Genomic DNA, 144,179 nt, shown 5'->3' on the forward strand with positions numbered 1-144,179 from the left:
TAGAATATGGCTTTCCCATCATCTCTCTCCTTTCTTTCTGGAACTGTAATGATATATATATTAGACACTTTGAGCATGTCCCAGAAGTCTCTTACACTTTAATGTATAATTTTTTCTATTCTTTTTTTCTCTGTGCTTCATTTTGGGTATTTTCCATTAACCTCTCTTCCAGTTTACCAATCCTGTGTTCTGCACTGTCTAATTTGCTGTTAACTCCATTCTTTGAGTTCTTAATGTAAGATATTGCATTTTTTTTTAGTTTTAGAATAACCATTTGGTTCTTTTAAAAAATAGATTCTAATTCTTTGGTGAAATTCTCCATCCTTTTGTTTATTTTGTCTACTTTTTCTACATTTCACCTAACATCTCCATCATAGTTATTTATTTGTTAACTCAAAAATCTGGATCAGCAGTGGGTCTATTTCTATCCTGTTTTATTTTGTTGATTATAGATCATATGGCCTTGTATTTTTCTCCTGTGTAGTAATTTTTGACTGAATGCACTGATTGTGTATAAAAGAACCATAGTGGCTTCATACAATTTTATCATCCATCAGAGAAGGTTTCCTCCTTTCTCTGTTATGCAGATAGAGTGAGGAGGTGATTATCTCAGTTCAATCAGGGATTGACCTTGACAGGGGCTCATTTCAGCATTTATCAGTCTACCTTTGGTCTGTTTAGGGCAGGCTCTTCCAGGCTTTTGGCTGAGAGTCTGGTCTTTGTCTCCTCAGCCCTGAAGTCTGAAGAAGATTCAGCTCTTCCCTTCAGCGGTTTTTAGCTTAACTCCTTATCCTCCTAACTCATACAGCTTTAAAATTTGCAAATATCTTAAGGGGGCGAGCAGTCATATATTTGAAGCAGTTCTATTCATCTGGCAAGTCTTTAACCCCTAAGGATTGTGAGATTGTGGGAACTTTTGTCCTGCCTTCTAGAAGTTTTTGGCCTAGTTCCCCATCCTCATCTACAACACCAGAACGCCAAACATTTCCTTTAGGGAAAACTGTCTGTGTGTTTAGGGTTCGTCAATGTTTCATTTTGCCACTCCAGTTCTGTGTGACAGCTAAAAGTACACTGATTTCTCTTTCCCACAGCATAGGTCCTCTGCCTGGGCCAAGGGTGATCATCTTGTGGCCGGGACTTGAAAACGTCCCCAGAGAAAAATATTACTGGCTATCATCAGCTCACCTCAGAACACTGTTGTCCTCTTTGGAACTTCAGTTGATTGACTTCTAATTGCCTTTATAGCTCTCTAATGTCTTAAAAATATTTAAAAAAATAACTTATTCATCTTTTGCTAGTTGTCACAGTGGAAGTCTTGGCCTGCTGTAGATTACTTCATTCTATCTGAACCTGGAAAAGTTCTTGCCCTCACACTTTTTGATTTTCTTCATCAATTATACCACCATTCAATGTACAAATCTGGAGATGATTGTAATGTCTTTTATTTAGCAGTTTTCCATATGAAACTGCCTTAGTTGTTATTTACTGTATTTTCAGGGATTACCTTATAAACATTAATTGAAGAAAAAAATTCCATTTATTTTCTACTCATTCTTCAGGACTGACGTTACATACTCCCTCTGCCACCACCATCCCTGATTCCCCTCGTTGGACATAAACTCTTCCTTTCTGGAACTCCTGTATCACCTTATTTGTATGTCTTTGTTGAACATATACCTTGCATTATAGTTACTTACATATGTTTACATTCTTTACAGGGCACATCACAGAGCTTTGTCCACAGTGGAAGGAATAAATGAGCAAAAGACTGACAGCATAATAATGGATACCCTCTGGGGATACCAAGAAACTTATTGCATACTCACCCTAGTCACTTGTGAAGAGATCACCTGAGAAGCAATATTTGTGAATGTTTTCTGAGCGGAGCCCAGAATTACACCAGTACTATCCCATTTGTGTACTGGGGCAAAGATTTTCATAATAGTCGGGTTTTTATACAACTGAACAAGGGTTTTTGCATTAAAATGCTGGCTTTCACAGTCATTAAGTAGGGAGAATGGTTAATATAACAAAGGCGACTAGCTCGCACACACTTACAGACAAAGGCTATTGTAGGGTTTGTTATATTAGCAGCAGTCAGATTTGCCTTTGACAAAATCCATGTACAACTTACATTTTAAAAATTATGAGTGTAAAATTTCTGAGTCAGAAATGACTTTGCTTCTCCAAGGATTCAAATACCTATAAAATCAACCACTGCCCATTTATTGGGCACCACTATGGGCACGCCACTGTGGCAAAATGCAACATTTCAGGCATTATTCATTCTACACCAAGGGGATTAGTTAAAACAAGACATAAATATATCATAACACACTATCAATATAATAAAATATGTGGTAGGTGCTATATGAACAGTATAGATAGTAAATATTCTAAGGCTTTGGAAGAGATGATAACCACACTAGAGATGGTCTAGCCAGAGACTTGGATTATATTTTCTCATCAGACATGTGGCCTCAAGGGCTTTTGGCTTTAAATTTCTTTCTTTCTTTCCTTTGAGTTGGTTTAACATGGTCAATCATGTTGGAAAAGAAATGAAGAAATTTAATATGGCATTCCATCCCAGCTGGTTTTAATAGTCTGAATTTCTTTTAAGACAAACTTGTAAGACAAATAAAGAACTTCCTGCCAAACTATATGAATGCCATCTGGCCTGAAGTGAAATCTTGGTGGTCTAAGTCCATTCACAAGGAAAGTACAATTGACCACAACTATTCTGGAAAAGCCTGGAGGTGGGGAGAGTTGCAGCATTTCTCATCAGAAATGTTAAATGAGGAAAAGGGCCAGAGGTGAACTGAATAATAAGCAACATCTCTGGAGAGCCAGAGCTTTTATGCATTTCAAAGCATTTGTTATGGTGAAACAATATTAGCAGTTGGGTAGAACACGAACTATAGAGTGAAATTGGTGGGAGGGAATCAGAAAGAACACATAAAAATGCTATTTGAGGACAGTATGTGACACTAGTACATAAATCAAAATTTGCCAATGTTTGAATGTTCATTCAGCATACTATGAAATTATTAAAAATTACTATAAAGATCATCTTGTCACATGGAAACATGCTTGTGAAATGCTAAAAATTTAAGATGTCAAGATATAAATTCAGTTGTACAGAATGCAAAAAGTTCAAATGGAAAAGACTGGGAAGTGTTCAGGCCACAAAAGATAAAAGTTATAGAGTTGTATGGTGGACTAAAGGTAATTTCTTTTTTTTCCCCTGTATTTCCCAAAATGTCCATGATTTGATTACATTATGTTAATAATTTTAAAAAGTAGTATCTTTATTCAACAAATATTTCATGGCTGTATGGTTCTTTCAAAGACATATTGCATATTATCTCTACCCTCAAGGAACCCTGAATCTAGTAAGAGGGTAAGACATAAAATTTTACAAATAGTATGCAATAGAGAAAGTAAGAGAGCCATAGGAAGTCAGATGAAAAATATCACATAAGGCTGTTGTGATCATGAAGGTCTAATGAAGGCAGTGGAGTTTGAATGGGACCTTGAAGGACAGGATTTTAATAGATAGTGTTGAGCATGAATTGACATTCTCTGGAGAAAATGCACAGGCAAAAGGGCAAAGATGGAGAAGCATGGCTGTGTCTACAGAAAAGCAAGAGTTCACGTTACTCAATGAACAGAGTAGTAAAGGAAAACGTGACTTGAAAGTGAGGCTGAGGTGAGATTTTAAGGTATGTTGCATGCCAGGCTAAAAGTTGGACTTATTGGACCCTAATAGTTGACATGTGTATTTTACTTCAGAGTTTACAAGGTGCCAAGTGTTTTCACATTCTTTGCATATGATTTTCACAATAATGTTTTGAAGACGAGATTATCACTCCATACGCAGATGACAAAACTGAAGTTGGAGAAGCTAAATGACAGAGGTCACAGAGCAATTTCCTTCTCCTTCTGCCCACTCTTTCCAGTAGTTAATTTACACCAACAATATAGCATTTGCCATAATGCATCACCATTTGTTCACTTTCACTTGTACTTGCATCATTGTTCACTCTCCCCTCCAAGACATCCTATTCATATATGGAAAAAGCAGTCAATCCACCGGGAATTCCTACATGATTTCAAATGATTGATTTAAGACATTTTTTTGCCAGCAGGAGACTATGGTGGTTAGATGATGGCCTTAGATTAAAGCCTTGGTTTGAATCCTAGCTCCGCTACCTATCAGCTGTTTAACCTTATCAAATAGTTTACTCTTTCTGAGCATAAGTGTCCTTACCTTTAATATACGAATGCTATTTACCTTGTAGAGCTGTTCAGAGGAGTAAATGAGAAACTATGTATAAAATGCCCCGTATAGTGCTTAACTCACAATAAGCACTAAGTTAGTGGAAGTGTTATGTTGTATAATATTGTTGACATAACAACTTTGAATTAATAACTAAATTCTATTCCTTTTTCCTAATTCACTTCAATCAGTTTCTAAATGTCCCAGATTTGAGCGACTCGATTGGAAGCCAGGAGCCTGCCATCTCTCTAAGTATAGGATGACTTTGTCCTGCAGCCAAATGTTTACCTTCCCCCTGCCTACCCCCATATGTCATGTTGTCATATGTCAGAGATTTGGAAGGTCACAGAGGAGGAGTCAACTTAATAAACAAAAAATGGAAGGTGAGGTTACCAGCAAGGATCACTTTACCTGAAGTGATAAAGTTCTTCTGAGCCTGAGTAGACGGTCTTACACGTCAGCTCACTCCATCCATCTTGTTTTTAGTACCATTAATGAGCTAAAAATACTAAAGTAATACTCCTCCTGCTAACGTGAAGAACTGACATTTACTGAGTCCTTAACATATGCCAGGCAATGGCCTAGAATAGAAGAGAATAAGCCACTCAAGCTTCAATATAGAAGATTTTTTTCCTTATTCCTACACCATTGTGTTGCATTCTTGAAGCACATTTTTAGTCTGCATCTCTGGAACGGAAGCTTTTGTTATTGTACCAAGCCTATACAGTCAACAAATGTAGAACACTTCCATTAAGAAACCCCACCCAATACCTGATCCATATTTAATGCACTATCCAGAGCAGCACTATACAGTTACAGCTATGCAAAGCAAACATGCTAAGTATTTGGATATTTTCTTCTTATATTGACTTTCTGCTTCTTCTCATTGCCACTTTACTTTCCATCAAAGTTTCAACATCCTTTAGGTCAACCTGCTTCTAGAAGTCAGGCTTGATCAGTCATGATCTTCCTGCTATCTCATCTATGGGAACTCAGTCTATCAAAATACCCACCAATGTGTATTGGTATGATTTAGCAATCCTATTTTAGCTCGTTTACTTGTTCATTTAAAAAATATTTTGACCTGGAGAAACAAGTTTAATAAGAAGTCTGGCATTTATAATGATGCCCTTTTGGGATATGTTCAATAAATACTTGATACTTACAATGTTGATAATGATGACCATTTGTTAAGTGATGTAAGCATCAAGCAGCTGGGAAAATATAAATTTGGCCCTAATAGGGGAGAACAAATGCAGGTACTCATTTTTGAGACCACAGACACAGATTAATTAATTAAAAAATCTGGTGCCTATGCTCACTCTTCCAGTTTTAGCTAGTTTTGGACTTAAAGCTACTTATGGACTTAAAGTAGGTGGTCTATTGGGATTAGGAAAAAGACAAGTATATTCGCTGCTTAACTGGTCATGATATCTGGCCAGCACTAGAGCTTTTGGGGAATGAGAGTATCTGGAAGAAGCCCTGCAACAAGTAGCCATTGGCTCAGGAGAAGATGGTAATTAGCTCAGGAGAGGAGAATACTGTAGAGAGGGGCCTTTTTCTGATCTGCTAGACTAGCATAGAGAGGTGAAGAGCCAGTGGAAGAAGAAAGAAACCCCATTACTCTTGCTTTCATGGAATACTAAGGAAGATCAAATGATCCTTTAATTATGAGTTTAATCATCAATAATGGTGGATTTGGCTGGGAAGCATTAAAGTAAATTCTTTCTAGCTCGTAGGTTCTTTGCCTGGAAGATTGCCCAATGCTACCTTCAGCTACATGCCTCAGTTTCCCCCTATTGTCTCCCAAAGCCCCTTTCCTTGCTCTGCACAACTTCTTTTTCAGATTTTTGAAAAGAAAATGAAATTGAACACTATGTGTTTATATAACTGATCTAATTAAATGTGTGATTCACTTATTCTATAGAAAGGTATGCAACTATTGTTTAATACATATTTCTATAAATATTTAGTTATTAGATCTTGGATAAGTTATGCCTTATTACAACAGTACTCCAGTGGAAAATCAGATTCGACTCATGATTTTTAACTCACAACTTTTTCCTAAAGCATTCCATAATTTTGAGCATTGTCTATACTGTATATATTTACATATTTCCAGGAAGATAAATAAACTTATAAAGTATATCTTCAGAATAAAAATATATATGCATTTACATATTACAAACCTTAAAACAATTCAATGTAGAGATTTATACATATGCTTTATAAGTAGGAATAGGAGAGACAGTTGAATTAGTATATAAAGTTTTTATTTTAAGTTTTCCCCTTCCAAGCAAGCTTCATTTACACATTCTAATACTGTACAAAATTTACATTCTCTGTGACTTATTTATTCACTTTTCACTTTCTACTAGTTTGTGTCTTTCTGAAACATAGAAAGCTTTACTTATAGTTCTCATAAATGCTTTTATTTATTTTGGCTAGAAATAAAAAATAAATGAAGAACAAGTCTAAGGAAAGCAAATATCCTTGTATAAACTGTGACTTTCAGAAGAAATGATGACAGGTGATGATAAAAGGTTCTGAAGCAGACCTTGTTCTCTTCATGATGTCAGCTGGAATTTTCTCACAAAGTACTGTACTGTAAATTTTCTTTCTTTCTATATAGTCATATGCTTTCAAGGAAAAAGAAATGAAAGTTGATTGCACTGGATATATATATTTATATATATTTTTTTACAACGGATCCTTTGGATCTGAACATACAAATAAATACAAAAACAACAAAGATTGCACTTTACTGTAGAAACGGCATTGGATTCTAGTACACCCATCCATCTTGACATGCTCCGCAGTGACAGCTTATCACCAAGGCATTTTTAATCTGTGGCTTCCTCAAGCTTTTGTTTTGAACGACACATTTGTTGAGGGATTCAACAACATCTCTGGGTGATTAAAAAAATACTTTAGACTTTACTCCTAACTGTTGTTCCAGCTCCGAAGAGCTTGAAAATCAAATTCATGTTCCTGCCGGTTTTGTTCTTTGATTGGCCACACTAAGACTACGTCATGCTCTCCTGACCTTCTGCTCCTGAATTCCTCATGCTCCTAAAGACGACTAGCAATTGCTCACTGAACTGAGCTCAGGCATCTCTGGTGATAACAAACAAAACAGGATGAGTTAGGGGAAGAATGACGGTAAGTTCTGTGCTTTTCTAGAGCCAAATCTAGAGACATTTCTAGATCCAAAGGTGAGGAAGAGGGAGAAATATTTGTCAGGAGCTATAATTCATTCTTGTGGCTCTTTGAAATTATGTGTTTTAGGGACAGAGACAAGTGGGATTGTACCTAAAAGAAATTATTCTCTTTTTTTGTCCCTGAATTCCTGAAAGCAATCTCCCAGTTTTCGTTATGGGTTAAGTTTGGATCAGCTGTGTTATCCAACAGAATCTCTTCACTATTGTATGACTGACTGTGTCAGTTGTACCCTTTGAAGCAAATAACAGGTGTGTTTACTACTTATATACTGCAAAAAATGAGAAAGCATGAGCCTCCATGAACTGAATAGTGACAGAGTGTGTTTTGTTTTAATCTTGCATACAAAATTAAGGACACAGAAATTATGACTCTGGCTAGCCTAGAACCTACTGGGCAGAAAGCAATTGCTACAAGAGCCAACATCTTTCTCTTTTCTGATCCCATGAGGTGCTGTAAGGGGCAGAAGGTATACGAAACAAAGTTATATAAAAAGAAGTGTTCCTCTTTAATCTTATATGACTTTCTATAACTGCTTTGCCTATGGAGTCTGTGATGTAGCCACAGGTTAGGAATATAGAATCAAGTGGCAATTTCTGTGATACAGTGTAAGCATTTTGGTGGGTCAAATTTTGAATTATTCATGAACACAATATCCCCAAAACGTCAACATAGATCACATGCAGGTAGACTACAATGCACAATACTGATCTTAGGTCTCTCTGGGGGCACTCTTCTGTATTGTGTCTTTCTCCTTTTGAAAGTTACAATCCATGTGAGGAGTTTATGTAAAGCTGGGACAAGTTAAAACCAGTCTGAAATGGAAGAGTCTATCATCACAGGAAGTTTGGTGTGATCCGAGTTACAGACACGGTATCTGTTCAGGAACAGGTCTTTTTCTTTTGTAGTTACTTGTAAATCATCAGAAACCAAGGGTGGTTTTCGGCAGTGGTACCATTAGAATGCACTGCTCCTATTATAATAGTGATGTCATTGCTTCCTAGAAGGTGATACTGTTCGTTCCAGGGTTTCCTGCTGTTATTTGTTGTAAGGTACACAGGCGGGCAGGATAACTGTTGCACAGGCTGGGCCTGCCAGTGGTTCTGCTACATCTCCTTCCAGTTCTGTCCAGGTGCCTTTTTCTGGACAATAGCATATTGTAGATGACTTGTAGGCCCCCTGCAATGGCAGAGCAGGGAGCATTTAGGAAAGGATGTTCAGGGAAGTGCAATGGCAACCTTATCTATCTCCTTTACATTGGGAAGAAAATATTTTGATTCTCTGCTCATGCTAAAAAATTCCAAATGAAAGCAGTGGATTTTAAACTGCTTCATTCCAGGGGAAAACTGGAGATTGACAAGATTCAAAATCTTGTTTATTTGTGTGTGTGTGACTATTAACAAAAGTCAAGTACCTAGAACACCCTAGATGATCAACAGATCCTGTAGAATAATTGACCAAAAATTGGAAATTATCCAGCTGGTTTTAGTTAAAATAAAGAAAAATTTACCTTAAATAGTCAATTAATTGAAGTAAATTGGATTTTTTGATTGTTGCCTCACCTTTGCATTTTTATTTTACTACTGTAGAGAATCAGAGATGGGATTTAAAACTAGCTTAAAATAAACTGGAAAGGAAATCTTGCCAACTTCTTCACACATTGATTTATTTTCAAGAGGCCACATGAGAAATAAAAAATGTCTTTAATCTTGTTTCCTTTGTCACCCTCTGGGGCTAGTGCTTCTATAACATTTCCTTTTCCAAACCAAAACAGCTTTGTTTTTATCATAAGCAAAAAACAAATAAAATTCCCAACCAACCTAATAATCATTTTCTGAAAGTGTATTCCTGATGTCTGGTTCCAAACACATATACAATTGCAGCTAGCAATTTACACTAGCAAACAAGCACATGTACCGATATCTAGTCATGTGTGTCAACACGTATTTGCCTCCATACAACTAATAACTTTTTAAAGCTTCCCTCAAACATTATTTTTTTGGTGAGGAAGATTGGCCCTGAGCTAATACCTGTTGCCAATCTTCCTCTTTTTGTTTGAGGAAGCGTGGCCTTGAGCTAACATCTGTGCCCATCTGCCTCTATTTTATATGTGGGTCGCTGCCACAACATGGCTTGATGTGTGGTGTAGATCCACATCCAGGATCCAAACCTGGGAACCTGGGCTGCTGAAGCAGAGTGTGTGAAACTTAACCACTACACCACTGAGCCAACCCTCTAAAACTTTGTATAACAACCTTGTTTGATGCAAAAGGAATAAAACTAACTAATATTATTAAAACCCCAAATTAATCTTATAAAAAAAAGTGTAATTGGAAAATATAAAATCAGTCATCATTTAAAAAGTGAATACGTAGGCCACTAGACTATGTGTTTCCTGATGTGATATAATTTGAACTACACAGCCACCTCCTCAGGTGTTCTTGCCCCCTCAAAAATAATAACAACAAAAGAAATAAAAAAAAAAAGAAAATAGCTGAACCTAATTAAGTCCTTATCTCTAACTTCCAGTCTATAGAAAATACAGAGACAGGACTATTTTAAATGATATCACAGGGGGCCGGCCCCATGGCATAGTGGTTAAGTGCGTGCTCTCCTCTGCTGGCGGCCGGGGTTCAGATCCCGGGCGCGCACTAATGCACTGCTTGTCAGGCCATGCTGTGGTGGCGTCCCATATAAAGTGGAGGAAGATAGGCACAGATGTTAGCCCAGGGCCAGTCTTCCTCAGCAAAAAGAGGAGGATTGGCGTGGATGTTTGCTCAGGGCTGATCTTCCTCACGAAAAAAAAAAAAGATATCACAAGGTAATCATTAGCCAATTCCAGAATATATGATATTCTAAATGATAATTGACCCTGTTTTTCAACAAGTCAATGCCATAGAACAAGAAGTGGGGCAGGGGTAATTTTCCAGATTGCAAGAGATGTATGAGATATAATAATCAAACACATGTGAGATGTGTTGGATCCTGACTTGAACATACCAATTTGAAAAATACATTTTTTTCCAAGTCAGATAAGAGAAATCTGAATATGGATTGCATACAAAAGAGTTATTATTTTTAATTTTAACAACAATTTTAACAACAATCAATTTTAATTTAACAATTCTTGTTAATTTTGTTGGATGTGATAATGGTAGTGTGTTTACATAAATGAATGATTTTCTTTTTAGATAAGTACTGAAGCATTTAGGGCGAAACAAATATAATGTCTAGAATTTGTTTCAAACTGCTTCAGCCAATATTTTTTTAAAGGGAGGATAGATGAAATAAGTATGACAAAACGTTGATGGATGTTCAAGTTGTATGACGTGTTAATGAAGGCCCACTGTACTCTCAATTTCTGTGTATGTTTGGAAACTTCATGATAAAGAGAGGAAAAGAGTGAAAAGCAATGGCAAATTAACACATCCTAAATAGAATTTGTGGCTATTGAGCAATTAATTTCCATTTTTTATGCCTTACTGGTCAGAAACTTTTCAGATTCTCTTATTCAAACAATTTCAACAGAACATTTGTAAAACCACTTCAGTCTGACTTTTAGTTGGAAAGCCAGAATCACAAAGGCACGGGGGTGGGAGAGAACCAGAGACCTACCGCACTTTGTGATACAGTTGGCCAGACAGCAAGCCAGCTGTACAGCAACCACATTGATTCTATTCTACTACTTAAACTAATTTACTGCTTGCATGTAAGCCCGACACTCTTAACAGGTACATGTTGGGGTGGTAACACATTTGGAGGGAAATAAAAAGTAAGCACAAACAAAAAGGAGCAGGAGGAGGTAAATGTGGACACATACCATACTCCAGCTGTAGCCCCCCACAAGGTAAATGCTGTCATCAAGCACTGCACAGCCAGGACCACTTCGACCCTCCAAAATGGGAGTTTGGAGAATATTCCACTGGTCGCCTTTTGGGTCATAGCATTCCACGAGCATTACATCAAGGTGGGAGAAACCTAAGACACATAGCAAAAGGGAACCACAAAAAACAAACTCTCAGCATCCGAATTTAAGGCCAGGGCTTCCTTTAAAAAAAAAAGTTTAAAGTCAAGAAGTAGATAATTGTGTCTTTGAAGACACAAGTGTATAAATAAATGGACTAGTGAAATTGGGAGACATGTCAGAAAGACCTAAAAAACAAACAGAACCCCTAAACTTTGGGTGTTTGGGGTTAATTCAAACCAAGAATTTCTAACTAGATGTCTTTTGTAAAATTTGATTATACAGGGGTAGATCTTATTAAAAATGGTTTATTAAAACCTTATTGAAAAAGTTTAAAATAAGAGTTAAAGCAAGCGTTTTATAGAGTGCTTATAACAAGCTAGTTGTTTTCTAAGTGCTTTATATAAATGAACTCAGTTAATTCCCTCAGTCACCCTATGAGATAGTTATACCGTTATATCAATTTTATAGGTAAGAAAACTGAGGGACAGGGAAAGTGAATGATTTGAGTAAGTAGATAGGCTGAGATTTGAATCCAGGTGAACAGGCTTCAGAGCTCACAGTTTTACAGACTAAACTACTATATTGTTTTTCTTAAATGAATACTTACCTCTCTCAAAATGTTCTAATTAATTAAAAATGTTGTCTAGCATCTTTACCTTTTTTACAGCCTATGTTTATAAACAGCTATGATGACATGAACAGTCTCCAGTATTTACTAAGGATCAAGGTTTAGAGCAGGGGCCTAACTTCTACTGAAGGGCTTCTCCTGCTTTTGATAAAGTTTCCTAGTGATTGGGAGAGTCACTAGGTCTTAGAGAACAACTTAGGTTCCCAGACTCCATCAGAACCATGCCTTTAATTTAAGGAGTCAAACATCCTTAGTAGGAGCTGCATGGTCACCGAGCAGACCAAATCTTCAACGATTTTTTTCTTCTAGTTAAATGCACGCTAGCTGATTATTGCACTGCATATACTAAATTAATCAACATACTGGACTCTTCAAAGTAATTGAGAAGGTAGACCAAAAAGTATAATTTTCATTCTTGAAGAGGTAGACAGATTATTTCAGGCCACTAACTTCTAACATAAAATAAATCACATAGATTTGGGAACAATAGAGCAATGTGCTTACTGCTACTCTTGGTATATTCCTTTCCTTTACCATTAAGGTTATTGATGATAACTTTTGAAGCATATATACTTGGAATAAGAATTTGGGCAAATTCCCAGTTCTGAAGCTCTACTGGCATCGTCTGAGGATACGTGTGCCTTCTCTGTAATAAATACCTATATTATATGTGTTGACTGTAATCCTCACAATTACCAAGGAAAGGATAATTATCTCTCTTTTACAGACATGAGGTTAAGTGTCTTAAGTAAGACCACACAACTATAAATGTGTAACTGGGATTCAAACCCAGGCTTAGATGCATACCCTTTCTTCTATGCCACGATGCCTCCCTGAGCCAACCTAATTTTGGTTTCTCACTTAGGTTGTCATTACCCAAGTCTTTTCTGTCCAAGCATAACCTTAAATATGAAAAGTTCCGAAAACATTTAGGCATTCTGGTGCAAAAGAAATTTGCAGAAATCATATTTTAATGTAAAAAGCTACAAAGTTAATATAAAGTATGTTGATATAAAGGAATGATGTATGGATTGAAATGAAGGAGCACCAGTGAAACAGAAAAAGAATAAAAAGGGAAGAGTTGCAGCAGTAAAGATAATCCTCTCCCAGTGGGGCGAGCTCTAAGATGAGCGCCAGACATAGATTAGGATATTGACATTTCTGGTTGAATATGAACTTGGAAACATTTACATAAAAGTTACACTTGTCTGGTCTTTATTACATCTGGGTAAATATGTATTAGGAAAAATAGAAAACCCATTTTTTAAGATGGATGTATGATTGAAAAATAAATGCACAGATAGGTCTTATCTACCATACTTGGATGGCCTGTTTCCCACTTAGTTCAATTTCAAGGATCATGGAAGGTCAGAGCTGGAGGGGGTTTTAGATATCAATTTGACCAGTTTCTTTATTTTCAGATGAGGAAACTGAAGCCCAAAGCAGTTCAATAACACTCTCAATATCAGAGGTCTCTCCCCTTTCCTGTCAAATTCAGTGTTATACACATGCATATAAAGTTACATTCATGCATAAAAACCACAAAAATTTGCAGTCATATACATATGTGGACAAGGAAAAGTGCCAAAACATGCCTTCAAAAATACTATGCTTTAAATAAGTTTTTTATCTAAAAAAGCAAATAGAAAGAATTTGAGAATCATAGTTTGATATTCAATTCTTAAAAGAAATGATTCTAAATTTAGACATGAAATTCTACAAAGTGTTTTCTTTAAGAAAAATCACGTGTTAGCTTCTTTGTGCAGCTATGACTAAAGTTCTATAAGATTACTACAAAAAACAATTTTCTGGAAAAAATCCATTACTATAACTTTGGTGATAAGGAATAATTTATTTTACTGAATTCATTACTACAACAAATTGTTTGTGCTTTTTAGTTATTAATGCTTTCGTTTTTTATTTTCTGTAGACATCATTATTCATTTCTTTAATGTGTGCGGTAACTTAAAAATAATCCTATCTGCAGAAGAGCCAAAATAAACGTTTGCCCAAGGGTACTGGTAATTTACACAGAGTAGATTTTATTTGGTCAACATGTTTTTTACTTGGTTAACTATGATTATCTAACGAGAAAGCCCCTTAGCAAGAAACATGAGATGCAAATGTTATTGTGATTAGAAAAAAAAAAAGACCTTTCAAATGATTTCCTCCAATTGCATACAAGCGATCATTCATTACAGCCAAAGTGTGGATGGCGCGTTTTGTGTTCATATCTTGTTTTCGAGCCCAGACGTCCATTACGGGGTCATAGCAATATAGCCATGGGACATATTCTCCATTGTGTACACCTCCTGTGAATTAAACATATACATACAAGTCAAGAAAGTGCCTTGGAGCTGAACTTTGTAGCAGAAAGTGGAGGAATGACTTGCCTGAAATGTATATTTTCCCATTGTGCACTGCTCCTGCGTGAGCTGCCAGCGGCTGCGGCAGAGAGGACACGTAACGCCATTCGTTTGTCTCTAGGTTATAGCACTCCACGCTGGACAGGTAGCCGGTTTCATTCCTTCCACCAATAACGTATAAATGTTTTTCCAACCGACATGCATAAAAACTGGCTCTTCTATGATGAAAACAACAATCCACCATAAATCACAAAAGGAGCCCAGTCAGTCAGGGAAAGGAGGTATATTCTGCTTCAGAAAGGGTTGCATACCTTTGGAAATTACCTGTATAGCTACCTTATAATTCTGAGACCTTACACAGTAATCATATGTGTTGCCCATTCTGGTTAACATTTTTGATATTAAAGTCAAAGTAGAGGAGAAATTCACCTCTATTTATTCAATTCATTCAAACTCTTTGTTTCAGCTCTTCGTATCTTGCTTTTTATACACTGTTCAGGTGTTCACTAATGTTTGGGATATTTGGTACCTTGTAAGGCTATCACAGCCCAGTAAGACAAAGTGAAAAATGAGGTGGATAATGTAACAATAATAAATTATCTTGACATTCACTTTCTTTATGGTCCTTCAAGGGTCATTGTTCCCAATTTATAAGAGAACTACATCATCAAAATTTTTCTTCAATTACCATTTTTTCTTTTTCTCCCCCCAGTACTATGGCAAATAGAGAAACTTTTGTGAACTGAATATAGTGTTGAAATTTTGCTCTTATATAAACAATTACAGGAATTTCACCAATGTAGTTTCCGGTGTTGATTCTTACAAAGCTATGGGGTATTTTTTAGTCTCTCTTCAAGAGATGCTATATATTAAATTATCCCACTATGCCATCAAAGGCAAAAGATGCAAGCTGTGTTGAAAGGACTGGAGTCAGGGAGACCAGTTCTGAGGTAGACCATAATCTAGGAGTGAGGTATTGAGGACCTGAATTACAGTTTTAGTAGAAGACGTGGAAAGAGGTGACGTGGAAGAGATTTTAAAGGAAGACGTAAGACTCGTAACTAACAAGATACGAGAGCTGGGGGAGAATAAAGGTTGGAAGCGGCCTCAGAAACTTGGAGTTAGGATGACTAGGCTGAAATCTTAAGCAAGTCCTTAATGCTTTGCTTCTTTCTTCTCATTGATGCTACTGGAATAATATATTTCATAAAGATAACACGTGGTCTAATACTGAATAAGCACTATTGTTAAGTGCCAAGCCCCTCAGAGAATACAATTTATGTTTGATGAACTAACGGTCTTCATAAAAATTGATGCCAAGACTCTTGGGCAATGTCAATAGCAAGATGAGGAGCCCTAGAGGTTTTATCAGATAAACATATATGGTTTGGGGATTTTCCAAGTTGTGTTTACAAAGCGCCAATATCTCTGGGAAGCAGTACATAGCATCTTGATTAACGGTCTGGTCTCTGGAATCAGATTGCCTGGCTATATGATTTATTGGGTGTGTGGCCTTTGACATGTTACTTCACCCCTCTCAGCCTCAGATGCTCATCTGTAACATGGCAATGATGATGGCACCTTCCTCACAGGGTTATTTGTGAACACATAAGTAAAGTGTTTGTCATGGTGTCCAGCATTTTGTTCATACTCAGGAACCATCAGTTAAATATTACCTGGACAAAAAAGTTTTTAAAAATCAGCCATCAAGATGTTTGCATATAAACTTTTCCTAATAATATATTAAGTGACGACTAAATTCTTTAACGCTTGTTTAGATGATTTATTACCATATAGGTATGGTACATGTTATAGATGGTGATGTATTCAGTTTTATTTTATTTTTTCCAGCTTTGTTGAGGTATAATTGACAAATAAAATTGTAATATATTTAAAGTGCACAACATGATGGTTTGATATACGCATATGGTATGAAATGTTTCCCACAGTCAAGTTAACACATCTATCACCTCACAGATACCTTTTTTTTTGTGAGAACACTGAAGATCTACTCTCTTAGCAAATTTCAAGTATACACTACAGTACTATTAACTATAGTCACCATGCTGTAGATTAGATCCTCAGAACTTATTCACCTTATAACTGAAAGTTTGTACCCTTTGACCAACCTCTCCCCGTTTCCCCCACCCCTAGCCCCTGGCAACCACCATTCTATTCTCTGTTTCTTTAAGTTTCACTTTTTTTTTTTTTTTAAACATTCCACATATAAGTGATATCATATAGTATTTGTCATTCTCCATCTGGCTTATTTCACTTAGCATAATGATTTTCAGTTTTATCCATGCTGTTGCAAATGGTAGAATTTCCTTCTTTCTCGTGGCTGAATAATATTCCATTGTACATATACACCACATTTTCTTTATCCATTTGTCTGTCAACAGACACTTAGGTTGTTTCCACATTTTGGCTATTGTGAATAATGCAGCAAGGAACACGGGAGAACAGACATCTCTCTAAGATCCTGATTTCTGTTCCTTTGGGTATATCTGCAGAAGTAGGACTGCTTGATCGTATGGTTCAGTTTTTTTTTTTTTAATAGTCCTGGAGTTGTTAGGATCATTGATAATGTTGGAGTAATATTTTGGCTATGTTTGTTTTTTCTAGATTTTCTTGATGCTTGTGAAAGAAATGTGTGTTGTGGAAAATTCAGAAGGATGGTGAAGAACAACAGTGATGGAAAACGAGGAAGGAGAAAGGTAAAAAGGAAAATAAAGAGTGGGCAAGATGGATTTCACAAAGTAAAGGTTGTTAACCTGGGCCCATGTCTTCTGAGGGGTCCACGAAGCTCTGAAATTATAATAAAATTGTAATAAAATGTTGTGTGTGTATATATATATATATACACACACACACACATATATATGTTGTACCTATGCATTTTTTGGAGAAATATGTTTGGAGAAAGATTTTGGAGGAAGCTTTTAATCAGATTATCAAAGCAATCACTAACCAAAAAAAATTGGGGATTTCCTAGTATAGAGGAGTAAAAGCTCATCTAAACATAAAATTAGGTTTAAAAACAATTGCAAAATTAATTGCATACAGATGGACCACTGATTCCTTCCATTTCTCTAACCAGATTTCAATTGTTCTCCTATTGAATATGATAAGTCAAGGTTATTTAACTAAAGTGCTTTTACCTTCTTAAGTTAAAATGTTTCATTGAAAAGAGTGACACATATCTACAAAAATCTATACTAAAGTAACACAGATATTTCTTTGCAGCATTGATACAAGGGTAAGTCAGTATCCCTCTTCCATATGATTCTATTACAGGTATTGGAGCCTCTGAAATAATTAACTTACTAATTTCACTAATGGGCTATCTCTAGATAATTTGAATTATGTGGGTTGTAAGGTGGTGAGTTCTGCTATGTACTACATAAAGGTCTAGAAGAGAAAATGCCTGTTAGTCATGACAAATATGAAAACACTCTCTCCAATAAGTTTAGACTGTGAAGAATAAGAGAAAGATCTCCCTCTGGCAGTGTGAACTCCTTTTATGTAGTCTAAATTTCATTTCTCACTTTTTCTGATCTGGCTCCTTCCGTCCACACTGTGACACTGAGTCAGCCTGTCAGAACTTGCTCTCTTTTTAGCCCAGCCGTTCTTAATCTGATGGTCCATGTGTACTCCTAGCTTTATCCACACAGTGTCACTGTTAGGATCTAAATGGAAAAAAATAAGCAGCTTTCATTTCCTGACTAAAAGTGCATTTTTATGTAGAAATTCCAGTAGCAAAGACCCTGAGTCTTTGACATATTCCCTTGCACGCCCAAGGGGAGAATTCATGAAATGCATTATAGAAACACTGGATAGTTAATGGTCTGTCAGCAACTGTGAACATTTGCTCAAGGCTAAAATTTTATCATACCAGGTCTTTCTTGGGGATCCTCCCTGCCTCTCCTCCCCACACGAAGAGCACACCTGATTAGGCTATTTTATTTGTTTTGGAAAAGTAAGCTCAAGATTATTAAAGATTTTTTAATAGGATTACACTATTTGTGTTGCACGTTGTTCATCTCTCCCTCCTCTGGCCGCCCTTTCCTCCCCCAACACCACAGGCAATATTCAGCGTATTGAGATAAGTTTAAAAAGACTACCACTGACTTCTACAAACATACTTTGAACACTGCACATTGTACAGGTCTTTACAAGTTCCTTCTGACCCTTAGGGGGGTCAGTTTATATCCTAAAGCATGAGTTTGGATTGCCATAACCTTATCTCCAGCGTGAATTTTTGACTTTCATCATCAGGTTAAAAACAATAGAGTTTTCAAACAGAATATTGTCTTGCATTGTTTCTTTTAAGGCTGCCAGAAACAAAATATTTAAATTTGGAAACATTTTTGATGTATTTGCTTCTAGCTTTTCACTACTCCGTGAAACATAAACTTTGTTGCTGTTGCTCTCCAAATGCTCTCCAAACTGCTTTTTCTTTTTCTTTTCCCTTTTTTCTAGACTAGCTAAAGGGTAAGATCTCTGTTAGAATAATACCTAAAATGTCTTTTTTTTTTTTTTGATGAGGAAGATTAGCCCTGATCTAACATCTGAGGAAGATTGGCCTTGGGCTAACATCTGTGCCCATCCCCCTCTACTTTATATGTGAGAAGCCTGCCACAGCATGGCTTGATAAGCGGTGCGTAGGTCTGCACCCGGGATCCGAACGTGCAAACCCCAGGCTGCCAAAGTGGAGCATGTGAACTTCACCACTACACCACTGGGCCAGCCCCTAAAATGTCTATTTTTATTGAAAAAAATTTAAAGTCACCAAAGCATTTCTATTAATCTGAATTTTCATTTTTACCCTCTTCTTTCAGAAGAATCAAATCCTAAATCTGAGACCAAAACAACTCATCAGCATTACATTTAAGTTTCTATTTTTCATCTAATCATTTCCCTGTAAATTCATAGGGCACAGGCATGCGATTCATGAGCTGACCCACAGCTGAGTGAGCCTAGAGGCCGTGTGCCCATTTCCCTGCTGACTTTCATTATATTTCCCTGTACTTGCATTATACTCCTTTGGAAGCTCTGAGTAGGTAAGCTATCCTAGGACTCTGTCCAGCCAGCTCTGTAAGAGTGGGTTACCCCTGACACAGCTCTATTATTCTCAATCAGTTTGGTAACTTCTCAGCATAATAATAACTTTTCAGCAGTTTAGTAGCAGCTGAAGGAAGAGGGGAGTTGGGGAACTTCTGGTGAGTTTGATTCATGATCTGCACGATGCAAAATTAACTCAGTTAAATGTTTCAAGAAACTTTTCTAATCTGAAGAGTGTCTCACATATTTTACGTATTTTTTTCTTCTTCTTTTTAATTACCAATTAAACCATGCTGGTAACTGATCGTACTTGCTATTTTGGATGGAGGCTTGGCAATGACAGAAACACTTCATTTTAAGTTATGCATTGCTGCCTGGGTCAACCAACCCATAGGAGATATGGAGCTAGAAGATTGACTGGGCATTTGTGAGATCTGCCTTTTCCCATTCAGCTCCGTAAGGAGCTCTTTATTTGGTCTATCGAGTTGATTGTTCTAAATCTAAAAAAAAACTTCTTTTATTAGGAGGACCTGACATGATATACCATAATGACTTAGAAAGAAATGTTAAACAGTCCATCCTGTCAACGGTGGCTGCCGGGCGCCGACAGACCATGGCAGGTCTTTTTATCAGGTCAATGAGCTGCTAAAAATTGTCTAAGTAGGACCCTGCCACGGTAGGCCATAGTGCCTCAGAGGAAGTCATTATAGAATATCAAGTAAACAATACACATTTTTAAAAAATTTACTAATTAGGTTTTGCAACAATACTTCTCATCCTTAGGGGCTCTACAGTGAGATAATTGACCGCGACGTGAGTTATGCCTCCCAAACCGAAGGCACGAAGGTTAATTATCGTGGTGTACAGCCCCCAGCAAAGGGGACCGTGGTGATGAGATGCTGACACTTCAAACATGTTATCGATATTTATTTTCGAAATTTTTTTTAAATAGAACTTTTTTGAATGGTTTTGATTAAAGGGTAAAGTGATGTAACTACAATAACAGCAACCAGAAAATAACCCCCAAAACAAGAGAGAAACAGGGTGCACCGGAGGAAGACATGAGGAGGCCTTTATGTATCCATGTGTGCACAACGGGAAGATTGAGAAGTCTGTCAAGATATTAATTGACTTAGAATAATTTCTTGAGGTACCTTTGAATGAGACATTCCTATAAGGACTGTGGTCCTTATAATATATTGTGCCCCATCATTTTCAGTGTATAGCTGCTAGTCTCCTGAAAAAGAGTTTTAATGTATTTATGTGGACTAAAAAGTTAGATATCGGGTTTCTTTATGGACCAGGAAGTTAGCTATTGGGTTTCTTTATGGCATAAATTCATACTGTCTTCCTGTAGTCATGTACATTTTTGAGTGAATGGTATGATCTGAAAATTTCCTCTTAACTTGAGATTTGTGATTAAGGATCTAATATGATCTCAGTGCAATATGATTGACTGTTTTAAAAAAAGGAGATGTTAAGGTGAAGGAAACAAGAAGTAAAATTATTTCTTGAATAATTCAATGAAGAAGAGGAAATAGGTTGCAGCTTACTGTTACTATTATATTGGAGAATTTGCTCAAGAGGATGTTGAGATACTGTATGAAAAGAACCAAGTGTTCAAAATTTAGCGTGTGAATTTGCATATGCATATTAAGACATCATCTCACGCCTAAGTATCAGCCAGGAGGGCCGAATATGTATAAATATAGTCGCCGTCTTGTCCTTTGGTGCTAGGAGAATTGGGTGAGACAAACACTGTATACATAAAAAATGAGAGGACCCCTTGCAAAACTTTTTTTTTAAAAAAAAGCTAACAAATGACCCGTTCTTGAATGTATGGTGGGAAGATATTTGAGGAGGCAAAGGTAAAGGATTTGAATCAGTGAGACTTGAAAACTTTAATTTTGAAATTTCTGAATCAAATTGCATATCATTGTGAGAACAGTGTTCTATATTTCAATTATAGGATTTAAATATCTTATAACTGAGAAGAGTGGGATAGTCAGTGAGATTGTAGACCTGCTTGCCAAAAAACCAATGCAATATAGTAAAGGAAGACAAGTCATACAAATTCTTTCTTCCTACATTAGGACAAACAATTGACTTATTTGATTATATTTCTCCACTGAGTTAATAAGGCAGTTAATCTAAATTGGCCAGGCCAAGTTTTGTATTTTGCCTCATATGTCTTTCATTGGCATCGGTTAGCAAACCTTACCATGGAAAACCATTCAGCATCCATGCTTCCTGTAAAGCAGCCACGAATGTTTCAGACACAAGAAATAAACACTTACCTTTCTTGCATGGGTGGAAGTTGTATCCAGCTATTAAATCGAGGATCATATCGGCTGACAAAATTTGTACTGTGTTTTCCTGTAAAAATATATTTGACCCTTACAACTTAGATTCCTTTGTTATAGTGCACATTTAATAGTATTTTATAAGTTGTCTCTTTTCTCAGGTTTAACAAACAGATGAATTAAGTAGAGGGACAATCTAACACGATATGAGAAGTGATAAGTCAGTAGAAGAATAAAGGTGTCACCTCAAATGTTTTTCCAATTCCTTCTCTTCCTCTCTGCCTGTTTTTTGGGAAGGAGTTGGTATAAAAATAAGTCAACCATAATAATAAAAGCAAGTATGTTTATCAAAACAGTTTTATCACAAAGGGTAAAAATTTCTGAGTTTTGGTGCTTTTATATTTTAAAAACATGAAGTTCTTGTCTATAAATAATCAGTTCCAGAGACTTTCTTGTGTGATATCTCTGGTTAGAGCCTTTTTTTTTAATGATCCAAGAAGTCTAGCAGTGATGGAGTCTGCTCTCTCTCCATGGAAATCATAGCAATCTCTACATTAAGAGTTGGCATTAGGAAATCAGTTTTGTCTATGTACGTCATGTAAGTTCTGTGTGTGTATTAGGGGGAAGCACAGTTGCTGTGACATATCACAGGTACATTTGCTGAAATGGGAAACCTGAGGCCTCAGAGCTGGGTAACCAGCTTATCCCCTCTGTTGAGCCTAAGAAGCACAGTAATACCTCCGAAGTATTAAAATGAATCTTGTTTTACATACAGATTCACACCAAAGCAAGAAATGGAAGCAGAAGAGGTTATTCCATTTTCTGCGTAGCACCTGAGATGACAATCATCTAAAGCACCTGAGGTCTTAACTCTAAAAGTTTGTTTTTTGTTCATACATGTGTAACTAACCATTGAAATATTGGTACTAAACTTCACCACAGGAATAGGCAGAAGAATGTGTGTGTGAGCATGTGTGTGAGTGTGTGTGTGTGTGTGCATGCGCGCCTCACATAGGCATGTATAGACAACACAATGATTAATTGCACAAATATATATTGAGCACCTACTATGTGTCTTACGTGTTCGAGGTTCTAAACATATCGGTAAACAAGAAAGACAAAGTCCCTGTCCTTGTAAATGAATAAACAGATATATATTATCAAGTAAGATGAATGCTCCAAAGAAAAATGAAGCAGGGATTGATAGAGGGGAGACCAGTTTAGGTAGGATGGTCACCTGCTCACAGATGTCTTCTGCAAGCCATGCACATATCCGCAGAATGAGCCTCTCACACAGTGGGTCAGGTGAGTATGAAGTCCTTGGGCTGGCCACAAGTTCAAAACCAGCAAGAATGCTGGGGTGACTTGGACAGAAGTCAGAGAGGTGTCAAGGTCCAGAACAGTGTGCCTTGTGGACTGGTGTAGGATTGCGCCTTTTGTTATAAGAACAATAGGAAGCCACTAGAGGGTTTTGAGCAAATGAGGAATATGGCCTAATTTATCTCTTGCAAAGATCACTCTGGCTGCTGTGTGAAGAACAGACTACAGAGGGGCCACTCCGGAAGCAGGGGAGTTGTTGGGAGGCCATTGTAATAGTCAAGGCAAGAGCTGATGGTGGCTTGAACGAAGGTGAAGGCAGTGAGATATGGTCAAGTTTGGGATCTATTGTATACACACAGACAATAAAATTTTCTAATAGACTGGGAATTGGTATGAGAAAAAGTGAATAATTAAGGATGGCTGCCAGGTTTTTAGCCTGAGTAACTGGATGGAAGCTCATGCAATTTGCTGAAGTTTGGGAGAGAAGTCATGAATTCTGGTTTGGACTTAACCTTAACTTCCACTTTGGATCTCAAAGTGAAAGTGTCTGGTAGGCCACCAGTTAAATGAGGCTGCAGGTGCAAATTTGGGAGTCATTAGTCCAGAGGTATTATTTAAAATCATAAAACAGGATGAAACCCTTTGGGGAGAGAGTATGGAAATGGAAGATAATGGGTCCTGGGAATGAGCTCTGGGGCAGAAGAAGAAAAACCAGCAAAGGAAAGGAATTGTTAGAGATAGGAGGAAAAGTATGGTATTTTGGAAGCCATCTCAAATAGGGTTTCAAAAAGAAGAGTGAGTTGAGAACCGACCATAGGATTTGGAAACATGGAGGTTGGTGGTGGCCTTGACAAGTTTTGTCTCAGTGGACGGGGCGGGGGGGATGAAAATTTAAGTGGAGGCTCCTCAGGAGAGGATAAGATGTAAGAAAGCAGAAGCAAGCAGATACGCAATGCTTCTTAGGACTTATGCCATAAAAAGAAGATTATAGCTGGAGGATGCAGCATCAAGAAAGGTTTTATTTGGTTGTTTGGTTGTATTTTTAAGTTCAGAAGTACTGGAAAGTCAGTGAGCAGACAAGAGAGAATGAGGAATAGGCCTTAGGTTGGAGCAGAAAAAATAATAGGAGGGAAGATAAAATATATGGGTAGCAACGGAGGTAGGTAAATAGATTTGGTAGTAGCAAGATGATTTTGTCTTCTGATTGCTTCTATTCTCATTGAACTAGGAAGCAAGGCCATCAGGTAAGAATGAGGAGGGAGGTTTTGGAAAAAGAGGCATTTGAAGAGAGAGAAAGTGTGAAATAATTAACTTGGAAGGTGGGAGAGGCCAGGGAAATTTAATGGGGTTGGATAGTAGCCAGCATGGTTCATTAGTAGCCGGTGTGGCTTGTGGTTTTCTATATCCACATTTAGTTGCACAGGGGCAGGGGAGAGGTGGAAGAGAGTTGGGTTTACCAGAACCAGAGCTTTAGCAACAAGTACAAGGGAAGGAGAGAAGGACATGAGGACTGCAGGTGTATGCACTAGCATGATTATAGGGATGGGCAATAGAATCTAAGCTCAGTAATGAGGGAAGTAAGGACATGAGAGGATGATGGACAGGGAAAAAGTGGTAGGGCAGAGTGAAGGAGGTGGCGCTTCCAGGATAGCAGTGGATAGCTGCCACAGAAAGGGGCAGCAGGTGGTAAAAGCTGAAGACATCCTTTGAAGTGGTGGATTTTAAGGGTGTGGGAGTGGCAATGAAGAGGAAGTAGAAAAGCTACCTGCCTCCAATAATATGAAGTATGGGGAGGAGAGCAGAACCCAGTCCCCATTAGAGAGGGTGGCTGGGAAAACAGTACTCTCAGAAGATAGCCAGGTTTTGATTAGAAAAGAAGTTGAAGGGTTTTGATTAGAAAAGAATTCAGAGGAGAGTTTAAGGATTATAAGGATTTTGTTGATGTGAGATCATGAGTTCCAAGGATCATGTGGGAGGGTTTGCATGCTCTGGTTGGGTGGTAAATTAAGTTTCCTTTGGGGATGTACAGAAAGAGTTAAGAGTGCCAGGAGTGAGAATGGCCCATAAGACTTGGATTCCACAAAGGGAGGCTCCAACTCAAGGAAGGATTATGTCTAGAATTGGTTTATAAGGGAGTTTTTGTAGAATTTGCAATCATTTCTCTGTAGGAAAAAAATATCATTCTTGATAGGTTCCAAGGTTAATTCCCAAATGTACCTGAAGATTAATGCTGTTAAAGGAATATAGAACATACCCACCATGAATAAGAATGTTTCTCTGTAAAGTTTGGTTTAGAATTTCTACTTGGAGGAAGACATCTGTCTCCTTTCAGCAATGGGGCAGGGTGCCTTCACACACTGAGCAGTGGTGGTAGAAATTAGCAATGTTTGCTTTGGTTGTAATGGTAGTGGCCCTCACTCAGAGAAAAGGCTAAGCAGGGACTGGTGTGATATGGACGTGAGATGAGGAAAGAGTTTCCAGAGGCAGGGCCAATGGTGCCAAGGAGGGGCAAGGATGGAGGAGTGGGGAGATAAAAAGAAGGAAGGCATTTTGGAGATGGCAAAGAATGTGCAGAGAGGATAATAAACCTCAGAATGAATGAATGTGGTAGAGTGAGGAAGGTGAGATAAAATGGGTTATTCCTTCCTTCCTTGTGGCTTCTTTTGAGACTCTACTAGCAGCTTAAGAGTGGCAGCCATATGCAATGGAATTTTGGATTCCTCTTCACCCATCTAGTTTCATCTTTTCCATTTTTTTCTAACTCTTTCTCTACTTCTCTTTTTGTGATGATGCCCTGTCACCAGACACGATTGTTGAGTATCTCTTGGGTGATGTGTGAAATGGAGGAACAGGTGGCAGGTTTCAGCCAGTGGGGGAGGGGAAAGAAGTGGGAAGGAAAGGAAGTCCCCCACGGGCAGTTTTTTTTGGAGTAAATCATCAGTAAGTGACAAGTGTAAATTGGTTCTCTGTAAGTTGGGGCACTGACAGAATACATGCATATATATTAGAATATTATAATGTATTTCTATCATTAATGACATGAAGGAAGTTAATAGGAGTTAATACCAATAGCTGAGTAGAAAAAAATGTATGTATCCTGCTTACAGTTCCAGTAACTAACGTGTTTTATGATTTCAAATTTTGGTCTTGTAATCTAGACAAGATAAATAAAATCATATTTGTATTTTGTGAATATATATTTGTGTTTTATGAGCATGTATATGAAATTTACAATTTTGTATTTCATTCAAAGACACACATCTCAGGCTCCATTTTCATAAGAATTAAAGTTTAACTTAAGATTTCATCTTTGGAACTGACATATAACATTTGAACTCATGGATTTTTAACTTTTTCTCCTTGTCGGCAACGAAATTAAAGCATGTTATATATTATCATAGGATTGCTATTCTTCATAAATTTTGGTATTAACTTCTTACTTTTTAATTCTATGAGGTATTATAATATGATAATCTCATATTTTTGCAATGATAGAGTCACTTCATAGTTTTTTAAACGGGGAATGAGGAAGAGTTCTTTGGGAGCGAGTGAGAGCCACTGTTCATTGTGATACAATACTGATTTAATTTCACAAGATCAAAGGCAAAAACATGATTGTTGCTTAATATCTAACCAAATACATATGCTTATGTGAGAAGGAAGTATAATACAGTGGTTCAAGACTATGGCTCTGGAGCCAGACAGACCTACATTGGAATCAGCTCATCTTGCAAGCTGTGTGTCCTGGCAATTATTTAACTCTTCAGGCTTAGACTCCTCATAGTAAAACTAGAGCAATCATGGAACAAGCCTCACTGGATGGTTGTGAGGATTAAGTGAAATGATGCAGGTGAGTGCTTAGCAAAGGTCCTGGGAAAGAATGAGTACTCAATGAATACTACTACCAATACTAAAAATGTCAGCTATGGTTGACCAGATGGAATACCAAGCTACATGGAAAACGTGTAAGGGATTGTGGTGGATGTGTGTTTTGGTACCTAGCCCAGACACATTTACTAGACTGGTGCACCTGTTCCCTAGCTGCTCTAATTGTTGGTTACTCATAGTCACAGCTGCTCCCTCTCTGGAAAATTGCCCTCAGCTGAACAGGCCACCTCACTGCCTGCCCTCATCCCCAACCCAGGGGAAAGCCTCAGCCAATGACTGTCTGATTGACATGTAGGTACAAAAGACTGGCCTGCTTGCCTCACGGTGTAACCAATTCTCTTCTACTTAGGAGAGACTAATGAGTGGTTCATTGGCATTCGCCCAGATCTATGCTAAATGACTTCACATGCCAAACAAGTCAGGGACAGAACGACTCAGGCTTGCAGGTACAACTCCCAAAGTTCTAAAAAGGGGTCTTAGAGAAAGAGAGACTTAGCTGCCAGGCTCATATTGAGACTGAAAGTAAAATTAAAATATAGTAATTAAAGTTTTACTAAAATTCAATTCTGAGGCTCCTAGTAGCTAAAGCAAAAGAGAAGAGACAAGTTCAAATCACATGAATAGCATGAGTAGTGATTTTCAAAATCACACTATGCCTCAGTACTTTGGTGTGACAGAAATCTGTCATGTGGGTCTTCACAGGGAGCATGTTGAGTGAGGAGAGTGAAAGGCATCCCTATAGTAAATGCAATGCTGTGTTTTCTAGAGTCTTCTCTCACAGCAGATTAGTTGAGGGCTTTAAACCAAATTGCTGTTCCTCTAAGGAAAAGGGGAGGCAAGTCAGTGAGGTCCAATGGCACACTTTTATGGGAGTCTGAATTAGTTCAAAGATCAAATCTTGATTCTCTAGACTAGAGGAAGGAATATGTCCATCACTCTCCCCTAATCCCCCACCCCATTCTCTCAGCTGTGTGTTTGATAGAAGTTGAACAGTATGCAGTTACAGGTTATTTTGGGGGGCATAAACCTAGGAGGCAGATTTTGTGTGTTGTTGACTACGGTCTGTCTCATGGGAATGGGAGGTTCATAGCGTTTTGTGAAAACTGTTTTCGCACCAAGACTGGTATTTCAACAGAGGCCTATTCCACCTGGGAAGGGAGACAGGCTGAGAGAGCACTGTCTTCAGAAACCAGACTTTCCAGCCTTTTCTTGTCATGTGTTCGTTTTAATCTAGGCTTCAGAAAGAACATTCTGCAGATTCTTTGCTCAGACAAACCTGATGGCTATGTACTGTGTGTTTACTTAAAAATGCTCCTTTCAGTTCAAATCACTTCCGAGGAAGATCAAGTTAAACAGTAAATGGGGAGTTTACAGTGGCTTGTATGTATGCCAGGGTTTTGTGGCGACATATCAAATCTGTCATTGCAAAGATAAGTCAGAAGAGAGATATTAAATATCATTTTTGCTGTTCCGAATCTTTCTTGCAAAGCCCAGGAACTGTCTCCTTTGCAACAGTGAAAGATATGAAACAACGAGCCTGCAGGTCTTGAGAAAGAATGGCCTCCTCTCTTCAAAGAAATCTTCTTGGAGGGTGGCCTGGGTTGTTTTCCTTTAAGATTTTCTAGAGTGAACAGATGTAACAATTTCTATAATTTGCCTTGGTGCAGATGCTGAAAGAGAGCATTCACAATAAAATATATGCAGTCTATGTAATTTCAGCTGGATGTTCTGGGGTTTGAGAGTAAAAATGTGTACCTGCAAGCTGTTTTATGGCTTCTCAGTCATAATTATCTCTGTTACACAGAAGGCTACAACTGCAACTCCTCTTTCATGTGCAAGCTTTCCAAAAATACCTTGATAATTTTGCATATTCTGCAGGGCGCAGTGTTCTCCCTGTGTTTGGTTTGGAAAGTGTGTTAAAGTGTTTACTTTCTCTTTGTGATAAATTTACGAAGGAATCACACCAACAGAGAGGATGGAGGATAATCTGTGGAAGAAGCCCTTGCAAAAGGGGCAGCGATGAGAATGGGTCTCAAGTAATAAACGCTGTACAAGAGCTTCGGCTAAGGTTATGGACAGCACGCCTGCAGATGATGCTCATTTACGGAAACCGCATTACCCTGATAAGATAGGAGAAAAGTGGTGGAGAAGGTGGTGAGAATGCTGAATAGCTGCAGCTTGCTACCTGCCTCTAGGGAGTCTGTGCTGATGCTTGTGGCATTCCTCAGGGGATGGATAAGGAGAGGGGCTGGGGCGTCATTGCGAAGCCAAATCCCCAGACAGCCAATGAGTGAATGCTCTGCTGCATATGTCCTCTGCCAGCTCAATGATTGACCCTCCCTCCAGTTGTCAGCCCAATTCACTGACTACTTCATTTGTCCCTGCTGCACGGAAATATATTTTCCACAGTAATTACAAAATGGACTGCTACCAATGCCTCTCATTACACACATACTTGCTGAGCACCCACTAGTAAGTAGTTCAATAGTTACCATTGGGGTTCCATTGGTCCTCTCCGCCCAACACAAACAAGAAGTTTTCTACCTCCACAACGCAGTGGTGTGCGCTGTTGTATGGCATAACTGGAATTAAGAAAGAAAAAAAAGATGTATGAAATTTTCCATCTTAGGACTTGCTACTTTGGCTCACTAGTTATTTGCTTTCACCAAAGTGTATAAAATGTGAGACTAAGTCAGAAGGAAGAAGAGAGCGTAGGCAGCAGAGCAGGGCACCCACCAATCCACAGTGGCTCAGTGGTGTGTTCACAGCGATTGCAAACCCAACCCCTTCTGATTAATTTTACATAATGTTATTCCACAAATTAGTCAAGAACAACCTATCATGCTGCTTTCGATTCTTAAGTCCTCCTCACCTGCCTGACGATGGGGATCGAATTCTCAAACAATGATTGATACTCCCAAATGGTCAGGGCTGGGGGTTACTTCTTGGAAGAAATACCCCTGCATACGCTTGGAGCTGTTACAATGCTCTGCCCAAACTTGGTTTGCTGGCAGTCTTTCCATAAACAGACTCAGGGTGCTTGGTAGCTTTCTATTCCACAGCAATGAGCAAGCTGAATTTCCATACAGTTTTAAGTTTTTAAATTAAGGTCCTGCTGATTTAATGCCTTCTCCAAATGTATACGCTTAATTTCCTGTACAATGTCATTAGCAGCACAATCACACATTTTCTATCTATCTGCTTAGGAGCTCTTCTGTAACAAAGATAAAAACCGTCAGGAACATCAGAAATATCCATTCCCCTTGTCTCACCCTTCTCCCTGCCCCATTGTGGTGGCTGTGAGGAGGAGGTGTTATTCAGAAACTCACTAAAGCCAGGCTTCTCTGTATTTGTTCTCATTTCATTTTCTTTTGGGAAATACGCAGAACCAGAATAGGACACCCCTGTCACCCCGGGTGCAGTGCAGGGCTAGTCTCTGCTATTATAATATCGCATGGTAAATGCAAACGTACACAGCATTAGTTCTCATATCACATGCAGTGGTTTGGGCCCAGTGACACCAGTAGGAAAAATGATGTCCTTGTTCAGCTCATCATATGGGCACCTTAAATCTAGGTGAGGACAAATGGGGAGGTGATGTGCACGTTCAGGCAGGGAACTTATTGCTTGACACGGATCAACAGAGCACTTAAGAAACCAGTGCAGTGAGAAATCAATATGAGACAGGGCCAGCTCTTACTTCGTGCTCTTTTGCCAATGCCGAGAGAGAGAGAGAGAGAGAGAGAGAGAGAGAGAGAGAGAGAGAGAGAGACAGACAGACAGAGAGACAGAGAGAGACAGAGACAGAGACAGAGAGAAAGAGAGGCAGAGAGAAAGTGAGACAGAGAGACACAGAGAGACAGAGACAGAGAGAGAGAGTGCGCCTATCTCATACTCGACTAATTTTGGATGATATATATCTCTTATTTCATTTTTATTATATATTATTTTTCTTAGAATGCACTTATATATGCTAGCTAAGATTTGTAAATAAAAATTAGTAAGAAACAGGCATAGCTTTGAAACCTAAAACAGCTTCTGAAAGAGCAAATAAGATCATTTAAGCTTCTTGCTAAAGGATTTTAGGAGTTTTGATTATTTTATTATTTATTCATTTTTTACTGTGACTATTCATTGTTTTTGAACTTACATCCACAAGGGAGAAGGCATTGGTATGTAAACCTCTGATTTCTGGGATACTGTGGAAATTGGGTGTCCCGTGGATCTGTGTGGTCCATTAATTAGGTCAGTTGACTTAGGGAGTCATCTCTGGAATGTCCTTTTGCCCCTCAACCCTCAGTTATCTCTTTGGAAAATGCTTTTAACCATATAGCTCCTTCAGGCTTCACTTCTCAGAGTCCACTGAGGTAGATTACATGTTGAGTTCATTGAGCAACTAAGATTGGATATGTTTTGAATATCCCCTTTTAAAAAAAAATTAACTCGTTTGGATTATGATGCTGGTTCCAAAATACCAAACACAAAAGGATGCTGATGTAGATTATGTATATTGTGTGTATTGTGAACAGCCTGGTGCTGCTCCAGTTCATCATAATGTCATCTGGTCAGTGTAAACTTACAGCATCGATTGTCATCTGTATGCATCTACTCACATGAGACATGAGTGTAAGAATAGAGGCCATTGACTCTAACCAATTTACTTGATGATGCCACTCTTCCAATACTTATTTTAGATTTTTGGTCAGTTCAACGCCCAAATCTTATAAATAATGAAAAATTATATTATCTTCTTTTTCACTAGAAGTCCAGCTTTATAATAAAGCAAAATCTCTAAAAATATAACACTTGTGTTTTGTTCTTGCCATTCATTTGCTCCCATTCAGGCAAGCAGAAATTAAGTGAAGGAAATAATACATGATTTGTTCTTAAGCCTCTTTCTCATTTGATTACCCCTATTGTTATGCTTTATGCAAACAAATGAAACTATTGCACTAAACTATTGAAACCTTCAACATAAGAGAGAAGGTCTTTGAAGTCCTAATACACAGGCCACTTGAGGGTATTCTCATTTATCTACATATATACATATATGTACGTATATATCTCTATATATCTACATATATCTACATACATTTGCTCGTGTTTTTAGACCTTGCATGCTATATTTCTTCGCTATTTCAGTATTCTCATTCCTGAATTACTCTCTTTTCTGAATTATTACTGTGAATCGAGAGGTTATAAATACATACAAATAACTCTTTTGAAATTATTCTGAACGTAAAATGCTCCAAATTTTAAAAAAACCTATATTAAATCAATGTTTAAGTTTTGCAAAAGACCTCATTTCTTTGACTTCTGATTAAACCTGAAGGAAAGCAAAATAAATAGGGTAGTGAGCAAAATAAAACATCTGTTTAAAATGGCACAAGTTACTGCACCTATCGGTGATCTTTTAAATAACAAGGAATACATGCCTGACCCTTTCCAGATTTCTCTAGTGCTGGACACTGGCCTCGCCCTCACAGTCAGGCATCGGAGAAGTTTGTTCTCCATGCTCATATACAGCCCAGTGTGAGTTTTTAGCGTGTCAGTCAGTGAGTTAGAGGGAAAGGGTAAAGAGAAGCTAATCAGGATGAAATGAGATTAAAGGCTGTCTAATTTTACAGCAACTGTGATCCATCAGCCACTGTGAAAGTGACAGTGGAAATGAATGATGGAGACAGACAGGTGGGGCTGTACATTTCACTGATTTATCCTCAAATGCACTGGGCCTTATTTTATTGAGTGAACATGACCGCATTTATCATGACTGTCATCTAAACCCACTTCCCTCCATTTAAAAAGGTCACTTTACTCAGAGGGAGTAGGAGAGAGGCACTTTCAAATCAGATTTAAAATCTAATAACACGTGTTTATCAGACCCTTTGTGAGAATTCTCAACTTTATTAGACAAACTAGATGTGCTAGAAGGAAAGGGAAAAAAAAAAGGCCAGAAAATAGAAAAAGGAAAAACCTTTAGTCATCTGAGGGAATATATTCATTTAGTCTCTAAATTTGAAGCAATTTGTATCATTTTTGCCTTTCCCACTCCACATACCTGAAATTCTATTCTAATGTAATTCTATTCTAATGTAAATTAAAACATTTACATTTAATATTTTTAATTAAGAAAGTAGGAAGCAGGTAATATCATAAAATAAACTTGGATAGGATATTAAGTCACAGTATTTACTCTGCAGAATGACTCATCGTTACACACTCAATAGATGTTAGCAATTGCTACAAGTTGAATCTCTGCCACAATTATATGCCTGTTAATTGATTTCCCATAATTTTAAGGCCATACAAATCTCAGTTACACAAAGTCTTTTATCCCTCTCTGTACTGGTGCAATAAAATGTCCTGGAATGTTGTACACAAAATTGGTCTTTGTAGATATGAAAATGGAGAGTCAAACCCTGAGAGTATTTTGTGTTCCTTTTCACAACAGTAACCACTACTTACCAACCATTTGCTATGTGCCAGGCACTGTGCAGGGGCCATATATATATGTAAATTAAATATGTAATTATATTTATATAGAGTTACCTATAGTCTATCTCTGAAAATATAACAACATTTGTGTATTTTCTTGCCATTCATTTACTCCCATTCAGGCAAGCAGAAATTAAGTGAAGGAAATAATATATGATATTATAATGCATGATAAAATATAATACATGATAAAATATACCTATATTTCATTTACCTATATCTTTCACTTAATATAACTAACTCCAAGGGAGGCATTACTCATCCATTTTATTTCTATAAGACATACCGAGGCCTTGAGAGGTTAAGTCACTTGTTGAAGGTCATACTCAGCTAATGAATGGCAGAGATAGAATCCAAACACGGGGATATCATGGGGATATCTGGATCCCAACCCACGCTCTTATCCATTTCACTCTACTGATTTTCAATAGGTATGTTCATCCAACCAGCAAGTAATTACTAAGTACCTGTGTGTTCAATGACGGTGTTCCTGAAATTTCTGTATAATTTTTTTGTATCGAATCATATTTTAAATGTTTATTATTCTCATATTTAAAGGAATCCTTAATTAAAGTAACTAGACACTCCTTTAAATTTTTTTCTATAAATCCGTATATTCAAATAGTTGGTTTTCTTAAAGTAGGGTACAGTTGTTTGATGGAGCCAGAAAAACACGGAGCAAATCAGCCAGGTAAGGGTGGGTAGAGTCTATTGGCAGAGGGTTTTTATTTTTTTTAAACAACGAGGGCATGTTTCAACCTTGTAAGCAGATTCAGAGAATCTTGGGCACAGAGGTCCTTTTCCTGGCACATAAAATGTGCAGGGGGCTTGTTGTATTTGTGAAGGACTTATTCTGCTAGAGATCTGCACTACTGTTTCCTCTCATACTTTACATCTAAGCAAGGTATACCTCTTCCAGCAGAAAGCACAGGACCACAAAGTTTCATGAACATCCAAACCAGATTGCATAGGGCTATACCAAATTTATGGGATTGCTGAATAAATGGTTACTGAATGTTTATTATCTTGATGTAACATCTATATGGGCCTTGATTTCCTTTTGGCTTCAAATACATAAATTTGCAAAACTGTCAAATATGACATACTTCTTAATTTTTTTGGAAAAGTAATTAAAACCCATGGTAAAAAATACAATCTGAGAAAAAAGAAGGACGTACGGGACCAATAAGTTTTCCTCCTGTCCCTGATCCCAGCCTTTCAGTTCCCTACCACACAGGCTGTCACTGTTACTGTGTTTTCGGATTTTCCTTCCAGAGAGATTATATATATGAGTCATTTCCTTTAATACCAATGGCAGCAGTGTACTATGGGCACACTGCTTAGTACCTCAAGAGTATGTTCATTTATTCATTCCCCACCAATCAAATATTTGTTTAGCTGCTACTCTATGCCAGGCAATGTTCTACCTGCTGGGGAGGTCATGGTGAACAGCATCAAGGAACATTCTAGTCAGGGGAAGCACAGGATAAACATGGACACAAATAAATAGGCACTTTTGTTTCAAATGACAAATGCAATGAAGAAAAGTAAATCAGAGTCAGAGAAGAGGGAGTGACAGGGTGGAAATTTTGATGGTGGTCAGGGAACGCCTTTCTGAGGAGAGGAGTTTTGAGTAGAGAATTGACTGAAGGGAGCTTTGCAGGGTCTTGGTACGGGAATAGCAAGCACAAATGCCACGAGGCACAGGTGTGGGGGATGTACCAAGAACAGCAGGAAGACCAGGGGTCTGAGATGCGGTCTAGGAGGGAGCCCGAGGGCAGATCAGGTGCAATGTTGCAGGCTTGGTCAGAACACAACACTTTGGTTGCCCACCACCACATTCTTTTTAACAGCTGCACAGTGTTCCATTTGATGGGTATCCAATAATGTATTCCATTCCTTTCTGATGGCCATTTATTAATTCATTCAACAAACATTTACTAAACACTCAGTATGTGCAGACACTTTTCTGGTTGCTGATAATACAACAGGGCACTAAGCTGACAGTGTCTCTGCTCTCATAGAGCTTGCATTATAGGGGAAAGAAGAATGTAAATAAGTACATAATGCATAAGAATGCAGCCAGGTGAGGACAGATGATATAAAGAGAAATAAAATGGGACGATGTGTTAGAGAGTGAGTGCCTGGTTATTGCCCCAGCTGGGGTGGCCAGGGAGGGCCTCTCTGGGGAATGGCATCTGAGGTAGAATTTGAAGGGTGAGAGGGAGCCACTGTTAGAAAATAAGGGGAAGGAATCCATGCTGAGACTGAAGCAAGAATGGGCTGGATGTGCCTGAGAAGCCAAAAGAAAGCCTCTGTGTCTGGCACTCTGAGGGTAACAGCCAAAGAGGGGTGAGCTGACATCGAGACGCAGGCAGAGGCTGGGAAGATGGTCTTTATAAGCCAGAATAAGTGGTATGGATTTTATTTTTAGCATGACAGAAAGGCATTGGAGGGGTTTTAAGCAGCGGAATGACATGGTTTGATTTATGTTTTAAAAACATCACTCTGGCTACTATGGATGTTGTGGGAATAAAAGAGGGAGAAGAGGGAGATGAGGTAGGGTGCTCCTACTGTGGTCTAGATGACAGACGATGAAGGCTTGATTAGAAAGGGATCCTAGGGATGGAGAGAAGGGGACATGTGTTGAAGGCTGCTGCTATGACAAACAGTGCTCTGCTGAGCGTCCTCATAGGAACACAACATGTATACACAAGACTTTATCTGTAGGATTAATTCCTCCAAGTGAAATTTCTGGGGTAAAGGATGGATGCATTTTACATGTTGATGGATATTGTTACACTGTATCCCTTTTTAGATTTGTATCTTTGCCAATATGGTAGATGAACAATTGGTATCTAGTTAAAATTTAAATGTGTATTTATTTAATTATGATAGGAGTTGAGAACCTTTTTATACATTTAAAATCCATTTGTATTTCATACATTTTTCTGTTGGGTTTTGATTTCATGATATCATAATTTATGTTACCTATAATTATGTGATTCCTGTTTTTAAAGTGTTCTTTTCTATGGAGTTATCTAAGCTGGCAAATAAATGATATTTTGGAAGCAGGGTATTGCTAGACTATATATTTGTGAAATATTTACTCATTGAAGCAAATTCAAATAGCAATTACATGCTGTTGAAAACAAATATAACCTGAAAGAAAGATGCTTCATTTTAATAATATTGAATGAGTTTTCTTTGCCATGGGATTGTAGATGATTTTCTTTTTTTCACAATTTCTTCAATTTTATAGTCACTGTAATTGAGAAACATAAATGTTTAAAAATTTACTAGTTTGATCCTATATCCAGTCTTTCTACAAAGATATAGCAAGTTGGCCAACGACTCTCTGAAGACAGAAACAGACACACAGTAAAACATCTTACATGAAGTAGCCGCTTGATGTTATTGAATAAATAATCCACAGGAAAGGCTCTGTTACTTTTTCTCCTGTTATATTTGGACTGTACTACCCCTGAAAACTACAAATAAATGGAAATGTTTTGTGTATTTGGGGACGATTTGATCATTATGGACAGTTAGTCTGGAAAATTAATCACCATAAGAAATTCACATTGCCTGAATCCAGTGGTAAGTTGGTTGAGGTTCTGAATTAACCCAAAGGTTGCCAACACTTTCTCCCTCACCCACAATTTGTTCTGCACACACTGAGCTAGGTTCCCATAGTTACTGGAGACAAAGTTTTTGAAGTGAGTTCAAGATGTATAAATCTGAAAAAAGTACACTTGTGTTAGGGTTTGGAAGCTGTGCACGAACCAAGAGAGCTTTTTCTCTCTCGTAGTTCCAAATTGTATCTAAGGGAGAGTTTTCCTGACAATGAGTATTGCTTTGTTACTCCCTCCTCTGTACAACTATTGTCCTAAATGCATGCCTTTACTGTACACTTGCCAAGTCATGATACAGTATATTAAAATTGCCTGTCTTTTTTTGTCACCCCTAAAGAACCTATAAGCTCCTTGAGGCCAGACTGTGTCATCTCTATAGCTTTATGCCTGGCACAGTGCCTAGTACATAGTGTTGGGTCAGACCCAGGCATTGCTACAGCTTTTATACCTAATACAGTAATTAGAAATATTAGCAAATCGATAAATGTTAGTAGCATGAATGAGTGAACGCTAGCTAAGAGACACTGTGGAATTTACTTCCTTGGAAGGTGTAAAAAATGTTATGGGTACCAGAAGTTGTGAAGGAGAGTGGAAGTGAGGGAAGAGAAGGGAAGAAAGGGAAGAAGATGTGCCTTAGATCAGGATTCTGTGGCTTCTAGTATAGATGTCACTCTATATGCAATCCATATATTAGTTTTAAACAAAAGATGTTTGTAAGTTCTTCAAAAACTGTGACATATTTCTTTAGGAACTATCATAGACCTAACTATGCCAAGGTCAAAGATTTTCAATAAATCCTTGTTAATGTACGGTTTTAGCTCTGAGCACTTAACTGGGGGGAAGTGCTAACAACCAGCGAGGCTAAGGGGACTTAAAATAGGACTTCAATTAGCTATTTAGGCAAAACTGACTTTCAAAGTCTTATTTTTATTTTAATTAGAATATTTTCACTAATGTGTTCCTAAATTATGATTGTGTTATTATTAATAAATCAACTATTTAATTTTGGATCCTTCCTGACATGTTAGTTAGAAGTTAAATATAGTTTTATTTTCACTTTTGGAAAGCAAAAAAATCTTTGGGAGTGAAAGCTGCAATCTCTTCCAAAGATTAGCTTTTTTTTCTTTCTTTCTGTTTTATGAAGTGTTGTGTTTTCAGAGACACGTGGATGAAACATGCTAGTGCTTTGAGGTTTGCCCTTTCCTAAGTGCCAACACAACGTCTTCCTGGTCATGAGAAATTTCACTTTTCATTATTCTACACCTAAAAAGCCTCATTAACAAATAGTAAACTCTGAGGGCCGATCTGGTGGTGTAGTGGTTAAGTTTGCATGCTCTGTTTCAGTGACCCCGGGGCAGCCTGGAGTGGCCTGGGGTTTGCAGGTTTGATCCCGTGTGCAGACCTACACACCGCTCATCAAGCCATGCTGTGGCAGCGTCCCACGTATAAAATAGACGAAGATTGCCACAGATGTTAGCTCAGGGCCAATCTTCCTCAAGTAAAAAGAGAAGGACTGGCAGTGGATGTTAGCTCAGGGCCAATCTTCCTCAACAACAACAACAACAAAAAATAGTAAACTCTTTAAATGAATTAATGTAGTAGAGCAATACATATTATTGAAACCTGTGAAAATAAGACTCTTGACAAAAGTCAAGGGAGCCGGGGCTACTTATACTGTGGATGATATGGCAACAGGATAGCAAAAATGATTCTTAAATAGTTTAAATTCTCTTAGATGATGGCCCCATAGTTGTCCCAAATTACTGAGGGCAGGAGGAAGGAAATGGGTGTGGTCTATATAGTGAGAATTTATAAGGAAGAGTTTTCTGATGTAGATCACACAAACTCAATGTTAGAAAGTGAATTCTATTGGTTCACTTTAAAACCCATGAGATATCAAAAGGTACATTTAAGAATCATTTATCTATCAACTCACTTATTCACTCCCTTCATTCAAAAATACATATCAAGGAACTATTAGTTATAGTGCTAAACACTGGGACACATTCCTGTACTCCAGATCTCACGGTGTAGAAAGAAAGAGAACATATAGGCAGAGCAATAGGATCCCCAGTGCTATAGGAAAAGTGCAATAGAAACACCAGGGAAATGACTAAAACTTCAGAAAGAGAGGCTTAAGCTAAATCATAAGGCTAAGCAGGGATTTTCCAGATTGTCACAGCAGCAAAAGTCATTATCAGTAAAAGGAACATGGATTCAACAAATATTTATTGAGCTCCTACTATGTGCGAGATTTGGGCTAGGCCCCAGTGATATTATTTTTATTTTAATTAGATTATTTTATAAAAATTGATTATTGGGGCTGGCCCGGTGGCGTAGTGGTTAAGTTCATGTGCCCTGCTTCGATGGCCCGGGGTTCTTAGGTTCAGATCCCGGGCGTGGTGGACCTACACACTGCTCACCAAGCCATGCTGTGGCAGCATCCCATATACAAAATAGAGGAAGATGGGCACAGATGTTAGCTCAAGGCCACTCTTCCTCAGCAAAAAGAGGAAGATTGGCAACGGATGTTAGCTCATCCCTTCCCTCACCAAAAAAAAAATTGATTATTAAGATTAGATTAATTTCCAAAATGTTCTTAATATTATGATCAAATTATTACAATATCAACTATTTTGTTAAGGCCAGAGAAAACGTGTTTGGGTAATGTGGGAGCAAATAAAAGGGAAGGGCTGTCCTCTGGGCTGTCCCTTTAGGCAGCCATCCCCCTCTCCAACTCAAATTCCCTCTGGCGCAGTCTCTCCTTAGACCAGCCAGCAGCAGTGGCATCTACTAATTAACTCTCTCCCGACATTTGGAGCCACCTGATAGTTCTGGGAGCAGCTGGTAGGATTATCAGAACTGTGAGCAACTCTTCAGTTCCTTTCAGACCACCTCTCACTGCATTTGCTCTTGCTGCTTCAGTGTGTTATTGTGCTATTGCACTTCTTCCACGTCAAAGGATATTTCACCGCAAAGATTCAGAAGGATTTGCTATGCATTCCACCCACGGCCATTTCACGGTGTGTGCATGTGTATATTCACACAAACCCGTGTGTGTGTGTTATACCCCGGAAGTACTGGGGCAGTCGGGCTGGGCAACCAAGATTATACTGAGTCAACAGCTTATAACACACAAGTGAAATTAAAGCACAGTCCATGATCTTAGGAGATGAGCCCAAGATGGGTGGTCTTGGCCAATGAAGAGGCACCTAGAACTGCCTCTTGAGAAAGTTCTGAAATCTGCATTGCTGGGAAAAAGTGGAGAACTGGAGCTATGCATATCCTAAGAGAGAAACATGTAGGGCAATGTGATGAATACTGAAGTTCCTTTTTTGGCATCATTTTTTCTTTTTTTTTTTTGTGAGGAAGATCAGCCCTGTGCTAACATCTGCCAATCTTCCTCTTTTTTTGCTGAGGAAGACTGGCCCTGGGCTAATATCCATGCCCATCTTCCTCCACTTTATATGGGCCGCCGCCACAGCATGGCTCGCCAAGCGGTGCGTCGGTGCGTGCCCGGGATCCAAACTGGCGAACCCCGGGCCGCCGCAGCAGAGCACGCACACTTAACCGCTTGTGCCACCGGGCCGGCCCCTGGCATCATTTTTTACTGGCAAAACTAGACAGTCAGTGAATGTTAAGTGATATTTACTGATGAATATATTTATGAATGTGCATGAATATTTGGCACTTTTCTTGTCTTAGAATTTAGGCTGAGACTCTAAGGCTGAAGCTAATCTAAAGATATATGCCAGGCCATCTATGCAGGACTTGCTAAAAGTGGCTCCTAAACTGGTTCTGACTGGTTGTAGGTATGTGTGTACATACATACATAAATACACACACATGTATTCAGCCTATATATACAATGATGTGGAAGACTGTTAGCCAGCAGGGATTTTTTTTTTTAAGAGAGTGGTTGTGGGAGGTTGTGGTAGCACTGGGCATTTTCCATCCACAGGAGAACAGAATGTTCTTCTCATCCTTCACCCCAAAGACAAAGCAGAGACTGGTGGAAAAATTCTTGGGCCAGATATTTCCATGCCTTCTGGGGCTTGGCAGGCACAAGGAGAAGCGGCTGGTGGGAGCTGTCTGTGATGGCAGTGTGCAGGGAGAGAGCTGGAGAAGAAGTGGCCTGGACTTCTGGTATGGCTGGGTACTGGAACCCAGCACCTTCCTGTGGGCTGGGCCGGTGCTTGGGAAGCTTGCTTGGCTGGAATGGTCTTGAATAGACCCCCTCCCCAAGAAGATGAATTGCCAGGTCTAGGTGAACCTAACAGAAGCTATGTGATGGATCGCCCACGGAGCAGTGGGAGGTCTTCAGAAAGAGGTTCACCACAGAACCCATAAAGGCAGCTCATCAAACAACAAAGTCAGCTTTTATAGCATTCACCTCTCCAAAGCCAGGCTCTAAAAACACCAGAGCTCTTCTCTCATTGCCTTTCCCTCCTTCAGCTCTAACCCTGGTAGAGTCAGACTACTCAGGAAGGCTGACTTCCTCCAGGGTGGCTCAGCCCTGCTCACCCTCGTGTCAACATCAGTATGCAGGCGAGGGTTAATATAGCAGACCCGAGACTGCTATCCTTAGAAAGGCCTGCTTGCAAGGCTAGACTTTGGCTGGCATCTGGGAGTGTAGACTTCAGGAGTGTTCCCACTACCTTAACTAAGAGGGGCTGTCTGTGCCCAAATTGTACAAACAATGTGATTCATACTGAATATCTGCTTTTCTTCTGGGAATATTGAATTTTCGTATGTGCTAGGCAGATGTCTACCTGACCAGCCCGCTGATAAAAGCCTTGGGCACTGAGTCTCTAATGAGCTTCCCTGTAGACAACATTTCACAGGTGTTGTCACAATCTGACGCTGAAGAGAATAAATGCGTCCTGTGTGACTCCACTGGGCGAGGCCTCTTGGAAGCTTGCGCCTGGTTTCCTCTGGACTTTGCCCAAGGCGCCTCTCCCTTTGCCGATTTTGCTTTATACGTTTTCCTTGTCATAAATCGTAGCTGTGAGTATGACTGTATGCTGATCCTGTTAGTCCTCCTGGTGAATTACTGAACTTGGGCGTGGTCTTGGGGATCCCTGATACAATAGGAGACAGAGAAACGTCAAATGTATTTAGAAAATGAAGTTTTAATTTAACACCCCAATATAACTGGGGCTGCTTTAAGAACTTCCTGAGGTATAGTGCACTGGGAGAGATGAGACATCCAACGAAGATGTTTTGAAAAAATCAGTGGTCGGAAAAAATCGAGTTGTTGGAAAAATTCAGTTGGCCCCGTATGTGAAGCTCTTTCAATAAACCGATTATGGATGTATGTATTTATGACAAGACTGCTTCTGGATTCTTGAGGAACATTTTTAGCTGGGAAAGCATGAGCTCCAGATTCCTCTGGTTGGAATCAATGGGCAAATCTCTCCTGAGAATCTACTAGTGCCCAACACCATCCGGTCAGAGGTGCTGGAGGATTTGTCAGAGAAATTGACACTATGGCCCTTTTTACTTCCTCAGGAAACTTGCAGTCTAGTTGAAACACTAAAATAGACATATATTGGACCATCTGGGTGGAATAATACAATGGTGTAGGAGCTTTGTGTCACAGGAGTCTGGAGAAGGGAGAAATCACTGGAGCTTGGCTTCGTCAGGTAGCGCTGTGCCATCTTCAATCTCTCCCCAGCCATTACACCCTTCTGTCGTCTTCACAGGGTGCTTTGCCTTATCTTTAAAAAACAACAGAAAATGCAAACTTCTTTCATCCTGCTGCCCCTTCCAGCTATCATTAGAGCACCCCATTCTCTGGGCCCCAAAGCTGGGCCCATAATCACAGTGATGGACGCAGCGAGTGACTGGTCTGGAGATGGTCCCATGACCCAGCCAGGCCTTCCAAAGGGGTTATACCGGAGCTGACAAGAAGAAACCTTTCCTTTCTGACCACAGATCCTTGAGCTGCTTGTGGCAATGGAGGAGCAGGTCTGAGCAAAGAAGGAGCTCATGTAGTGAGGAGAAATGAGACCTACAGGGAACGAATCCTGACAGGATTTTGAAATTTGTTTCTGAGTCATCTGTAAAACAATGCTGCCCTGCCCTCCTGGTTATGTGGCCCCATAAATCCCCTTTCTCCCCTGGACCTTTACACAATCGCCTCCTAAAGATCTCCTTGCTTTCATTCTTGCCCCCTTTGGCTTAATCTTCACAGAGCACTCAGAATGAGGCTTGTAAAGCCTAAGTCAGGGGTCTGGCCCCATGGCCAAGTGGTTAAAGTACCACGTGCTCTGCTTCGGAGGCCCGGGTTTGCAGGTTCGCTCACTCACCATGCTGTGGCGGGGACCCACATACAAAAAAATAGAGGAAGACTGGCACAGATGTTAGCTCAGGGCTAATCTTCCTCAAGCCAAAAAAAGAGGATTGGCAATGGATGTTAGCACAGGGTGAGTCTTCCTCAGAAAAAAAACAAAACAAAACAAGACAAACCTAAGTCAGAAGATGACATTCACTTCTATTCAGTCCTTTCTTACTTCTCATTACTCTTAGAATAAATTTTAAAGTTTTCATAATGGCCTACAAGGACCATAATGCCTGGCTGCTGGCCACCTTTCCAACCTCCTCTCCTAGCCCTCTCCCCTCACCAATGGTGCTCCAGCCACACAGGCTTCCTTGGGATCCTCCCAACATCCCAAACACTTTGCTGTTTTAGGGACTTTGCACTTGCTGTTCTCTCTGCCTCATATGTTCTTCCTTTGTGTATCCTCATGGCTCGTTCCATCACTTTATTCAGGGGTCTGCCAGAAGGAGAGAGCTTCTCTGACAATCCCACGAAAAAGGCCTCCCCTGTCATTCACTACTATTTTAACCTGCTTTAGTGTTCTTAATAGCACTCGATAATGCCTATCGTTATACAGGTTTTTGTTTGTTTATAAACTATTTCTATACTAATATTAGCTGCATAGGTAGGCAATATACTAATATATTAGCTGCACAGCTGCATGAATCCCCAGTGCCTAGAAAAATGTCTTGCACATAGTAGGCAACCAATAAATATTTGTTAAATTGATGACAAAATAGTTTAAATTATATTGAATTGGATTTCTATACCTCACAACCAATACTTTTAAATTTCAGATGGAGAAAGTAAAGCAATTTGGTTAAGGAGAAATAGTAATTCAATAAACACATGGCTTTAGCTACTTGGTTCAATATTGGAGACCAGTGCAATTTGTCTTTTAAAATGGAAGACAGGGGGCCGGCCCTGTGGCTTGGTGGTTAAGTGCGCACGCTGCGATGCTGGCGGCCCGGGTTCGGATCCCGGGTGCGCATCGAGGCACCACTTCTCCATCCATCCTGAGGCTGAGTCCCACATACAGCAACTAGAAGGGTGTGCAGCTATGACATACAACTATCTACTGGGGCTTTGGGGGGAAAAAATAAAATAAATAAAATCTTAAAAAAAAAAAAAAAAAAATGGAAGACAGTATAGAGTCATACAGATCTAGATTTAATATCATTTAACTGTGTGAGTTAGGAGCTGCGATTTTCTTCATAAGTAAGATGTGGATTATAATATCTACCTCACAGGGCTATTGTGAGAATTCAATTAAATTGGATAACTTATGTAAAGCACCAGGCTCATTACAGACAAACTATAAAAGTTAGTTCTTTTATTGTCCCCTTTCCTTAGTTCCTCCACCAAATATTCCTACATTGTTTAATTTTATAAAGGACCAAATATCTCTAAACAAGCAAAGTTCCTTCACTTGTGATCATAACTACTTAATAAAAGCATGAAATAGCTAAAGCATGGATTTGAAATGGAACTGACTTAAAACACAGTTTTGGCTTATTAGAGTAGGAATGTATGGTTCCCAAAAGATGATCACATCTGGATAAGTGGATAGGATGAAGTGACACTGGTCCCCAAATTTTCAAGTGTTATGTTGGTGATGCTTAAAGTGGTTTAAACTCACTTCCTAACAACACAAGTTGCATGAGAAGAATAAGAGATTTCATTTAGTTGTCACCTAACATAGATCAGACACCTACTATGTACTGTGTATGAAACAGACTATACAGGCATAGTCCCTGACTATCAGGGGCTCACATCCAACGGAGGAAAAATTTACATGCACAATTTACACAAAAATATAATGCAAATCAGACTGTAGTTAATGATGTGATAGAAGTTTAAAGTACAGAGAAAGATGAGGCAAATGAAGAATGATTTTCTTAGTTGTCTCGGAAAATAATAGCTACAGGTAGATTTGTGTTGGGTCCTTGAGGGAGGTGGGAAATGGACTGATGGAGAGGGGCTTGGGGAATTCCAGTTAACGCCATCTGTGTGAACAAAGGCACAGTGGCTGGGGAACTGTTAGGCAGCTTTGTGGGGCTGGAGTGTAAAGTAAAGTTTGAGGAGCAATGGGACATAAAGTTAGAAAAGTAGAGAGAAACAAGGTCATGGAGGTCCCTGAACACCAAGGAGTCTACCTCTCTCAGGAGAGAGGCCTTGAAGTTTAAGGAGGAGAGTAAAGCATGAACTATGTGAACGGGGAATAGATCCTGTCCTTAGATCTTTCATTACCTGGGTATGTTTCTGCTAAAACAAAAAAAAGCCATCACCTTAAAGCTCCTAAATTCAACAGGAGAGAAAGGTAGGGGAAAAAATATGAAGAGCATGAACACCTTGAAGTGTCGAGCCAGAAAAAGTAAAACATAACCACATGTAAAGGCTAAGAGGCAAAGAAAACAGTAGAGTCAAACATCAATAAAAAAGGACCATTAACTAAATCATAACAATATAATGACAGGTAGATGTATTATTTGTGGAGAAGGAGTAAGCAAGAAACTTTTTATAAAATAAAGGGGAAGAAGAGAGGGAATAGTTCTAGTAACTAAGAAACTAGATATTATTGTAAACAAGACTGTCATTCAAACACTACTTCCAACTCAGTTTGGATTCTCCTTCCCTTCACGTAGACAAAATGGGGAGCAACATTACACCTACCCCACAGAATGACGACCGCTCTATGTGTTGTCATCCCACAAAGCCTGAATCACCGTTTAGCTTTTATTCTTCAGTAAAATAGCTAGTGAATTATCCTCTTTCCTCAGGAAAAGTATCTGAGCATCAAAGGCTAGTAGCAAGGACTAAATCTATTAAGCCTGCTTCCTTTTCACTGCCCCTCATACCCGATACCCCTGGTGTCCTTCCTTCCCTCCTGACTCAGCTTACATTTCAACGCTCATATTTGTAATAATTTCCTGGCACACACACTCAAGTCTTTTGCTCCTTTCTGTATTCTTCATACTTGCGTACCAAAACCAAATCTTGGTTATATTTAGCCCCATGTCAGCACATACACAACTGAATGTGGCTAAAGATATTTATACCATCATGTGAAAAGGCCTCTTTTAAAATTCATGTTATTGTTGCCTGAAATTCCTACTGTGTTTCCCTACACCATTCATCACCCCATTCTTCTAGATCAAGGGTTAACAAACTATGGCCCATCATCTGTTATTGTAAAGAAAATTTTATTGAAACAGTCACGCTCATCAGTTTAAGTATTGTCTACGGCTGCTTCCTTGTTACAATGGCAGACCTGAATAGTTGTGCTAGAGACCTAATGGCCTGCAAAGGACAAAATATTTACTATCTTGCCCTTTACAGAAAAAGTTTTCTGACCTCTGTCCTAAATGACTATTTCACATCTTGTTCTCTCTCAACTCTCTAACATCTGCTCCCTGATTTACTTTTAGCTGAGAACCTTGTTTTCTATTTCACTAAGAAAATAGAAACATTTAGAAAAGAACTCCCACAGGCTCCCAGCATCATACCTAGCAAATTACCTGCATCAGTATAGCCTAAACTCTGCCTTTCCTTTTGTTTCCTTTTGTTATTAAAGATGGATAGACGGTTCACGCTTATTTTTAAAGTCAAGCTTTCCACTTGTGTACTAGGTCCCATTCCCTCTCAACTACTCAAGGATATTTTTTCCAGTGATTTTATCATGTCTTGCATCATTAATTTTTTCCCTCTTTATCAGATCTCTCCTATCATCAGAGAAACAGGCTGTTACACTGCCACCATAAAAAAATTTCTTGGATCAATATCCTCTTCTTCCTACCTATCCCATTTCTCTGTTTCCCTTTACATAAATAATCCTCAAAAGAGTTGTCCTTATTCAAAGTTTCCAATTTTTCCCCTTCCATTTTCACTCAAACTCTTTCCAATTAGATTTTTAGCTTCATCATTCCACTGAAACAGCTGTTGTTAAGTTAACATCCATGTTGCTATATCCGATGTCACTTCTTTGTGCTCATATCACGTGGTCTATCTGCAGCATTTGACAGTAGATCACTCTCTCCTTCACATGTGTCCTTCCGGGAGACCAGATTGGCTGTTCCCTGATCTGACTCCTTGCTGGTGTCTTCTCATCTTCTCAGTCTGTATACCTTGGTAAGCCCAAAGAGCTTGCCCTTTAAATCTCTTCTCATCACCATACATACTCACTACCTTGGTGATCTTCCAGCCACATGACTTTACAGCTCCACGTGGATATCAAATGCACTCTCTAACTTAACATGCCCCCAAACAAACCCCTGGCTTTCCCCTCCAAACACTCTCCTTTCCACCTAAGCCAATGTCAGCTCCGTCTTCCCACTTGCTTGGGACAAAAACCTCGGGAGCATCCTTGACTCCTTTCTTTCTCTTATATTATGCTTGATGAAATACATTATTTATTCCTCTTGGGATAAAACATATTCTTTTAGACTTTTTCTTTGCCTATTCACAATACATAAAAATGGATTATGATATATATGCTTTTCTAATCTGTTCTTTTCACCTGTAAATAAATGGTAAACTATTTTCATTTCCATAAATATAGATCTTCATTAATAGTTTTTAATAGTGGTATGCTATTTTTTTACTACGGACAAACAAAAACTTAACAATCCCTAATTGTCAAACACAAGTTTGGTTCCAATTAATTGCTGTGATAAACAACACTGAAATGAATATCTTTGAACATATAAATGATTATGTCTTTGGAACAAATTCCTAGAAGTGGGATTGCTGAAATCAGGACCATTATATTTCTTAAAAATCTTTTATGTAATCTACATATAAATGTATAAATATGAATAAAGATATTTTTCCAGATTCCTAGATAAGAGTGATATACTAATATATACTGATAAAAATTACATAACAAACTATTGATAATTTAGCAATGCTCTTTTACTAATTATATTTGAATTGCAGTTATGAATCCAATGTACGTAGATGACATCGTATATTCAATTTATAGAGAACGTGCCTTGTGACTGTGGATTCAAGGACCCTTTGCAATAGCTCCATGGCTCTCCAGGAGTTCGCAGACTGACAACCACAGCTTTGGCTGATGATGATGTAGAGAAGCAATTCACTTAGCATATGATCACAAATGGAACCTATTTCCTCTTTCATCCAAGTTGCTCACTTCATGATACAAGTGTTACAGTACTATTATTAATTCTGGTACCAAGTAGGCAAGTAAAAAGTTCTCATTAAAGCAGATTAAATATCGATACATAGTCAGAATAAAGTACGATTTTAACTAGAGGCTATTTAAATTAACTTCCTAGATTGAATCTTTTTACGTGCTGTGAGAGCTTCCCTCTGGAATTCATGGCAACCACTTCGGCATTCCTCAGGCACTTGGAGAAATGCTGAAGGAAGAACTAAGTCTGTTAATAGCCGTGGCTGCAGATGCCCATTCCCGCCTCCTGCTCAAACTCGCTTTTCTTGGACTCCTGCAATTTTGAACTGGGCCGCTAGATGGTGTACACTGTTCTTTGCTTGCCCCCCAGAAAAAGCATCAAGAACGATGCTCAGATATGGGACTCTAAATAAGGCCAACAAAAACAAAGAGGAAAACCACAACAGTAAGACAGATATTAGGGGGGATCTTTTTAAAACTCTGGTGTTCTTTTTTTTTTTTTTTGATGCAGATCATGCTGAGTTGGAGACTAATATCAACACTATTTTCTTTACTCCATTCTTTCCAAGTAATTCCAAATATTTGAGCTAAACCAAAATCTATCTCTGATTCTCTAGCTATTCATAGTAACCTACTTTTGAACTTCATACTTCAGTGCTGACGGCAATATAGTTTATTCTCTCTTTTAGAAACCCATGGACAAACACCTTAGCAGGGATATCCTACGCTAATATTGTTAAAGACAGATTTTTAAAATAAACAAAATCCTCTTCCTTACATTAAAGTTCTCTATCAGGTTTTTACAAACACACAGGCATTTAACTATGGATGATGTGTTTTTAGTAGCTTCAACATATCTTTACTCTTTATTGAATTCACTTTTTAAAATAGTAAATTGCTTTCAATTAAGAAGCAAACATTTTAGTGAAGAGTTGAAAGAATAAAAAAAGTCCTCCTCCTTACCTTAAAGTACTCTATCATATTTTCACAAATAACACATACATTTAAACTATGGATGATGTTTTTCTGATTCAGTAGTTGCAACATATCCTCTACTTTTTTTGTTATATTAACCTAGGTCCTATATGAATTGCAGCTCCTCATCTCAAGTAGCAGTTAACTTTCTGAATCCTTAATAGTCAAAGATGACTGTAGCAAATCAGTATGATCATCTCTTTGCAGGAAAATACTATTCAAACCAATCAGGGCCTTTGAGCTGACAAGAGCTCTCAAAGTTCATTTCCTGTACACAATAATGAGATGAAAAAAAAGTCTATAGGTGAATCTTCAGTTGGCAAATCTAAAAGTCAGTGAAATTACTAAAAGGCCTTAGTGGTACTTCTGAAAACAGACACTAATTTTATGTTCTCATTTTTTGAATTACAGTCATCTGACATTTAAAAGTAATTTTAAGGGAAAATTTTTTATTAACTGAGAAAAAAGATTTCTTGGGCTATATTGACAAATGATGACTATATTTTATAAATATAGTCAACTCATGCTCATTCAGTGACCAGTATCTGATTCATATATTATTCCAGTATTATTATTTCTTCTGTTACCTCCTTTCAGCCTGTCCTTAGGTTATTTAATTCTTCAGACACTGGGTAAAGCCAAAGAGCAGTAGTAAATGCAAATAAGTTGATCATGTATCAGCTATAAAACACTGATTTTTTTTAATGTGGTAAGGGAATGAGGTAAGGTTAAAATTTTATAAATTTTGAGGTTTTCAGTTTGCTTGAATTTTAAAAATCATTTCATCCCTTTACTTCCTATAGTTAATATTCAGAAATTGGTTGTTTTTTTCACATTATGTTTGTATCTAGTTTATATTTTTAATTTTTTTCAAATATTACTTTTGTAGATGCAAATCTTTTACATTATGATTTAGCTAAAAGATTTAGGTTTAATTTCTTTTTATTTACATTTTCTTATTTATCCTGCTGTCTTCATTACCAGTCTCGGCTGGGCCTATAGGAGGAAGGCCAACTCAGTCTGAGATTGAAATATCCCTTCTCTCCAAATGGCAAGGCCTTCCCAGTGATGGTCAAGATGTTGGACAAATAGCTCCAAAAACTCTCATGCAACTTGTATATACAGGTCACACTAAATGAAGTGAACGGGCTGAATATTTTGGTTGTTTGGCCCGCTTTTAGTACATGAAAAAGTGTTATCAGTTCCTGTCATTGTTGTAGTATGGGCAGTCTTAAGGAAAGAATAATCTGTTACAACTGCAGTTTGGTGATAGATTTAAGTAAATAAACTGAACTGAAAAGAAAACATGTGGAAGTGAGAAGGTCAAGAGGAAGAAATTCCTCATGATTGCCTGAAATTTATGCTATATAATTCATGTGTCCTCCTGGGAGCCGGATGATGAATTGTAGAATTAGTCTATGATTCAGACAAAATACTTCAGACAAAACAAAGGGCTTCTACAAGACTCCCAGCTGTTCTTTCTTTATCTACTCCTGAAAAGTTGGAATTCATTCATTCCTTCATTCATGTATTAAACAAATATTTACTTATTGAAGCCGACTCTATGCCAGGCATTGGACATACACAATCCTATTTTCTTAGAGTTGAGTCGTTAGTTCTCCTTTTACTCCATTTCTTCTCTCTTTCAGATCGCAATGGTGCTGTTTGCTTACATGCTGACTTCATTATTGTATTTCTAGCTTTTTCTCCTCTGTCATATACACCAATATTTTCCAGTCCTTTCTGGATAACTTCCCTTAAATATCTCCCAGTCTTTAATTCTTCCTTCCTCCATTGATACATTCACCAAATTTTTACTGAACACCTACAATGTGCCAGGCATGAGGCTAGATATGACGGATATCGGCACCACAACTCAACATTTTTAGGATGAAACTTATTCCACCCACCTCTAAACTTGTATCTTCTTCTTGGTTTCTTCTTTTGAGCAAAGGCATCAGTTCAATTTGGCCAACCAAGCCAGACTGTCTCTTACCTCCTACTGCCCAAAATTGCCAAATGATGTTTAACTCTATTTATGAAATGTTTTAATTTTGCCATTCTTTCATTGTTTTCATAGCCATTGCTGTAAATCATGCCCTTATTGTCCCCTGCCTGGGTTATGCAATAAATGGTTACCCTGTCTCCAATCTCTCCTTTTCCAATTCACCCTAAATTAGCTTTTAAAACACAGATTTAATTATGTTATTTCCCTGCCCAAAGATTTTTGGTGACTCCCCACTGATTATAGAATAAGATCTAAATGGCGTGTTCACCTGACCCTTAACACCTGATCTCAACCCACGTTTCAGCAGTTCCTAACTCTTTGCAATTTCCTAGATTTAAAATGCAACATCACACTCTGCTTTTGTTTACATTGTTCTCTCTCTGGTTGGAATAATGAGAACTCATCACATTTGTAAGTCACTTTCCAGTTTACAAGGGACTTTTCTCATGCACTCCACCTTCAGGCAGGGATTATTTCCCAGGATTTAAAACTTAAAGAACCAAGGCTCCGAACATGTAAATGACTTTACGAGGGTCTTATGATTAGCAAGACGGCCCAGACACTAAACATCAAAGAGCACTAGCACGAAAAACACATTAGATTGAGGGGTAGCATTTTTACTGAATGAAATAAATTTGGAATATAGGTTTCCATCAGTATTTGGTATCAGATATTTTATCTAAGAGCTTCCTTTACACAGAACACCAATTCTTAAATTCCATATATCTTTGGATTTATCACACTAATTAGAGTTTAAAAAATAATTTCAATACTTTATAGTCACTATGATAAGCTCCACCCTAGTTTTCATAATATTGGTACAGTCTAGCTTTCATGAACATTTTGTAAAAAGCACCTGCTAGTTTCATCAAATCTTATAATTGTGCTACAATTTGATGGAAACACAGTATTTCAACAGCTATTTAGCTAGGATCTGTTTTATGCAACTATGGTAGGCACTAAATAAACAGCCCACAGAAAAGAATACATATTCAAAGCTTGTCCACAATTTTTGAACGTGAACTATAAATAAGGTATGTCTATATCCCATAAGTCCACTATTCAAAAATCAGCATGAATCATGTATTTCTCTCATCATTAACAACTATATGCACTTTGGGGCCTCACTATATACGGTTTTATCTCTCTCTCTCTCTCTCTCTCTCAATTTGATGTAACACTCATCCAAATTGATCACTGTATAAATAAGACGTGAAGGTAAACTGACTTTGATGTCTGGCAGTTTATTCACTGCCAGGGTTGCTTCAGCTGCTGCTACTGTTTAGGCACTACTCATTCATTTCTTCAATAATTATTACATGTGCTTGACACAGTGGCTATGTCAAAGATAAACAAGGCACAGTACTCCGGCTTTCAATTTAGGAAGGCAGACATCTAAACAACCACAACACAAAACAATAAGCTTCCTAAGGTAGGTATGGGCAGGGCACTGTGACAACCCAGAAGAGGTTGCAATTATCTGTCAGAGGTAGATCAGGAGTTACCCTGGAGCGTGGTCAGAAGGAGGTGCATGGCCAGGTGGGGGTAAGGCTATGTGCTCCCTTCTTAGCACCATGTATCTACTTTTATCTTGGCCTATCACATTACATAGATTCATATGTTTCCTGTGAAACTTGTGGAGACCTTAATAACATGGGCCATGTCTTATTTGCATCCCGAATTCCTAGCACAAAGCTTGAAATAGAGCAGGTGTTGCACAATTGTGTGTGGAATTAGACAGAACTGAAGAGCATTCCATGCAGAAGAAAGGGCAGGAGCAATGGCCTAGGTCAGAAGAACTACATTTCAGGATCTGCATGAAGTTTGGAAAAGCTGGAGGAAAAGGTGTGGGATGGGAGAAACAGCAGGAAGTGAATCTGGGGAGGCAGGCTTAGAAGCTGTGCTGAGGAGTTGGATTTCATCTTGTGAGTTTAGGGGGTATATTGAAGATTTTATGCTAGGGATTGCCAATGTGACTGGAGATGAGGAAATGGAACAAAATGGATACAGAAGATAATAATGACAGTACTTGCTGACAAAATGAAGAAAGGATTGGGAGAGAGGGACCAGTCAGGGATGACACTTAGGTTCTCACGTTGGGGAGATAAAGGTGTCATTTACTGCGACAGAGAATAACAAAGACAACGGGTATGAAGGCAAGATAACAATTTTAAGGCCAATGGAGATGCTCAGGAGGCAGTTGGAAACACAGTATTTGGTTTTAAGAGAGAGCTCTGGGAGAGAAATACAGATTGGTGGTCCATCACCAACTGTTATGGATGCCACAACTCAGGAAGGGTGTTCAGGATGAGAAGAGGGCTCAGGATGACGTTTTGCCAAACACTGGTATCTTAAAGAGTAACTAGAAAAAGAGACATCCAGAAAGGTACTTGAGAAAGTACATTTTTCACAAAGCTACATTTTCAGAGGAAGAAAGTGACTTAATTGGATAGATATGACTTTCATTGAGATGAACGATATATTAGAAGTACTGGAAGTACAGAATAGATGCTCTCTGGACCAGAAGTTGTTGCCAAATAAAACATTCTGTGTTCTTCATGATTACAATACCAGGCCTGCCAAGCTTCCTCACATATTAACAATGTTAACTGTCATTACTTTCCTCTTCCTCAAGGTCTTTCTCTTCTCCTCCCTTGGAAACACATGTATTTTAAGATTATCCTCTTCACATTGTTTTTACTAAGTGGAAATATGGGAGAATGGTGGAATGGCACAGTAGCAAGATGAAAGTATAGTTGCAAAGAACAAAGTGTCTTCTATCAAGAGAAGGCTCTTTCCTCCCATGCGGGTCGGGGGTGTGCTAGTGTTCTGAGGCTGGCAATTTTTTGAGCCACGCTAACAATTATAACCTCAATTCCATGCCTCTGGACACTTAGATAACATTAGTAGGCAGGGAACAACAAAAGTGGCAAAGTCCACATTTAAAATCCCGCCGAGAAGAAATCTGGGCATTTCTTCATACTCATTTCTTCTTCTTAGTAGAGTGACACACACCTTTGGGCAGTTTTAGAGAGGCATAGGGGTGCAGCAGTTGTGTGCCAGCCCTGCTGCCCTTGTGCCATGCATCACAAGAACGTGTAGAGGTTAGAGGTAAGAGGTAAGCTCCTCCTAATGGGAGCTATCTATTAAAAGGGATAAAAGAAAGGAAAAGAATGACTTTCAAACTAGATTTTCATTGAAGTTAATAATACTCATTAAAAATGATTCGTTATTGACATTTACATTCACTGAGCATGTGTTCAGACTTGATTCCCAGGAAATTTACATTTTTACCTGTTTTCTGCTCACTTGAGGGAAGGGTTCCTCTCCTCCAACATTGACACATTCATTTTAAATGGCTAATTAATCTAACTCTTCTTTTTCACGTGACTGGCCTTCCTCAGTTACCAATCTGAAAATCTTTGTGTGGTGAAAAATGTGAGAATACTTAATTCTCCAGTGTATGCCAGTTTGGGGAAGCCTTCTGCAATAGTCTCTCTCTGTCTTCAGATCACAAGCACAGTGAGCCCACTTGCCTAGCTCCCCCATTTAAATCCACGAATACCCATCTGACTTTGAAAAACAGATGGTGTACCCTCCCGGCAACGGTTTTTCCTTTAGTATTGAGTGACAATTAGGAGGCCCCAGCTCAAACCTACGCCATCCCTCAGATACATAGTGCCTTTTCCTTATCAGTAACAGAGCCTCAAGTCTAACGTGATATGAACGACAATGACAAAAAAAAAGAGAGAGAGAAATGTAACCAAAAGGAACCTGGGAAAATGGAAGGAGTAATACAGTGGCAGAGCTGTGCTCTGTAAATAAGGAACCCCCAGAGCCCAACAGGGGCTACCCTGTGGAAGACAGTGGTCTCAGTTCTCACCACAAACCACTGGTGCTTTCTGATAAAGGTGAATCAAACCACTAATTTCTACTTTGTAACATTAAAGTGTGGGAAGTACAATGCTGTACCATGGAGACCATCTTCATTTGGCAAAGAGAATCATGGGGAAGAAGAGAAGTAATCCACCTTTTAAGTCAAACATACATTCCCGGTCACTCTGACTGTGGGGGATGGGCCTAGGATAGTATTGGTGACAGGCTTGACCTGAAACTGGTGGACAGGCTTGGTGGAATCATGTCACTGTCCCCTTGCTACCTGCTTCCACTCCAACTTGTTTACTTGGTAGTGGGCCAGTTAGTCCCAGTAGAAAATATAAAACAGCTCAGTTTTAAGGAGCTTGGGTAAGCCAAACTAGTATTACAGTTCCAAAGAACTGAAAATGTATCTGTATTTTGACATTTTCGTTTATAGAGTTTGGTCTCTAATAAAAGGCAGCTTCATAACTAGTGAATGCCAGGCACCTTTGGATTGCCCCTGCAGATCCGCTCTCCACCCCAATGACCCTGCTGGGTTCTTTTGGCCAACGGTATTGACCATGTCTAGGGGCTCCCTTTCCTATGGCTTCCCGCTGGATTTGGCTTCAGAAGACCGAGGGAGCAGGGAGAGGAAGGTCAGGGTGTGTCTTCTCCTAGCTTCCTTCTTCTGGGTCAGTATGCGCTGCCTTTCTTGTTTGAATGAAGGTCCTATTAGATGGTCTTCTTAACACATCCCTCTCTGCCTCTGGTTCTGGTAACTTCTCTCTCCCCTTGCCTTTCAGGCCTAGGGGTAGTAACAGTGCCCCACTGTGTCAGCAGTGGGGAGCAGGAGAGGGGAGTGCACTACTCCTTGAGGTGTTCTTAGCCCTTGCTCACATCTCTCTGAGTAGCTCTCTCATTATTAAACAACGCAATCATTTCCTGTTAAAATCCTGTTATTCACCAAGTATGCTTCAGCTTCAATACGGCAGCTTGTGAGCTCTCATGTCTCCATTGTTTGCAAACAAGGAGTTAATTATTTTCCATGCAAAATGGCTCGAGTGAATTAAAAGCTTCTGATATGTATACTTTTCTAAATAATCCACTTGGAAAAAAAATATCACGTTAGAAAGAGATCAAATAACGTCAGTTATGGGTCAAAGAATTCCTAATAAGGTTTCATAGGACTTGGCTTAATAGAAAGAACACCCAACTAAATTAGGTCAGAAGCCATGGGTTTGAGTCACAAATTCATCAATTATTGCATGACCTTGACAAGTCACTTAACTGCTCTGAACTTTAGTTTCCTCAGATGTCAAACAGTGAAAATAATGCCTGACCTGTTTATCTCACAGGGTTATTATGGGGACCCAGTGAATGATAGACTTGAAAGTGCTTTCCAATCGTGAGGACTAGATAGGGATATTACTCAGGGTGGTTCTGAGGATAAAATGTATCCAATAAACAAACACGTAAAATTCCATTATCCTAGAGGTCCCTCAATTCATGTCCACTCTTATCCTTAAAATCATAGTGACAAGATAAAAGCAGTGTAATGTCGAGTTTCAGAGGCAGGCTCTGAAGCCAACTGCTTGGGTTCATAATCTGGCTCCCCCATGAACTAGTTTGGACACTCTCCTCAATCTTGGTTTCCCCAACAATAAAACAAGGATAATAATGATCTCAACCTCACATTGTTACTCTGAGTATTTAATGAGATAATCCATGTAAGGTGCAGAGCACAATGTCTTGCACATAGAATATCTCCATCTATGTTAGCCTCAAGCCACGGAGGTGGAGAGAGGGCACCTCAATGGAGACAGCCTCATATAGCAGTTAAGCATCCAGCTTTTGGAGTCAAAAATTCATGCCTTGGAATATTAACTCATACATTTACTAATTGTAAGTTTGAACAAATTATTTAGTTTTTCTAAGCCTTAGTTTTTTTTATCCTCATCAAGATAGTTATATCTGCCTTAAAGTTGGATCTTGTGAGCACCAAATAAGAAGATAAATACAACGTGTTTAACATGATGCTGGGCACATAGTAAGTGCTCAATTAAAATGTACAATACTGTTTTGGTGATGCTAAAATGAAAACTCTCTTTCCTTGTCTTTTCATCTCTTACTTCTTTTGCATGTGTAGTTTGCAAAAAGGCTGGTTTACGTAACATATATTTGCAAGTTCAAAGATAGAATTAAGCAGAAAAAATGTAATTACACATGTTTAAGGGCTAGACATATCTTTGAAAGGCTGACATTGTTTCAGCCCAAGCAGTATATGACCTCCTAGAAGAGCCCATGGCTAACAAGCCAGAGTTTATCTACTTTTGGTATTTGCCTGTGGCTCTGCCAAGTGTGAGAGTTAATCCCTTGATTCCGCATTTGCCCAGCGTCAGTGGGCTATGTCCTATGAGCCAGGCAGGAGAGTGGAGTTTGTCGACAAGGTAGATATAATGTCTGCCCCCATGTTGCTGGGAGAGAAAGCGTTTTGTTTATGTTCAGAACAGAGTCTGTCTCTGAAGTTCAAGACGAAGGTCACAAAATATTCCCTGAGAGTCAGTATGGCTTGTGACTTAAGAGTGTGATCTCTGGAGCGAGACTACCTGAGTTCACATCTTGGCTTTGCTTCTCGCTCATGGGGTTGGACAAGTTATTTTACCTCTTTACGCCTTGGTGCCTCCTATATAAAATGGGAGTCATAGTAGAACTTGCATCACAGGATTATTGTGAGGATTAAATGAGCTAATACACGTAAAAGGCTTAGTCAGTCTAATAAATGTTAGTTATGATTACTATGATAAGTATTGTTTCACTACCAAGTGGTGTGACTTGTGAATAAAATATGTACGTCCTTCAGTTAGAGCCAAGAGTTGGCAAACTACGGCTTGCAGGTCAAATCCAGCCCTCTGCCTATTTTTATAAATAAAGTTGTATTGGAACACAATCATACTTATTCATTCATGTGTTGTCTATGGCTGCTTTCATGCTGCAACGGTAGAGTTGAGTAGTTGTGATTGGAGACCTTATCACTGCAAAGCCCATATTATTTACTCTCTGGCCCTTTACAGAAACAGTTTGCTGATTCCTGGACAGAAAACTACTCAAAAGGAAAAGTTGGCATTAAAATTATTTATTCTGGGAGATATGTTTATATTCTCACATTTGTATTCTGTCAAGTGACATATTATATACTACGAACAAGTGGGACACAGAAGACCTCAGAAGGTACTGCTTTGTGCCCTCCCTGTCCCATCAGTTCTGCTTACGGAAGCAATGTGCATGAGGATGATGCTACTACCCTACCTTCAGCAGCATAATACTCTGTTATTTTCCAGTAGTGTTAATGGATTTGTACTGTTCCTCCTCTCTTTCAAAGGGCTTCTGTTATCAGCTGTCACATATGCTCATACGGAGCTGGTTGGGGTGCAGCCTGTGGCGTGGAAAAAGAATTCCCTCTATATGATGCCGGATGAGCTATAAAGGGAATTGAACTCTCATCCTTGGCTTTCCTCAGACCATGATAGAATCAGGCATTGGCTATCATATTTGTAAATGACTAAACTTTATTTGGTAAAAGGAACAAAAGCTGCTTCTTAAAAAGATACAATTTTATGTTTCTGTTTTCTTTTTTTTTAAAGAGGGTACAGTAGTCCCCCCCTTACCTGAGGTTTTGCTTTCCTTGGCTTCAGTTACTCATGGTCAACTGCAGTCTGAAAATATTAAATGAAAAATTCCAGAAATAAACAATTCTAAGTTTTACACTGTGCACCATTCTTAGTAGCATGATTAGATCTTGTGCCATCCCACTGTGTTCTGCCCAGGAAGTGGATCATTCCTTCGTCCAGCGTATCCACGCTGTATATGCTACCCACTCATTAGTCACTTAGCAGCTGTCTTGGTGATCAGATCTACTGTCTTGGCATTGTCAATACTTGTGTTTGAGTAACTCTTATTTTACTTAATAATGGCCTTAAAGTGTAAGAGTAGTGATGCTGGCAATTTGAATATGCCAAAGAGAAGCCACAAAGTGCTTCCTTTAGGTGAAAAGGTGAGAGTTCTCAACTTAATAAAGAAAAACTGTATGCTGAGGTTGCTAAAATCTACAGTAAGAACCAATCTTCATCTGTGAAATTGTGAAAAAGGAAAAAGAAATTTGTGCTAGTTTTGCTTTCACACCTCAAATATGTATGTATTGGAAAAAACATAGCATATGTAGGGTTCGGTACCATCTGTGATTTCAGGCATCCACTGGGGGTCTTGGACTGTATTCCCCCTGGGTAAGGGGGGGACTACTGTATAGGGAAACAAATATTTTCCAAAGGTCAAGAAAGGTTATTCATCTACTGAAAGTGCTTGGTAATGCCACCATTCTGGCCTCATCTTGTACTCACGTCTGCTCAAGCTCTTCGGTTCAGGGCTGAGACCAGCTGGAGTAAGGCGTGGAAGGTGGAACCCCAATGCTGAGATTAGCAAATGAACCGGACATTAGAGTTACATGTAAATTCTGAGAACCATTGTGGATTGTTTTCTGAATTAGATCTAGAAACCCGTTTACATGTATTTGTGTCAAATGCAATCTAGGATATCAAACCTTGCAAATCTAACGATAAGACTGAAAGTAAATCACCATTACACTTCTCCTTAATTCAGCTGGACATACGTCTTTTGATTATCACTCAGGGGGGAAAATGACTTGGGTTTTGGACAAGAATAAAGACAAAAGAGGATGCTTCATCATTTTTTTAAAAAATGAAAGCTCTAACGTGGAAGAAGTAATTTAATCCTAGGAGATGTTTACGCATACACAAGAGCAGCTACCAATATTTGGTTAATGATTACAATAATGAAAACCTTCAAACAAATTTATGAATGAATAGGAAATGAAAATCTGAGATTTACCAGTATACCACAGACTGAGGAGGACTCGGCGTCATTACTACAAGATAAAACAGACAACCGAGAGAGCATAAACGCCCAGCTCTTCTCTCTTTAGGAAATCATATCTTGGCGCACAGATCTCACAATTACGATTTTTGCAAGTGAGGAGGTACACACAGAAAGCAGTGGCAGAAGAGGCAAGTCCACTGGAAGGGAAGATCACTTCATTCTGGAATAATTTTCACCCAGAAATAACCCAATACAATACTCTTCCTTCAATCTTCAATTAACAACAAAGGGGATAATGGGAGATTCAACAAATAAACATGCATATTTAGGATATTAATATATTCTATTTGTGCATAGAATATTCCATTTTATTCTGCATAAAATGCTGAAGTAACCTGTCTAGTCTTGCTTCACCTTTAACTCTTTTTACAATGTGCACTCTGTTATTACCACAGTAATGAGAAACAGAAGACAGTGCAGGCTCTGGAGCTTTATTTGGGTACACATTTTGCCTCTGCCATTTACCATCTGTGTGACCTTGAGCAAATTCCTTAATGTCTCTGCGCCTCCATTTCTTCATCTGAAGTAGAAATAATCATAGTGCCTAACACCATAGTGTTGTTGTGAGAATTAAATGAATAAATGCAAGTGAGATGACTAGAATGTGTCTTGCACACAGTAAGTGTCTCACAGCTGTCTGTTGTATATTTTTCCATATGTGTGTCATTTGCTAGGTGTAGTGAATTGAACTGTGTCCCTCAAAAAGACATGTTTAAATCCTAACACCAGTACCTGTGCACATAACCTTATTTGGAAATAGGGTCTTTGCAGATGTAATCAAGTTAAGATGAGGTCATACGGGGTTAGGGTGGGCCCTAAAGTCAATGACAGATGTCTTTACAAGAGAAAGGAGAGGAAGATTTGGACACCGGACACAGAGGAGTGACTCAGGGAAGAAGGCCATGTGAAGTCAAGGCAGAGACTGGAGTGATGAAGCTACAAACCAAGTACACCAAAGATTACCAGGAGCCACCAGGAGCTAGGAAGAAGCAAGGAAGCGTTCTCCCCTAGAGTCTGTGAAGGGATCATGGCTCTACTGACACAGATTTTGGACTTCTAGCCTCGAGACCTGTGAAAGAACAAATTTTTGTTGTTTTAAGCCACACAGCTTTTGGGACTTGGTTATGAATGCACCAGGTAACCTAAACGAAAAAGTAGGGATTTCTAGAGGGAGAGAATGAGAAACCTAAAGGTGAAATCCCAGGACCTAGAAGAGGGCTCACATGTGATTCATTGGGGGTTCATTGAATTTAGTTATTTCATGGAATCACTTATTTTTTTTCTCGCTTAGAGGGAAATAGATTTGGACCAGCAGGGTTGGGTGGTAGACAGCTTTTCTAAGTGAATGTGACACCTCACATAACTTTCTGCTGTCTAGAGCTGTGCTGTTGATATGGAAGCCACTTGCCACAGGAGGTTATTTAAATTTAAATTCATTAAAATGAAATAAAATGAGAAATTCAGTTTCTCAGTCATACTAGCCATATTTTAAAGTGCTCTGTAGCCGCATGTGGCTAGTAGCTGCCATATTGGACTGGGCAGATACAGAACATTTCCATCATTGCTTAAAGTTCTATTGGACAGTGCTAGACGATATTTTGATTGTAAGAGGATTTATTTAGGAGGCAAGTAAAACAAGCAGACAGGTTGTGTAGAAAAAAGGAAGGTGTCATACTCTTGTAACACGAGTAAGCAACTCCATCATTTATTAAGGAAAAAAGAAACAGTGAATATGGTAGCACCATTACTTGGACAGCTGCTCACAAGGCAGGTCTCACTTGTTGAATGGTCTACTGTTTTCTTTTGTGTGTGTGTGTGAGTAAGACTAGCCCTGAGCTAACATCCACTGCCAATCCTCCTCTTTTTGCTGAGGAAGATTGGCCCTGGGCTAACATACGTGCCCATCTTCCTCTACTTTATATGGGACACTGTCACATGGCTTGACAAGCGGTGCATCGGTCCCACGACCAGGATCCGAACCTGCGAACCCTGGGGCCGCAGGAGCAGAGCACGCAAACTTAACCGCTAAGCCACAGGGCCAGCCCCTAGTGTTTTCTTCTTAAAGTCATCTACATCATTGCTTTTCTGTAATTTGGACAAAGGATATTGTATTCCATTCTCTTAGAATGAAAATTAGTACAGCTGAACTCTAACCTATATCCCATGACAGGCATCATCATGGAAAAATATGGCCTGCTTTACCTTGATCTGATCCAGATACACCACGTATTGAATTGGTTAATATTTTGGTCCCTTAAGACTGTGAAGGAAGTATAAAGGCTGCAAAGCGACAAATGAGATCAAGAAATCTGGGAGCTACAATTTCTCTCCTCCTCTTCAGATCTAATCATACAGATGAATAAATTGCTATAAAAAAATACCAAAAATAAAACTAAAAACAATGACTGAATCATTTTTTTTAATCTCATGTACTCTGTGTTCAGGTAGCAAGAAATTTAATTCCAGTCGGACCAGTCTCCTGTGATTTTTTTTTTCCTTTTCATCTAAGATATTTTTAATGCTCAGAAGCATGGTAATAGAAAAGCATGTATTTTTGCCTGGTTTATACCCATCATCCTTACCATTACAACAAGACAAAAGCATTAAAGTAAAATTAATCATGTCAAAAGATTTTAGCAAAAACAAGGGAGACCATGCATAAAGCATCGCTTTGTCTAGTGTGAAGTCACGCTCTGATTAAAAACATATAATGAAAGTGAAAGTGATACATCATTGCCTTAGCAGTAGGGTTTTCTGAAAGTGCTTTGCCATTCTCAACATAAAAATGTGGGAAGATTTTGGTCTTTGAAACTCACGATGATTATTGTCCTAGCTAAATAACTGGAATTCAATCTTAAATTTTTTTAAAAGAAATTAATGACCAAACAAGGCATGTCAGTGGGATTAATAATTAGCATACACTGTAAGGAGCAGTAGTTTGCCTTGACATCCAGACACAGAGGTAAGAAAGTGTCTGCTTAGCACTCCCCTTTCACAAAACCATCTCTAATGCCAGCTAAATAGGGCCAGACCTTAAGATATCTTCTAGGAAGCAAAACTGTTTGCTGTATCAAAAGCGATATAATTAATGAATATGAAGGTGTGGTCACAGAGTGATCATTCCCCAGTAATGGAGTCATTTTGTGTACGATACACAAAACCAAAAATTCTAACTGGACAGATATTTATGAAATGTAGATTTGGTTCCTTGACTCCGCCATCGAGTCGTCTCATGGATCTGAAAAGAAACAGTTTGCTTATTTGCACTTTGCCTTAATTACTCCTTTATTTTGATGGCGATATTTGCATATAACAATCACTCACCCCAATTATCTTTTCATTTTTTTGGTTGTAATTTTGAAAGTCATTTCAGTTTTTTTTAATGAGGTCTCTCTAAATGATAAAAACCATTCTGTTCTCTGGGAATTATGTGTATCTATATAATTTATATCTATATGCATATTTGCATAACTATATTATAGATGTATAATAGTTTATACATAATAAACACTAGAAATAGTAAAAATTATACAAACTCAGACATATTTAAACTATTTGAAGGGAGTCAAAATTTGAAAAATTCCACCCAAAATGCATTATAATAATATTTAGAATGTATTTTAAAACTTTTCCTTTAATATAGATGCATCTAATCTGTGAATAAATATTAGTCCTGACAATAAAGTCACCCTGATGTAGGAAGAGATAGAAAGATGCTTGGAATAGCTATCTCTTCTGACTAATAACTGCTCATAGAAGGAGCAAGAATATTTTGCGTGTGATAAGAAGAGTGAAACAAATATTTGTTGAACATAACGCTGCACTGTTGTAATCATTAGGGCTATCGAACAAATTTTGATTATCCTCCTTCTGAGTGCTTGGGAAGATTGTACTTCTCCACCCACTTTGACGTTAGATGTGGCCAGTGATTTGTTTTTGCCACTAAAATGTATTAATTCAGGGCAGAAGCTTAAAGAGTTAGGGTGAAATTTTCCTCTCTCTTGCCACGGCAACCATGACATGCCAAATAATGCAGTTTCCATCAACCTGAGTACTGGAATGAGAAGACGTGGAACAGAGAACCCAGCTAAGCTATCAAAGACATGTGACATGAAAAGAAATAAATCTTTACTTATATAAGCCACTAAGATTTGGGGATTGTTGTTATGACTGCCTAACCTAGCCTAGCCTAACCTGACTAATACAAGAGGGCCCAGCAGCTGATGACAAGGAAATTGATATTGGAGGGTGGAAAGATGGAATTGTACATTACGGCATGAAAACCCACTTGACAAAATTGTGGTTTGCTCTTACTTGGATGGCTAATTGGTTATTTAATGGACTTCTACCTCCAAGGGAAGAAGTTGAAAAACAGAATGTTGAAAGTATATATTGGTTGTTGTTGGCTGCACTTGGCAAGATCTACAAAAAAGAGGTGATTTCACAAAAAATTGGCCCATTTATAAGCAGAATTAAAAGGAAATAGAATCTGGAAATCTCACAGTGTGCAGCATTGGAAGAAGCAATGTTTTTCAATCTCATCTGGTAAAGGATCTTGGTTTTGTGTATCATACACAAAATGAGAAGAATTTTGAGCAAAAAAGGTAAATTAAAACTCAGCTTACTGACAAAGAGAAAATTAAAGGTATGGCTTTCCCAGTAATTTCACCATGTTAGAATGTCTCAGAAGAAAGTTTCAGTGAAGGATGACACACCCGTAAACTCTTCTAACTCAGGGAAAGGTGTAAAAAGGGAGCTTTTCCATTAAAGCCTGGTAGATATATGAATATATAGAGTATTAGAGTGTGTGTGTGTGTGTGTGTGTGTGTGTGTGAAAAAGAGAAAAAAATGGAGACAAGAAAACAAAGGAAAAAGCAATCTAAGAAGTACATCAGAAAAGAACTGTGGACATGGTCACTGGCTATGGAGTGGATGGAAACATAAGAAGACAGCTAAATTTTCTAGACGGTTAATTGCCAAAAGACCCACCAGCCTGGACTAAAATAGGCTGTGACAATTAGAGACTTAAAATAACCATTGTCCCCTAAATGTCTACAGACATGAAATGTACTTAGAAAACTCTTCCACTCCCAGAAAGAGTATATTCTCAGGTTCACTTCAGAAACGGCCAAGGAAGATAATGGAAAAAGCAGAATCTCCCATAATGTGGCTCCAGGGGCCATGGAGAACAAAAGACAATGCGAAGGATTAGGGAAAGGCCTAATCAAGGAACACAACCTTGGATAGGTACCCTTCAAAATGTCTCTTGGTAGGAGCTAAATTGCTATGATCTTTCCAAATTAAAGTGTATATTGTGCTGATCCTGTCCCTAATCCATCACTGTGCGTTATGTGTGAGGGGACCAGATAATTTGTTTTTTTAGTCTGTTTCTACATCAGAAGTCGTCTCAAATGAGCCTGATACTGGGATGATTGTCCATCACAGAGATTGAAACTGAGCTTGATAATCTGGGGTGATCTCCTCTTGAGGAAGAGGAGCGGGTGTACTTTGAGCATGGCAAAGACAGTACATGGAATATCTGATGTCCAGTAGGACAGATTATGGTATGCACATTGTGTGTTCACCAAATACTCGGATTCTCCTCCTTCTGGACCCTGGTAAGACCTTCCCTGCTCCCTTGAAATGGGGTATGGTCCTGTAACTGAGCAGAATGATAAATGTTACTTTTAATTGCCAGTCCAAGATGCTGCAGAACATTCTTTCCCCTGCTGCGTTGATGGTAGAAATACATATTAAGATGGAGCCCCATGTGCCTGGATCCCTGAATGACTCTGACGAACAGATGCCCTCTGCCAACCATGTAGCATCTCTGCTGGACATGTAGCACGAGACAGAAATAAATTTTTTGCTGGTTTAAGCCCCTGAGATTTTAGAGTTGTTTGTTACCACAGCATAATCTAGCCCATCCTGACTGATACATATAAGCTTCATGCTAGAAATAGATAGAAGTTTTATTCTAAATCAAGGGTGTGTCTTCTTTCTTAAATCCCTGATGATAAGAACAGAAGACAAGATTCAATCTCTTGGTTTTCTCTGTTTGGTTATAAAAAGAATGCAAAATAGACTAAAATAGAATAAAAATTTATTGAGGAGCAATATATTCCAGAAACAGCCTAGAGCTTTGTTTGTATTACTTTATTTAATTCTCACACTAGCTCTAAGAGATGAGTATAATTATACTCACTTTGCAGATGAGAAGGATCAGAGAGAAAGCAGCCTGCCCAGAGTCTCACAGTCAACAAATGTCTGTGGGTGTATTTCAATTTAGATCTATCTGTCTTGAAAGACGTTGCTCTGCGTGTGTGTGCGTGTGTGTGTGTGTGTGTGTATGTGTATGTGTTATTTCATTTTTGACACCGCTTCAAAGACAGAGTTAAAATGTCAAGAGATTTGCATTGAATTATGCCTTGTCAGTAATTTTAAATGCAAATTTTATTACTTATACTTCATAATTTGCAGTATAGTTCAGAAACCAAGATTATGTTCTTGACCTCTAGGATTAGGATACTCATTCAATTAACCTATACTAGTTCTAGTCTATGAACGTGGGACTATGCCAAGTACATTGGATCCATTTAAATGTTCATGGGTGAAATGGGTCAGCACAGATTAAATCTCATTCCTCTGCTTAGACTCTTTTTTTTTTTTAATAATTTTATTTATTTATTTATTTTTTCCCCAAAGCCCCAGTAGATAGTTGTATGTCATAGCTGCACATCCTTCTAGTTGCTGTATGTGGGACGCCACCTCAGCATGGCTGGAGAAGCGGTGCGTTGGTGCGCGCCCGGGATCCGAACCCAGGCCGCCAGTAGCGGAGCGTGCACACTTAACCGCTAAGCCACGGGGCCGTCCCTAGACTCTTGACTAATGGCACTTGTTGGTGAGACGGATTGGTGTGGTACACGAGGCAGCACTGTTGGATGGAAATACACAGACCAGTGTTCTATTCCTCTATCTGCCACTAAATCATCGTGTGACTCTCCGTATGATACTTCCTTTCTTTCAGTCACTTAAAGTAAAAGCTGAAAGTGTGAACCTGCCATAGAAGTGCCTACATGGTCTGGTTTCTACTAATGTTTTCAGCTACATATCATATCTTTCTCTCTCTCTCTCTCTGAGTTTGGCTACGCACCTTCTTTCTACAGGATCTTAGTACTGTATTTACTATTAACTAACCTGGAGCAATCTTCTTTCACATCTTCACCTGGACACCTGGCTAACTGTCTCATCCTTTAGTTCTCAGCTCAAATGCCACTTCTTTGGTGATATTCTCCATGACTCTTAAACTAGATCAGGTCTCTCCACTAAAGATCTTATATATTTTATACCCTGCCTTCAGAGCATTATCACATTTTGCTATTACATATTGCTGTCTGGAATTATTTATTAATGCTAGTTCCCCTACTAAACTCTAAGCTTTGTGAATATTTGCTTGATGATATTTGCTCTGACTTAGCATTGTTTTCTCTGCATTTAGAACAATGCCTGCTAGATAGAAGATATCACTTATATTTGTTGAATGAATAAAATTAATGTGTAAAATGAGAGGGCTGGGAAAGGAGATCATTTAATCTTTCAGTACTCACCTTCAATGGTTTGCCAGACTTAGTCTGCTACCTGCCTAGGAATGACATAGAGCAAATTTAAGCAGCCCATATGACTCAGACCTCCTTCATGCCAGATTCAGTAGCAAATACCACAGCTTGTGTGTAAAGAAGGCATCAGAATTATTTGTACACATGCTGTTCTCTGGAGAAAAAGCAATTGCTATATTCAAGGGAGGTATAAACCAGAAATAAAGTTAACTGGTTTTTCTAGGCACCCAACTTACTTGAAATACAGTATTTAGAGTGACCACTACACATATTTTTTAAAAAATCTATGAAAAATCCACTAATGCAGTGGTGCATGAATACACAGTAGCAAATAACTCAAGATATATAGCAATGTGCAGCCATGTATTTCAAATTAGAATTGAGCTCATTGAAGGTAAAATTAGATGCTAACATATTTAAAAAGTCCAAACACAATTCTCTCTCCTTCTTCTTTGTCCAAAGTCATGGAAACAATTACTCCATGAACTAAACAAAAAGTTCCAAGCTAAGAGAGAGCAACCACCATGCTTTTGTATAAAACCTGTAGATCACTGTGTTTTCACTAACACTGAAAATAAAAATTAGAGCGATTTCTCTACACTCAATTCCTAATTCTTGAACCTATCTTAACAATTCCTTGAAATAGTCCCATATAATATAGTTCTTGGTCAAATTTCCAGCCCTACCACATACTTCCCCAGCCTCAGACTGTCCTATAGATACACAAATTCATTTCAGTTTCTAGAAGGAACCAACTCTTTCTTGTCTTTTGGCCTTCCCAGTATTAGGTCCTCTTACTAAAATACCTTCTCATCCACATCTTTGCCTTGATAATTTATACCCATTTTTTCAGCTTTACTAAAGGTCACTTTTAGGAAAGCTTCCCTAACCTCCCATGTTTAGAACAGGGGCCCCTTTTTGTGCTCCCATAGTACGCTGAGCTTCCCCTGTCTATCCCTTAGCACACTCTATTGTAATCGCCTCCTTGGATTCTTGAGAAGAGAGATTATCTTATTCATATTCTACCCCACCATCCAGCACAGAGTAGCCACATTGCTTGCTACATGAAGGAATAAGGTCTGTAAATAAATCTAATTCTTCCCAGGCATTTTCAGAGTCATTCTGGAAGCACCAAATTGTTTTCTAAGGTTCTCCTGCAATGAGAAATGCACTACCGACAGATTCTACCTACCTGTCCAGAAATTAAATTAAATAATTTGTGGGGTTTTGTTCTTGGTAATAAAGATAATATGAAGGAAACCCACAGCTATAAAACCCTCAGTTGAACTTTTTACTTCCTTCTAAATAAATAATCATAAGAAATGACTATTAGCTTTTGACTAACTTGACTTTTCCTCCAACATATCCTCAAAGAACAGAAATGAACTGAAATCAAGAAACAGAAGGTCCAAGAAAAGAAGTCGAATTGAAAGTATCAATGTGCAGGTTTATTATTCCCTGCATAATCAGCAATTAAGCCATTGTCTACTGCTCAGATATTGGATATAATCAAACCTATATTTATCTTTTGGAACTGAAGTTCAATGTCTTATATAAGATTCGTTTTCTCAGTACTATTCCTTCAATATTTATGGAAAGTACATTTAAAAAAAACAATGAAGAGTCCACTAGCCTCTGATCTCTGTGACTCTCCTAAAAGAAATCAATGGCAACCAGCCCCAGGACTGTTCCTGCGTGGATGGGATCAAGTTAAATGGCCTCTATAGACCAGAGGAGACAACCCAGGAATTCTCTGCACAGTGGTTTCCTTTATTTTCTATGAATGAAAAATACAAGTTCCCAAATCCTTGCACTACCAACTGGAGGGCAGAGTTGCAAACTGACTGAAAGGAAGAGGAATAAAACAATTTCGCCCTATCTGCAACAAAGGGAACTTAGAGCGGCCAGAAGAAGGAACAAGCCTTTCTAACTTAGCTCTTCTAATTGTCATCTAACGTTATTAAAGGGAAGTCATCATTGGCACCTGGAAGGATAAATCTATATTTTGAAATCCTACTTCCTGTCATTGCTCACAGAAAGCCATAAGAAGTACCCAATACATAGAATCTCGTATCTGAAATGTAGGAAAAAGGAAGTCAGTTCCTGGGAAACACCTTACCCACCAGTAAAGAACATGGTCAATGAGGAATACAAATTGAATAGACGGAACCTCAGTGTTGTCTCTTGGGGAGGAATGTAAGCTGCTTCCATGTGGACTTCATAAAAACTTTGATATGCAAGATATATGTTACAAAAAGTACACTGCAGCCACGGGAATTGTTCTGTTTGATCTTTGTACCAAGGATTTAGGGCCTGCAAGTGCAGGACGCTTGTTTTTTGCATTGGCCATTTTAGTATTCATGTCTCCTGTACTGCTTTCTAATAAGTGAAGAAGGAAACGGGAGACTGCGTGCAGGAGTGAGAAAAGCAGGAAAAGCAAGACTGTAAAATAAAAATGAACGGAAGTGCAGTGCACTTCCCTTTTCTTATCAACAGTCAAAAGAACAACAATGTCAATTTTATCGTTATTACTTAACACTTCACATTTACAAAAGGACTTCACCGTCATTTTTATGTTATTTCTCAATACTTTTCTGATAGAGATTGGGGAGCGCTGTCACTATTCTTAACATTAATTATATAATGTTACATTAAATGATTTTTTTTCGAAGAGGAGGATAAAAACGCAGTCTGTGCCAGCATGCTACCAAAACAGTCTTTTCAGTGAGAATAATTGTTGCCTTTGCTGTTTGGGTAGACCACACCACCGGGTTGGCTGACTGTTGAATTTTGTTTTCTTTATGTTCTGTAGACCCACTTTTTCACTTCCAATCACCTCCACTCCATTCAATTTATTATTTGTGTACCCCTTATATAGTGTTTCTAAAATATAAATAACATAACAGGTTAAGATCTAAAGAAAATGATGACTGATGTTCTTTTTAATTCTTCTTCATTACAGAACGTGTGTAAGTACCGTGGCTCCCAGAGGTGGGTATCTGTGCTTCTGCCTGTAGAATGGCATCTTTCTGAAAGGAGCATGTCTGTGAGACAGGCTGAGAAATGTTTGCTCAAGCCAAGTGAGCAAAGAATCCTAAGGTTCAGAGGCTCTAGCTAACCTCAGGTTTTAGGTTTTTGCTAGTTAACTTATTTGTTAGTTTGCATGGAGACAGTCATTCAATAAATAAGCAGACCTCAAACTAGGAACTGTCTCCTAGCATTAATGGTCATCCGCACTTCCCTGTCAATTAGTTTAGCAGTTCTTTTGGGTCAAAAGAATGGAAGTGGAAAGCTCTGCAATCCCTAATGTTTCATTGGATTTGGGGAGAATTGGGATATTTTCTTATTCCAATGAGAAACATTTCTTCATTTATCATTAGATGGCCCAAATCGTGTGGAAATCTGTCAGTTACCTGACTTATTTATTCAATTTAGCCAAATAAGATGCTTTAATTAAAAAATACAAACCAGCAGCAGAAATCATCCAGATAAACTGTCTATATTTCTCCAACAAACCTGAAAAATATGCCTTCACTTGGGGCCATGTAGTCACAGCCCAGCAGGTAATAAACTCTATTTTTTGAAGTACAAGTCCCAGTGAAATGAGAAGTATAAGGAGAGCAGACATTTATTTCAAGGCTGTGAGCATGCCTGAGTATAGAAAAAAGGTTCAAGATCTTTGAATATGTTCCCATTATAAGAACTTTTGTATACTTTAGTGTCTTTATTTCCTTCAGTTTCAAATCTGGTGAATGGAGTCACTAGATAGTCATTTATCTTTACTTCCTAGTCTGTAGATTACTACATCTAACATATGAAAACTATGGAAAATAAGCTCCCTACTCCAGAGCATTGGTCAAAGTGTTGTATCTGGTGCAGTGTAATTTGTCTCCCCTCTGCATGGAGAGCTTGGTTGACTGGTGCCTCTAAGGTATGAAGATGCATACAGTCCTTCTGCTAATATTGGTAGTGGTGTTACAACAATAGCAATAGTACCCGCAATTTATTGAGATCATGCTATGTGCTAGATGATTTATAAACACAAATTTGCTTTAAAAATACTCAAATGATGCTGACAAAAAAGAAACCATGACTCAGGACATTTATATGACTTGCTCAAGGTCATAGACATGGGTTTGAAACCAGGTCTGACTGATTCAAGTTCATGCTTTCTTACTACATTCCTCTAAGTAAAGAGATAAATCAGGCAATGTGAAACATTTGAGTAGGGTGATCATATGTTCCAGTCTACACCTGTTGTCCCAGCATGATTAATAGATCCCTATTTCATGCTCTAAAGTGTCCCAGTTTGGACAACAAATTGGATGATCACCTTGTCTCTGAACAAGGTTTAAAAGGAACATAAGACTTTTCTTAGGTATTGGTCACAAAGCTTTAATTAATCTTTTTCCCTTTAATGAAGGGCTTCAAACCAGTAGCAAATTGGACCTTTCCTGGTATATTTGGGAAAACAGATGGATTTGTGAATGAATATCATTTATTGCTTGAGTCTAATATCTCCCTGTCCTTTTGCCTCTGTGTTTTTGTCATCTCTCTTCAAGAATCTTTTGTCCCTCCTTTTTCTTCTCTCCTCCTCCTAGTATCTGGGTCTCATTCTGTGTAGGTTTTCTCTATTGATTGTCAGACGATTGATTCTTTGGTTTTATTTTAGCTTGTTTCTGATAAATCTTTAAAATACAGCTTCAGGTCACTCATTCAGATGTTTAAACCACTATTAATAGTATTTTTGTCAAAAAGAGAATAAAAGTCATTTGAAGACATCTCTAACTTATTTTTCTTTCTTCCTTCTCCTTAATGTCACTGCTACTACTCCACCATTTCTTTCCTACAACTGTCGTCTATAGGTGTCCAGGGAGCTTTCTCGTTGCAGTTCCTGGACAATGCTACTGCAGGTTTCGCTGGGGTAAGCCAGCTCTGAAATGTATTATTTCAAGCACCACCTCACGTCTTTGCTCCTCTTCTCCTCTTATGGGCAAAGTGTTGTCCTGTTTCTATTATTTTAAAGGGCTTTCAGTAAGAGAAAAGGAAATGATTTTCTTTTAAATCTGATAAAATATATACCTGCTTAAACGACACATGCAATAAGAAAATCTAACTTGCAACCTTCATCTGTTTTAAATGTATGGCTTTGATTTATGGATCAAAATTGCTCATTTATTATTTTATCTATACAGCTCTGGGCAATTTTGACAGTTAAAATTTAGTTTTATTGACCAGTGCAGCCATTGTGCCCACAAGGGGACCAGTGCACACAGCCTGCTACATTCAAGAAACGATGATTTTTGATTCCATGACTGAATCAGATTGGGAATCATAACCGATATAACAAGTTCCAAATCTCAGTGCCCAAGGCAAGAGGTTTGCTATAAAACACAATCACCCTTTAAGGAGGGGAAGAGGGGAATCTTGGGGGGAAGTTTGCAAGCACAGTTTAATGCAGCTGGGATAGGCACAGATGTATCTGTCCATCCAAATTGTGGAGCAATAGAAAGCAGCGTTTCTCTAAGACCCAGTTTCACAGACTAAAGATTAACGAGCAAAAATGCCTAAAAAGCAAGATGAATGTTAGTTACAGAGACAATGAACTAAGCAACCATTTTGACGTGAAAAAATTTACTAGTGCGATTAACCAACCTTCCACTTTTCAATGAGCAAAAGATAACTGAAGAATTTCTTTGGGAAGATGATTCGGTCACCCTCCCCCTCTGCCGTAGCACACACAGAAATGCAAACTTGTGCAGTGATTTTAGGCCAGTTTTAATTTAGGCCTCTTTGACTACCAAATTGGCCACCTCTGCAATGTTAATTTAGTCTTTTACTCCAAATCCCCTGTGATACATAAACAGACCTCCAAAGGGTAACAAATCAATAAAATGTCTAATTTGATTAACCGTGTTTTCGAATTCATCAAGACAGCTCTAACCTGAAATAAATAAGTGGATAAATAAATAAAGAAGGGCACTCACTTGTAAGTATTTTCCATGTCTTCTTTTCATCGTCATAGTACTGAACCAAATTGCTGGGGAGCCGGTCTGGCCCAGGAGGCAATCCTCCAACCAATAACAGCATTTTCTTGTTAGAGCGAATTCTTCACCCAAAACAAAAGAGGAGATGAATAACCACATTATTGTAGAGCCTTTTTAGTGGCAACGAAATCATAACCATCAAAAGAATGTTCCTTGCTTGCAGATTTCTATTTCATTTTTTCCTGTTTCCTCTCCCATTCATGTCTCAACAATTTTTTTGAACCAAGCAGAAAAATGATCAGAAGAGCAGCATATCTCCATACTCATGGAATAATAAGCTCCCTTTATGCAATTTGTTAGAGGTTCATTCTAGAACGACCTTTTTCTTATATTATCCCTTTAAATCATCACTCTTTACAGCTGAGTACACATGAAATGCTCTGGAGTTGTACTAAGGTTAAGCATTAAAGTTGCATGTCAAAAATCGTATTAGTCAAAATCATTATTATAAGCCATTCTCCACTCAAAGAACCTTGAAAAAATTAAGGTTATGCAGAGAGTTTGTGAGCCAACTCTTTAATCACCCAGGGAACTTCAAATACCAGTTTGGTACAATTAGTAGCACAGGGCTAACTGGAGTGAGTTAACCAGAATGAACACAAGTTTTTGTTTATTTGATTTAGCTGAGACTTCTGCCTTCATCTCCTTCCCAGCCCCCTCTCCCATCTCCCTCACCCTCCCACCCCTGGGCACCACTGGCGACACAGCAGCACCAATTGGTAAAAATGAGACTGTGAGGTTGTTTTGAGCCTCCCCAGAGTGGAGCCCTGCCAATGCTTGCCACTGATCCAGCGGCATGAACCTGCTCAACTGTGCAAAGTCACTCTAATTCCCTCCCTCTGTTTTTCTACCTTCTCCCCCAGGGGGCAACCACTGAAAGGAGTGACTACCCACCCATCAAGAGCTGGCAATTCGCTGCTATTAACCGTGACTGTGATTCCCAGTCTGCCTGGCAGTTCCTGAGAGCAGGCCTGCAACATCTCATATGCAGTAAAAGCTGTGAGATGCACCCTGGCCGGCACACGTGACCTGATGGATGTGCGATCCTCAGGAACAGTAATGGATTGAGCACACTTGCGATTGGAGCAGGGAGGGGAGGCCCGGACCCCCGCAAGGGGCCTGCTGATTTAACGGTCACTTTACATATAATTGAACTTTTCATTTACCTGAAAGGCTGAAGGTGGTGGTGGAAGAAATGGAACAACCATGATTGACGGAAAAAGTCAATAAATACAAAAGGGTTCCTCTCAAATATGATCACGACCCACAGTGTGGCTCTGAATCTATTATTACACATTCAGTCAGTCGTTCTGATTCAAGGACGCTTGGCGAAGTATGCCCTTGTGGAGAAGCACTGTTTGTTGGTTAAGAACCTAACATTCGGAGAGTTAACTTAATACAGTTCCATGTGAAGGAAGGGAACAAGAGAATTCCTTTAATGAAACTCTGGTGCCATTGAATGCATTGTATATGCCTCAGTAGGAAAAATACCTTCTGGAGAAACTTCTATTAGGGACTTATGGATAGGGGGAGCTGTACTTATAGGAGAATGCCGAATGTAATATCAGCAGGCAATATCAATTTTGCCACAAACAAAAAAACTCAACTTCTTTGAATATAAAGTACTTTGGTACGCATATGCCTTATAGACCAGTAGTTGGGGCATAAAAACAATACAATAGCAAAGAGCTCCATAATTTGAGGATTTCAGTGACTGGGGTGGTTTGTTGAGAGGGGTTAAGGAAACTCAGTATAGTAATAACTTTTTTATTTTGAAACGATACATACGTAATTCTTGTGCCATATAATCTCCTAAATGCATGGTTACAGAACTAACATAAGACCATTTTATTACTGTAGTTTTTGTCCAGGTAATCAACCACCATGTGAGTATGAGAGAAGTCAAGATGAGAACGAGTATTCTTTTTAGGTTGCTGTCAGTTACCATGTGTAGACAGACTTGCTCAACTGGATGTCACCATTCTGTGGCTGTCATGATACGACACAGCTATCTGCTGCCAGACTGTGGGTGGGGTAGATAGACCAATATCTACCAGTTAGACATAGAGGAAAGGACTCACTGAAGTGATGGTGTGACCAAAGCAATATAATTAAATCTCTGTTTTAACATTTAAATAAATGTACTGCTTTTGAAATGTGTTTTGTGAATGACAAAGGGAGATAAATGGACAGCTCAAATATATTTGTAAGGTCGTTCATTAATTGATAAGGCCAGTTTCCCTGGACCAACCCAGGGATTTTCAACATCGATTTAGATGGACCACCTCTGCAGATGAGGAGAGGATCTAGAGTCTTTGCCCTCTCTGCTCAAAGAGCCAGTCCTTGCCATCTGTCCTCTAAGAACTAGACTGAGACTACCAATACATAAGCCACTGAACAGTTGGCAAATGGTAACAACTTCCACCCCTGCCAGCAATGACATGATTCAAAGGGCTAGCTAGCATACAGAGATGAAAGACTCCACATAAACTAAGATAAATTTCTAAACCATCCAGGCTTCCTCAGGGAATGTAAAGAAGAATTACATGGAAGTCAAGGAAAGCCTACCTACCCTCATCAGCTGTGTGTTTTCTGTGAAGGAACAGTGCTTTGAGTTTATCACATATGGCCTTCTCAGTGAGTGAAGACACATTCTAAATCTTTCGCATTGTTATATTTCTTATCATTCTTTCAATTTGTTACAGCATTTTACTTGGAGTATTTTGTTTGTAAAACTTGTGCTACTCAGTTTTCCAACAGAGTATCAATATTATTTAATTCTAAATAAAGTTAAACTTTACCTTGTGAAGGTGAATCACATAGAAACCAAAAATAGGATAAAGCATGTGAGAAGGAGCATAGTACAGAAGAAAGAACACATAAGATAACAAAACACATTTGAGTGGTTTTCTCACCATTTTCTCCATTGACATTCAAAACAGCCTTATATTGTAGGTAGGGCTCTAGTTTACAGAGAGGTTAGAAGGTTCCCATAGTGAAAGTGGGAGAAACAGTGTTCAGACATAGGCCTTCTAACTTTACCAGGCCCATGCTTTTTTTTAAATTCAAATTTATTTTATTAATTTTTATTTTACCATAACTTTTGTTTAAGACCCAGATGACCAGAATTCTAGGGCTAATTTTTCCATTCAGTAGGGTGATTTTGTACAAACTGACTGCTTAGAGTCTACGTTTTCTCATCTTTAAATAAAATAACAATATCTGACCTGCCTCTTCAAAGGATTGTCATGAGTATTATACAAAATAATGAAGTGAAAAGTTTTGTATAAATTCTAAGGCAAATTATTGTTAATTAATCTTTAGATATTGACAATACAATGTGGGCTTTATTTCAAATATGCCAAACCTGATTAAATAGTTAAAAAGAAAAGTAATATTTTTCACTGAGATTCTTTTTGAGTTCACGTACATAAATACAAGCTAGTTAAGAGGAGTTCACTACCTAGTTGTTACCTTATATGTGCTTAGCAAATTATCACTTGAATTATATTGGCTATCTTTTGAGCCTTGTTATAAGAAGATATACATTTGGACATTACATAAAACTGCGAACCTTTCTGGATCCAAATAAAGGGACCTAATAGAAACTACTCTACATTTCTTATTTCTTAAGAATAAAACAAATGAGGAAAACCATCACATATTTTACTTTGATATAAATGCAATGTCAACTATTCAATTACTCCTGGAAAGTAATACACGTGAATAATTTCTATGGAAAAGCCTCCATTCTTTTTACAATGCAATTATAATAGTGACAATGACAATAATGACAGATAATAATGAATGTATATTAGATATTGAAACCTCTGATTATCATGCTATTTATTTGACGTGTGTGAACTTCAATTTGAAAACACCATGAAAAAAAGATACCTTGTGAACTAGGAAAGTAAATGAGGAGAATCTGAATTAACTTGCTGAAGGAGGTTTCAATTATTCTTTTCTAAGTAATTCCAGTAGAACCTCACAGATTTCATTTTAGATTAGGCAAAATCTACAAATGTAGCCCCATTGCAATAATTAGAGTTCCTTCATATGGCAACATGGTATACTTTTTAGAAGCTCTTTATGTAGGGAACTAATTTAGCCCAAATTAATACATTCTCTTCAAATCTGTTAATATTTAAAAAATACTCCTTTTTACTCTTCATCTTAGTACCACCTAGACCACACTGATGTATTTAAAAGATAAGGGATTAGAGAAATTTAAACAAAGAGCTGAGTATGTCGTGATTAATAATATTATTTGGATGCCTTTGATTTGAGTTCCTAGATCCTCTCACAGAAAAATATAAGGTTAAAAAGGCGATGGAATTTGAAGGTCTCCTTTGATCCATCTCAGTAACTGCCCAACATTTACCATGTGTCACATTTGTGCGTGTCTGCACGTGTGTGTATGCGTGTGTGCTCTCGCGCATACGTACTTTGGTTCCAGGGATGAATGACTGAAGGATGACCTAAAACCTCCTGGTGTAAACAAATTTTTCATCATACTGGTGTTCTAAGTGCGGTAAAGTCTCATTTATTTATATTTCGGTGATTTGGAACTTTAATAATTGGGAAACAGGCCAGATAAAGTTTTCCTTTCCATGATACATGAAAAAAGTATTCATTAAGTAGATTGCAAGAAGAGTTTTGACCAATTTCAGAAATCAGCTGGTCTGTTGACCCTTTAAAGCTACCTATGTACATTTAGACTAAATTCATTTTACAGATTACAAGTAATTCTCATTTATTTATTAAAAAAATATTCTGCAGTATAGTCAGAATCATTGAATCAGAGAGTTAGAAGAGAACTTTGAAGTAATCTAGTTCAGCGATTCCTGGTAAGTCACCAGGATCATCTGAGGGGGTTACAACATTTAGATTCTTGACAAAGATTCTCAGTTCCCAACTCCCAGAGACTATGATTCAACGGGATGAGGCTTTACAAATCAATAATGTTTCACAGTCATCCACTTGATTCGAACACATAGCCAGATTTGAGGGCACTGATTTGGTCCAGTTCTCTATATAATGTAGAAATCTTTTTAATAGTTTTTTTCATAAGTAATTATTCTTATAAATTTGAAAATGCGTAATGAAATGGACCTCAGTTTTTCAAATTCACACTTGTAGAAAGTTGTTGGAATGTTGTGCTAGATATATTTTTTTCTCTTTATGACGAGCTGAAAATCTACTTAAGTCTTTTATAGAAAAAGAGCAAGTGCGCATCTCTATGTCATGGCAGCACTTCAAATATTGGAAGATAGTTGCCATATGTCTTCTCTTTTCCATGTTGAAAATCCCCATTTCTTTCTGAAAACAGTTTCCATACCATTCTGCTCACCTCCTTTGAGTATCTCTAGGCTATCATTGTCCCTTTTAAAAATGTGAAGGTCAGAATCGTACACAACATAGTAAATGTGGTATGTGATATGACAGATACTATTTTTTAAGGCTTCCTCAAATTACACTTGTCTTTTAGCAGTCGCAACGCAGTGTTGGGTTCCTGTATAGCTTCCTGCTGACTATGATATGGATTTTTTTAAACCAAGTGTTTTCAAGCCAGGTTTTCCCTACCCTATATTTCTTCTAGTTAAATATTTTAAACATCAGTGCACGACTGTTTTTTAATGTTTTTATACTCTCTACTGATTTAGACACTTTGTTTCAATTCATTTGTTATTTAGCAATTATTGAGTATCTACTATGTTCCAGATACTGTTCTAAACACTAGAGACAATGCAGGAAACAAGAGGAATTAATTCCTTGTTCCTCGTGGCACTTACTTCCATCCTAGAGGGGATGTCTCTTGAAGCAGGACTGCCTGGTTGTTAAGGGGGTAAGCCTCACAACTAGGGTGGAATCCCTGACTTCAGCTCTTCTGAGTTGAGTGACCTTGGGCTAACCTCTTTGCTCTCTTTAACCTTATTTGTATAAGAGAGATAACCATAGACCTAAGGCATAGGTTTAATTTTCAGGATTAAAAGAAATAATATATGTAAAGCATTTATAACAGTGCTCAATAAATGGTAACTATCATCTTCCCCCTCTACCCTCTCCTCCTCCTCCTCCTCACCATCACCATCAGTATTAGCTATTCCCTTGTGCAGGTTTGACAAGCAAGTGGTCTAGGTCCCTACCCAAGTTTTATTACTTAAAAATAATAGAGTTGTATTTCCATTGTTTAGATGTTTTAATTATCCTAACATTCTCTCTGAAATGATACGAAATCACTGGAATTTTTACTCTGTAATTCCCCATATATGGTCTTTAGCAGTATGTGGCCTTTTTTTGGAACATAAAGATTTGATAGCAAAACTAAGCAGTTTTGAAGTGGCAAAGTAAACTGGGGTAGATGACCATTATCCCCCTTCAAAGGCCAAGTCAGTTTTAATTGAAGAGTCAGCTAGACCTGGATTTATATTCTCTTTCTACCACTTCATACATTTATATCCTTAGGCTGGTATTCCACCTCTTTAAGCCTCAGTTGCCTCATCTGTGAAGTGGGAATGTTGTGAGGGTTAAATGAAGTCATCTAAGTGTAATGGGAACATAAACAGTTGCTACTTACAAACAAAACCTTCGAGAGACAGTCCTTCAACAAATGAAAGGCATTTTGTGCTGCTGATGCCTTGAAAGATGAATGTCTCTGTATAGTGAAGGGAGACAAAAATTGATGCTCCCAACATAATCCAGTAGGGAGAGGCTGGAGAAGACTGGAAGGAGTTATGACTCTTTTCCATGACTTTACAATTTCAGTGGACTTTACTAAACCTATGATGGGTTAGTATTTTATACAAGCAGTAAGTGAATGGGCAATTTCATATCTAGTGGTACAGCAGTGATGTATGGTAGTGATCTGGGAGGCAGGAAAAGCCAGGAAGAGGCAAGCCCCCAGGGATTCACAGAAACAAGGATGGGTTTTGAATTTCCACAGGCCATGAGACTGGAGGGATTTGTAACAATTTTACCAGATCTTTACCAGATCTGGGAAGCTACCAGCTGATACGTGGGTTGCATATGGAAAGTATTTATGTAGTTCCCATAGTAATCAACCAATAAATGATAACTATTATTATTATTATACATAATTATTAACCTTACAAATCACTCATTTGAAAATCAATCTTTGGAATTTTGGCTTTTTTTTTTTATTGCTTAGAAGCCTTTCAGATACCATAGGTTGCACTATTTATAACTAGCCAAAATATTTACTGCATAAGTAAGTTTCCCAAAAATATGAAACCATTGGGCTTCCTACAATGGTATTGATCCAGATCTCATTCATAAATGCAACCTACTCACTCTCCTGGCTGCCATCTCCCTCTGTTAAAGAAATCACCAAACCTTATGACAGGTCACCAAATTTTATGGTAATCTTGACTCTTCTCCCATTTTCTTGCTATATTCAATGTTTTGCCAAGTCCTATAGATTCTAGAGCTATATCTTCAATCTATCCCTTCATTCCAATCAAATTGCCATTAGCCTAATTCAGCCAGGGTGGCTCTCTCTTGAGTTGTCATAGTGGTGGTGTCCTTGTTTTCTGTGCTCCTGCTCCCATCTAATCCGCTCTACATACTTTGTCAAACAAATTTCAGCAAAGCCTGACAAAACCTCCCATGTCTCTCTCTGTCTCTCTCTGCCTCTGTCTCTCTCTTTTTCTCTCTCATAGGTAAATGCCTTGCTTGAGATTCTTTTCAGGGATAAAAGAGTTTCTGAGTTAAGATCTGAAAAAACTTAAAAGAGGAATTTCAGATGGAAACTGCTTAGACGATGGGGGAAAAGTAGGCGGAGGAAGATCCTGAGTGATTAGCCAGGAGGAGACTTTGAAAATCAGCTAGGCTTCCCTAAACTTCCAGCTGGAATGGTACCCAAAAGTCCCAGAGGAGAGTTGGTACCCTTTTCTTAAGTTTTTCCAGAGCAGTAAACTCCCTTGAGAATTTGTTCCAGCTGATTTGCTGTTGTATTTAGGTTTCTTTATCATAGCTGTTCTTGGTAATTACACAGCAGCTTTCATCAGAAGAGGCTTTAAATAGACCTGATAATGCCTCTCGGAGGTAGGTAAAGGCAAAGTATCATTATCCCCATTTAACAGATGAAAGAATAGAGGAAAAAGGGCTTAGGCACCTTTTCTAGTGACTCAGGATAGGTTTTATTTCCTCCATTTCACAGAGGAAATGTCTCTAGGGCTTTCTCACACAGCCCTCTGTGATTCTCAGGTGTGGCTGAAAATGCCTTAGCTTCCCACCTTCTGACGTTGGAGCCACTCCCCGCCCCCATCCCCCCACCTGCCCGAACCCCCCAACCCCCCACCCCCACCCCGTCTTCCTCCCACTGTGAGTCTGGCTGTGTGGTGACTGGAGAATGGTCAGTCATATACATTATTTAGTTTTTCTAAAATGGAAGTAACTTTAAGATCTGTTTGATATCATAAGGACAATACATGCTCACTGAGAAAAATTCTGACTATACTTAAAAGCAACAAGGACTCAGTTTACAGTAGGTACTTGATAAATGCTTCTTGTAGGAATGACGAAATGATGAGGAATAAAAAACAAATGGGTGAGGGCTGGCCCCGTGGCTTAGCGGTTAAGTGCACGCGCTCCGCTGCCGGCGGCCTGGGTTGGATCCCCGGCGCGCACCGACGCACCGCTTCTCCGGCCATGCTGAGGCCACGTCCCACATACAGCAACTAGAAGGATGTGCAGCTATGACATACAACTATCTACTGGGGCTTTGGGGGAAAAAAAAATAAATAAAAATTATAAAAAAAACAAATGGGTGAAAAGAGTCAAAATCACTGGTAATCCCACTATCCAAAAACATGTCTTTATAGGTTCTTTATCATCCTTTTTTTCTTCTCATCTGTTTTAAGGTCCAGTCAGTGAGTGTGCTGGTGGAGGCGTCAGAAGGCAAAAGAGAAAGACGAAAAGCCACGTTTCTGAACCGCAAGGTGGAGGAGTCAGAGGGTAATATACTGGGGAAGGGACTGTCTGAATGACTAACCTCCAAATCTAACCTGCTACCTTTACTTGGCTCTGCCCCAAAGCCTGCTGTCTTTTATCCCCACTTGAGCCTTGAGTATGCCCAAATAATCAGTCTTGCTGTTGTCACACCACCACATTCCTCATTTTTATTGGATATCTCTGTTTTTTCCTTTGTTCTTCAGGATGAGTGTTGTCTCATAGAATGGGAGCTACCCATGATAGAGGGAAGTTTATCAAGTTTCAGTTATTAGCACAATATAGAACCTTCATGATATCTGCCATGTCCACATACTATGATATTATTTACTTAGTATTTTGTTTAAAACTGCTCACTTAAAAAAATGCTCAATCCCTGTCTATTCTAGTGGTTCCCAATGCTGGCGGCTCTTTAGAATCACCTAGAAGAGCTTTTATAAAATATCTAGGAGGGGGGCATCTCTCAGAGATTCTGATTTAATGATCTGGGGTGGGACCCAGGACTGGTGGTTTTTTTAAGCTTTCTGTGCGACTCTGACGAGCAACCAGTATTGAGAGTCATTGTTCTAAGCAATTATATTTATGAATCATGGGCTTCATGGGTTAATTGTGTTTTATTTCTAACGCATGTTAAAATATAGTAACACCTAACCTAACTATTAAAATAAATTAAAAAATGGTTTCTTGTGTACCATCTGAAATTGTCTCACATTCTTCCAGTGGTGGGTAAACCGTAATTGAGGACACACTATTGCAAATTGAAGAAACCAGGATTTTAAAATCTGAACCCCTGAAAACCTGGTTACACTCCAACTCTGCCATTTTTTATGTTTGACCATGAGAAGATCTACATCTTGATTGACTGTGGCTTTGTACGTTGCAATTGTAATTAACCATCTCCTACCCCTTCACTCCACACCCCAGCCTTTGTAGCACACCAGGGTCTTCCACAATTCTTCCCTGACAAGTACTAATTCCACAACGTTGCCATGTCCTCCAGCATGCAGATGGGGTAGTTTGCCTACGCTTTTGCTATGTTCCTCTGAGCATCAAACCTGTAGACCGGCTAATGACGGCAGAGGCAGATATGACAAAAAAGCCCTAAAGTCTTCATCGGAATCCATGAAATGTAGGCCTCCCCAAGGCTTAGATTATAAGCCTCAAGTGTTAGAACGGGTCTATCTTTGTATTGCATATAACACTTCACACTCCATTCTTGGTCCTTTGCTTCATGAGGGACAATGGCTTCCAGCCAACTTTATACTCACTGCATTTCTCCCCTCCTTCCCCACCTCCCAGATTAAAGCTTCCTTTAGTAACTAGAAGCAGTTGAATATCTTCTTTGCTTGATTACCTATATAATCCCTAATTTTAATACCTAGTACTTAGCACCTTTCTTTTGAAGAGCATAAATTGCAATGGAAATAGCATCTCATTAATCCGCCCCACATCCCTGTGAGGAGGTTGCGTGGCAAGTGTTACCTCTTAGACTAATCCTCCTGCCTGCAAGTGGAATGCAGGGTCTCCGTGCTCACTAGCACAGATGCTGGTTACCGAACAAGCTGGTGGGGACAACCAATGTTTGTGTGAGAGGAGAAAGCTCTTCTCGTTCAAGAGAGAAGTGGTTCTATGTAGCCTGTCACAAAGGAGCCATTTGAGCTCTGTGCAGCCCAGTGACAAAAGGAGATAAAGCATTACTCTCATGCTAGTGATGGACTCATAAGTATTGCCTGCATTTAAACTCCTAATAAAGCCCAATTATTACACTATGCTGCCTCCTGAGAACCAATCTCATCATTGAGACTCCTCTCTCTCTCTCTCTCTCTCTCTCGTTCTCCCTCCCATCTGGCTGGCTTTTTGAAGAGATGAGAGTGACTTCCTGACCTGAGGAAACTTTAGTTTCCTTTAGTTCCTTCTGCTGCACAAGAAAAAAAGTGCAGAAACACACAAGATCACAGAACGATGTTGAAAATTCAAATTCAGGATATAACGTACGCCGCTAAAATGACTTGTCTCTGAGAGTCTAGGACATAACAGTAAAAATGAATATTTTAACCAAATCACTTTTCAAAGAAAGAAGCTCAGCCATTCAGGATGATGGCCAGATCCCACCTCATGATCTAGAGCCCAATTTTATCCGTTACTCTAACTCCAGGGAGAGATTTCTCGTGGGGTAAGCAGGAAGCTCGTTTTGAGGAACTCGAGCCAGCCTCCTGCCAAGCAGGCTCTTTCCAGTTGGAGAGTCACTGCAGGAGTGGCCACGCAGGGAGACAGGGAGAGAAGTTAGTTAGTAACCGAATATATTACCTCAGGCTTCTGGAATATTCATGGCAACAAAGAGGTGTCCATATTCAAGAAAAGAGAGTTTAAGCTGATACCTTCTAAGTAGGTCCAGAATTTATTTTTAGGGGAAGAATACTTCTATGAAAATCAGCCTGGGGCTAAGACAAAAGAAGAAGGTTCCACATTTTTGGGCAGATAAGCAGCCAGGGACTGAGGCAGGCCTGGGGTGTGTGCTGTGGAGACAATGAGGTATGGCTTGTGGGATCCAGCTTAGGGACACCCTGCTGCTGTGGGTGAAATAGGAACCTCTTATCCTCCTCCTTTTTTCCTCTCCCTCTCCGTGGGGAGCCAGTTCTTTCTGTTCTTTGCTGCTTCACCAACCCTGGAGGGGCTAAGTGCTAAAGGAAACACTAGCTCCAGGGCTCGGCAGGGTCTAGAAGACCCTCGAATATCTCTCACAAAAAGGACGTTCGCAGAAGCCTCTGAGACCACCCAATCAGCCAATCCATGATAATATCCTTTTCAATCATCAAATCTTTAACAGGCAGAAACAAATTATTCTGCGAACGTTGACCGCATTCTCTGAAGCTAAATTGTGGACACTACACTGTGTGGCTTGAATTATTCTGAAAATTCTCTGGCAAAGTAGGTACCCACATTTCATCATCAGGAAATAAATCCCCTAGAGTCTGCAAATTCCAATAACTTTCTCTATGACCCATTTCCATTTTTCTCATGTCAATTAATCAGATTTCTTTTAATTTGGCAACAAATTTTCCCCAAACTTATCTTTCAATAAATTACTATCAGTATTTTCTCCCACCTTCTACAGACATGTAGCAAATTGGAAAACAGAAGCAATTATTTATTTAATCCTGTGATTTTTCAAAGTGTGATCCAAAAACCACTAACAGCAAAAACTACCTGGGATGTTGCTAAATACACAGGTTCCTGGGTCTACATTCCAGATCATTTTACTTAGAATCTCTGGGGTAGGGCTGGGGAAGATATATTTTATAAAAAATGCTCTAGGACTGCTTCTTAAGAGAACTGATGGTTTGGACAAGATTTTCTGGGGCTGAGAAAAGAGACCTGCAATTTTTTTTTCCTCTTCTAGCTATGTATTATTGGAAGAGCTATTAATATATCACTGACATGGATAATTGCTTAATTGCCTATATAACTTTGCCTGTATAGATCTAGTTGAAAAGTAACATTTCAGTTAGTTTTCCTAACTTGTTTTCTAATTCCCTGTGTCCTATTCTTCGCCCTTGTTATGGACTGAACTGCATTCCCCCAAAATTCATATGTTGAAGCCCCAACCCCAATGTGACTGCATTTTGAGATAGGGCCTTTAAGGAGGTAATTAAGGTTAAACAAGGTCGTAAGGGTGGGCCTTAATCTCATAGAACTAGTGTCCTCACAAGAAAAGGAAGAGACACCAGGTTTCACTCTTTCTACCCCCACCCCCTCTGCTGGTGCACACAGAGGAAAGGCCACGTGAGGACACAACAAGAAGGCGGCCCTCTGTAAGCCAGGAAGAGAGTCCTCACCAGAAACCAACCCTTTGGCACCTTGATCTTGGACTTCCAGCCTCCAGAACTGTGAAAAAATAAATTTCTGTTTAAGCCACTCAGTCTGTGTTATTCCGTTACGGCAGCCCAAGCTGACTAATATAGCCCTCCTTAACAGAACTGTCCAGCCAACAGGACCCTAGGGCTGAACAATACCAGTGAGTCTTATACTCAGTTTTGGGAATTGACACTTGAGAAGGAGCCTTCTACACTCATTCAAACTTGCATGAGTGCCTTGAGAAAGGATCTTCCTAATTTCACCGCACAACAGCTATACTTTATATTAGCCTACCAACTACACCCTGTATGGAGAATTTGGAATATGAGGAGACAAGTTCCTTATCTACTCCTCTGTTTGGTGCTGGGCTACCATACATATGCAGTAAATGTTAATGGATAACAATGTTGCAATGCAGGAAGGGCAACTAGGAGGGATAAGAACAGATACAGCTAAGAAGAGAAGTGATTCGCCTAAGCTTTCCTGGTAGACCCTAATTAGCATCTATAAAGCTACAGACATGAATTTCTTTGTGCTTTCAGAAATTTTAAATGTTTCTTATGCTCTGAGACTTTAAAGTTTCTTTGCCATAAAAAAATGTGAAGCATTCTCCAGAAAAATCTTTCTGAAGTGAGATTATTCTTTCTAGGTCAAAAAGACTATTGTTTTCTGGAACTTGAGCTATCAGTTAGCCTAGACTGGTGGAAGGCTTGAGGGGCTTCTTGCTGTACAGAGGGTGTCCCTTCCCTGGAATGGATTTTTATTTAGACCACTTGCTGCTGCTGGTTTAGTTTGCTGCTCCCTAACTCGGGAAAAGTTGCAAACCTTGAATTTATTCAAGTGCATTAGAGTGGTGTTTAATTATTTCAGTTTTGCTTTGTCTGCTTTCCCTCTTTCTAAATTTTGAATAACAATTGAAGTTTATTGGGCGTCTAGGAGTTGTGAAGGGACTGCCTAGAACTAGGTACCTTCTCTGTGTGACTAAGACTTCTGCTGAGGGAAGAAGATGCCTACCTTCTAAACACACACACACACACACACACACACACACACACACAACTAATTTAGGGAGGTTATCTGCTTTCTTGGGATCTGTTGGTAGTGCATTCTAAAAACTATAAAGTCATCACATACTTTTGATAACATCTTGTCTCTTTGAATATCCATATAAAGAAATCCATGTTAAAATTCCTACCACTTTGCACTCAGATCCATCATGGTGGCCTGGAGACTTCTTTGTTACATAATATAGATGTAAATCTTTTAACAGAAAGCAAGAATTTGATTGTTCAAAGAGATTCATAATCAAAATAGAAATGGTTCCATCCAGAAGCATAAACATTAAACCTAGGATATGATTTGCTGAACATTCTCTCATATCCATACATTCAAAGCAACAGTTAATGAAGTAACAGTACCTAACCTACTAAGAGTACTAAAAGTAATTTCTTATCAAGATCAGCAGATATTTTTTGTCCCTAAGGAAAATTGCAAAGAGACTATAGCAAAGGAAGATGAAACCAGACAAGTTATTCTCATGACGAATTTAGCTTTTCCATGTCGGCAACTGCCTGGGTGATATGTGTAGTGAAGCCCTCAGTTGAATCTCAGCCATGAGTGAAAATCCTGGGCTGGGCTGGGCTCTTTCGTGCTGATCCTCATAAGGAACGCTTCTGCATTCCCTTTCAACTGAGAACTTCTGTTTTTCAGGTTTGTTTTCTTTTGACATATTTCTTCTGCTGCTGCAGTGGTTCTTATGTGTTATCACTGTCCTGGCGGTCAAAGAATTTCACCTCATTTCCCTAAAATAATTATTGTATAAACATAGTTTGAATAAAAATTTCTTATGTGCCTTTAAGAAAATTCAGGTAAATAACTTGAATTATGAATATTTTTTCTTTGAATAAAAGATTTGCTAAACCAAGTCTAGACTATCACTTGAGAAATACAATGGCTTAGTCAACGTAAAGCAAAAATAATCACACAAAGACAAAAACAAGCAACACCAAAATCAACCACAGATATTCCTCTGCCACATCAAACACCAAGATTTTTAATACACATTTGCCATATAAAAGTATCTAGAGAGTTTTCCACTGTACACCTGCATGCATTTGCTTTTCATTTTTGTCAAAAGAACACCCAGTTCCCACCCAGGTGGCCCCAGCTATGATCTAGGAACCATAAGAAGCCCCACCAAAAATGCTTAAAGACTCCTGTGACTCAATAAGAAAAACACAAAGAACCCAACTTAAAAAAATGGCAAAAGGATTTGAACAGATATTTTTTCAAAAAAAATATACAAGTGGCCAATAAGCATACAAAAAGATGCTTAACATCATTATCCATTAGGCAAATGAAAACTATAATGAGATAGCACTTCACATCCACTAGGATGGCTATACTAAAAAAGACAGATAATAAATGTTGTTGAGGATGTGGAGAAATTGGAACCTTTACACACTGCTGGCGAAAATGCAAAATGGTGCAGCTGCTTTGAAAAACAATCTGACAGTTCCTCAAAAGATTAAACATTTGTTTAATGTTAACTGAATTACCATATGACACAGCAATTCCATTCTTAGGTATATACCCAAGAGAAATGAAAACATATATCCCACACAAAAACTTGTACATGAATGCTTAAAGCAGCAGCATTCATAACAGCAAAAAGTGAAAACAACCCAAATGTCCATCAACCGATGGATAAACAAAATGTGATATATCCAAACAACAGAATGCTATTTAGCATAAGAAGGAATGAAGTACTGTTACATGCTACAACATGGAAGAACTTTGAAAACATTATGTTACATGAATGAAGCTAGTCAAAAAAGACCACATATTGTATGATTCCATTCATATGAAATGTACCGAATAAGCAAATCTATGGAGACAGAAAGTAAATTAGTGGTTGCCTAAGGCTGTGGGTTGAGGGAGAACATTGGCAGCTAATTGCTAATAGGTATAGGTTTTTACTTTTGGAGGAGTGACAAAAATATTCTAAAATTAATTGTGGTGATGGCTGCACAACTCTATGAATATACTAAAAACTATTGGATTATACACTTTAAATGGGTGAATTGTATGGTATGTAAATTACATGTCAATAAAGCTTTTCAATGTAAATCCACCACGGTTTTCCTTTTCCAGTTGCTGACATGGATAGATCAAGAGGATGGAACAGACTCCAGGACTGGCCTAAGTTCTGTAGTTCACTTAAAGGTGGATAAAATGGACACTGTCAGCAGAAACATTATCACTATCAGAGCAGCACTTGGGACTCAGGCTGTGGGAGCCCAACTCTAGAACAAACATATTGTATGGAATTAGCAGTCTTGTCAAGTGAACAGAAAGGCAGATTAGATATAAATAGAACCATTCCTATAAGAATAAAAGCTATCGATTACAAAGTATTCACAGCCAGGTGCTAAGTTAAGTGTTGTACACACATTCTTCTAGCACATAATGAGGTGAGTATTATTATGTACATTTTATAGGTAAGCAATCTGAAAATAGGTTAAGTAAATTATCCAAGGAGAGCCAGCTTGTAAGCGGTCAAGGTGGGATTTGAATCCACACCTGTCTGACTTTTAGGTCTTAAGCGCTACTTAATAGAATTGTCTAAGATATTTGCATTATAATCATAACCTCCTATTATACCATATTCATATATATATACCTAGCTTTACTTTGTAGTCCCTACCTACAAATGTCATTTTGGAGTAGACACTTGTGAAAATCTTAAAACAGGGAGATTACAGGAATTGCCATTGACAGTAGTGGTACAGTTGCCATAGCAACCAATCCACCAAATTGGTCTGTGCTATGAGGCACGCACTTCCGTGTCTATAATACACCAGTATTGACTGGGATACCTCACAGCATCGATGAACCCCTCTGAATGCCTACGAGGGAGAAAGTGCTGAGGTCTTAGTGTGCATCTTAAAGCATTCAAGTTTTTCCTTCCAAGTTTCCCGCTCTGATTCACAGATTCTACATTCCCTCTTCTAATCCTTTCCATTTGCCCGGATGCTCCAGCGCGGTTGGTTTCAGAGGTGCTCAAAATCAGGGCCAGACAGTCGTCTGCTGCTTTGTTCTAAGAAGGATTTACAAATATGACTATTTTCTTTTTGGTGAAGAATTGACCCACCCAAGCCAATAATTCCGCACTCAGTGTCAGACTGTGAATCGTTGACTGTCTCACTCCCACCTCCACATACAAAACAGGCCTTTATCGGATAAAAACACATCTCAGAAGTCACTGTACAGAAAATTTAAAGCTGGCACCCAACATATTCACTTTGACTGTGGAGACACAGAGACACGCACGCACAGCCATCTATCCACATTTTTCAACAGTTCTTCTACATTTTCAAGGACTCTTTCTTCTCTAATATTGGTGCTTTTTCTCTTCCTCCTCCTCTTCCATTTCACCGGCCTTGGCTGTCTTCAGAGGCACCTGAAGGCACATAAGGCAGGGAAGTGAAACCGAGTGTAATTCTTCAGTTCACTTCTCTGCAGCCTCCAGTGAGCCAGTCTCCATACGGTGGCCCAGCTGAGCTCAGAGGAAGTTCAGCGTCCCTGCGCAGGTGCAATTTACCAACTCACTCGCAGGCGCACCGGGAGCAGAGAACCAGACATATGGAAGGGAGAGGCTCTGGGAACAGCAGAAAACGAAGCCTCTAAGCTTGAGTTTATGAGGTTAAAAAGAGGAGGCAGTCTCCTCTATGAAAGGAAGAAATGAAAGACTTTTACACCTAAAAAGGCCATCATTTTCCCTTTGAAGAATTAAATATAAAGTGCTGAAAGCAATCAGAAATTCTCATTTTCCCACTTCCTTCTCATGCCCTTGTGTTCACCTTTGGGTTCCTTCAACTTCATTCTTAAGTTCTTAAAAGTCTCTGACCATTTCTGTGCTTTCAGTGAAATCACAGACATGTTCAAGAGTTTTCTTAATAGGCAAAAATGTATTCAGGTACATTTTGCTTAATGTATCTTTTAAAATTAAAAATAAATTGATTTTAAATAGCATTTTCTGTTTATGTAGTTTTTCATGATCTCAGCTGATCCTTACAGAAACCCTGGGAAGGAGAACTAAAATTATTAATCCATTTTACCAATGTGGGACTCAGCTAAAGTGGAGCCAGATCACACGTGTAGGCTTATGATTTCAAAGGCAGCAGTGTTTCCACTTATTTTCTCAGTTCAAGTAAAAAAATGCTGATTTTTTCCACTGTAGAATTCAACCATGTAGTGGATAATGCAGGCCCTACAACTTCCTCTATGATCTGGACAACTCTTCCTGCCTAATCTCCGGTCACCCACACCTTCTTTCAGCTCCGGGAAGGTACCCAACTCTTCTCTGCCTGGTGTTCATGCATGTACTCTTCTCTCAGCTTGTGCCCTTCCCAGCTGCATACCCTGCCTTCCCCCAGACCCATTACTCTGGATCTCTCATCTTCAAGGCTCATCTTAAACATCTTCTGTAGGGAAAGTCTTCTTTGGCCACGCCAGCAAGGTTACAGCACTCTGTGATATGGTCTCTCAGCACATGGCAATTTTCTAATTTATAGCATGTATTAGCAGTTTGATTAATTTATGTAATTATTTACTCTTTTTCCTTATAGTGTGAACTATGTGAAGTTAGAAATGTGTCTGTCTTCCTCAATTCTGTATCTCAGAACGTAGCCCAGAGCTTGGTGTATTATATATCTTTGATACAAATTTGGGGGATATTCCACAGCAGAATTTCTTGTTGGTGGTAAATTACAATGTGTCACCCCAAGTTCCCATTGTGGGCATGGCGCAGTCATAGGCGTGGGTTTAGAAAAGCTGCCCAAGGTTGTGAAGGTCCCCTGGCTTCTCAGGTCTGCTGCCAGCTCCAACAATACTGGGAATTAAGATGATTTTACAAAGAATGCGACAATATTTTCATCTCCTCCTGTTGGCATGACAGGCTGTCCCCTTTGAACTGTGACATTTCTGAAACTACATTATCTATTACAAGAATGAAGAGTTTTGCCACAAAACATCTTGATTAACTCAGATGACAAATATATAATTATTAAACAGAATCAAATTATAGGAGTGAAGGTACCACGATTCCTTTTCTTCTTGTAGAAACACTATTTTTTTCTTTTGAGGACTGACTTTTTTTTCCTTTTTAATGAAACTCTGTCTATAACTTTGCAAATTATATAAGTTGAGTATGTAGTGATTTAAATACTTCTAAATTAGTGCTTATTTGTCCAACAAATTTGAACACCTACTCTCCAAACAACAGAATTTCCTTGCCCATCTTCTTCTACTGCTAGTTCTTTTTCTTTCTTTTTCAGATGACTTCTTCCTTAATAATTTCTTTAATTTCTCATATGTCCTTGCATTTTCCTTACTGTTTGTTTTTCTTCATTTTCCATATCCCTATGATTTATTTTCTCTCTTTGCATCATAAATATTCACTATTTTCACATCCCCACTACTGTAGGCTTTCTCTAGTACCTTTCTGCTTCTAATGTTGCAAATAGTTCTAACACTATTTTCATTAATATTACTTGTGAATATATAAGTCCTTCTGATATTTACAGTAAAATGGACATATTCACTGTATCATCTGTCTTACAACTGAGTCTTTCCCTGGTTAATTCACTCTCCTGCCCATATCATAATAGTGTTTATGTGTTTTTTTTTTTAAGAAATCATCATTAGTAATTCACGCATCATGAATTATCTTGGAAGTTAATGGAAAGGACATGACAATGAATATGTTTTCTGAAATTCTAAATGAATGACAGAAGGCATAAATATTTATGGCATAACAATTGTTAAAATGATTTTCTTGAAACAAAATATAAACAGAATAAATGTCCAATTAGAGTAATCTTTTTTATGTTATTAAAATTTATAGGCATTTTTATAATTCTGGTTTCTACCTGTTGTATTTATCACCTGTAAGTATCACCAATATGAATAGCTTTCTGCTGTCCTCACAGAAACAAAGTTGATACCCCTCTAGTACTCTAGTGCACAGAAATCTAGGGGCAAAAATCTCTTGGTTCAAATTCAAGCTTCAAGGCTTTGTTTTGGTTTGTTTTATTTTAACAATCATTTTTTCTTTGTAAAACTGTAAGTTCTTATTTTTATTGATTTATTTAAAATATATTGGCTCATTCTGTTTTAACTAAGTCAATATCATAGGAACAAATCTGAACAACCTCATTATTTAGCCCCTTAATCTCAAAACTAATAATTAAGTATGGTAGACCGGTCAGAAAGAATTTTGGCCTTCTAATGTATTCGTCTCACTCTTCTTCATTGGTTGGGTGGTTTGAAGAAGCATTAGAAAGTAGGAACTTTTAATCACTTCTACGGTATGGTAAAACAAAGATATGGAAGGTGTAGATTAAAGTTTGCTTTTTTAGAAGCCATATCTACAATATACACTCGTAATAAGAGAGTATTCTTCATATGATGACGGACTCTCAACTCAACACTATTCAGATAATTGGACCATTTACTTATCTTCTCTGATCCTCAGTTTTCTAATATTTAAAAAGATTGAAAAGGTGTTGTAAGGATTAGAAAGAATGTAAGTAATACGTCAAGTTCATTATAGGTGCTCAAATAGTGATAGCTACTTTTATTATTGGCAAACAACAGTGGTATGTGTGTAATCATCTTTAAAATCACTTCCATTTTTATTTCACTTTGGCTTTGTCAACTAAGCTGAGCCAAATCCTAAGTGTCCACCTCAGTTGTATTTAACACCAATATCAATTCATATTGAATTCACATTTTTGGATCGAGGTCAGGTACCAAGTTAAGTGCTTTGATTACAAATACTCAGAGCAGTCACTGGGGTCAGTCTTATGTATTTATCTCCCCCAAACCTATAACACCACGAGTGCTCCTCCAGAGGTTACCCATTTAGGAGCAGGAAAGAGGGTTCTAGAGACAGACTCGATCCAGCTGATTCTCTCAGAAGTCAGGATTTCTGATAACATACACCCTTTGACCAAAGCAGCTGGAGATGCAGGTTGGCATTTAGAAAAATGTTCATTTATATGCCTGGATTAGTTTGCTGGATATGTGCATGTCAATCTCAGAAAGCCGTGGTTTAAATGTACCTGACTACTCTAATTTCCTACTGGAAATCATTAAAATACCATAGAAATGACATTTCACCCTCTTCTGAATAATGACCAATCTATCGCAGTTGGTTCAATTTCTGGTATGCTTGAAAAAATGAGCAATGCATTCACTGTTTTAATTAGTCACTATTTACCTTCCCGGGATCACTATTTAAATTCTTAAGTCTTATTGTGGAAAGTTGAAATTCTAACTTGGCACGGTAGAACTATTTAGGCTAGAATTATCTCCAAGGGGAAGGAGAAAGACCAATGGGATTCTTTCCACCAGAATAAGGGCAAAATTTTGTGTCCCTTTTGTTTATTGATGTATCCCAAGTGCCTAGAATAGTAGTTGGCAAACTATGACTCCCAGAACAAATCCAGCCTACCTCCTGTTTTTATACAGCCCACACACACAGAATAGTTTTTACATTTTTAAATGGTAAAAAAAAATCAAAAGAAGAAGAATATTTGATGACATACGACAATTACATGAAATTTCAGTGCCCATAAACGACATTTTGTCCTAACACAGCCATGCTCATTCATTTACGTATTGTCCATGGCGTCTTTGTGCTACGAGGGAAGAGTGGAGTAGTTTCAACAGAAATCGTGTGTGACCTCCAAAACCAAAAATAATTACTATTTGGCCTTTTACAGGAAAAAAAATGCCAACCCCGGGCCTAGAACAATACCTCTCCTTAACTTCTTTTAAAGTCAGGTATATTAATATTTAAAGCTCACAAGTTTCTTTCCAAAAGGAAAGGCTTAAGTCTACATATAACTCTAAAGACAAGCATCAGATTATATTGTAATGTAGAGAGGCTCATAGCAAAAAGCAGAACACCGTAGATGAGAACACAGACTTAACAGCCGCACTGCCTGGGCTCAGACTTTGGGTCCACCACTTACCAGCTGTGCAACCATGGGCAAAATGTTTAACTTCTCTGGTATCCGTTTTTCCATCTATAAAATGAGGCTAATGATAGTACCCATCCCTTAGAGCTGTTATGAGCATTAAATAAGTAACGTTTGTAAAATAATTGGAACATTACCTGGTATGAAGTTTGTTGTTGTTGTTAGTGCCGTGGAGTCAGATTCCAACCCCTAGCAACCCGGTGTACAGCAGAGTGGAACCCTTCTCTGTCTTTTTGTGCCATCCTCTCACCTTCTGGCGCTATATCAGACAATGCTCCACTGCTATTCACAGGGTTTTCATGGCCAATTTTTTTGGAAGTGGGTGGCCAGGTCCTTCTTCCTAGTCTGTCTAGCCTAGAAGCTCTGCTGAAACTTGTCCACCACAGGTGACCCTGCTGGTATTTGAAATACCAGTGGCACAGCTTTCAACATCACAGCAACAAGCAGCCACCACAGTACAACAACCAAAACAGACAGGTGGTGCGGTTCCCTGACCGGAAATGAACCCTGCCTGGCAGTGAGAGCCCTGAATCTTAACCACTAGACTAGACCACCAGGTCTGGCTGGTATGAAGTAGCTGTTGTAAATAAAGTAACGTATTTTTTTACTGTATTTTTAAGTTAAGAAAATTGAGATACTTAGTAATTAGGTAAGGTAATGAGTGAACCTCAACATGTTCATAAATATGGGAAAAATATAAGTATGAATCAAAATTTGAACATGTCCACTTTTGTCAGTCAGTCCTCTAGGCCAATACAATGCATTAGCATTGCTTTAATTGCCTTTTGATTGTAGGATACAGCTATTCAGCTCCCATACCCATGATACAATTTTGTAATCAATGGTGCTGTTTCAGATAATAAACAAATTGTATTTTGAATGGTTGAGTAACTTCTGATACAAAATCTAGCTACCTAACAACTCCTAATCTGAGGATATCAAATTGATATTAAGGGAAGTAACAATTTAGAGAATGCATGGATATAAGATTGGTTTGCTTTGTTAAGGTTGTTATTCAGTTCATACAAACTATCGTCCTACATTTAAAGAAACACTTTCTAAGCATCAAAGCCAAGACTCAAAACTGTGAATTTGGAAATCTAATAGCTTTTTAATCATTGCAAGTCATTTTAGCAAATAGATAATTAGGACTCCTGATGCTTAAATAGATTTTTACATTAATTTATGTGCAATCTTTAAATAGACTATGTTTTGCAGAAGGTGAAATCTTTATAAGGTAGTCTTCTATATTCTATAAAATATGATATCTTGAAAACTACACTTCAATATAGGACTGTACATGGGACTGTACTAGCTGGTGGTTAAATGTTTTAAAAAATATATAATTACTTTCATTAATGCTTTTCTATTACAGGTGTTTTCCTGAAGAAGGTTCAATAGACTTTTGTTATGTGCTTTAGTAACGTAGTTGGGGAACATATTGGTAAAGTGCAACACTGAGGTTTTCTTATTCTATAATCGTAATTCCTTCAACTTTCAATTAAGCATTTATTTAACTGTTACATTGTGTGATGTGCAATGAAAATGTAAAAAAGTTAATTAATCCAGTCCAATTTGATTTATTTGGGATAATTATTAAATTATGCATTAAAATTTTAAAAGTACAAATAAAAAAGAAACTTTTTGGGTTACTTAAGCTAAACTTAGACTATAAGTCTTCTGATATTTACTTTTTAACGTACTAAACGTTGCATGTCATGTCACTTTATTAAATTAAATTTTCATGCTTTAGAAACCTTTAATAATGATTTTTCCAGAAACTTTTTCAAGAACTTATTTAAAAGTTTTATATTTCTCACAATAAAACAAAGGGAAAATAACTAAGAAACAAGACTTTAAAATATTTTAATTTTTGTCTACTTAAGTCCTGTTGTCTTAAATTAGTTATGTCTATATTTGAATATGTCTCTTATTTTTTATTTATTATTATTAATGCTTAATTTGCTAAAAGAAAATATAAATCTGAGCATAAATGGCATCCTAAGAAAAACTAAGCAACTAGAGCAAAAATTGAAAATTAATTTGGGTATTTTTAAAGTCTTTATGCTTGAGTTGCTTTATTTTTCTAGACTTAATAAAAATTCAAAATTACTTAATAATCCTTAAAAACATTTAAATTTTATTATATTAATTGCTCTACTTTCTATGGGTAACATATATTCTTAGACAAGTACATTCTCTTTGAAGTTATTCTTTTTGCTTATATTTTGTTCTTATTCCAATAGATGGGTCAATTTTAATTTTCCAACTCCCTCTCTGAATTTGAGGAATTCTTTCATATTTAGACTTTAAAAATTACAGGTGGATAAAAAGGAATAAATACAATGCCCTTCCATTCAATTGTCTTCAATAAAAGTCACGCAATTGCAAAAACAATTGTTGAACACATTTATCTCTCTGTTAAACTACGTGTAAAGCTGAGAAAACATTTTTATATTATGGTGATTCTATAATAAATGGGTCGATATAATACTGTTGGTTGCAACTTACAGTATTTTTGTCTACATTAAAGTTAAGATCTTGATGGTTATTCTTGCATTCTTTCTGTGAATTAAAATTAGAATAATCTAATTAGTCCCTAAACATTAAAATGTTACAGTTACCAATAATGGAACAAAATCTAAATTATATGACTTTGAGATCAACAATAGGTTCACATGAACTATATTTTCTTTTCCGGATCTTCCGCTTTTAAAGGAAAATACAGTTTTCTTCCTACTTCAGAAGTATCAGATTCTTGCAGCATCCATGACACTTGTAAGCATTCAGTGGTCAGACACCACTACATATCCTTCAAATGATATGGCCCAGTGAAGCTGGAAGGTGTCATCACAGAGCCAGGCAGCCTGGTATCTCAGCCGTCCACCAGGACACAGCCAGCAGGTCCCAGTTGGTGTGCTGAGTCCAGACTAAGGTGGGAAATGGATTTTGCATTTTGAAAGTCAACTCTTCTAACATTGAACCCTAGGACATACTTATTAGATAAAACTACATTGAGGGCTTCAGCAATTATTTATTTATTAGATCAAATTTATTTATTAGATCAAAATGCCCATTTTCCAAATTACTCTTAGAACATGTTAAATCTTAATTTTATTATCCTTCTGGGTTTCTGAATTTATAGTAGATTGTATGTATTTTTTAAGATATGAATAAATGTTCAGAACTATAACTGTGCTGTCTGAATCTTCAATATATATGATATGTGCTAAACTAAATACACTTGTAGGACATTTAAAAGTTATGAAAGTTAAAATAACAATATTAATCACCAAGGCCCATTGGTGTGGTGCTGTTTGCCCATCACACTAAGCTTACCATTTTGATCTTTAGACAAATGAAAAACTCTTACAAAATAAAAATACATTCCATGTTCTTGTTCTCACTTGAACTCCTGTGTTCACTCTTCAAGCACACAGGGGTTTGGATTCTTGGTTGTGCTATTGTCCTACTGTCATCTTTTGACACCACAATTTATTAACTCAGCTCTCACAGATATCAGAAAAATCAACTTAGAAGATTTCTAAGTTCAAGATTTCCCATGCCTCCTGTGGGCCTCACCTGAACACCAGTGCTGCCTAAACAATTGTAGAGAATATCCTCTATTTCTTAAAACTTTAGTTACCTAGGCTTGGTAGAAACATCATGATGAAAAAATAAACATTGAATTCCATAAGGCTGCACAAAGTGGACCCCATTCTTTAGACATCCTTCAGACATCCTTCTGAATGGGAAAATGCTATGATGGATTTTTAGACCATGTACTTTCTAATGTAACGCTTTGGTGGATTCGGCTGGGGTAGCCTGGCATCTGGACTCATGATGTTTTATCACGAGAAACTGAGAAGATACTGCTTCTCTTTTCTAAAAAGAGAAAAAAACCCTCTGCTAGGGCTCATTAAAAAGGGTTTTAAAATTGGAGCCAATAAAACACGACTGTCAATTTCTACAGTTCTTTTTTTTTTAATCTCAGCAGCATTTTAACAAGGCATCATTTTTCTCTGCCCTTTGACATGAAATCCTACTTGCAACACACACACAGACACATTCCAAATAGCAACAACCACAACTCCCCAACTTCTTTGTGACTTCGGAGCAGGCACACAGACCTAACTGGACCAGATGACTCCTCTCCTCACAGTTTTCCACTGAGCTCCACTTTGAGATGGGAGCTACTAGGCATGATTCACTCTGACACCCTGAAACCTCTTGCTTTGCTCTCCTTTAAAAGTGAAAAGGAAAGGCTTTCCACAAGATAGAAAAGTTTGCCTGGGTATGCGATGCCAGAATTTCCAATAGTGACCCTAATAGGCAAAGCATTTCCGGGCTCTAACCTCCAAAGGGAGCAGACCCCAGTCTCTAAAAAACAAAAAACAACTTGATTGTTTGACAGAAAGAATGAAAGCTCTCCCGTCCCAGCATCGCCTGGGCGGTTGTGCTGGCCCAAGACAGGAAAGAGGTGAAGTGGCGTGGGCACTTCTTGTGCAGAATCCTTTTCCTTAAGCAAGCTCATTTTAAGATGTGGAAGGAGGACTGGATAGAGAGGGTTCCAAAGCTGCACTAACAGCCCAGGCCTATGGCCCCACCTGCCTGTCAATTTCAGTCCACAAGTCCCACATTTCTTGCTCTGGGGATACTGAGAACGGGGGCTTTCTCGCGCTCAGGGATGCTGTTAGGCCAGTTCCCTGCCCACCTTTCAGGGGCTCTGAAATCCACTTTCCCCACACAGTCTGAATTGTTTGTTTGCGTTTGTTTTCAGCCTGCCCCAGCCTTCAGCTCAGCCCATCCCTCTGCCCCCTCTCCTTGCCCCCTCCCTGCGGCCTCTCTGGCTCCCCTCCACCCCCGCCCTCCTCTTTGTTGTCTCCTACCTGCTGGCCAGGCTCTGCCTGCAATGCTGCCTGAAGGGCATCAGGTGGTAGTTCATGGCGTCCAGCAGCAGCTTCTGGCAAACTGGGTCGGTGCGCATGAAATCCACTGACTGGACCCGCTCCACCAGCTCCGGGGCCGGGATGAGCGCGAAGCGGAGGCGCTTCATGAGGTCGGGCGCATACTGCATGCGGGTCTCGCGGTCGTGCTCCAGCCACAGCACGGACATCTGGAAAAGCGCCAGTTCCGACTCCACCGGGGGCGGCAGCGAGTCCAGCAGGGCGCGCATCTCCTCGAAGTTGAGCAGCAGCACATCCTCCACCAGGTACTTGTTGGCCAGCTTCTTGGTCTCCTCCAGGCCGTGCAGCGCGGCGATCTTGCACACCTGCTTGTAGTTCTGCACCGAGATCTGGTCGTTGAGGAACTGCACGCAGAGCTTGGTGACCTGGGGGATGTGCAAGATCTTGCTGACCGACAGCACCTCCTCCACTGTGTCCAGGGAGAGGGTCACGTTGGCCGTGTAGAGATACTCGAGCACCAGGCGCAGCCCGATGGACGAACAGCCCTGCAGCACCAGGTTGTTGATGGCCCGGGGACTGGTCAGCAGCTTGTCGTCGGGGGAGGAGGAAGGAGTCCCAGGCTCCTCCTGCGGCGGCGGCTGCTGCTGCTGTGGCGGCTGCTGCTGCGGCTGCTGCTGCTGCTGCTGGTCCTTGGGGGCCCCCAGGCCGTCCTGGCCGCCGACCCCTCCCCCGAGAGGGGGGTGGCTGGAGAAGAGCGATCGGAAGTACTGCGAGCAGGAGGCCAGCACGGCCTTGTGGCAGTGGAACTGCTGGCCCTGGGCCGTCAGGGTCACGTCGCAAAACAGCTGCTTCCTCCACAGCAGGTTGAGGCCGTGCAGCAGGTTGTCGCTGTGGCTGGGGTCGAAGGTGGAGGTCCTGTCCCCGGATCTGGACATGGCGAGCTGACTCGGCGCACCTGGCTTTAAACCCTCCTCCAACCTGGCAGACGGGGTGGGGGATGGGAGGGAGGGGAGAGGGTAGTGGAGGGAGTGGGGTGTGGTCGGGGTGGGGAAGGGTGTGGAGGGGAGGGGAGGGCGAAGAACAACAATCAGTGCTCAGCTTGGCTCCTGCCCGGCGCGCCTCCGGACCCCGACCCTAGGAGGAAGGTTTGAAGGCACTGGATCCCTGAGCGCCACCAGAATGGCCCTGTCTGGGGTCCGGGCGCCCGTTCGGCTCCCTGCTACTCCTCTCGCCACCGCCCATACACTTCGTCCCTCACTTTCCTAAAACCACCCCGGTTCGGCTCCTGGCAGCGACAGCGGTGGCAGCAGCGACGGCAAAGTGGCGGCTGCGGCCGAGACACCTTGTGGGCTTGTGTCCATGCCGGGCCGGGTGAAGGGAAAGGCCGGGGAGTGGGGAGCCGGGGGTGCCCCAGAGCGCAGAGGCGACCGACGGCGGAGGTTCTAGGTCAACTTGTGCCCGCAGCTTTGCTTTTCGCAGTTGGTCCAGTTTTGGGGTGTAGAAAAGGGGGCCCCACAAGCGTGCGGGTGGGCGATTCTTAGCCCTTCAAAAGCTGGGAACCCCTTCTGTTATCCGTGCCGCCCCGAGAAACTCCTAGGCTAATAGTCTGAGGGAGCAGATAAAGCCCTTTCTTCTCCCGGGAAAGTGCAGCGGAGCGCGGTGAGGACCAGCTCAGCGGACTCGGCAGAGCAGAGGCGGGAGCTGTCCTTATCATTCTAGCTCATTTCCCTCACCCCGGCCCTGCCTGCTTCCCTGCTTCGCAAACTGCTGGCTTCCCTGTCACCGCTCAGTTTTGCTCATTTTCCAGAGACGCCTTTAAACCTGGCAGGAGAATCCCTCCAGCCCCCCACCCCAGGCCCCCTCTCCTCCGCCCCCCGCATTCCCAAGCGCGGAAGTTCAGACGTGTATCTCCCCTTCCCTCGCCGGGCGGCCCAAGGAAGAGGAGCAGGGAGGAAGTGGGGCTGCTGGGGTGGATTTAGAGCAAGAGCTGGGAGGCCCGGAGGGATTCGTGTGGACTGTTCTCCCTCCTGGGTACCAGGCGCAGTGGCTTTAACTCCAGTAACTATAAGAAGTTCAAGTTAACAAGCAGGTGTTGGGGGAGGGGGTGGGGGCTGTCCACTGGGGGGGGTGCGCAGTTCGGTATGGGGTCTCTGCATCCCGCCAAGCATGGTCGCCCGCAGCCGCAGCTTCCTTCCGAGCCGCTCGGTACAGCCCCCAGCGGCCCCCCACCCAGGCACCCCCACTCCCCCGGCCCTGGAACTACTTCTCTAAAAAGTCTGAGTCGCCCGCATCTAGGCGGCGGAGGGCAGGATAGGGGAGGCGAGGCGAAATCGATACGCCGGGTCCCTAACCTGTAATTGCACCTTCTAGGGCTGAGCAGAAAGGGACCCTCTGCCCACATCCCGGCCGCGCGCCCGCCAGCCCGGGAGGGCCGCCGCCGCCGCCCGGCTCAGAGGGATCCCGCCGGACCTGCCCCTTCCGCTGCGGCTCACTCTGCCCTGCCTGGCGCCAGTCCTGGATCGCCGGCTTCCTATTTATACCGGACTGGGCTCCTCTCGACTCACTTTACTATCCCGTTCCAGGTGGACCCTAACCTCCCTCGAGCTCCCTCCCCAGGCAGCACACCCCCCCACCCGCCCCCAAAGCTCTGGCTTTCCTGAAACATCTCCCAGAGTCTCTCCCTTTAAGTGGACCGGGTCATACCTCTCTCTAGCTCTCCCCGCTTCGTTGTCTTGCCCCCCCACCCCCATCTTTCCCTGTTCCCCTTCCTTCTTGTTCTCCTCCGTTGCCTTTCCCCCTCATCTGCTTATTTCTTGCAATAGGAGTTTTATTCTTTATGAGCGTTTGCCACACAACTACCCCCCCCCACCCCTCTGAAAGACTCCCTCCCCGTCCGTTCCCCCGCCAACAACCCAAAAGACAGAACAAAATACACACAAGGCAGACACAAGGCCAGAAACTTACCTGCTTTCAACCAGCTGCAAAGTCAAGGCTCACTTAAGCTCCCCCCCAAAAATCAATTGTCCTTCCTTTTTAAAGGTTTGCTCTCTCCTTGGGAGGGGGAAAACACCTTCTGGTTCCCAACTCCAGGCAGTCACTCTTTACAATTTATTTTGTCGTACATCATTTGATCACCATGAATTAGCAACAGCAAGAAAATGTAGGAGAGGGAGAAAAGAGAGAAAGAGAGAGGGAGAGAGAGGGAGAGAGAGGGAGAGAGAGAGAGGGAGCAGAGCTTTCTGCAAGAGAAGAAGAAGAAAAAATGTACGTGTGACAAATTATGCTACCAAGAAACAACACATCATTATCCTTGGGCCTGGGGCTCAGTGAGTCGTAACGAGAGTAATAGGAAATCCACGGTTGGGGAGAGAAACGGTCGTGCTTGGCCAGTAGAGAGAGACCATACAGGGGGATGGATGCTGGAGAGACTCGCAAAATTATGGCTCAAGGCTATTGTAAAAATTGTCGAGCGTAAATGACTGCGATTTCAAACATCTTTGGAAGAAAGAAGGGGAAAAAGCGAGCCCCCCCTCCCTCCCTCTGCCTCTCTCTCCCTCTCTCTTCTCTCTCTCTATAAAGAACCGTCAAGTTTTAGTGCGCATTGCTAATTAGTCAATTTCTCTCTGCCTTCACAGGCTGGCGACTTCGCTGCTGAGCTGAAACTGCTAATTTCTGTGACCAGCTTTTTTCTTAGCTGTGATCTGGATGAATGAGTAGCTGTCTCACAGAGATGACAAAAATAAACTCTAATCCCCCCAAAAATTTCCACTACATCTTTCTCATGCATAGATTTATGATCTTCAAGCGCTCTGTGCAATATGCAAACTTTTTTTTGTGTCTGTATATATGCTGTTGTTTCCAGATTTCACTACATTGGTATGCTGCTTTTCCCTTCCACCCCCCTCCCCCCCACACTATGAAATGCAGAAACCGTCTGATCTCAAAGTATGCCAAGATGCCACTTTCTAGTGTCTTGGTATTTGGGGTTTGAGTCTGACTTGGAAGACACTAGCCCTTGCCTAAGAGGTGAGTGGCTGAGTGTAGAAACCGGGGGTGGAGGAATTAGAGCTGGTAGACAGAACAGAGGACAGCCCTTCGTTTTACATGTATTTCTCTGCACTATTCAAGCTTTATGATCTTGTTGGAAAACATATTTTCTCTATCACTTTGTCTGGTTAAACAATCATCTCTGAACTTCTCTGTCAGCTCTTCAACAGATAAAGGTTCAAAAGTCACTTTTTTTATTGAAAGATTATTATATTGTCAGATTTGTCTTTCAATTAGGAGTCTTTGATTTGCAGGAGCTAGAATCAAATGGTAGGAAACCCAGCTGCAATTTCACAAATGTAACCTTTAAACTTTGGAGCTCATCTGATATATAGGGACGACCACACAGAGCTCACATTTTTGACCCTGCTTAGCATGCAAAATGAACCCCAGCATGATTCTGGAATTTCAGCTGTACCACAGATTGATGTGCATTTTGGCAGAGGACATGTTCTCTAGACCTATCTCATGATGTATTACACCCTTACATTTACAGCCCTGCATTTTGGTTGTCAATGGGGGTTGGAGGTGTCCAAGAAAGAAAGAAAAAAGCAGCAGAAGGGAGGTATGCCCTTGAATAAAATGAAAGCTGGACCTGAGTTAAATTCAGTTTTGTGTGCTATTAAATATATGAATATGATTCATTCTAATTTATATGTGTTCTGATTAGTAAACTTATTAAAATACACATCAGGAACCACTGAAAGGCTGTCTTTTTACCTTCCCCTTTGATTTGTGAGAGATGGAAAGACACCTGCTTAAGGGAAGGGGAAAACTGAAAATTCTTTGGTTCAGAAATAGGGAATTCCCCATTTAGAATAATAAACATTAACATACAAATGGGATATTTACTCTTAAATAAATGAAGAAGGATTGAACTGAAGCATTTATCCCTCACAAAGGCTCTCTTTTACCAAGGTCCTAGATTATCTGAGAGTAGGACTACTTTAGTCAGATCTTGCTGAGATGCTGCATTCTCACATTCATATTTGCAATAAAAAGCCCAAATACATGGTAAAATAATAGAAAAGGATTTTTTTTGTTGTTTAGAGCAGAGGAAAGAAAGAGAACAGATTATCCAAATCTTCTGGCTCGACTATTTGTTTTGATTTTTTGAATTTCCCTTATTTAGATCTTGAACAGGAAGATTGTGTGACTATAATATAGTGCTTTTGGGGGTTTCTGTTTCATTAGCAATTAAAGCTATCAAGTATGTGGCGTGTCACCAAACTCTCATACATGCAAAGTACAATTTGTGTAGGATGCTTTGTATGTTGATCTTTTACAAGCTTCCCATGAAGTATTTGGAATTAAATCCAAAGGCGAATAAGAGTATTGATCACTTACATTTTTGCCATCTTTCCATTTTATCGTAAAGGAATTAAGATACGTTTTGTAGACTTCAAAATATCTTAGTTTTTAATTTGTATTTTTTTTTACTAATAGGATATATTGATGACTAATTATGATTACTAGGATCTTTGTTGCTTCCAAACAATACGAAAGCCACATTTTAAAAATTTTAACTACTTATAATTTTAATGATTATTTAACAACTAGGGTGGAAGGTGAAGGGGGAATTGGGGGCTTGCAATTCTAAAACAGTTGTTGAAGTAGCTAGGCTGTTTTCTTCTGGGTTTCAAAGGTACGCTATTTGAGAACATTTAAAATTTCAGAGAAAAAATTACAATTATGGCTATTTTGTAAGCAGTTAAAAAAGAATATCGATAATAAAAAAACCCCTTCATAATCTGTGCATAAACTAGCATATAGTTCATGTAAATCTCACACCTCCAATATCTTGCACTGGCTTTGACTGAAATTATTGCAGAACTCACAAATGATATGACACTATTTACAATAAATCCCGTTATGAAAGATTCAATTTGCAGCAATCAGATGCTAGCTACGGAGCGACTGTAAGTATTTGAATTTTATCCTACTTCACTGTTCAACGTACAGAAATTGCATCTGTGTGTTTGATCTGTCCTGCTGAGCTATCAGCAGCTTGCATCTCTGCCACTATTGTTTTTAAAATGGCAGGAAGGACGTGACTAGTCAAGAGCACTCAGCAGGATGGATTTCACATGGCATAAGAGAAGCCAGAATTGTCTTATAAAAAAAATTAAATATGATCATGTAGTCATCTAATTCTAGCAGTCTTCAGACTTCGACAGAATTATCAAAATTATTCATCAGTGAATCTGCATTTAAACTATGTACAGCGGAAAGATTCTGAAACGGCTGCCAGTGAGCTGTCTACCAGAGCTGCCGCTAGGTCTGAGCAGTCTGGGCAGCCTTCAGGGTGGCAGGGACCCAGGCAGAGCAGTGGGTCCAGTTCAGGACCATCTCACTGGACTGGATGAACTCAAGATTATCTTGAGAGGAGTTCCAGAAGTGCTTTGCTGCCTAACATGAAGGGGAAGCCACATTGGAACTTTATTTTCCTCATTCTTGACTTTTCTGCTTAAGATTTACGAGTTATCACCAAATTGTATAAACATCAGAGCCTGGCCTCCCCTGTGTTTCTTTTGGCTAATAAATACTACTTCCTGAAGCCTGACCTTTAAGACTGCTGCCATTGTAAAATGCGTAGATGAAAGGAGAATTTATTCCATTTTACAATAAAATTGAATAAGGAAGGACCTCATAGTTCCCCAAGGGCAGGGAGTGACAAAACCCAGACTAAACTCATAGATTTCTAGTGTTTTTTTTTAAATCTTGGGTAGGCGTGGTCAGGAATATCACAAAAGCATCAGCATCAAGAAGCTTATTGAGAACAAAAAATCTGAAATAACAGTAAAAGATAAGAAATCGTGCTATTGACCAGCATTTAGTCAAAAGCCAGTGGTTTACTGTTGCCCAGGTCAAGCCCAGCTCCATGGCCAGCATTCAGGGTTGCCAGGGTCTATCTCTGGCTCCTCCAGGAAGACTGTTAGCTGTTTTTTTGGACACATCCCACTTTCACACCACAGTGCCTATGCTTAGGTTGTGTCCTTATGAGAGGCCTTGGTTTTCTACATATAGAAATCCCACCTATTCCTCAAGATTAAACTCAGATTTCTTTCCACTATGAAACTTCTCCTGGCAACCTCGAGCAGAATAATAGTAGCTTATACTTATTGAGCTCATTACTTTGGGGTGGACACTAGTCTAAATCCTTTAAATGTTTTGTTTTCTTAATCCTCTTGCTAATCCTATGAGGGAATATGGAAGATTGTAAAAATGGCCCCAACTCTCCATCCTTCCTGGTATAGACACTCCATTATAATGTGGCTTTGCTGCTCTTTCCATCAAGAGTGGAGTCGATTTCCTCACTTCTTGAATGTGAACTGGCCCTGTGACCTGCTTTGACCAATAGAATATGCCAAAAGTGACTTTATGCCGGCTCCAGTTTGAGACTCAGGAGGCCTTGTATGCTTCAACTCTTCCTCTTTGAACCCTGCCATGTGAAAAAGCCCAAGTTAGCCTGGTGGCAGATGAGATACCGCATGGACAAGCCATTCCCCAGCTGACCTGATAACTGAACTGAGATGCGTGAATGAGCCCTGCCAAGACAAAGAACCAACACAGCCCAAATTATTGACCCGCAGAACTCTGAGCTAAATAAATGGCTGCTATTTTAAGCCATTAGTTTTTGGGATGACTTGTTCCATAGTAAAATTAGCTGATAAAGAAAAGTACTATTATTGTAATTTTACCAATGAGCAAAATGAAGAGAAGAGAAATCAAGTAAAATTTTCAGGGTCACACAGCTTTTCAAAGGTAGAGCTGAGATTCAAACCAACACAACCTGACTCCCGAAATTAACCACTCTACTACACTGGCCGAGAAAAAAATTCTTGCCTCCTGTGAACCTCATTCATTCATTCATCAAGCATATGTTAAGTATTTATTATATACCAAACAACGTGTTAAGCATTGAAGATACGATGATGCATAAAACTACATCCTTGCCCTCAAGGGGCTAACATTCTAACGGAGGAGACAGGCAGGTTAATTAGACACGGCAAGTGAATAATATAATTGCTCTAATAAGGGTATGTATAATGAACTATGGGAGGAGAAAGAAGCAGGCTCCTAACTTCCTTATAGAACTTATTATCTATAATACTCTGCTGACATTTATTATTTACTGCTTCATATTGTGAGTTGCTTATTTAGGGAAGTATATTTTATGATCTCAACTAGATTATAAGCTTCTAGGGGAGAAAGAACCTTATGCCTGGTAAAACCTCTCGTGGTTCATAGCTCTGCACCTTGCTCATAGTAGTTATTCAATAAGTATATTGACGGACTATGAAAGAGGAATTTTCGAATTTATCAGAGTAACAGCAGAAAGAACAGGGAGTATTTCATAATCAGAGACTGTGTTGGGCATTTGACTAAAGTGGTGTTACTCAAACTCTTGATTATAGTTGTTTGTCTAAAAATTGATAAAATCTTTGTAATATTTTAAAATAAACAATGTATTGCTCACAGCACACAGATAAGCGTTTGGTGGGACCTTAGTGAGTGCTTCCCTCAGATCCTTCACCTATGGTAACCATCTCTCAGCAAAGTGCTCTAAAAATGTGAGGAGGGTAGTTACTTTTATGGAAATATTAATTAAACTGCTAAACAAAGGTAGCACAGCATCGTGATTCTAAGTTTGGATTCTGGAAGCAGATCACCTGCATTTGAATCCTAGCTCTGCCACTTTCCATCTGTGTGACCTTGGGCAAATAACCTCTGTCTGCCCAATTTCCTCATCTGAGAATGGGGATAATTATAACACCTACCTCCTAGGGTTTTATGATGCTTACATTTTTGTAAAGATTTGTAAAAGTGCTTGGAACAGTTCCAGACACACGTGAATGTGTGTTAAATAAAAAATAAACATCTGTAGCCAGAGACTTCCTTAGCTTTCCTTTTATTTTTTTCTTTTCTGCACTCTATGTCTAGTGCTTAACAAATATTGGATGGAGGAAGGAATAAAGAAATCTACTTTTCTCAGGGTTGCAATGATTCATGATGCTATTCAAGAGGCAACCGATCACTTTAACGAAAGAACCACTATTTTTGACTTTGCTCTTCAGATATTTTATGTTTCCATTTGTTTACCCATAGTTTTAAAACATCATTCTTTTATCTTTGGGGATATTTGGCATTTCATGTACATAGTCTTGGGTAATTGAGACTCTAAAAAAGTAAAGATATTTATTATTAATCATAGTTAATGATAGGTTGCAGAATATATTCCTAACTCTGAAAAGTAGCTTTTTGGTGATAGGCCTTCATGCCAATGACTGGAGATGAGAAAGGATGTCATTCTGCTTCAGCTTCTGCCTTTGACATTTCCTGTGACTCTGGATAAATCATTTTTCTTCTCCAGGTCTCAGTTTTCCCACATTTGGGGAGAGAGAGCATTTCCTTCATTTAACTACTGTATGGGGTTGCACTGAGGAGAAGTAACTAGAATGACTGTTCCCCAAAGACCAATTGGGAACTTTCCTAGTGACTTGTGGAATAAGATGAAGGTTTAGACAATAGAAGAAGAAAAAAATTCTTCTCCCCCTGAAAACTGCTCAGAAGCTTGAGGCTAGAGGTAGTTAGCCAGTCATCTTTGTGGAAGTAGTCAGATACAAACAACAAATCAAAAACTGAAAGTATTGTGAGTGTATCAACAGAAAGTATATAATGTACATTTACAAATAAATTATTTTATATACACCAAAATTTTTTGAAGAGCTAGAGCTCATGGGAAAGTATTTGTTTTACTGTAGAAACCCCATATTCTAAATGTTCATTAAAAAAAGTCATGGAACTCTTTCTCTATAAGCAAGACAATGCACCTTTATCATAAATTTATCCAAATTTGCGAATTATTCTAATTACCTTCTCCACCCTCAAATTTTTCTTCTATTTGTGGCAATATTTTTTTCTTTCTCTTGCTAATTCTTAAAAATGAAGCTATGTACTGCTGTGTTGGAATATTCAACAGCCCATTGAAATTTTTTATAGTTAATAGACAGAAATGATCTAAGTTTCTTAGTCAAATACCTATATGCTTAATCATTAAATATTATTGTATCCTTAAGAGGATATACTGTCTTGATTGAGGTCCAGTTTCCCTTACAGATAACCTGTTTATATCTTGAAATATCTATTTATTTCTGATCTCAGCTTCTTTGATATTAGTGCATATTTCTCCAATTTTCCATTTTCGGAATGATCTTTCTCTGCTGCTCTGTCTCATCCCTTTCACTATATCCTCCTTTTTCCTCTATCCCAACCAAGTACACCCAATCATATTTCTACTTATGTTATGTTTGTTTATAATACATTTCATAATATTTCAGTAAAGTTGTCCAAGTTGTTCAAATTCTATGAATTAGTATTGTTATATTGTTGAAGTATTGTTTGACGGTTGGATAATTTTGGGAGTCAGTTGGCTGAGGTGACAAACAATTAAAGAATTCTGTTGGGTATTTTATTTTTTTAAAAAGACAACTGACTAACTAAAGGATGTGTTTCCTCAAAATCTGATGGTAACATGCAGCCACTACTAATACAACATGATAAATCAGCATTGGAATCTTTTCATTTTGTCTTTACATTTTATTGAGCTCAACAATGGAGTAAAATCTGGGTCAAGATAAGGACTGATTTAAGTTTTCTGTGGGGACTTAAATCCCATCTGCAAGAATATTTTGTCCAGTTTTATCTTGTTTTATGTGTATTAATTGCCTTGGCTTTCTAAGAGTAGTCAAAGGAAACCAAATGTTTCAAGAGAAAATATCGAGAACACTCTTATTATGTAAGATGGAGCTCTTTGAAGTTCTCATCTTTAAGAAAGGCTTTCAATTGTGACTGCCTGCATAAACCTGAAATGCATATACTTATTGACATGAAATTCTACAGCATCTCTGCAGTGGGTAAAATTTGTCAGTTGAATCTTATATGTAAATGCTTATTGCACATTTAATGAACAATGTTCTATAGATGTTTGGGGAAAAACTCAAGTATAATGATTTTAGGTAATATGTATCATATTTAATTTTGAAGGTGAAATTTTATATGTGTGCATGTATTTGTCATTGTTGTTCTCCAAAGTTAATATTTCTAAGCATGGGTAGCTGTCAGTATTTGCCAAGTTTATTTTCTTTTGAAACTATTATTTTTTATTTATTTATTTTTTTGAGGAAGATCAGCCCTGAGCTAACATCCATGCCAATCCTCCTCTTTTTGCTGAGGAAGACTGGCCCTAAGCTAACATCTATTGCCAATCCTCTTCCTTTTTTTTTTCTTTTTCTCCCCAAAGCCCCACTAGATAGTTGTATGTCAAAGTTGCACATCCTTCTAGTTGCTGTATGTGGGACGCTGCCTCAGCATGGCCGGACAAGCAGTGCGTCAAGTGCCCGCCCGGGATCCGAACCCGGGCCACCAGTAGTGGAACACATGCACTCAACCACGAAGCCATGGGGCCGGCCCCTGAAACTATTATTAATATAACATTTTATCTAGTCTTTTTTCTAAGATACAGAGGTACTTTTAAAATAAATTTTTAATTTTAGAATAGATTTAATTTACAAAAAAATTGAGAAGACAGTGCAGAGAGTTCCCATACCTGGCACTCGGTGTCTCCTATTATTAATGTCTCACATGTGTATGGTGCATTTGTTACAATTAATGAACAATATTGATGTATTATTATCATTATTACTAACTAAAGTACATTGTTTATTCAAATTTCTTTCTTTTCTTTATTTTGTGAAGAAGATCAGCCCTGAGCTAACATATGACAATCCTCCTCTTTTTGCTGAGGAAGACTGGCCCTGGGCTAACATCCGTGCCCATCTTCCTCCACTTTACATGGGACGCCACCACAGCATGGCTTGACAAGCGGTGCAACGGTGCGCGCCCGGGATCCAAACCTGGGAACCCCAGGCCGCCGCAGCGGAGCGCGTGCACTTAACCGCTTGTGCTACCAGGCCGGCCCCTCAAATTTCTTTAGTTTTATACCTAATGTCCTTTTTCTGCTCCAGGATCCCATCCAGGATCCCACATTACATTCAGTTGTCATATTTCCTTAGGCTCTTTTTGGCTGTACAGTTTCTCACGCTTTCCTTGTTTTTGATGACCTTGACAATTTTTAGGAATACTGATTAGATAATTTATAGAATTTCTCTCAATTGGAAGTTATCTGATATTTTTCTCGTGATTAGACTGGGGTTTGGGGCTTTTGGGAGGAGGACCGTAGAAGTAAAAGTCCTATTTTAATCACATAATACCAAGAGTACATGTGATCAACATGACTTATCACTGTTGATGTTAAACTTGATCCCTTGGCTGAGGTAGTATTTGCCAGGTTTCTGCACACTAGTTACTCTTTTTTTTTTCTTTCTTTCCAAATTATACTCCTCAGAAAAAAGTCATTATTCACAGCCCACATTTAAGTAGTGGAGAGTCGTGCTCCAGCATTTTGAAGATGGATTATTTACATAAAGTATTATCTTTCTTCATTCCTTCCCTTCCTTCTTCTCTTCCCCCCTTCCTTCCTTCCTTCCTGGCATTGCAAAATACTGCAAGCTCATCTTCTATATTTCATGCCCCAGTCCTAGGATCGACCATTTCTCCAAGGAATCTTGCTTCCTTTTATTGGAGAATGGTATCAGAAACGAAGATCTAGGCATTAGTTGTGCTAGTTGCTACTGGGTTATTTCTTTTAGACCCTCTCAGCTGATAGAGCAAGGAAATACGTGTATGTTTACTAACCCTGTATGCACACATATCTATATATGGTCCTATATGTAACCATTTGTGTCTATATTAAGCTAAACACGAGTTCATACTGATGCCTCCAACTCTAATCCATTACCAGCCAACTTTATTTTAACTTGAATGGTTTACATGGGAAAAACATGAGGAGAAGGAAGAACAGGCAAAATAGTGTCCTTGCTTTGGGGTTGATGAGACCATAGACTATACTGAGCACTCACAGGATATAAACACATGCTCTTACGGAGGAATGAACAATTTTCAAATTTACCATTTAATAAGGTTATGCTTCAAATGCTTTTAGTGTAACATGTGGAAAATGAATACTTTGCAATTGAAGTCCACTATGTTTTCAATTGGACTTTTCAAAGTCTAATACATTTTTCAATATCTTTTCAATAGGAGTAATGTCAGGATTCTGTAACCTTAGATGGAGACCTCAAACACAGGCCTATTTAGAGGAGGTTAAAAGAAAAAGCATCCCAGCCTAGCCTGATCTTGCTTCTGTAGGCCATTGATCCTGACGACCACTGAAAGTTCCTATAGCAGTGATGGTTGTAGCTACAGTTCATCTAATAGCTCAATGCTCAGTGGGAGTGGGAAGAAAGAACATGGAATTTGTAATAGAAAGAAGTGAATTTGAAGATCACCTCCATTTGTTGGTAACATAAATATCCTAATGTCTCTAAACCTTAGTTTTCTCATTTGTAAAATGGGATAATAATTCCCCCAACACTTATTTTTTAGGGGCAGTGTAATGACCAAGAAAACTAACATATGTAAAAGTAATTTGTGAACTGATAAAACAATGCAAAATATTATTATTATATTGTCTTACTGGGAGGAGATCATACCCATGTAGGTAGTGGAGATGATATAGGATGGTCAAGAAAGTGGACTCTGGAAAGGGTGCTTGGGTTAAAATTCCCACTACATAACTTACTAATTGTGTAAAATTAGGCAAGAAACTTAATGTCTCGGAGATTCAGTTTTCTCATAGGTAAAAAAGGATCTATATATCCCATAAGCTTACTGTGAGGATTCAGTGGGAGAATGTCTTGTACATGGAAAACACTCAATATCAGTTTGGTGAGCCCTGAATAATTGATTCATAAGAGGACTGAGAAGTAAATCTATTCCCATATTAACTTTCCCTGGATGTCAGTTTAATTATCTATGGAATAGGGAGGGAGATTGTATGGTTGCTAATGTCCTGTTTAGCTCTAAATCTCAAATTCTAAATCTCTATTTCCTTGACTTGCTGACTGAGGCATGGGATATGGGCTCCCAGTTCATAATGCAAAGCCTGGGTAAATTCTCTTGAAGTAAGCAGAGGGACCGGGCCTCTTAACTTAGCTGTGAGGGGCCACAGATAAATAATGACCTAGTTCAGTGATCAGAGGAGGCTGTACCCTGGGAAGGCCCCTCATGTGCATGGGCCCCTTTCAAAGCTCTGGGAAGCGACTTAGCAATGTGTAAAATTTTCAAAAATAAGACATGTTAATTGCAATCAATTAGGATTGCTCTCTTTTTCCACTTTGACTTTCCCTCCTGTCAGATGGTGTTGGGAAAGGCCAAGAACATTTTTGAGATATGGCAAAAAGGAAATTGGAATTTAGGGATTTAGTGTGGATTGGGCTAGTAGGATGTAGTAGGATTCATTTATGTGTTCACAATTACTTCCAGGTAGAGTTAAGTTGTTGCTAGCCACCTCTATGAAGGAATGACTACCAGGAATATTCTGACTTCCTGCTGTGCTGACTCAGCACCAAGAGAAGAAAGTGTGAAAATTGAAAGTTGTATTGTGATATGAATGTGTACTATTGCAAAAGTCCTCGAAGAACATGGAGGTCATTAAGATGGTTCCCTGCACAATAAAACTTGAAATCTTACAGCTCATATATGAAAGAAACTTACGGAGTTTCCCCCAAATACATCATATTACCACTACATACAAGTAGGGAAGCTCAAAGAAATTTTCTCAGCTATCAACAATAAAAAAACAAATTTTGATCAACCATGTTAGAAAAAAGACTAGAAAGACTAACTGATCTATTTTTTCCCCTAGAAAATAATACTATAAATCTTTGCCACTGTGAAATTGAAGACTATGAATCCAAAATTTCAGGAAAAAGAGTATTATAGAGGTGTGTATTAGGCAGTTATTTAGTTAAAATTATGTTATTTTTGTGGATTTTACAATCCACAAAATTTTGTATTGCTAGCTTTTTAAAATTTGTAATTTTAGGCACCAGAGAATGTGTCTCTGCCCCTGTATGTACCCCATGTTTGCTTCTTTGAGAATCCTACCAAGTCTATATCAAGTAGATGTGGAAGTAGGTGGAGTCCTCTGATGCACAAAGATACAGGACTGAATATAGATTTCCTTTTAGATCCTTTGTATTTCGGGAATCTTCTCCAGCGAAATGAAGAGTCGAGTTTCTGAGAGCTTCCTTCTGTTTGTACGGCCCCCTTTCCCACTGGCCTAGAAGAAACCTGTGCCTCTCAAGGGCTCAACTTGCTACCTGGACCCACTTAAGCAATTAAGTCGTCACCACTGGGCAGAGAGACTTGGACTTGCTTGTTCCAGTTGTTCTGATATATAGACGGATTCCACTATGTATTTATCATCCATTCAACAAAATATTTAATGCTAAGATGATGTCTGCACTCACACGCTGTTTCTTAAAACAAATGCTTTGAGGTTTGTGCAATGGAAGAACCGGTGCTATATGAAAATTTGATCATTTAAGCACCCTGTCACTTAGCAATGTAGTTCTGAAATCTGCAGAAACCTAGAAACTCTTCTGGTATCATAACTCCTAACCCGGCTTTTCTTGAAATCATACAGACTCTTGATAACAATTCAGCAACCTCAACCCCAAATTGCTTTATTTCAATGGCCACATGTCAGAATCTGAGGGTGTATTTGTACTAAATGAATCTCCCAATAATAATCCAATTTATTAAAGTGATTTAAAAACTGCCAAATTATTTTGGAAAATAATGTGTTGTTGCTCAAAACATCTGAACAACAATTTAAGTGGTCAAGTTCTCTATCCCAGGGTAGACATGGTGATTTTGTATGTATGCATGCATGTGTTTTGTGCACACATACATACATGTATGCGTGTGCACACATGAATTACATATTTACATGCAACCACATCTACATATATTGATATACATATATAGTATATCTAATTACTGTAAATGTGCACTTTGTGAAACTTAAGAATTGCTTTACCCATCCTTGGAGAGTATCATTTATTAAAGTATTGTTTTAGGACCTATGTAATAGTTTTAGTGGAGTAAGAAATATCACCTGTCTCCTATGACCCATATTCTACTATTTAAGAATATATACACATGTTTGCTCAGTGGCTTTGTATATTTCCCAAGAATGGGGCACCAGGTAGCAAATGTCAACATTAAGCAACTCAGAAGATTTTGCTCGACCCTGTAAGTATTTCAAAGAGGGCAACATCAGTCCCCAGAATCCAAATTCTGGTACAGCTCTGCCTCTCAGCATGGACTGAATGGAAGCAATATGCTTTAGGTGATGGGCTTTCAGAGCCCATCTCTGGCATCCAGGCAGCAAATGGTGGCAAATGAATTTGAGCTGCAGATCAGTTAGAATGTAGTTGATCATTCTACCCTCTAATAACTGTAGATGCATTGCAGTTAACAGATGTATGCAGATAACACCAACCTGTTATCACAATAGCCACTCAGAAATTAACCAGAGGCTATGCCTGTCTTCCAGTATCCCCTTCACATTTGGAGATGCTCTCCTGTTCTCTCGCCTCCATACCCTACTGAGAAGATACGCAGTTCCACCGCGAGGGCCCAAGGGTAGCTTAAATAATTTCTGAAGTTATAGCTTACTGTAAGCTTTCATGCACTTACTCTGCTGAAGAAAATGAATTTACTACATGGAATCACATTCCTCCTAAAATATCCCTGGGTCTCCACAACCTGCAGATACATGACAAGCAAAAGAGTACGGATAGATACTGATCTACTAAACCATTTTCCTAAAATACCTACAGTCTTTTCATATGAAACAGAAAAAAATCATTAAAGCTATAGTTTGCCAGACAATTACTTTGTCAAATCTCAAGAAATTGCATAATAAATTGTATACATGCATCAAACATGAATACCAGACAAGTATAACAAGCTATGTATTTCCAGTCCGCTTGCTCTTTCATCCAAACAGCAGCTTTTGTTTTCAAGAACAATTCTATATCCTTTTCAAAGGCTTTTATAAAATACGGCTATACATTTATCTATCAAACTAAGTATAAATAATTGAAATATTTAATATGCACAGTAATAGGGAAATGCCTGAATAACTTCATTATTAATGTCTATTGATTATTTATGTTTTCAAATAGGCAAATGTAGCTGGTAGTATTTTTAGCATGTAAATCTTTGTGTGTATTTTGGTTTTACCTGTTTATTGGCAAATTTACAATCCACATTATGGTCGTTTTTATTGCTTTACACACTTATTTGTTATGCACATAACCAAGGTCAGTTTACAAACTGACTAGTGTTTACTCAATTTGATTACTGTGTTACATTTCTGAGCTTGTTTTACCTTTGGAAAATTAACTGTACAAGGAAGCCCAGTAAATCTTTACTTAAAAATTCCAAACTTTAGATTGATTTCAGCAGTGGGTTTGTATTGATCTCAAAAGCTTTGCGTTCCTAACTAAAAACTAATCTTTATTTCACCCTTTAGTGACTGCAGTCATAAATATGCTCACTCCTACCAGTGTAGAGTGGATTAATGGTTATTGGAGACTGGGGCTTCCAACTGAGTCCGGGAAACCTTAACCTTTGGAGGACAACATGAAGGCATTTACCCCTTGTCAGCTATAATCCCTAGGTCCATTTTTGACATTTACCTGAGTGTTAAAGAGGAGGCAGAGCAGGGACTGGGGAATAAAGCTCCAGAGATTCTGCTTGGCTATCAATCATTCATGGTTAGATTGACTGCCGTGCCTGATCCGGCTGCTTCCAGCCATCAGAGTCACCGAAAGGCATGGCCCTGCTGCTCCGCTCTGGAACTTAGGTTAACTCCTCCTGGGGGAGACCTTTACCACCTGCCTTCAAGAAGGGGCTTATTGCATTGCTAAAACCCATCATTATCATTCCAACTTTGCTGCACTGATGGAACAAACATTTTGGGAAATATGTCCAATCCATTTGCAAGACCTAATTATATAGAATAAAAGAGGAAAAAAGGAACAGAATAGAATTAGTTATCAAGAGATGATCAATACCATTCCAAGCAGCAGCAGACAGATGGCTGACAAATGGTAATGAGGCCATAAAGCAGCGTTTCTCAAAGCGTGGTCCTTGGTACCTCCTGAATCACAATAAGCGAATTAGAGTGCTAACTTAGAATCTCCTGGGTGCCAGCATCCTGAACTTCAACACTCTAAGGAGCTCTTACTTTCCCCAAAGTGTGAGAACTATAGTTGTAATGTTGGTGTGTTTTACCCTTTTACCACTTTCTATGGTGGACGATAAGAATTTCAATTTTCCTGGACCTGATGGCAGAAATTACTGTTAGCTAACCCAATATCAATATTTTTATTTCTCTTTAATAATGAAACCTTAATTTTCACCTGAGCTCCTTGCTATCCAGTTATCATTTCCCAGTCTTCCTGACAGCTGGATGCAAAAGGGACTTTTGTGTGGCATGTACAAAATGTCTCCTTTAAAGGGTCTCCCTTTTTCTTCCTTTCTCCAGTCCACTGCCTGGAATTTGCCTATATTACTGGAGCCTCAGCAGCACATCCTGGACCATAAGTACAAGGCTGATACCTGAGATTGCTGGGTCAGAGAGCTTGGGTCCATGATGGTTTCATGAAACCACCACACTGGTCCTGGACTGCCTATGACTGGATCTCTTTTACATGAGAGAATAAAACCTGTGTGTTTAATCCTTTATTGGGGAGAGAAGTTGCTGTAATTCATAGCTGAATGAGAATACTAACTGGTGCAGATCCCATTTAGGACTATGAGTTAACTTCATGCAAAATCCTCCCATTTCGGATGACCCCAACTTTTCCCAAGCATTATTATTGACTGTGAGTGGTGAGAGTTGTGTCTGAATATTAAGAGTGACTTTGCTATGTTTCTGTGGGCTCAGAAGTCGGGGGACAGTCCTGGTCTTGCTTAGAATTTCAGAAAGGTATGATTGCTTCTAGCTGTTGTCCACAGAAAGGTGATAGGTTGGCCACAGGGGTTCTAGGGAGGGCAGCAGCTCCAAGGACAGATGTGCATGCAAGAATCTCGATTGCCTATTAAAGCAAGTGATCACTTAGTGGCGCCCTCCATGCTCCATGAAGTTAACCTTTATCAGACTTAAGGCTAGGACTGTTACATATGGATGAAACGCAGTGTCTTAAAGACATTTGAAGCCTACTTAAAGTGTTCTTTTCACCTTGAGGAAGAAAAGATTGTATTTCTTTTCTCCCATTAATGTTTTTATTTTTTTCTATTTCCAAATCTGACGCTATCAAGTCAATATCTTTGTGTAGGGATAGCACTTCCAACTCTTACTGTCATGTCTCAAGATAATGTGCAAATACAGCAAGCAAAGTAAGATTCTCTATTTCATTCACCGATGTTGGCTCAGTTATCGAAGTCATTTATTAGAGTCTTTTCCTCTTTTTTCTTTTCTCCCTCATTCTGCTATAAATGCAGATACAACCTTTAACATGATTACCTTTATTGATATATCGATTAATGGGATGGCTATAGATCACTTGCACAAATAATTTGTTATTAAATTTCACATTCCAACATCTAGTGTGACCCTGGTTATGGTAGAGCAGGGACTCTAAACCTGTGGTCCCTGGACCAGCAGCATCAGCATCACCTGAGAACTTGCTAGAACAGCAAATTCTTGGACCTCATCCCAGATCCACTGAATCAGAAACTCTGGGGGTGAGGCCCAGCAATTTGTGTTTTTACAAGCCTGCTAGGTGATTCTGATGTCCTTTCATGTTTGAGAACCAGTGTTCCAGAATGAGTCTAGTCATATCTTCAAATCAATCCACCAAGAATGCTTAAAGGTTAATATTCCTAACTGTTTCCACACAAGTGAAATCTTAGAGAGACTCCTACACGTTGGCTAGTGAACATTTGACTCTATTACTTTTATCCCATCTATCTTCAGTCTACAGTTAACTGGGCCAGGCCATCAGATGACTCAGTTTGTGCTAAAATAGCACTAATAATAATAACAGCTAACATTGTATGGCACTTTTTCAGTCTTCAAAGTGCTGACACATAAAATTTCATTTGATTATGCAATGGATTAAAATATACCTTCTGAGTTAATGCAGTTTAATTGCAGGAAAAGATAATAAACACAAACTGTTGCAGAACTGTGTTTTATTCTTTTCTTTTCTCTATATCTCTGTTCTTTGGCATTAGAAACTATACTTGGTAAAAATAAATATTATTTAATGAATGAACACCTAAATGAATAATATTTAAGTGTGATTTGCTAATGAATTAGGGGAAAAATCTATGGAGTTTTAGGCCACATCCATTTGGATGGAGAGAGAACTTTATAAAAAATGTTTCCATTTTCTATCTATATATTTGACACTAAGACATTTGACAAAGGTCAATACTCCCTGACTTACAGGTGCATGGTAGAGATTGACTTATTGTCTTCATTTCAATGGAAAACACAAGCCCAAGATACCTATTGGGTCACACTCATGAGGCCAATATTCTTTCTGTGTAGTTATTAAATACTATTAGATAGGAGGGTATAATTTTTTAAGACCATAAATATAATATTTAGGAATTGATTTAAATGATCTTAAATCCATTTTTTCTTATACCTTTAATATAAATTGGGATATTATGCTCCATTAGTTTACTAAATATGGCTTAAATAGTATTTTTTTAAAATTATATTAAAAATAAAAATTAAAAATTATCTTGGAAAATAAAGCAAAGAACCTCTAAAAAACCCTAGTATGCTAAGTTACTAAAGGCATTAAACAAGTACTTTTACTAGTATTCCAAGACTGTCGTCCTAACCTAATATTTCAGGGTTTGATAGTATTCTCCCTTAGCTTCAAGACTCGTAAAAAATGTCAATCCTAAGACTCCTAATCTTTTCATAAGTTTTCCAAAAACAGCAAATCCCAAACAACAGTGTTTTGAGGGAAATTTCTGATAAAGAATTTGGAGTATTTTCAATAAGAATAACTTAAAAGTAAATTTCCAGGAGCGTGCTTTAGTGGAAAATATTCAAGCTTTGGAGTTAGAAAACTGGGCTCAAATTCCACCTCTGTAATTTACTAGCTACAAGGCCAAGTTATTTATCTCCCTGAGCCTCAGTTTCCTCATCTGTAAATTGGGAATGATAATAAGACCTCCTTCACAGAGTTTTCGTTAACATCAAGCAGAACTATGTGTGTTGATTTTTCAGCCTAAAGCCTGGCAAATAGACAATTCTCGATATACAATAACTCACGTTATTGTGAAAGAAAATGCGAATGTACATGAAATAATTTGTAAAACATAAAAGGATGCATAAATGTTATTTGCATTACTAGTTTTTTCCAGAAACAGTTATAGTTGAGGGAGCACTCTTTCTAAGCACACACTTGGAAAATTCAAACCTGTTTGATTACATGACTTTCTTCAGTTAGTGCACTAAAGACTCACACAAAATCTGAGGAAATATCAAGGTCTTCTATCAATTTGTGCGAGGGGAATTCACACACAATTCCCTAGTAATTCAAAAGAAAGCTGCTCTTGAATTCTGGTGTGCTAAAAGACAAGGAATGAGACAGGCACATTCAGATAGCCTGCATGTCTTTTAGGAACATGAATGTGGCATTGAGTTTTTAAAAAGAAAAATAAAGATGACTAGGAAAGTAAGTGACAGTGTCCAAAAATGATCCTGCCTTAGGTTCTTAGATAATTTCCACATCACCATCTACCACTAACCCTAAAGGGACAGTAATAAAATAAGGATGAACCAATATCACCCTGGAAGACAATTACCTTGTCACTGAACTTAATTCATTGAAACCCAACCTTTTCTGAGCAGTTATGAAGCGTCATGTGCTAGGAATTTGAAGATGAGTAAGGCACAAAGTCTTCTCTGGAACAGTTCAGCAATCTAACTCTACAGGATGTAACAGAAGGACAGACAGCTATAAGAACCTGAGTAATTGTTGAATATGGGGCTAAAATCAGGTGAGTGACAATAGCCAGCAGACAAGTCACTAACTAAAACACACTCACGTTGAGGAACTTTTGTGATAACACTCACACAGTTATGCACACCTTATAAACAATACCACAGATAAACCAATCAGAGAAAGCTTAAAGACAAGGATACAGAGCTTCTAATAGCTCTAATGTCCTCAAGCTTTTTGTAGTTATAGACACAAGAGATTATTTATGTAGAGCGGTAGTTAAAATGTGGTCTATAGACCCCGAGGGGGTGCCTGAAATCCCTTCAGAGGGTCCATGAGGTCAAAACTATTTTTATAATAAACAAAGATGTTATCTGCGTTTTTTACCATGTTGACATTTGTACTGATGGTGGAAAAGCAATGGTGGGTAAAACTGCTGGTGTCTTAGTAAGAATTAGGGCAACAGCACCAAACTGAACTAGTAGTCATTGTATTCTTAAATGCTGTGCACTTCTAGCTTTAAAAAATTGTCAGTTTCACTTAAGAACGTCTTTGATGAAGCAATAAAAATATTAATTTTATTATATTTTAACCCTGAATCTTTTTAATATTCTGTATGACAAAAGAGGAGGTTCTCCTGTGTGCCAAAGTGTAATGGCTGTCTTAAGAAAAAGTTCTCGTGCAACTATTTGAGTTGCAAGCTAAACTAGCTATTTTCTCATGGAACATGACTTGACTTGAAAGAATAACTGACAGATATTTTCAGACTTGGAAATATGGCAAAAATGTTCTTGACAATGAACAAAGTGAATCTGTCACTTCAAGAAAAACAACTGACAGTATTTATTGCCAAGGATAAAATCTGAGCTTTCTGGTAAAAAATAGAATTTTGGAAAACCTGTATTCACCACCATGAACTTGATTTAAACACTTACCTAATGAGATTAGTAGACTATTAAAAGATGATATTTTTAAAAACATTGTGTGATGGGGCCGGCCCTGTGGCCTAGTGGTTAAGTTTGGTGCGCTCTGCTTCAGTGGCCCAGGTTTGGTTCCCGGGTGTGGACCTACATCACTCATTGGTGGCCATGCTGTGGCAGCGACCCACATGCAAAATAGAGGAAGATTGGGATGGCTGTTAGCTCAGGGTGAATCTTCCTCAAGCAAAAAGAGGAAGATTGGCAATAAATGTTAGCTCTGGGTGACTCTTCCTCAGCAAAAAAATATATATATATCATATCATGATAAGTATCATCATTTAGAAACTTTGCATAATTCAGTGAAGCAATATTTTCCAAAGTACCGATGCTTGATGATACAAAATCATACATGGGTAAAGGATTCATGAAAAATGCAAGATAGACCAATGGATTTTAATGTAACAGAGTACAGAAAGTTAATTAATATAATTTCATATTCCATATTGCAACTGGTCCAAAGGAAACTACCTCTTGTCAAGTTTTGATATAATATAAAAAAAGAATATCCAAAATTAACTGAAATGGCTACAAAAATGCTCTTCCTTTTCTAACTACGTCTGGATTTTCTTCACATGCTTCTACCAGGGCAACGTATTGTAACAAATTGAATGCAGAAGCCACATAAGAATCTAGCTGTCATCTAGTAAGCCAGATATCAAAATGATTTGCAAACATGTTTTTAGAATGCCACGATTCTCATTAATTTTTGTCTGTTTTGGATAATATAGTTACTTTTCATAAAATTGTGATTTATTTTAACATGTAACAGGTTTGTTATTTTTAAATGAATTAATAAATATATTTGAAATGTCTGCTTTTTCATTTCTAGTAAGGTAAATATCAATAGGCATAATCCATTTAACTAAAATCTCTTTGGAGTACTCAATATTTTTTAAGAGGGTAAAAGTTTCCTGAAGCAAAATGTGTGAGAATCTCTAGTGTGGAATGTAAGAAAATAACTGTTGATAACATTTTGATTTCTTACACTATCTTAGGAAGATCTCAACAATTGTGGCCAAATGTCACATTTGAGCATGAAAGGACAGGTTAAAACTGCTGTGTTGAATGTCATAGGGGATCCCTGTGGGTGGTGGTGGGGATCATTAATGGACTTCCTGAAGATCCACAGGAAGTGACTCGCCCTTACAAGCCAGTCCCTCTGGTAAACTCCCCAGGGCATTTATTCTCTGAAGGCCAAAATACTTCTAGCACTGGAGCATAAGGTACTTTGATTTTGTGATACCCCAGGATGTAAAAAATGATCTCAAGGGATGATTATTTAAAAAAAAAGCTTGTGTCAAATAATTTTAACTTGCTTTATTTTTTAAAAGGTTTATAACTATTGAACTTATGATGGCTTTTTAGAGATATGTGTGTATGTGTGTATATACGTGTATGTGCACATATATATATATACACACACACACACTAAATATGGTGTGTAAAATTTACTAGCTGAGGGGTATAGACCTTAAAACATTCAAAAGGAATCCCATGGCTGTAGGGACAATGCTTATGATATGAACTAATATAATCATTACTGAAGTGCACCTGTTACACTTTTCCTTCAATTCTAACCACTTTATTCTTATGTTTTTCCTCTTCCTTCCTAGCAAGGTTCTAGCTCAGTACCCTTATTGTAATTGACTCCCCCAGGCTCTGTCCATTTTTATTAAGCACCAAAATGTCAGCTAGTTAGCCAAAAGATGTTGCTGAACTCTGCACGGTGCATCGCACACACTCATATTTAAAGGTATATATGAGCAAGGGAGGCCTTATGCAGAGCAGGAGTAGGTCGGAAAGGAGTCGGAAAGCCACGCCTCCCAACATTCCCTGCAGATGCCAGAATTTCCTCTTAGAACAAAATCCCTTCAGTTTAAGGCTGAAAACATGGGGGAAATCCAAACACCTCCAACATGGTAATAGAGCATTTGCACCTTACTGTGAATGAAGAAATCCAAGATCTGTTCGGTAGGAATCTGGAAGGAGAGGCTGGCAGAGGCCCTTCCGTGGGGCAGGAGAGCTGAAGGAAGCAAGAGTCAGAGACATCAACATTAGTTTCCCCTGGAGTCTGTGGGGTGTAGTGGCAAGAGCAGGTGGGTTGGTGCCAGCTAGACCTGAGTTTGAGTCCCCGTTTCCCCACTCACTTACAAGCTGGGTGACTTGAGGTGATCTACTGAATCTCATGGAGCATCAATCTCCTCATGTAGTAAATGAGGACAATCGTACCTACCTTGCAGGGCTGAGTGAAGATTCAATGAGAGCAAGCATGTCACATGCCTGCAACACAGTAGGTGTCCAATAAATGCCTATTTTCTTTTTCTATTTTAGAAGTTTTCACACACATTTGTCACCTTTTGAACAGGCAAATGGACCTATTTTTCAGGGAACAACTGGACATATTCTACCTTCTTCCCCAAGCCCTAATGAGTTTACCTGTTTTAAAACTTTTCATAGTATCTAACACAGACCAGTATCAAAAGCTTTCTTTAAGAAAAGCGAAGAATAGAGTGTTCATTCTATTCTCCTGGTCTTCATGGTCACTTGTGTCTTCCAGAAATTCCAAGAAGGTAGTGAGGCCTGACCTTCCTCTTTTTCTTCTTTTCTTTTTGTAAAGCATGCCAGCAATCTTTAATCATGCTGTGATGTTCTAAATGCCACCCAGGTTAGCTTCTGAAACAGTTCAAACAAAGATTTAACCCACAGACACACAAATAGCTGATCTGTACTTTCCAGAGCGTACTCAGAAGAATTTTTTTTTTAATTATATTTGTCAGTTTTCTCCTTTTATTTCCATATTCATTTCGAGAGAAGTATTTTCTTTTGTTATAGATTTTAACAAAAATTCAGGCCTAATTACAGGGGTTTTTTGTGCTTACTCTTTGTTGGGGTGATTAACATGCAAAGCATTTTACAACATTTTTTTCTTTTAAAAGGAAAAAAGTGAATACGTAAAGTGAACAGAGTTAATCTATTAGCTGTTTCCCAAGTCACCTAGTTTTCATTTGATAAAAAACTAATTTGATCAACAGAGTTTACTATTCGAAATGAAAAGATTTGGACAGGAAGAAGACGAGTAAAGAAAAAATAGGCTAAAAGGAGTTTAGACCAAGAATATCAAATGCTCTAAATATGACTAGAGATCATGCTGTTGACCTATCTTACTACATGTTGAAAATGAGCCATCCAATCCCTCTGATGGAATGTGAGGACCCTTAGAGTGAGAGTCTGAGACAAATGCAAATGGACACAGCCAAGACAAAAACATCCAACAACCAACAGCCAACAAGTCTAGAGGAAGAAATTTCATCAGAAATACGAGCAGACCTTAGAAAAAAGGAGAGCTCACATCACATTGTTTCTTTGCAGTGAGCATATCTCTGCCCTACCTGCCTTGATGTGGCGATGATGACACCTGAGTGATGGTGAAGAAGGACAAGAGCAAGTTCAAAGGGACCATCTTGGGATGAATAATATGGTAAATTGAGCTGCAACATAAAGACAGTAATCCCAGGGATGTAGAAGAAGTAAACAACGGCAAGTGCATCACTAAAACGAGCTCTCTATTTTTGAATTGTTTTCTTTCCTCTGTTGGCAAAAAAAATAAAGATTCTTTTATTTGATGAAATGATACTTCCAGTGGGAAGCTCTTTATTGTTGAGACCCCACGATAGCTTGTCCATTTTGCATTACGTACTTCTCCTTTACTGAGCCATGATCAGACGAAAATGCTGGAGCTACTTTTTGGAGTCAACTGAAGCATGGGATGCATGATGAGACAGAAACCTCAGTGGCATTCAATGATGAAGGCATGACCGACTGGATTGGTGCCTGGTGTGGTCAGCCTTGTTGCGTTTCCTTCTCCCTTAGATTTCTGTTTTAGAGATTTACTTACATTCTTTTCAGATCTCCAGTGATGCAGTGGAAATCCTCCTTAAACATTCCTCTCTCTATTTTTTTTTCTCCCAATAGGTTGCATTCTTCCTTCACCGTGTGAGAAGTAAGTCTGGCAGCTTTGAGGACGGTTTCTCAAAGTGTGGTAGAAATGTGTTCTGTCACTTGTTGAATTTCTTACAAGGGTTCTCCTTCATCATGCCCAATGTGCTGTTTGCAAAATACCCTGCAAATAAGCACCCATCATTTTAAATCATTGTAGCATTGCACCACTTGATTTCTTCTCCTCTAGTTAAGTAAAAATGATGATCTGACTGAGATCATAATCGTTGCTGATCAGTACTTGGCCTCCTGCAAAGGTCCAGGCAAGCACACAGACTTTTTGTAAGATGTCACTGAGCAGATATCAGATGGAGCACCCTCCCCCATCACCTTCTCGCTGTTGAAAAACTAATAACTTAGTATTGTTCAGCGAGTCCTTCAAGCGGGTAAAGTGGAATTCTACCTGTTCCTCAAGGTAGAGTATCTATCTGCTAAGCTGCCGTAAAGACTGTTAGGCATTCATAGCTCTTTCTACATGTAAGGAGCTCATGGTTAGGTGAATGCAAACCTTAAGTGAAAGCTTTGTAACTTCCTGTGTTTGTCTGAAATCAGGCACAGATTAAGCCACTGTGCAAAACAAGCTCAACAAATATATTCCTCTTTTTCAGGGGCATTTTTAACGACACTCTTTTGTTCACCAGCAGAGAAATGCCCTGGAAATAGATCAGAAACACAAGGAGCTGAAAACTTTAAAGTAAACTTTATAAATGCCACAGAGTTTCATATATGATCATGTAAAGGTTTTTTTAAAACATTGGTTGTAATTTCTACTAGGTGTCACAACTCAGTGAACCATTAAAAGTGAACCGGCTCACTGAACCAAACTGAACTGAACAGATGGAATTCCACCCTCGCTATGCTTGAAAGGCTCCCTGAACAATACAAAGTCTTCTTTTAAGTCCCCTCCTCACAGTTGCCTACCTCGCTAATGCAAACACGTGGGGGGCTCTTGGATGGAACATGGCCCCTCAGCTCTTTGTTTGGCTGTGTGGTGCCGTTGTTCAGGCAGAAAGGAAGGCAGCCCATTCTGAAATCCTCAGCGCCACCCCCATCATTTTTCAGAGTCTCAGTGTTATTTTCCACTCGTTCTCAAATGTATGTTGGTGGTAGAATGTTTGTTCTTTTTAAATTTTGCCCTGAATTGTACTTCACTTTAATCTGTCCAGATATAGACTTTGAAAATACTTTTTTGTAAATAGGCCTGAACAAAGTGGAGTAGTGTTATTCTCTTTGCCTGTCTTTAATTTATTATTTAATTTTCCTTTCTTTTTAGGAAGTGCAGATGAATGCCAGACCACAAGACAGACATTTTCAGTCCTTTCTTGGCTTCTAAAATCCTTCCAGCACAGGGAAAGTAAGCTGATAAGAAGTGTTATAGACATGCATTATTTACTTGTATATTGAGGTGCTAAAGACAGTCATAGAGGACCAAGAGATCAAAAAGTTGTGTGTAGTCAATTCATTAAGTGTTAGTCAATCAATTAATTAATTAAATATATATTTATGAGGGCTAACTAGTACCAGGCATTATACTGGACATTGTGCGGGATCTAAAATGGAATGAATTTCAAAGCCTTTGCTTTCAAAGAGATTGTAATTTAGGAGAGGTAAACTAGACATAGACAATTATGTGTTTGAAAATACACATCACTCAAGTGGCTCCTTGATTTCTATATTCTTTGGTGCTCACCTTTCTCTTTTGACTCATGACTGGTGCCATGGTCTGTTGACATTTGATCAGCATATCATTATCCTCAGTTGTGGTGTTTTGTAGATATGTTTATTTTCAAGGCTCACGTGTTGCAAAGCTTCAAACTGATTTTGCTTCTTTGGAAATCAGACTATTCCTTTAAAGTATGTTCTAACAGAGTTTAGGAGACAATGGACCAGAGATATAACCAGAGGCACGGGGACTGGGAGTTTGGTTAGGCACAAAAGGTACTGGCAGGTGGATCGTTGATTAATTCCAGAGAGGTCAGCTGAGGGAGAGATTAGCAAGTAAGAGGACCAGAACCCAGGGAGACAGGCATTAGGGATCAGATACTGAGGTTAGGAATCCGGAACACACAAGGTCAGGGGGTGAAAAAGAAGTTTTTTGCAACATGAGGTCATGAGTCCAGGTCAAAACCTCTCAACAACAAGAGATTAGGAGCCATTCAAAAGGTCTGAATAATAAAGGCATAGGATGTAAACAGAAAGCATGAGTTTGATGCTGAATGAACTGGTGGCTCCCAGCCCTTCACATGGCTCTGAGCTGAGGCCAGAACTGGTTACAGGGATAGGAATGTCTACTTGAGTCCACAAGCAGATGGTGGAATAGACAGATTAATAGTGGACGTTTTTGGATTAGATGAAAGATAGGGCAGAAAATTAAGTAATTGGTAATTTGGAAGCTGTTTGCAAATCTGGATTTCTGAATTTATATGTTCCTTAGGGATTAAATCTTCCTTTTAATTTTTAGTCAGTAAAACATAGTACTGAAGTTTAGTCTTTAGCATTTGTAGATTTGAGTCTGAGTCCATGTTGTTCTACTTAATAGCTATATGAACTTGTGTAAGGTATTTAACCTCTCAAACACATGGTTTCTTTGGCCCTGTGGCATAGTGGCTAAAGTTCGACGTACTCCGCTTTGGCAGTCCAGGTTCGCAAGTTCGGATCCCAGGTGTGGACCTACACCGCTCATCAGCCATGCTGTGGCAGCAACCCACGTACAAAATAGAGGAAGGTGGGTAAAGATGTTAGCTCAGGGCTAATCTTCCTCAAGGAAAAAAAGAGCAAGATTGGCAACAGATGCTAGCTCAGGGCCAGTCTTCCTCAGCAAAAACAAAACAAAACAAAACAAAACAAAACAAAACCGAATGACACCTATCTCAGAGTGCAAAATATTCAACATTTAAAAATAATAGATGCAGGGCCGGCCCCGTGGCTTAGCAGTTAAGTGCGCGCGCTCCGCTACTGGTGGCCTGGGTTCGGATCCTGGGCGCTCACCGACACACTGCTTCTCCAGCCATGCTGAGGCCACGTCCCATGTACAGCAACTAGAAGGATGTGCCACTATGACATACAACTATCTACTGGGGCTTTGGGGAAAAAAAGGAGGAGGATTGGCAATAGATGTTAGCTCAGAGCCGGTCTTCCTTAGCAAAAAGAGGAGGATTAGCATGGATGTTAGCTCAGGGCTGATCTTCCTCACACACACACAAAAAAAAGATGCAAAATTATTGTTTGTAGCTATTATTATTATTACCGTAATCCTCATTATTACAAACCTGGATTTTTTTGTTCAGGAATTTTATCCTTTTCCCTTGCAGATTGCAAATATTATATTCTACCAAGTTAACAGTTTGGCTATTCCCATTGATTATTTTTTTTCCCAGTGACTCAATCTTCTTTCGGAAAGTCTTTGCTTATTAGACCTGACAAGCAGCAATATCACAAGCTTATAAGGAAATATATTTAAAAACCCTATATAAAATATTTCTAAGCTTACACTCAGAGGTGCCCATCACACCAGAAGACAAACTAGAAGTCTAGGGATAGCAAATCTAAATTGTTCTCTATCTTGTCCTAAGTATGATTTATCATGGGGCAAAGATTTTACATTGTGACTACCCCAAAACCATACAAAAATGATTTCCTATATGATTCTTTGGATTTCCTACATGGAAATCAAGTTAATAAGATTTCCTTTTGTATGTGTGGTCGGGACTTAAACCAATTGGATACTCAACTGTGGAATAGTTCAGAATGTATTTTAATTTAAATCCCATTTTAACTACTCCTCACGAGTTGCTATGGAAAGAAACAGCCATAAGTGAAAGACTCCAGAGGCAGAAACTGATGGATGCCATTATAGAGAAAAAAAAATCAGTTTTCATCCCTCTTCATATTGGGCTTCCATAACACTTTATTTAAAATATTAAAATAACACAAATAAAGGGCAAGATCCTTGCTTTCTAGCCTAGATCTGAGCCTGGATTGAGAAATGTTTTTGAATGGAATTTTCTCTTTTTTCATCACATCTGCTTGCATTCTCATCCTTGTTACTTACTCCCTCCCATTGCCTGATCTTCAATAATGTTATTCCCACCCACTTCTGAACTCAAACTCATTTGTGTTGCCTATATGTTGGTATGACATAGAGTGTGGCATCAACTTGGATACTGACAACAAGGAGGTCATTGTCCTAAAAGCTACCATCAGTCCGTGGCTGGCTTTACAATCAGACAAAATTCATTCATCTATAGATTAACTAAGGTTATCTCAGAATTTTATGCTTTTACTTGGGGAACAGTGGAGCTGTAGTAAACAGATCATGTGGGCATTTTCTCAGTGCTTGATGTGGAGTTGGCAATATCTTTACAGTTGTAGATTCTCCTTACCCCATGGGCTTTGGGCAGGAAGGCAGAGTAGTGAGAAGTCTTATGTCTGTGTTCAGGGTCAGTGCAGTCATTGAAAGACTTAAGAGTGGATGGACACCTAGGAAAGAAGGGGCCAATTGTACTATGCCCAAGCCACTGTCTGCTACTCAGAGTTTCTTCCTCAACACGTCTTACACAGTTACAGTATCTTAGCCTCATGCTGTTGCCTCTGGAATACCTCTCCCTCACCCCTCATTTGCTTCCTTCAAGTTCATATGTTGTCTCCCTTGCAACACTTTCTCACACACCCAGTTGCTCCAGCCCTGAACAAATTTAATTGTACATTTCCCTGTACTTCCATAGCAGCTATTTATGAATCTTTCCCCTCCATTCATCCGTGAACCTCTTCACAGGAGGTTCTATCTAATCTTATTCATCTTTGGAAGGCAGAGTTAAGTTAGTGGTTAAGAATATGGACTCTGGAGTTAGAAGGTTTGGGTAAAACTTCTGCTTCCTCCACTTACTCGCTGTGTGATCTTGGAAAAGATGTTTAATCACTCTGAGCCTTAGTTTTATCATCTGTAAAATGGCTGTTACCCTGTCGGGATTGCTTTGATAATTAAAAGAAAAATTCACATAAAGCACTTGGCACATAGTAAGCCCTCAACAACTAGGAGCCCTGGTTGATCATATTGCTTTGTACACTCGGTGCCCAGCAGTGTCTGGTTCATTGCAGGGCCTCAGTATGTGTTTTTTTCACTTAGCTCTTGTCATCCTTAAACCACATGGTAAAAAAATACGGCTTCAAGAGGCAGCTTATATACTTCTTTCACTGGAGGATAGGAAGGAGGGAGGATAGAACCTTTCTATGAAAAATGGTAGAAAGGAAATGGAAACTGAACCTCTAAAACCTGAACTCATATTTACCATTGCTAAGAATACTACCAAGATAAGAGATTGGGGAGTTACAGACCCTCAGTTCCAATGTTTGGATGGCGTCTCATTCACTATATGAATCTAGAAACATCCTTTGATTTTTTTTTTTGGGAGCTCAGTTTCAATGTACACAAAACAGCTACTGTAGTGCTAACTTGTCTTGTCTAGATGTAAAGAAAACAAAGCACAACAGCACTCAATCAATTTTATTATAAGCCCCCTCCTGCTCTTACAGCAGGGAAACTGAGATACAAGTCTGGTGACTTGATCAAGGTCGCAGTCAGTGGCAGAACCAAATTAAAATTCATGTTCCCAGAGTCCTTTCCGTGCCATTGCTTCACCTACTGACCCATGGTGCTCTACCAAGAAGTACTTCTGATTAAGTGAACTTTCAGGTTTCAATAACACAAAACCTTGGCAAGGACTTTAGCTAACAATCTCATATCGTATACCCCAGTTACTTTTTCGCAAGAACCGGCTGTCTCATGTATGTGTTGACTTAATTGCCTCGTACAAGCTGACATTGAAGAAAGTGGTACGTTTCCAACATTGAATTAACAGTACAAGAGCTTAATAAAGTCTCTGTTTGAAAAATACAGAGGGCAAACAAAAATGCGGACAGATGCCTTCCTTGTAGACTGTACAGTCCATGATCAGGGACCATGACTCTTTTTGATCATCATTGTGTTTGCAGAGCCTAGCACAGTGCCTGCATATGATATATGAATATGATATATGAATATATGATATATATTCAATTAATATTGAATAACTAAATGAGTGAATACATGGAAACCTCAATATTTCAGAGTAGTTGAATAGCTTCCGATACTTTGGTGCAATGTTCCCCCAATACTAAAATGGTGGATATTTTCCTTTATCCAGTGTTTTTGTAATTTGATATGTGTATGTGTAACAGGATATTAAAATTGAAGTTTTGAACAGGGTTTCGCAATACAATAGATGTTGCTGGATCAAAATATGCAGGAGGTTAAGAGCTGGTTTCACAGATTTGGAGGTTGACACGAGGGGAACACTGATCCAAATGGAGGATGTAAAAATGTTAAGAGAGAGGAAAGGGGAGAAAATTTTGAGGACCATTTCTCAGGGAAAGCTGCATTGACAGTCTCCTCTTTTCCTAAGGGATGAGGGCAGGAAACATAACTGCCCTCACTCAGAGCAGGGAGAACTTCAAGGACTGCTCGGAGAGCCTGTTATCCCTCTTCTGAGTTTGAGCTCAGAGTGGATTGAGGCTGACTTCAGCCCAGGGAATTGAAGAGTAGACGAGATGTGTCGGAAAGCTGGTTTGGCAGCTGAGCAGAGGTGAGTCTCTTGCATCCAGAAAGTAACCTCTTTCTCTTGCCAGAAGTTCAAAAAGGCAAAACCCCAGGGACCAGAGAGGGATCTGATGCAGGAATGGCCTGAAACTATTTTATGTTATGTCCTGGCAAAGAAACTGGCCTAGAGAGGCAATGGGACTCCAGCAGAAAAACGTCTCTAGAGAATGGAACGTTTGAGAACTGAGGCCAAGGTGTGTGTGGGGTGGGGAGAGCAGTTCAAGGAGAAGCAGAAACTAGAGTTATAGTTGGAGGGAACCAGCAGGGGACTTGCCAAATTTAGCTACTATAACCTCCAGGAGAGAAAGAGTCAGCCTAAACATCTTCCAGGCCCAGATAGCACAAAGCCAGTTTATAGCAATACCGATCCATGTAAGACACTTCCCTGCCTGTCTTTTTCCTTCTAACTCCCTATGTTGCAAGCCAGGAGGGGTTGGAAACCATAGCTAGTGACTAGGATAGGGGGAGTAGAAGAGCTAGGCTGGACAAAGAAGATGGGTGTCCCACCCTCCAGGTGGCAGGCAGCTCTCTTGAAACCCGCCGGCTGCTGGACGGGAGAGGATTTAACTCTAAATCAAGCTCAGAATTTTCATAATTACCAGCAATGGGCATTTGACTCTTGATTTGAGACTCTTTTGAACTTAAAGTGAATCTAGAACCATCTATTACTAAACAGTAAACACAAAAATAAAGGGACGTGTTGAAGAGGGTATTTAATGGCAGGGGAAAACTTCTCCCATTCAGTACATTTTAAAGGGGGAGGCGAGACCAAAATAAAATTACATTTTGAAGATACCTTATAAGCTGAGTTTGGTAAAAGTAGCACATAGATACATTTCTCTTGATTTCATTGTGTACGTCCTTTTGTGAGCTTAGACAGAATTCTCACATTAAAAATGTACCCTTTGGGCAGCTTTTGAGGACTTCCGTGTAGCACCTCTGTGTATCCATGGGTATGCTGCTTGCCTTTTAGGGGGCACAGATCTGAGGAGGCTGCCATGGTTCACCAACCCTGCACTCGGGAAGCCAGATTAGTAAGAACATGTCAGTGTGGCTAGAATCAGAAGAAAGGGATTGAAAGAGAATTAGAAATCACTTGGTCTTACCCATCTAATGTCTGCATTGTCTCCATTATACACTGAAAAAAAAATGTCAATCCACTGCTGATCTTATTTCATATTTTAGAGCTACCCAAGCTGGATCAATGTTTACCAGCTGGTGAAAAGCATTTCCCATAACGCAGTTCATTTATATGTTTTATTCTCTCAAGACTTCTCAAGGCCATTTTTACTCTTCCATCTTTCCCACTGGCCCATCAGACTTTAAGAGTTGACAATGAGGATATTACTCTCTTAGTGGAAGGAAGAAGAAAATGAGAAGGGAGAGTTAATGTCTGGTACACTGTTGGCCATGGAAATGAAGGGAGTGTTTATTGAACACCACCCAAAGCCATATGTCATGCGAGTGCCTTCACATGACTGTTCTCACTTACTGTGAACAATAGTTCCATTAAAGCAGGTATTTCTGTACCCTTTGCATAAAGGGTGAAATGAGAGAAGTGACTTGCTCAGCATCATGAATTCAGACCAGTCAGACTCCGAAATCCCCGCTCATTCTGCAATTCCACACAGCTTCCTTTGAAACTACATTTTAAATACATTTTTGAAGTTTGCTTATAACTTCTCTCATTATTTTTAATCTCCAGAATCTAATCCCATATCAAAGCTGCTAGTATTTTTAAATAAGGAAATTGCTTTTGATTTCCATTACTACACTTTTATGCGACTACATTGACTTCTGTTATTAGAATTGAATTTCAGGACAGCCAGTGTCGTATATTCTTTCTCAGCACTGTATACCTTTCCATTATAGTGCACAACAGTTGATTCTAATCAACTTTTTTTTTTTAACTCATTCCACGTTTCCAATATTTTTATACTTCCATTACCATTCACAAATATTTTCAGAAGTGTGTTCCAATCTGGCGATATTATGATAACTTTCCCCTAGGGGTTTATTAGCTTCCATGTTACAGTATTCATTTCACCTACTTTCATTTCCTTGGACTAAGTCCAGAATAGCCCGTGGTCCTGTTGATTGCCTCACAAGCTGTGTGAGGGAACATTTTTGCACTGCACTCAGAGACAAGCATCTACCTGATTCCATTCCTGTGATGTATCACTCATTGTCAGGGGATTGAAACTGCAACACATTGACTACTTTTATTTCTCTAATGCCTCCACTTTCTTTTTCTGTTCATTGCCTAGCTTTCTGTTATAGGAAAATGTATCTCCTCACATTAATATTTGTTTTTATGAATTTGATTCTTTTTAGAAAAGTAGTCTTTCTATGTGGCATGGCTTTTTATTTTTTAAACCAAGTGGACAAGGAATCCTACTTGAGCCCATCTTGCATTTACCAAGATTTTGACATACCTCTGGAGGTAGAGCTGTCAAAAATTGAGCTATTGCCCTCTAGGATAAAGTAACCTCTTACGAAAAGCCTCTTCCTAAGAAGGTTCAAGGGCAAAAGGTAAATTTCAAGTTGGAGGGGAGGTTCTAAGTACGGCATAGTGCTTGTCATGTGGAGGGTCCAGTAGGCTAATTACGAGGACATAAACCTGATTCCTTATGGTGAGGGACATGGAAAAAGACCATTTAAAAATAAAATAAGAAATTTCTCCAACTCTGAGGAGTAATAAGAACACAAGGTATAAGCAGCATTGACATCAGTGGCCATGGTGTTGATGCAGGAGAAATCGTGCTGTCCTAAAGATGGCAATGCTGGAGACAGTAGTACAGGTGGCGTTGGCAGTGGTGGCACTGAGAGTGACACAGTGTTCATGTGTCCTTTTAGAGCCCTCAAAATTGGATACTGGAAATATTGTTGCACATATAGGCATCAACGATGGCAGAGCTTCTGACGGGCAGCAGTGAAGCCTGAGGTAATGCTATTAATAGCCTTTGAGAAAGGGAGACGGGTGGACATCCTGATAGCCCAGTGAGATGTTACCTGGCAATTTCCAGAATTATATGGCAGCTTGAAAAGGGAGATTGAAATTCCTGAAAAGCAGGTGGTGATGGAATCAGAGAAATACTGTTTTGTAGCTTTTATGACCATTTTCTTAGCCCCAGGCTGATAAGGCCCAAGAAACATAAGAAATGATAAGAAAAACTTCAACAACAACTAACACTAGGTGCCAAGTGCTGTTTCGTTCCTCACAACAATACTACAAGGTATTACTATTATTGCCCCCATCTTACAGATGATGAAATTGAGGTACTAAGAAATCAACTAGCTTTTCCAGGGTCATACAAAGAGTAAGTGCTGATCTTCAATACAACTTAGGAAGTCCAGTTCCAGAAGCCATGGGTTTAGCCCTCCTACGATATTGTGCAATCTCATTACTGTAGTCTCAAGATTTAAGTAAAATCCTAACTATGATTTTTTGAAGAAATTTTTGAACGCTGATGAAATTCCGTTAAGAAAAACCATTTACATTAATTCAAGATTGGAAAAGGAATATTAAACTTACGTAAAGAAAAAATATCGCTTTTAATAACTAAAGTATCTTTATTGTAAAATAAAACTCTTTCTCCTCCCAATTTTCCTAATTCTCTTAGTCTTCAATTTATCTTGCATTTTTTCTTGCGTTTCTCTTACATTTTTCTTTCTACTACTCTTGCTATTGCCCTGGACCAGACCCTCATCACATCGTGCCTGGGCAGTTACAACGGCGCCCCAACGAGATGCTCTGACTCTTGTCTCTTCCCTTCTCCAACTCAATATACTGCATTAGACAAATGTTATTAAAACAGCAACCACTTGCAACCTGTTCAAAAACATTTATTGGCTCTAAATAGCTATATAATAAATCCTATACTCTTTGGCCTGGAGTACAAGGCTATTCACATATATATGCATTCATACAACATCTTCCCCACATGTTTCCTTATCTCAAAATACTCTCCTTCTAAACACTTTACACTCCCCACACTAGTGGCCCCCAAACATACTTTTCATCTGCTTGAATTACAGCAAATTACACTAGTTCTCCAAGTCCTTGTTCAAATCTTACACCTTTCATAAAATTCTACTCCATCAGTCTCCTGGCACATACTATATCTTTGTGTGAATTATAAAAACGTCTCTCCTCTCTGGTCTGAAGCAGGCAGCGTCAGGGCAGAGGACTGGTGAGTAGAGGTGGGGTTAGATTTCAGCTGCCCCTGCCTCCACCCGACCCGGGCTTTTCACGCAGAACACAGATGTTCTTTGTTCTTTCAAAAGTAGCAGCCCTGGCCACTACCTCCCAAGGAAACGCTCACCCTGCGCCCACTTCCTAATGCAATGATTGTCTCTACAACTCATTAGGCAATTAATCATGTATTGTTTAGTGACACCTCTTGAATTGTGGTTTTTAAAATTTTTTTGTCAATATTTTTACTTTTAATGTGTTATTGTCTAAGAATGTTCCCTCTTGAGGGCAGGATTAATATTACAATTTTCGTGTTTCTCAAAATACACAACACAGTGTCTTGCATTGTGGGAACCCAAACAATATGTTTGTTGATTTTACTTGAATTGTGTTTATGCAAATAAATATAGCTAATTGTAAATGAAGCATGAATTTGTCAGAATTAATGATCAACAATTGGCGGTCCATCGTTAGCTGGAAAGGATAATGTTTACACCAACACACACACTCACAATTGTAGTGTGATTATACTTTACCTTTATTTTTATTATATATCTTTCACATTTTGGTATATCGAACTATCCACAACTACAAGTGGAGCGAATCATTCTTGCACTTTGATTTACATTGAATGCTGTATAGCCCTTCACTATAGTTAGGCTGTTCAACATAATTATTTTGCCAACAACTATTTATAAACACAAAGTACTTCAGGGGAAACAAAGAGGAAAACATTTCAGTCTCTGACGTCAATGAGATTTAATTCAGAGTGGGAGAAAACATTCATTAACAAACACAATGTTGGTAAGGCAGATTAAGTTCCATAAAAGCAGTATAGGAAACATGAGTCAGGTATTCGGAGGAGCCAAGAAGCTCTAGCATTTACATTTGAGCTGGACTTTGCAATAGGGCAGATAGGTTATAAACTCATGTTGATGTGAAAGGAGTGCTCCAGGCAGAGGCAAGGTGTGGAAAAAGGTAAGCTGAGAACCATCCTTGGAATCACAAAAGTATCCTTGTGTACCACCTTCGCAATGTCATATCTATATACCTCCCTGTCACTAAATATCTAACTTAGGAGATCTGCCTGAGGTGGATTATTACAGCATTACCTATTTCAGTCCTCAGCAATGATACCTGTAAAATTAGAGGCATTATGTGCTAGTTATGTGTTTTCTAATACTCCTTATGCTCTAGAAGGAAAGTCTCCAGATGAAAGGAAATGGCTGTAACATTGACTTAACTTTCCCTTAAGAGTTTCCTTTTAGGGATTTCTCATTTGAACCAAATTTTTTATCACTTTAGCCAGACTTGGGAGTATTCTGCCATACTATTGAAAAAAACTCTGCAATCCTTTTGTATTTTTCATTCACCTTAGCACAGCTAAGGGAGACTGGAATTTTCTAAAGGAATGTTATTTCAGCAGTGTGTGAGTGGTATTTCTGCCTCTGGTTATGACAGACTACCTTGTATTAAAATAGCCCTTCTGCCAAGTACAAGTAGCAAAGCTGGAATAAGCTTTAAAAATCTCTGATTGGAGGGTTAGAATTAGTGTCAGGGTTAGAGTTAGTCACAAAGGCAGTCAATACTTGAGGGGCCATGGATTCAGGGAGAAGGAAGTACATTGAGGATATCCCAATATTTTGTGCCACATTTGTCCTCAATGCATATGCTGATTCATAGGTGGGGTAGGCTTGAGAGCTGAGAAACTGAGCAGAGTTTCTGGCAGTTTTACAATGCTGGGGAGATGAAAATTGGAGGGTTACGAGGGCAGCCAGCATTTGAGCAGTCAAAGTCCTGAAGAGAAGTGACATTTGCCAATTTATGAGCATCAACTAATAGGTTGAAAACGCAAGAAGAAACCTTTAGCTAAGAGGATGGGAAGCCGAGTAAACTTTCAGCAATCTTGTGGTCTTAGGGAAACAAAATTAAAATTCAGGGTCCACCAAGAAAGCAGAACCTAGGAAACATGCAAATTTTTCAGCTGAGACCCCTGAAGTCTACAGTCTATCAGTAGAAGTGGAAAAAAATTAACTCTCACATAAAAAGGAAGATCAGCTTCAATTCAAGCTCCATCCAAACTTGGATTAGTGTAAACCACCCCTATTCTTACTGCTTACCAGAAGCAAAGGTAAAGCATCTCTCCAGGAGGATGACATTTTTCAGAGCTTCAAAATATCATTGCACAGTGTCTGGCATTCAACAACAACAACAAATTACCAGGAAGAAAAATACAAGGAGAAAACACCAAGTTGCAGAAAACCAAGAGAAAACAATAAAATAGAAAGACTGACAGGTGAGTCAAACAATAGAAATATAAGTCATACACTTTAAAGTAACTATGATTGTAATACTGTGCCAATGTTGACCAAAAAGAAAAAAAAGATGGAGTGGCTATACTAATACCAGACAAAGTTGACTTTAAAGGTAAAAGTACTAGGGAGACTTCATGATCAAAGGGTCAATTCACCAGGAAGAAATAAGAGTTCCAGATTTGTATGCACCAGATAGCATAGCCTCAAACTATGCAAAGACAATTTGCAGAATTAAAAGGAGAAATTGACACAGCTATAATCACAGTGATAGCTTTGTACACATTTATTTTAATAACTGATAGAGCAAGCATGAAGAAAACCTAGTAAAGATATAGAAAGTGTCATAACACAATGTTCGTAACCTAGTTGACTTATTTAGAACACTGCTCAAAGCAACTGCAGAATATGCATTCTTTTAAGTGCACATAGAACATTTACCAAAATTGGGTCCTAGGAGGCGGAGTCAAGATGGCGGCGTAAGCAGACTCTGAACTCACCTCCTCCCGTGGACACAGCCAATTTACAACTACTCGTGGAAAAATTACCCCTGATACAGAACTGAAAACTGGATAAGAGGAACTCCTGCAACAACGGACAATCCTAACTGAGGTAGAAGAGGCAGAGACTCCCTTCTGGAGAGGAAAAATGCCGCCTTCACAAGCCGCCAGCTTCGCGGCCGCCTGGGAGCAGCTCACAGGTCGGCAGCCTCCCTGGAGACGCGGGGCCCTGAGCCGGGAGCGCCCCCGCTGTGGGCATTTTGTGGACCCAGCACAATCGACACCAGCGGCATAATATCTGACTTTGCCTGCTACTAAAGCATTGGGGAGCACCCCCAGAAAACCCGGTTCACAAAGAAACTAAAACTGGCTCTTAAAGGGCCCACACGCAAACTCACCCATTTCAGAAAGCATCCTAAAATCACCAGAAAGAAAGGTGCACAGTGCTTTGGTGACAAGAGACTCACCTAATAGGCCCTGAGTGCATCTCGGTGAGGGGTGAGACCTCTCCAGGGACTGGGACATTGGCAGCGCCCATTGTTGTGGCCTGGTGTGAGCGTGCTGACACAGACGCCATTGGAGTTCTCCCTGAGGCCTGCTAGCCCAGGGTCTGCCCCACCCGCTAGAGCACCGATTTAATCCAGTTCAGCCAGGGCAGGCAGCCCACCCTAGAGACTGGCCCCACCCAACAACAAGCCCTCAGGCAACTTGTGGGCCTGCATAGATTGGTGACTGGATTCTCTGCAGCCTGGCAACTGAGCCGACTTGAGCCGGGCAGGGTGTGCACAAGGAGCGGGTGGAGAGTGTGGGGTGGTGGCGGAGTGTGTGGGGCTCCCGCCGTGGAGAGACTGGGTCCACTTCAGGAGGTTGGGGCGCTCACACAGGGCAGGACTGTGTTGACTGAGTGTGTGGACCTGTGGGCGGCAGGGTTTGTCAGCTGCAGAAGACTTGTGCTTCTACAAGACCCACATAGGAGGTTTGCCCCACCTTCCAAAGCCTGAAACGATTGGGTGCTCCTGTGCCTGAGGCCAGCCCCACCCAGCTGCAATCCTCAGAGAGCTGACAAGAGACCTAATAGGCTAGAGGCTTACAGCAATTGTAAGGCCCTGAGCCTAACAACCTGCCACGCTGGGGGCCTACTCACTTAAAAGAAATACTGAAACACAAATGTGGTATTAGAACTTGCAGCCAACTGTGCTGGGGCTCCCCACACCTGATAAAGAGACTGAAGGGCCCACAACAACTACAAGCAGCTGAACATTACAACAGCTGGCCAGGAGCATAACTCGGTCTCCCTGGGCGCCTACAGGGAGAGCAAACAGGCCACAACAGAAGGACACACATAGCCCACATAGGGGTCACCCCTGGAACATTGAGAACTGAGGGAAGCACACTGGAAGCCTCCTAAGGCATCATTTACATAAGGTCACCTATCCAAGAGCAGGAGATGTAGCTGACCTACCTAATACGTAGACACAAGCACAGGGAAAGAGGCAAAATGAGGAGGCAAAAGAATACATTCCAAGTAAGGGAACAGGACAAAACCCCAGAAAAGGAACTAAGTGAAACAGAAATGAGCAACCTACCCGACAGAGAGTTCAAACTAAGAGTGTTAAGGATGCTCACTGATGTGGGGAGAAGAATAGATGAACTCAGTGAGAAGGTCAACAAAGAAATGGAAGATATAAAAAAGAACCAATCAGAAATGAAGAATACAATACTGGAGATGAAAAATTCATTAGAGGGACTCAAAAGCAGAGTAGAGGATACAGAAGAACGGATCTGTGAGCTGGACGAAAGACTAGAAGAAATTACCCAAGGTGAACAGGTAAAAGAGAAAAGAATTAAAAAGAGTGAGGACAGTCTAAGGGACCTCTGGGACAACATCAAGTGCACTATCATCCGTGTTATAGGTGTCCCGGAAGGAGAAGAGCGAGACAAGGGGGCAGAGAATCTATTTCAAGAAATAATAGATGAAAACTTCCCTAACCTAAGGAAGGAAACAGACATCCAGGTACAGGAAGCACAGAGAGCACCAAACAAGATAAACCCAAAGAGGCCCACACCAAGACACATCATAATCAAAATGTCCAGAATTAAAGATAAAGAGAGAATCCTAAAAGCCACAAGAGAATGTCAAGTTACATACAAAGGAAACCCCATAAGGCTATCAGCTGACTTCTCAGCAGAAACCTTACAGGCTAGAAGAGAATGGCACAATATATTTAAAGTGCTAAAAGGAAAAAACTTACAGCCAAGAATACTCTACCCAGCAAGGTTATCATTCAAAATGGAAGGAGAGATCAAACTTTTCCCAGATAAGCAAAAATTAAAGGAGTTTGTCACCAAGAAACCAGTGCTACAAGAAATGTTAAAGGGACTGATTTAAGGGGAAAAGAGAAGACCACAAATAGGAAAAATTATCTATTTCCATGATTAGAACGTAATGGATACAAATGCACAAAAAAGAGGTTAGATATGATATCAAAAACATAAAAGGAGGGAGGAGGGGAGTTAAAGAGTACAGCTTTCAGACAGACGTCAAACTAAAGTGACCATCAATTCTGTATAGAAGAAGAAAGGAACAGAGAAGGACTACTAAAACACTGAGGAAAAAAAAAAAGTTAAAAAATGGCAGTAAGTACATACTTATCAATAGCTACTTTAAACATCAATGGAATAAATGC

General features: G+C 39.1%; 1 protein-coding gene across 1 annotated transcript; it reads right to left on the minus strand.

The window, feature by feature from the left end:
* Window positions 1–6,544: 6,544 nt before the first annotated feature.
* Window positions 6,545–101,838, minus strand: KLHL14 (kelch like family member 14). The gene is made up of 8 exons (XM_058556959.1): window positions 100,857–101,838; window positions 74,033–74,154; window positions 29,527–29,616; window positions 21,821–21,899; window positions 14,487–14,677; window positions 14,247–14,405; window positions 11,319–11,476; window positions 6,545–8,677 (listed from the first exon to the last, which is right to left on the minus strand). The coding sequence occupies exons 1-8, from the start codon at window positions 101,807–101,809 to the stop codon at window positions 8,537–8,539; spliced, it is 1,893 nt and encodes a 630-aa protein (XP_058412942.1). The 5' UTR covers window positions 101,810–101,838; the 3' UTR covers window positions 6,545–8,536.
* Window positions 101,839–144,179: the final 42,341 nt, after the last annotated feature.

The sequence above is a fragment of the Diceros bicornis genome, chromosome 16 (assembly GCF_020826845.1).
Source record: "Diceros bicornis minor isolate mBicDic1 chromosome 16, mDicBic1.mat.cur, whole genome shotgun sequence".
Lineage (NCBI taxonomy): Eukaryota > Metazoa > Chordata > Mammalia > Perissodactyla > Rhinocerotidae > Diceros > Diceros bicornis.

Bases quoted from the DNA above. Each gene is read 5' to 3' on its own strand.
- KLHL14 (XM_058556959.1), bottom strand. From the start codon at position 101,809: ATGTCCAGATCCGGGGACAGGACCTCCACCTTCGACCCCAGCCACAGC. The intron at 29,617-74,032 runs GTGAGTGCCCTT...TCTTAATTCCAG, and splicing joins GACATGGAAAATACTTACAA to TTATGCCATACAACAGCGCA. The intron at 11,477-14,246 runs GTCTTTTTTTTT...TATGTGTCTTAG, and splicing joins TGGAGGAAATCATTTGAAAG to GTTTCTCCCACCTTGATGTA.